Source organism: Pteropus medius, unplaced genomic scaffold (genome assembly GCF_902729225.1).
Source record: "Pteropus medius unplaced genomic scaffold, Ma_sr-lr_union100, whole genome shotgun sequence".
NCBI lineage: Eukaryota > Metazoa > Chordata > Mammalia > Chiroptera > Pteropodidae > Pteropus > Pteropus medius.
Window position 1 is genome coordinate 23352498 of NW_024349797.1, and position 140896 is coordinate 23493393.

Sequence of the window (140896 nt, forward strand, 5' to 3'; positions counted from 1 at the left end):
AGAGATGAGCCCAGAGTTTATGAGGTTAGAGCATGAAAGATGGCTGACTCAGCCCTCATAGTTCGAAAATACCTCATTTGGGGGAAGGTTGGCGTACGAGCATCTTACTAGCGAACGGTATTGAGTATGCTCTTTATTTCCTTTTCTTATCTTATTGCGTTAGCTAGACTTTCCAAAAATAAAAATGTTAAACCGTAGAGGTAATAGCTGGCATCTCTCCATGTCTGGCTAACAGAAAGGCCTTTACTTTGCACCATTGATACGATGTATACCCTTGCTCTGTATTCTTTGTCCTAAGAGGGAGTTTTAGTCTATTTATACCTTAGAGTTTTTACTGGGAACGTCTGCTGGGTTTTTTGGTCTCTGATAGATTCATAATGTTTTTCTCCTTTCGTTTTGTTAATTTCATGATTTCCCGTTGATGGATGTCCTATCGATGACTCACTGTTTCTCACCTCGTCTCCCGTCACTCTTCTCCTTGGTACCTTCTGGAACAAGGACCTTCCTACTGTTCCTGTAGCATGCCAGTCTGAGCTCCATCTCAGAACCTTCGCGTTTGCTGTTTCCTCTTCCTGGAATGCTGTTCCTTCAGGTATTGTCATCCGCATGACTCACTACCTCATTCCAGTCAGGTCTCTTGCTCAAATGTCACTTACTCAGTGTCTTCCCTTACCATCTACTAAGGTGGAATCGTACACCCCCCAAAATTCATACGTCGAAGCCCTAGCTCTTAGGACCTCAGAATGTGGCCTTATCTGGAACTAGGGTCATTGCAGATATAATCAATCGAGGTCCTACTGGGTAGGGTGGGTCCCCAATCCCATGTGACTAGCGTCCATATAAAAGGGGTACTTCAGACACACACGTGCACACAGAAAGAACACCCCATGAAGATGAAGGCAGAGATTAGGGAGGTGTTTCTACCAGCCAAGGGACACTAAAGGTTGTTGGCAAATCACGAGAAGCTGAGGGAGAGGCAGGGGACGGGTTCTCCTTCACAGCCTCAGAACCAGCGCTGCCAACACATCGATCTCGGACTTCTGGCCTCCAGCCTGCGAGACGATACATTTCTGTTTAAGCCACACAGTCTGTGGGACTTTGTTAACAGCAACCCCAGGAAACTAATACATCAACCTAAAAGAGGGCTAGGAACTTAACATGTGAATTTTGGGAGTACACAATTCCACAGACCTGTCACTGACTGGCCTGCTGTCTCAGTCAGTTAGAGCTGCTATAACATCACCACAGACCGGGGGCTTAAACAAAAAACATTTCTCTCTCACAGTTCTGGAGGCAGGAAGTCCAAGGTCAGGGTGCTGGCAGAGTCTGGTGAGGGCCCCCTTCCAGGTTCACAGATAGCTGTCCTCACATGATGGGAGCGGGGAGGGAGCTCTCATTTATCGGGGTGCTGATCCCATTCGTGAAGGCTCCACCATTACTTAGGGCCTCATCACCTCCCGAAAGCCCTACCTCCTGATACCCTTGCTTTGGGGGTTAGGTTTCAGTATATGAATGGGGGGGACACAAATTATATGAAATTATTGTTTCCCTCATTACAGTGTAACACCCATGAGGGCAGAGACAGCGTACGGCCCACGGCTAAGTCTACAGTGTCGAGACTGCCTCCTTCACAACTACTCTTCAGCCGTGATGCTTGGTTTGAAAATGTGGATCTTTTCTAACGCTACCGAACAAGTAGGGAACAGTTCGAACATAATGTGAGTTCTGCACGTGGTCTGACTCCGTGAGAAACGCTGGGTGAACACAGAACACTGCGCCAGCCGGACCGAGGTGCGTGGGATACACAAACACACGCGCGCGCCCACACCTCCCAGCCACCTCGGGACCGCTGCGCCACGATCTGCGTCCCCCACACCGGGCGTTACGACTTTCCGACCACCTCACAACACCTCACAAGCTGCAGCCCTCCTGATGTTTGCTTCCACAAGCAAACTTCAAGCCTTTTCAGAGAAAGTGCCATATTTTTTTGCAATATTTGTGCAGTTTTTTTTTTTAAATTAACATGTACAACTGTGCTCCCCTTTTTATTAAGTTCCTATCTATTTTCAATGTGTCACTGAAATATTTCGAGTGTCCCACCCCAACCTCACTTTCCTCATAAGTCCCATGGTTTTTACTGTGTATAGCACCCTGAATTTTAGGAATGCGTATGATACACCATAGCAAAACTGATCATATTTTTGGAGCGGTTGAATAAATGCTTGCCTTTTTAAATTAAACCCTAATTTACCCTGTTTTTTTTTTTTTTTTTTTAGTATACTACTAAGTTTGCTAATTGCTTGTTGAGGCTGTTTGCATCCAAAATGGGGGGGGGCAGTAAATGACACCCTCATTATTCTTGCCCAAGGCCCAAACACTTCACAAATATGACAAAGGGGACTCGAGAACATGTATACAAAATTATTACCTAATCACAGGTGATGCCTGCGTTGGAGCAGATGGCTTTAGCGGGCCAGACTAGTGACCTTCCTAACCCTAAGTCCCACGTTTGGACTCACCTGCCCAGGGGCAGGCAGCCCTTCCAGCGGGCAGGAAGGAACTGCAGGTAGCAAATTTGACGCCAGGTGGAGGCGGCCCCTTCCCGGGTCTCCTGGCCTGGTCTCACTGTCACGGCCTGTGGCGCCAGGAGCCTTTTACTGTCTCAGCCCTCGGCCCGAGGTCAGAGGGAATCTCTGAACTCCAGCCTCTGCTCAGTTGGGAGGAACCGGGGTCCCAGCACCTCTAGGCGCAGAGAAGGGACAGCATTCCTGGGCGAGCAGCAGCTGCCACTGGCATCTGCAGGCAACAACTGCAAACCCCCGGGCTAAGCGCTGCCAGCGCGGCGACAGGCGGCCCCCGCCGCTGGAAAGACAGTGAGGGCACATGCGGCCGCGGCCATCACAGAGCGGAAGCCATTATATTCCCTCTGCAGCCACCACGCAGGTTAGGTCGCTAAGACTGGAAATTCTGAACGATCACAAAATTCTTCACTACAGAGCTGCCAAAGTGGAAAAAAGGAAGCGCCTCAAATGAAGACGCTGCCGAAACCCAAAGTGGCAGCTGACACCCAGACATCGCCACCTGCAGACTTGCAGTCTGAGTGACCAAGGGGTCGGGGGTGATGGAGATGGAAGACCAGTCTGGGGGCCTTTGTAAAGTACCCTGTCGGAACCCAGACTCCCACACAAAGGCGCTGTCCTCAGAGTCAGCGAATTCGAAAAATTTCCCACCATCAGCAAAAGGAGACAGGAAAGAAATTGTCCTCTCCAGGTTCTAAGACAGAAAATAAAAGATCTTCCCTAAGATCTGTAACCAGGGCCCCCAGTCCTCGCGGGGTGTGGTGGCTACGGAAACACGCGGAGAAGTTAACTTTCATGGCCCTTAAACATCCCAGCGGCAAGGCCGGCTCCTCTGAGGGCACACCGTCAGGTGGCCGGCTCCTCTGAGGGCACACCGTCAGGTGGCTCTCCTGTCATCCTCTCCGGTAAAGCTCACAGCCCAAAGTCAGAGAGCACATCAGGGGACATGCCACCTCCAGCAAGAGTCAGCGCGAACAGTCTCAACCTCAGGCAGTAGGATTGCCAGATAAAAGACGAGATAAATGCCTATGTTTAAAAAAAAAATAAATGAGAAATAATATACTATTAAAAAGACCAGCTTTAACAAAATCCCCTCACCGCCAACAGAGCCAGATTTCAGTCTGACTTCACAGGGCACCAGCCAGCACCCCGCCCAGGGGCTGCAGGCTGCTCACAAACTTCCCAGGGTTCTTCTAAGACCTGGGTGATGCAGTGGCCAGCCCTGGAGGGAGCCGGGACAGGGTGAGGAGCTGGGCCCTGGACCTGTCCCTTCGGAATCACTGTCCCAAAGGCCAGCCTGCCCCGACAAAGTCTGGCGAGAAAGTTGTCATCTCGCCACTACACTCGTGTATGCGCTCAGGGCATCTCGACTGCATCAAAACGTCCAGTTTCTACTAAGTTTGCTTTGAGTGAAACGAGTAAAGGAGAAGACAGAAGTCACTTGGAGCAGTGGCCTTGGCCATGGTGTCGCCTGGGTCCCCATGGTGGGAGGATGGGAGAACCAGCAGGACGCCTGTCCCCAGGGGCTTTCTCCGCAGAGTCAGCCTGGGAGCCCAGACACCGGAAGCCGACGGCTGGGCTGCGTGTACCTGCCAGGCCTTGGAAAGTTCTGGCATGCCTCAGACTGAAGGCTGCAGGAGGAGACAGCGGAGCTTGGCGGGGGAGGGGGGCAGCCACCTTTCCAGTTGAAATCCAGGACTCGATGGCACAGCCTGAGGTGGCTGTTACTTCCTTTGTTCCATCGATCAGTTTATTCAACAAGAATTAAGCGCCTCCCTCGGTACAGGCTGCTCCAGAGCCAGAGCCAGAGGCCACCAAGCCCTCGTTCGGGGACGTCCAGGCGGAGGGAGGACGGGGTGTGGCCCGCCTGCCCCAGGGCGCCAGCGCGACGGACGGGAGGGAGGGAGGGAGGGGTCGCCCTGTCCCTGCCCCGCGCCCCACCCCTCCGCCCGCCCCCGGTCTGGGCGACCCTTTTGGCAGCTCCTTCCACCCGCCCGCGGCCCTCTCCTCCCTCCCCCGACACCTTCTCCCGCCGCGGCCCAAGGCCTGCAACGAAGTCCGGGCGTGGGGACACCCGGGCGAGCGACTCGGCTTTCTGAGCCCCTGGGACCCAGGCACGGGAGGGGCGCAGTCAGGGCGGGGTCGTCAACCAGGGACCCGCGGAGGAGCCTCGGACGCCCCAGGACCCCGGCCCCGGCCCGGGCCCTGCTCCCCGCCCCACCAGACGCCGCAGCGGCGCAGCCCGTTTCCTTCTCGCTACCGGAAGGGAGGTGCCTGCCACGTCCCCTCCTGTCCCCCCGCCCCACCTCCCCACGTGACTCCTGTCCTCGTCCTGGCTCCGACGGGAGGGCCCGAAGGATCTCCGGTGGTGCCGGGGAGTGTGGCTGGGCAGGATGCGTAGGCGCCACTTGGTGGCGATGTGTCCCGGCGTGGGTCCCAATTTCTAGAGGTGCCGCCCATGGCCTCAGGTGCTCTGTGCCCAAGGTGTCTCCACCAAAGCAAGTGCACCCTGAGGTGGGGAGGCCAGGGCAGAGAGCGCGGGGGCGGGGGCGGCCTGGAGGTCACAGCCCAGAGCTGGCCCTGGCGGCCTGGGTGTGTGTTCAGGTGGGCGGAGGTGGCGACAGCTGTGGAGCTCCTCAGACGGATCTGCGCTTTTCACTTTCTGGCTCAGGGCTGAAAACAATTATTCTCTTTAATTTTTTTAGAGCACGTTTGTTATCTTGTAGACACATTGCCTACAAAATGGACAGCTGTACTGACCACACAAAAGGTACCTGCACTTCCTGTGAGTCCTGGGAAGTCACAGCCGCCTCTGAGCCGTGAAGGTAGAGCAGGAGAGCCTTGGTGACTGGTTTCACATTCATGCTTCACGGTGGGCCTTAGAGAGCGTCTTAGATTGAGCAGTTCACAGGTCAGCCCAAGACCTACAGACAAAGGTCTTCACATCCCCCTGTCATCTGAGGTGGGCCACCTACCATCACCTTTCTGTGTCACCGAGAAGCTAGCTGTCCTGCCCACACCTCAGGGCCGCTGAGACCCACACCTGGGCCTTAGTGCTCACCTGCGGGATGAGCTGCACCTGAGGCCATGCTCGCAGCCCCCACCCCGAGCCTCCCTTGTGAGCGAGGTTGTTCAACCCACCTGGGGCCGCTGGGGACCCAGTGGGACTGCCCTGTGCTCCTGACGGCTAGGCTCATGGGCAGTGTCATTTGGAGCAGGCCTGTGACAGGTGCAACGACCTCACGAGACGAACCCACCCCCACTCACCTTCCCCAGGATGGCCTCTCAGCGGCCAGCCCTGGGCCCCTCCAGGCTGTGGCCTCAGTTAAGGGGGTGCTTGGGAGGGACTCGGCCGCCCTAAGGCTGGTTTGCCCCCGCCCACTGCCGCACCGGCCCCCTGCTCCCCAGTGCCCCCTGGCCCCCCTGGACAGAGCGGGCCTGTTTGGTGCCTCAGGGCTGAGCCTCCTGACACCAGGGACTACTCTCCAGCCAGGAACGTCCAGGTGGGGATTATCTGACACAGATGACACCTTATGGCCCCTCTACACGCCCCAGAGCTGACCGGGCCTGGGGTCAGCTCACCACACAAGTACCACAGCACTGGCATGGAGGGCCCTGCCTGGACACGCTGTTTGGCAGGGTGGGGCAGTGTCAGGAGCAGCAAGAGCTGCAGGTAGAGACCTGGACACCAGAGTGACCATGCCAAGATCAGGGATGCAAGACAGGTCCAGCAAGAGACGAGAACGGGATGACAAGCACCACCCCGGGAGAGAAGAGACAGTGCAAACTTCCCTAGAGAGAGACAGAGCAGAGGGTTTCCCGGAGGCAGCATCACGGCCACGCCCGAGGAGCCAAGAGAGACTGAGGTGCCGCGGTCCAGCCACGACAGGATCCAGGGGGCCCCGAAGGTGGGCAAGGCGTCGGCGCGGGAGACAGTCGACTACACGACTCAGAGGCGGTGTGACACTGTTCCGTTTTATTGTGATTTGAGTACAACTTTTATACTTTCTATTTTGGCATTTGATTATACTTTGTGGTTAAGGTAGCAGGGAGTTAAATTTCTGTGGTTAGGCGAAGCAGAAAATCTTATAGAGTATATTATTATTAACGTTCATGATTAACTAGTACATTTTTCTCTCAATCATTAGAACAGAACTACCTGATGGAACAATCTAAACTTTTAATTCTTATATCTATTACGTAAGATACAGTTTGATTTAAGTAAAGGTGATAGATAGATGTATTCATAACAGCAAGCATTGGCTTGTGGGCAGACATTGTTCTTCTTTCTGCCTGAGGAAATCTTTTAAATGCTATTTGATTTCTGCTATATCTAAAGTTCAAGCTGAACCTTTCTCATAGCTGTTCAAAAGTTTCCTTGGTGCAATAATGAGGAAAATATTTATAAAAATCAGCTTTACAAAGCTGCTTTCATAGGCTGTTTCTGTTCCTTTGTTTTTTAAGCACCAAGGAGGTCCTGACCTAGCCAGCCTTTCTATGAAACGTAAACTACTATAAGGCACATGAATTCCATCTTTATTCACTATACTATCTTTATTATAAGCTCCTGTATAAGGCAAAGGAAGATCAGGTAATCTTTTCATACTATTAGCCCCCCTAGGTGGATACCAGAGTTTTCTATTTATCCACTAGGCCACAAAAGGAGGCCCTTCCATAGTAGGCACAGGCTTACGAGTAAATTTCTTATCCTTTACTAATTTTTCTACTAACTGCGTGGGAACAGGAGTATAAACTGGTTCCAGTAATTCAGCTTGTTATAATTTATTCATAATATCTTTAAGAGGCGCATCAAAAGGAATTTCCCTTAATAATTGTTCAAATAAAGGGTTTACGCATTCTGGACACGTCAAGGTGACTGGAGCTGATTCCATACGCGGGGAATTTACTGTTTTCCTCAGAGCCAATTTTGAGGAAATCCATTTGTATAGCGTTTACACTTACTAGAATTTGTGTTACCCAAATTCCCCCTATTAATAGGATCGTTTCTAAGAAACCAGTTATCCCTAAACACATGCCACGTCCTCGTTCTTGACGATGCATTCCTCCAAGCCTCTGTCCCCATCTCCGGACCTTGTCACGCAGTAGGGTAGAAAGAGGACGCAGCACTGAGGGCGCACAGGGCATCAGGGGAGGGGGAGGGGGCGAGTCGCCGGCAGGCCTGGGGACAGATGGCGGCTGGTTTTCTCTGAGCCGGCCATGCTGGAGGCCACGTTGGTGGGCAGTTCGAGGGGAAGCAGGAGAGCCAGGCCCTGGACGTCAGTGGAGGGGCAGGGGCAGGGGGAGGACAGCGACCAGCGCCCAGTCCTGGACAGGGAGCGTCCTGCTCCAGACACAAGGCGCTAGGGCCTCAGGCCGAGGGCCCCAACCACAGTAGGTGCAGACCAACTGGAACCCAGCTCACACTCCCCAGCAGGAGAGGGACAAAGGGACACAGGTCAGGGCCTGAGTCACCCAGGCCCGGTGCTTCCTGGGTGCTACATGTATGGTCTCTGCGCTCCCAGGATGCAGACGGTCAGCAGGGAGGAGAGGCGAGGCGAGGCGGGGCGGGCCCTCTGGTCCGGGCGAAGCAGTTGCCCCCCGACCCCCCAGCCCTCTAGCTTCCCAAGGCCCCAGGAAAACAGAGCAGTACCGTGGTCGATGGTGGGGGACGGAGGTGCCAGCAACGCCCCCAGGATGAGACCGCGGGCAGGAAGCCACGTCTCTGGGCCTCGGTGTTCCCACCTTGGGTCAGCACAGGCCATGGGGCTCTCGGGTGAGACCTGCCTGGGCCCGTCCCAGCGCTGTCTCCGTTCTCCCAAGGGGAGGAGGGGCCCTGCCCAGGCGGCCAGTAGCCTCCCAGACCTGTGCCCACAGTCCACAGGGGACCCCCTCCTGTCATCTGCCCACGGTGGCTGAACCCCAGTCCCTGGGGTCACACCTGCCTACATGAGATGCCCACCAGGCCACAACAGGTCCGGCCCCAGCCTCTCCACACCCCACCCCAGAGGGGGCCTGGCTCTCTCCCTGGGAGGTTCAGTGTGAAGACCCTTGGCCTTGAGGCCAGTGGAAGGGCTCCCTCCACCACCACTGCAGGAGGTGCCAGACCAGGCCTGAAGGTCAAGTCCCTAAGCTTAGGGCTACCCCAGGGCCTGGGCAGGGCAGTGAGGCGGGAAACCACTCACCAGCCCAAGGCCACCCCTCCCTGCCCCTCACCACCAACTGGAGACTAAAAGCCCAACTCAGACTCACCTGGAGGACCCAGAGCTCTGGGCGGAGGGCCTGGGGGCCTCCAGGAGGGGGCAGGAGGGGCCAGGGCTTGGAGTGGCCATCAGAGGACAAGTGGGAGGCAGGGATGGGCCGGAGGGGAGCCTTACAGGGAAAGGGAGGGGAGGGGAGGAGGGGGGACATCTACAGGGCGCAGGGGTGGGGCGCCGGGCCACCCATGGGCAGGGACATGGGACATAACAGTGCTGCTTCCAGTGAAGTTCCAGCCAAACCCCAGGATGAGTCCTGGCTCCAGGAGGTCCTTGCAGTCTCTTCAGGCCTGAAGGTGGCGCCGCAAAGCCACCCCGACCCCGTGGATGGGAGGTCACGGGGCAGAGGGCTGTTCTGGGGGACTGGGCACAGGCAGGCCAGGGAGGGGAGACAGGTCCAGGCCTGACCCCACCACAGGGTCCTGGAGCTCCCTGGGAGGGACACACCAAGGATCTTCTACCCAGTCCACTCTGCGACTTCAGATGGGGAAACTGAGGCTCAGAGGGGCAGGTGGTTACTCAGAGTCACAGACATGGGGGGGCACGGAGGATACAGCGAGGAGGGGCAGGGGGACCTCACAGCTAGAGGGAGCCCCAGAGAACCCCGCTGCCATTGGAGCCTGGTGCCTGAGCCCAGCGCCCCCATGAGACAATGTGCTCCTGGACCAGCCCCAGGTAGCTCGGGGTGGAGGCCCAGGAATGGGGCTGGGGGGCTCAGAGCGGCCTCTCATCACTGGGCCAGTCTGAGCACGCCCACCGCCACCCCATCCCACCCCCTGTCACAGACATGCACTCCCATCAGGACTGGTGGGTTCCTTCCCAGCCAGGAGGGGACCCAGATGGGGTGGGGGTCAGTGGGCAGGTGCTCGGCTGGGGCTGGAGTCCAGCCAGGTGGCTGGGTGTGTGGCACACGCCTGACCTGCTTCAGGGTGCCTGAAGGGGGAGACCAATTCACAAGACTCATCTCTAGGGAATGGGCTCGGGGGACAGGGAACTGAGAGCCATCAGGGCTGAGCAGAGTCTCCAGAAGAAATCAGAGACGGGACTAGCGAGCATGCCCCCTGGAGCAGGGCCTGGGGGGGTGGGGGAGGGGGACGGAGGAGGGCAGCAAGGAGAGCCTGGCCCAGATGACAGGGCCAGGAACCCACATCCGAGACAGTCCCCGCAGCGTCAAACACAGCCTGTGCGCAGGAACACACTGACCGGGACGTCACAGCTGAACCCCGGCATACGGGAGTCGCCCAGGAAATGACGCAGTCAGAATGCCACCTGCTGCCTCTGGAAAGCAAGAGGAAAGAGCCCCTGCACCTGGAGGTGTGGCGGGGGGAGCTGTGAGGGACCTCGGGACAGGAGGGACAGGAGCGCAGGAAAGGGGGCGCCGGAGTGCCCCCTCCCGGCACGCACGAGTAAGGCCGTGTGCCCCCCTCCAGCCCTCCCGCACATCAGTCACCAGCCCCAAGAGCCTGAGCGGACACGCTCAGGTGGGAGCAAGCAGAGCAGGTGGTTGCAGAGCTGCCCAGGCGAATCTAATGTGCGGCCAGAATGGGGGACGGCTGGGGTCCCAGGGGTCAGAGCAGAGGGGCCCCCCCAGGCCTGGGTCTGGGGAGCCCACCCCAGCAAGGCGCTTGTGAGAAGCAGGAGGGGATTGGCTTCGGGAAGTCAGCTAGACCCACCTGTTCAGCAGGTGGCAGAACAGGGCGACACCAAAGACACAGCAAGTCTAGTTAGGCCTTAGCGCCCTCCCTACCCCCACAGCAAGTGAAGCATCTAAGAAGTCAGTTCGCCCCCCGCAGTGGGGAGCGGCGGGGGGGCCCTCCCAGCAAGGGGGACTTCCTGTCCTCAGGTGCCAGCCCACCTCCCCGATTCACCTGTGCTGTAGGGGGCCCAGCCCTCGGCCCGGCCACCTGGGGGCAGCTGCTCCCGGAGCTCGCTCAGCGCCCGCTCAGTGGCTCAGGGCCCAGGGGCGGGAGAAAGCAGGGTAGGTCAGAGGAAACCTGACTCCTTGGCCTCACAATGGCTTCTCTAAAGGGGGACAGAGACCAGTGGGTGGCCAGGAGAGAGTCAGAAAGGGGGTGGGGAGCAGGGCCGTCACAGGCTTGTCCTGGGCAGGTTGAGGCTCCACCCACACCCTCAGAAGCTGAGGCCTAGGACTTCTTCAAATTAAAGATGAGACCCCAGGCCAAGGCTCCCCACGCAGCACCCCACGCAGCACAGAACAGAGCTGGGCCCACCGAGGTGTGGGCAGGCAGCCCCCTCCTCCTGACAGAATTGGGCCCAGGAGGCAGTGGGAGGCCCAGGGGAGGTGGGCGTGGGAGGAGCTGGCAGGACCTCTGGCTCTTGGGTGGTCTGTGCCAGGCCTGGGGGGAGGGCAGTAGCAGGTGATCGACTGTTCCCTCTCACAGGTGCCAGCGTTGGTGAGGACTGGGGCAGGTGGAGACAATACTCTTGGGAGAGGCTGGCACCCAGGCCCCTCCCTCTAGCCTCCTACCAATCTCACTGGGACCACAGTGGCTTCATTCTAGGGGACCCTGTGCTGACCTGCTGTCTGGCTGAAGCTGCAGAACTTCCCCTCCCAACTCGCACTCAGAGACGGGGTTCCTCCAGCCGGCGTTTGCTCCCGCCTCTTCCTGAGTCTGTGAACCCAGGTCCTCCCAGGAGGCCTCTTTCCTTTCCTGCAAGGGCCGGGTGCTTCAAAGCAGGGCCCAGGTGGCCCAGGTGGCACCTGTCTGACAAGCTCCGGTGGTCTGGGGCCCATGGTCTTCGAATCACACGTGGGCGCTGAAGCTTTACCACCCAGCGGAGCCCTGTGACCCGGGCCACGGCCTGTGGAATCCTTGTCTGATCGTAGAACAGAACAGGTCTCAGGTGAACCAGAGTGTGGTTGAAAACGCCAGAATCCACCTTCCTCCCCAGAGAGCGGGCACTTCGCGTGAGGCCTCCATCTAGTCTGCATCTGCGTGCCTCCAAAAGCGCTTGCAAAGCAAGACGACATCCCAGGCGGACATTCTTGGTCATTTGGTGGCAGGTGGTTTCCCCTGTGGGAGTGGTCTCAAGCTCCAGGTGTCTTGGATGGAGACCCGGGTCCCCCTTTTTATTCGCTCTCCCGGTTATCTGATGCAGCCCCACGTTACCTGATGCACCCCCACGTTGGAGAAGCATCAGCTACAACATAGTTTTAAATCCTCTCTCACTACATTTGATAGTTCGATTTCTCGTCGTTTAAGGAATTCGACATCTAAGCGGTTTCCAATTAATCTTTTGCTTCTTTAGCGGTTTAAAGTAGCCACTTTGCTTCTTACCCCGAGCCCTTGAGCCCTCCCGCTGCTCCCTCCTTCCGTCGCCAAGGCCCTGATCGGAACCGCTGTGCTCCTCGTGGATTGTCAAGTCATCGTGTCCTTTGCAGCTGGTGACGTCGGCGACGATGGACCCCTCTTCGCTGAGACGAAGTCAGGCATTCTTTCTGTTTCTCTTAATTCGTCGTCAGTCCACGAGGAGGGGCCCATTAATGTGCTGGCGAGGTGGAGAGGAACACGAGTGGGGACTCGCTAGGGGACCAGGGAGGGAGGGGGCCTCTTTCCGGTAACTCAGTCAAGAAGCCTGCTGAGGGGCTGCTGGGGCTGCACCGGCTGCTCCCAGGGGTGGCAGGGTCGCCGGGAGCCTTGAGAAAGAGGAGATGCCAAGTGTGGGCGTGTCTTTGCCCTTGATTTCCCTGGCGTCGCCACAGCACTTAGCAATTCTTGTTGTCACGGTGTCCCTCGCCCTGACGGTGCCACAGGGACAGCACACCTGGGGTTCCAGGGAGGCCCTTCCTGGACTCGCCGACCCAGAAAACTCCTGGACACCTGGAGGGACCGGACAGGCGCCCTCGCCTTGTCTCGCCGTGGCAGCGCGCCCCCTGGCGGTGAGGAGGTGCCCCTCACCTGGGTGCAGTCAGCACAGGTGCGCCTGGGCACCTTCCACAGCAGATGATTCGCGCTCTGCCTTTTTTACATGTCCTGCGTTAACTGCCTGGGCCCTAGCCCATTCCACACTGGATTTCAGCATCTTCTGAGAACTCAGCCAAGCGGGGGACACAGGCGTGTGGAACACTGAGTGGGAACGTGAGCACCCAGGCCAGCCTTCCCGCCAAAAGCTTGGTGATCGTGGGTTAAGTGTGGCTTTTAATGAACTTTTTCAAAGATTGAATTAATAACCTAGATGAAACGAACCGATTTTTTTAAAGACATAATCTGTCAAAACTCACACAAGAAGAAGTAGACTATGTGAATAGGCCTACATCTATTAAAGAAATTGAGTAGCCCTCAAAAACAGAAAGCACCAGGCCCAAGTGGGCTCTCTGGTAAATTCTGTACAACCTCTTCCAGCAGACAGAAGCAGAGGGAACACTTCCGAACTCATTTTAGGAAGCCAGAGTTACCCCGACACCACAAGCAGACAGAGACATTATAAGGAAAGAAAACTTGCAGACCAATAGCTCTCATTGAACAAAGATGCAAAAACCCCCAACATAATACGAGCGAACCCAATCCCACAATGTATAAAAAAAATCATACACCACGACCGAGTGAAATTTTGCCCAAGTGTGAAAAGCTGGTTCAACATTTGAAAATCGATTAATGTAATCCATCCGCTCAACAGACCAAAGAAGAAAACTCACGTGATTATCTCGGTAGGTGTAGAAAAAGCGTCCAAAAAAAAAAAATCCAGCACCCATTCACGACACAAACTCAGTAAACTAGGAATAGAGGGGATTACTTCCGTTTTACTTTAATTTTACAAAATAAAAAATTTAAATACGATAAAGCTGCGGTAATCAGCACAGTGTGGTATCGGTGAAAGACAAACGGATCAATGGAACCAAACGGAAAACCCAGAGACAGACCCGCAAAAGTATAGTCAGCTGATTGTGACAAAGAGCAAATCCAATACAATGGAGCAAAGATAGTGGTTTCAACAAACGGTGTCAGGACAACTGGATGGTCATATGCCCCCCCCCAAAAAAAAATTAGACGCATACCTTATGCCCTTCACAAAAATTAACTCACAACGGATTGCATAAAGTGCAAAACTATAAGACTCCTAGGAGATAACATAGGAGGGCACCTGGATGACCTCGGGTTTGGGGATGACTTTTTGGGTCCAACTCCAAAATCATGCATGGTCCATGAAAGAAAAAATCGATGAGCTGGATTTCATTAAAAATTAGGAAAACTTCTACTCTGTGAAAGGCAATACCAAGAGAATGAGGAGACAAGCCACAGACTTGGAGACAGTATTTACAAAAGACACATCTGATAAAGAACGATTATCCGCAGTGAACAAAGAACTCGTAAAAGCCAACAGTAAGAAAATGAACGACTTGATTTAAAAATGGCCAAAAGACCTAAACAGACCTCTCACCAAAGAAGATTTACAGACGGCAAGTAAGCGTACGAAAAGGTGTTCGACATCCTATGTCACTGGAGATACACCAGTTAAAACAGTGAGATGCCACCACACACCTATCGGAGTGACTTATCCTGGATGCCGACCAAACCAAGTGCAGCCGGGACTCTCGCTTGCTGCCAGTGGGGACGCAACACGGTACAGCCACTTAGGGAGACAGTGCAGTGATTTCCTCATCCAAACCCACAGAATATGCAACAGAAGAGTGAACCCCACGGGCATGAGGACCTCGCGCGGTGACGAAGGCCAGCGCGGGGTCGTCGGGTGTAACAAATGTCGCCCTCTGGTGGGGGGTGCTGGTGGCTGGGAGCCAGGCGTTTGCGGGGCAGGGGTAGATGGGAGATCTGTGTACCTTCTGCTCAGTTTCTCCGTGAATCTCAAACTGCTCTAGAAAATAAAGTTTTTTAGTTTAAAAAAGTTAGAGATCCGGCACAGAAATGAGGAATCACCAGGCCAGCACTGAAGGGAGACGGGACGCGGAGGGTCGGCAGGGCGAGAGCGCCTGCAAGTCCTCTTTGGGGAAGGAATCTGCACTCTTGGCCTCAAATGCTGCTACCAGTTCCGCTCAAGGTCACCGAGGGGCACGCAGAGGTCACCGTGCCCCGTGGACAGAAGCCAGGACAGGGGACCCACAGGCAACAGAGCAGACGTGCCAGGCTTCAGACCGGGGGACATCGTCGGTTCCGTGTGTTTAAAGAAGCACAAGGGATGCTTATAAGTGTCTCCAGGGACACTTATAAGCATCCTCCACCCAGCAGTTCCACTGACGACATCGGTAATTCGTCTCCACTGGTTTTGAACTTGATACAAATAGAATTGTGCCCTGAGTCCTATCGTGCCTGCTGTTTGTTCAATATTTTGCTGGGGCCTCATCCCCGTCGTGGGGCGATCTGTCACTTCGCTCTCCCGGTGCGCACTGTTCCGTTGTGTGCATCTGCCCGAGTCCCTCCCTGGCTCTGGACTTCTGGGCTGTTCGCACGTTCTGCTCTTTATGGGCCAATGCTGTGAACACCCTGCTAGTCTCCTGGTTCTCATATTTAGAGAAGGTCACCTCTGGCCAGGCCGGCAGGGCTGACGTCTGTGTCCTCACACGGAGGACGGAGGAGTGGTTCTCCGGGGTACTCATCCCAGTCATGAGGACTCTGCATTCGACCCATGCAGACGGCCCTGGGAAAGCAGCTGTGATGCCCGCAGACCCTGAGGAGGGGCCACAGCCAAGGGCACGTGGGGCAGACGGAGGGGAGCCGTGGGCAAGAGGCTCGACTGAGGTTTCCGCCGGAAAGAAGGGGCAGGGCAGGGTCAACAGGTTGGGGATTGTCTAGTTGGAATCATTCAGGTGGGTTCTGGGGCACAGGGACAGTCCCTAGTGTCTGGAGCCTGGCCCTGGGTGATTAGGGCAGGGAACTAGCGGCCCAAAGTGAGAGGCGATACAGGCGGTGGTGGCGGTGCAGGCTCTGGACTGGTTTGCAGATGGTGACGTGCTCCCAGAGATCCTTCCGGATCTCTAGGAATTGGCTGACACTGGGAGAGGCGGTCTCTCCAAGGTCAGCAAGGTGATGTCCAAGCATCAAGTGCAGCACCTAGAAGACCCAGCGGTTACACCTGCCCAGGCCTCTGTGTGGGACTCTCAGCTCGCAGCTTCTGAGACAAAGTGGGCGGCTCAGGTGAGTACAGGGCAACACGCAGGTGTCTGAGGGGCGGGGGACCCCTGCTCTGTCCGGGGCTCAGGCCAAGGCAGACGTCCTCCGTGCCGCCGTGATAGACTCCCCGCCTAGCCACCGTTTCACCGAGAACCTAGTCCTTCGCGGTCGTGGGGTCTCAGTGCCGACGTCGCCTGGGTCAAAGCCTTTCCCTGTCTCCAGACGGCCACTGAAACGGAACGTCCTGGCTCCGAGGCCAGCAGATGTTCCCAGGGCCGCTGAAGCGTCCGTGTCAGCTTGTCACCCGGTCGTCTGCTCTGGTTTCATCGTGGCCAGTGGCGTTTTCCTTTTATTAGGGTCCCGGCTAAGGATTAAAGGTCTTTTGTTATATTTCGTCCCAAATGTGTAAGCGTTCTCTCCCCTTAGGAGATATCTTGGCTCTCAAATCACCCTCAGTTCTGGAGGGGAAGCTGGCATCTGCTCTACAATGGCTGCCTGCTCACTGTGTTCGGATGGGGGAGTCCTCGGCAGAGGGTTCTGTGTGGGGAGGGGTTAGGGTTAGGGTTGGGGGGGCTGCTCGGGGTGCAAACAGTATCATTTAGTGCTCAGACAAGTAGGACAAGGTGCAAGTGAGCTCTGCAGGCATAACCTTTGCAACAAGCATATTTACAGAAACAGAACAGAATGGCAGATTAGCTTTTACTGAAAATGCCTCAGATTTCCTCATCATCGGCCCAGCCACCAGGTGCAGAGGGCTGAGCCAAGGCTTCTCCCCATGTCCCTGGAAGTAAGGAAGGACCCAAATCAATTAGTTGTGAGTTTTCGTATTTAGTTTAGTCGGAGTGTCTAAGGCAGCGTCTGAACTTCAAGATCAGCGGCGCTGGGAGTGCTGCAGGATGCTGAGGGACAGGGACGGGTCCCAGGGCCTCTGCGGTCACTGCCTCTGGGTCTCACATCCCCCTCCTCTGGCCTAACGCCCCTGTTCTCTTGGGCTGTCAGGGGACCCCAGAGTCCCTGGGACCTGAGCTCTGAGTTCTCTGAAGCCTGGATGGGAGCCGATCTGGGGGAGGGGCCGGGGGAGGGGCTGCCTCTGGGACACTGGGTCACTGGTGATGGGGGTTGGGGGGGCCTGCATCCCAAAGCCTGGGCTTCGGCGCCCTCTGGTGGGATTTGGGGCACCCTGCAGGCCACTCTTAAAGCACAAGAGACAACTGAATGAATGAATGCTCATGGAGACGAAGGGGACCGTCCTGGGTTTGTCCCCAGGCCAACACTGAAGAGTAAGGGTGACTCTGAAGAAGTCGCTCTCCCCTCTGAGCCTCGATTTCCTCATCTGTAAAAACGACGGCAGTTAGATGTTGTCAGGACGAGGCAGAGCTGATGAGACGGTGCAAGTGACAGCAACCCCAGTCCCTGGGTGTCCCAGAGGGAGAGAAAGACGAAGCGGCCGAGTCCCACAGCCGAGGGTCACGCCGTCCTGCCCAGGCCCCTCCACCCTCTGCCGGCCACTGCCAGGGCAATGTCCCCACAACCAGTATCTTCTGAAACAGCAACGAGAAACATATGGGTGTCATGAGTTTTCGCAAATATCTTTGGCTTACAAAGTAAGTAGCCTGACGACATCCGATCTGTGTGATATGTTGTTTGGTCGAACGCTTATTTTTCACGTAAAAATCATTTTTAACGTTAACAAATTATGGGTTTATCATTCTTTTAAAATAAATTAATATTTCTAAATGCATATCATTTTTATAGATCATAATTTATTTTCAAATCTACTGATTCATATATGATCATTTACTTTATATTTAGTGAATACTAATTTTCAATTTTAATGAATTACTTTGATTTCGACGACTAAATATTGTAAATAAACGAACATCTCAGATTTAATTTCTAATACAGTACCCATCAATAGATAGAACATCTAAGCTACATACAGTTCTTTAGTTCAATAATTAAGAGTAAAAGGATCTTAGACCAAAACATTTGAGAATTGCTGGCCTAGATTACAAGTCCTGCCCCCAGGCCAGTGATACAGTGTCCCCTTAAGGCAACTGGACCCACGCTACATCCCCCAAAGAGCCTCCCCAGTGTCCCCGCCCAGGGTTGGACGCTGTCCTATTGCCTTCCCTGGAGGAGCACGCGGGACCTCGAGCGCTTGGTCACCGTGTCCAGAGCCGGGGGGATCAGCAGAAGCAGCATCAGAGCTTTCTCTTCACCTTAACCTCCACCTTCAACTCCTTGAAGCTGCGTGATCCGTCCCGTCTGCTTGGGAGCAGGAGGAGAGCTTCTGTGAGCCCCGGGTCTGTGCACAGGATGTCCAGGGCAGTGGCTTTCAGGGAAGCTGGGACACGAGGAGGTTCCCTAGTCTGCGTCCCTCTCCCCTCCCAGGGCCCCCAGGCAGCCTACCAGGGAGCCCCAGGAACTGTAGGAAGGGGTCAGGATAGCAGCATTCTAGGGGTCTGCCTCAGAGACTGGCAGCAAGAGGCAGAGAGACCAGACTCCTTGATGGCCCCTTGGCACCCCCCACCCCCTCACAGACGATGCTTTTGCACTGCCTACACTTGCCTCCTGGGCATCCTGGGCAAGTCTCTGCCCCTCTCGGAACTGTCTTCCTATCTGAGAATGGGCACGGAGCCATGTAACTCTTGCCCAGGGTCCCATCCCTGGCAGCCACTGACCCTTCACACCTGGGGATCTGTGGCCTCCGTGAAGCCCTGTCTCCATCCTGGGCCCTGGCAGTGCCCCGCCTCGCAGATCACCTCCCTCCCCCATCTCCCCCGGCCCCTCATGCCACCTCGTACCTCAGAAAACCAGGGAACCTGTCACTGAAGGAAGCCAGCCAGCTGTCCAACACTTGACTTCCCCCGTCCTTGCCAGGGAGGAAGGGCTCCATGATGGGCCCCCGCACTTCGGCCAAGCCAGGCCCCTGAGGGGAGAGCTTCTGGGTCAGCCTCCTCCAGGAGGACACACAGGCCCGGCCGGCATCGCCGGGGAGGGCGGCGGACCCCCACTGTTATCGCCCGAGCTCCCCGAGGCTGTCCTGGCCGGGCCGGCCTGTCCCCCAGCTGTTGACGTCCCTAGCCCCAACTCGGTGTTGCTGTGCACGCCGGTGGCCGCGCCCTGTGTGTTGATTCGAGGCCCACATTGCACCGGGTGAGGGGCCAGAGGGAGGCGGGAGCTGGAAGGGGGAACGGGGCACCCGGTACCCAGACCCACCCGAGGCGTCGGCGGCTCACCCCATGCTCCCTGAAGACGCTGTACAGACTCGAGGTGTCTGTGTCCACCTGATCCCGGAGGTTCCCCCACTTCCTGGGCTTCTGCTTCTGGAGATGGGAGACCAGGGCCTGGACGTACTCCCCAAAGACCGCCATGTACACACTTTCCACAAGGCTCTGCCCCAAAAGACAAGAAGATGGCAAGGCCTGTGTGCAAGGCCTCCCAGGACACGGTCTGACCGGGCTCAGCGGGGACGGGGTGGCAGGTGCTACACAAATCCCCTCGAGCCCGGGCTCGTCAGGACCTGTCCCCACCACCCCGCAGGTCTGACCCTAACCAAGGGGCTTCAGGCGTGGCCTGCCTCAGCTTCTCGGGGTGGCCTCCAGCAAGTGATGCCCAGAGACCACCGGGGACCGGCCAGGGTGACCATGAAGGCCGTTCACCTCGGTCAGTCTCTGGCCCTGGGCCTCCCTGTTGGCAGGACGGTTCCCACACCCTTTTGAGGCCCCGCCCACATTTGGGGAGCATCGGGTCCCAGCGGCCATGCAGAATGACCCCCAGGGACCAGCCAGCCTCCGCTTCCTTCTACCTCAGACATGGGAGCGCAGCTCCGGCGGCCACAGTCCTCCAGGCTCTGCTTCAGGGACCACAAAGCTTGGACCAGGTTCTTGTCCTTCTTTCCGAAGTGATCCCTCAGCAGACTCTGAGGACCGAAGGCTCCACGTCACCGCAGCCTGAGCCCCCCAGGCCGGCTGTGCCCCGCACACACTCCCTGCAAGATAAAGCTGGGCTGGATTAGCAATGTCTGCCACGGCTCCAGGTGAGGCGAGGGCAGTGTTCGGCTGTGCCCTTGCTGTCCTGGGAGGAGATAAGCTCCCCAGATCTTTCTATGCCACACTAAGCCAGGCGCTCGGATCTCCGCAGAAAACCCAGCGGCGGCGGCCTCAGAAGCCGGTCTCCACGGTGGAGACCGGATGGCAGGATGGAGCTGCCGGCAGGGAGGCCCCACCTGCACCAGCCCCTCCCATCTTCCTGCCCAGGAGGCCCCTGTGAGGACAGGGCCATGAATGGGTCCCAGGAGGCCCTGAACCCTGACTCGGACGGGAAACTTCTACCTGTAGGTCCACATCCTGGGAGGACAGCTTGCCCTGGGGTCAGGCCCTGGGCATCTGCCTTGCGAACAGTCACAGCTCAGAGGGAGGCAAAGCGGGGTGGGCACAGAGGCCCTGACACACAGTGGAGGGGGCTTTACCTGCCTGGGGTTACGCAAGGTCGGAGCCAGGATAGGGGAGGGGCGAGGCCCGGGGGAATCAGGGTCGGGCCTCAGCCGGCCTGGTGGGGGGTGGGGGGTTCACAGGCGGAGGGAAGAAGAAGCAGGTCTGGCCCAAGGTGACAGATGGATGCAGATGTGGACCCTGACCCTGTCCAGGGAGGCGCCCTCGGGAGGATGTGGCAGGCTGGAGCCGGGCCTTAGAAGCACAAGGAGGGCAGCAGGGACACCTCCGACGGCTCTGTCACTGGAACTTTGCTGTGCCCCATCCCAGGGAAGGCCCTGTCGGGCTGGACAGGAGCCTGGGACACACGGCAGGGGCCTCCCTCCCAGAAGCAGAAAAGACCCCAGCCAGGATGGTGGGGGCAGAGGCGTCACCTGGCACAATGCTCTCACTCTGGACAGAAGGTGGCACCAGCTGCGGCCCTCGATGACATCGATGGTGTCTTGCACAGCTGGATCCAAGCTGGCCGATGCGATGTACTCCTGGCTCAGCTCCTGCCATGTTTTCCTGTTGGGGACAGCAGAAGGGACCCTCGGGGCCCATGCACAGCCCTGCTGCATGCCCACCCACCCGGGTGCCCCCCCACCCCGTGCACCCCCAGGCAGTTGGGAAACAGACGCCCCGCCCGTTTCTGTTGCTGCTCCTGTCTGTTTTCCAGCTCGCTTTTTTCTGAGTGAAAACCTCTCTCCCTAGAGGCAGCCAGTGTCATTGGCACCTGGTGTTTCCCATGCAAAACTGTGCATGTGTACCTCTGGAAGGGGCCAGTGTCCTTCCCCCTTTTTCATAGATGGCAACGAGTCTCCCGTCCACATGGATCGGCCCCCAAGGTCTGAAGCCCACAGCACAGCCAGGGACACACGGGGGGCACCTGAGATGTAGCAGTTTCCCAGCACGTGCAGCTCGGGGAAAGTCTCAGCACCCACATTCTGGAGGAAGCGAGCGGCCTTGGCCTGGCACCTGCGTGCGAAGGTGGACATGTCCTCCCCATCACGCCCCCTCGCCCTCCAGATGGCTCCCCGTCACAGAATCACACATGTGGGGGACGTAACCGTGATGTCCACAATGCAGCTAGGATTCACTCGAGCTGGCTCCATGCCAGGCGTTGGGGCCGAATATTTCCTAAGGATTTTTTCATCGAATGCTCTCGACAACCCTCTGCGGTAGATGCTTCCAGAAGAGGACAGGTGCGAGTTTTCTGTGGTCCAGAGTCAGGGTTCTGGAGGCTGCATCCCAGAGGCCTGCTCTCCACAGGCTGGAGAATCAGGGTGGGGAGAAGGCCTCTGGCTTGGGCAGGGCAGAGCAGCGCTCCTGCGTCTGGGTAAGGCCTGGGGGTGCCCACACCCTACCTGGGCCATTGTAGCTGCCCCGGTAGCAGAGTAGGAAGAGCACCCACCACTCCCCAAAGGCCTTCGACAGTCTGAGCCCGAGAACACGGATCGGGGTCTCAGACTGGCCACCCAGGGGCATTTTCTTAAACAGAAGTGGCGTCTCCACCCCAATCCGGGCTGGGGCCTCGGCTGCAGGGCTTAAGGGAACACCCAAAAGTTCGATGACCAAACAAACGATATTTTTAAAACTCAAAATCAGTGCAAAAAAAATCTGTGGCGGGAGGGGGGATAGACGGGGAGGGGAAATGTAAATCATTTCTTCCATTAAAATAATTAATTGATTGATTGAAAATAGATAAATTAATTAATTAAAATCTATGATGAGCAGAACACCAAATTGTGAATAAGGGCAGGACGTGGCCCCCACTCTGAGAGTCCCCTGCCTGGCGTCACCCAGTCCCAGCCCCGCGGCAATCCGGAAGCCAAGAGCCCCACGCAGCAGTCAAATGTCGATTCATTAAAATGAAGTAAAATCTAGACTTCGGTCCTCCACGGAGCCAACATAGCAGCCCCGGGCTGGCACCTCACGTCGGACAGCGCTGACCTGCGGCTGCTTCCACCGCCAGGCTGGGAGGTAGAGTGGCCAGGACGGCGGGGACCCGAGGCCAAGCCACCCTGCCCCACATGGGGGACCAACCCAAGGCCCAGTGGCCAGCACGGCTGGGCTCGGTCAGCACTCGGCTTGGGGCCAGTGGTGCCGGCCATCCATGCTTCCCCATGTGTCCAGGGGCCACCTTTCCACTTACCTTGGCAGAAATTTTAAAAACCTTTCCAGAACCATGGCTTGAACCCAGCCGGCGACAGGCGGCCCAACATGTTGGACCGAATTTATGGTTTCTTCCAACAGCTGTCAATCAAAGCAAGTAGACTGTCAGGCCCCCACAGCCCGGTCCTTCCAGGCACCCCCACCCAGGCCAGGCAGGGGAAGGGGCCAGCGCCCTTGGGGTGGGCTCAGAGGTGCCGAGGCACTCACCTGGAAGAGGTCGAGGAGCGTGTGGTAGGGAGACGTGGCCAGATTTCTCCACTCGCAGATCAGGACTTTTTCTAGACACTCCGTCAACACTTCCTGCCGAGAACACAATAAAAGCAACTCGTGTGCCCACGGCGCTCTCTGGGGTGCAGCCAGGTCCAGTCCCTCTATAGCTAAGGCTGGTGCGCCCCCGACTGGGGACAAGTGAGGAGCGAGGGTTGGAGCCAGCCTGGGACCCCTGCCAACCAGCAGCCTGAAACCCCCCTGTCCACAAAAAAACCCCTCCTTTCACGGCCCCCGGCCCTCTGCCCATCCTGGGTGGCCGGGGACCACCTTCCAGGCAGGGCGACTGCTGCCGTCATCACCCGCTCACTCACTGGGGGGCAGTGAGCACCCTCCTCCCCTCGGGCACCAGAGGCTGTGAGGTGATCGTGAGCTGACAGGGGAGGCCAAATGCCCAGAGTGAGCACACAGGCCACAAACCACTGGGACTGACAAGGCCTTGGCCAAGCCTCAAGGGGTCTGCTTGGCCTGTGGGGCCTGGGCTGGGTTGGAGTGTCCAGAGCTCTGGAGACCTGCACCTGGCCGACCCCAAGTGTGAGCCTTCGGGCCCAACCATAGGCGATGACAAGGGCTTCCCGTGACAGGCTCACTGGGAAGCTGCCATCCGCACCCGAGCCTGGTGCGTGGTCCTACGCATGGTCTCGGGGAGTCGCAGGCAAGGCCCGGGCCCCTGCTCTGAGGTCTGCGTTCCTAGCCCACGCACCTCCGTCTGGAGCCTGCTTGCCAGGCCCTTGGCCAAGGACATCTGACTCGGCTGCGACTCAGCCATCAGGGCTTTTCCATCCGCAGCCCCCAAAGCCCCCTCCCCACGCCCATCCATATAACAGTGGGAACCCTCCCCGTGTGTGGGCACCCTGGGCAGTGAGGGTCCCGACTCCACGTTAGCCTCTTGCTGACACCCACCACCCAGGACAATCTGAAAGGCCACACTGCTACTGTCGTTCTGCCTGCTGTCTGAACTGACCACTAGGACACCTGGCCACTCGGCACAGTCCGTGACCATCCGTGAGCAGACGCCAGGCAGCGACAAACCCAGTCTCCAACTCAGCCCAGACTGCGGCCTCTCGGCTTCCAGGAGATCTGTGGGGGACGGAAGGTGCACACCCAGGTGCTCAGAGGTGACAGGGCCCTGAGTTTGGCTAGCACATCTGGTCAGCAGCCAAGGAGAAGGCTAGGGGCATTTATACGCCAGTTTTTGGAAAATTCCATTTAAATTTACACGTTTTCTTTCCCTCAGTGTTGTCGAAAAGCTTGGTTTCTGGGGCTGTGAGCTCAGAAGGGCGGAGGGCTTCCCTGCCCCTCGGACATCTCTCCTGCGGCAGCCATGACTGTTTATGTGTCTGTGCCCAAGGCCAGGCTTGTCACAGGAAGAGCAGTTGTTAAAAATGCTAGCAGCACAAAGCTGCGATGTCCCCGTGAGTCCTAACCGTTTGCCGTGGGCTCGCGGAACGCTCAGCTCTGGGACACCTGACTCCGTTCCCGCTCACCAAGGAGGGGGGTTCCTGGCCTGGTGTCCCCCTCGGCTGCTCTGTGATACACCTCGTGCCTCCACCTGAAGCACCCTGGTACTTCCCGCTGATCGTGGTCAAGGGCAGGGTCAGTGCCCAACCTCAGTCCCAGGAGCGGACCAGGCTCTGGTTCAAGCCCCGACCCCACTCCCGGGCACATTCTGGCTCCTCCCCCAGACGCAGGAACAGGGGCCTCGGTGGCACCCGCTCCTGGCTGTTTACCTGGATCAGCTCTACCAATGTCTTTTGCACTTGGGACATCCAGGTGACAAACACCAGCTGGTTCAGGAGGCAGTCTGCCTCAGGTTCTTGGGAGGGAACAGGTGCGCCCAGAAGCGTCTCGCTGCTGGATCTGAAGGAGCTGTGAGGGGCACAGAGCCATGCTGGTGGGGGCGGCTGGATGTGGAGCACAGCTTGAAGCTAAGGACAGCGACTCCAGGCCCCGGCCCACAGGGCCAGTGACTGCAGGGGACAGCTGGTGTAGACGATTCTGTGTGACACACAGACCTAGATACACAAACTCCCCTGACACACACAAACACACCCGAACATATACACATACTGCAGAACAAGCACATTGACACACGCCCACATACATCCACACTAACACATTGTCCCCAGGGCTGGCTGAGGCCACCCTTCCCTGACACCACTCCCTGCCTGGTGGTCTTTCCAATGGCCTCTGTGTTGACCTCAGCCCTGGGCCCGAGGGCCCTCACCGCAAGGCAGCGGCATCACCCAGCCCCCGGAAGACTCACCCCTGCTGCCCGAACAAGGCGGTCTGGCCCCAGGTGTACAGCATGTCATAGCTCTCCCAATGGTGACAAGAGGACAAGACCTCGGAGAGGCGGCTGAGGAGGACCTCCTGGAAGCACATCTTGTAGACACACCCGAGGTGGGGCCCCAACTGGCCCGCCCCCCGGGGCCCCAGCCCCTGTCCCACAGCCTTGTCCAGCTCCTTCAGGTATAGGTCCAGCTGGTTCCCGGGGGCCCAGGTGGGCACACGGGCCTCAGCGTCAGTCCTCAGCAGCCTCTCCAGCTGACAGCCCCAGGCGGCAACTCCACCATCCCAGAGGGCACCACCCTCCTCTGTGTTCTGCAATGCGTCCCGCGTCCACTCTATGGCGTCCACCACCAACTGGAGCTTCAGCTTCAGCTCTTTGCTGGGCCCGACGTCCCCCAGGGCCTGCTGAACCACCTGCCACATGCTCTGGGCCACAACCTGGTACTGGGAGCCGCAGTCCTGCCCGTCCCGTGCCGACGACGAGATGCTCAGGCAAGCTTCCCTGACCTGCCCCTCCTGGACCAGCTGTAGGAAGCCTGGAAGAGAGAAGGCCAGAGCAGGTGACTCGGAGGGACCAGAAAAACGGGGAGCAGGGGAGGTGGGCAGGGAGCCTGCGCGGGGCTCCCCCGGTGTAATCCTAACTCGCACGGGATGTGCATGGGCCCATCTCTGTAGAGCTCATCCTCTGGGGGAACCAGCAGGATGACAAGACAGCCGGTTAGAAGAGCCTTTGGGAACGGGAGCCCAGGGGGCCGGTGAGGCTCGGAAGCCACGGGTTGCTTGCTGCGGTTGCTGGAGACTGGTGAGCTCTGCGTGGCATCACCTTCGGAGCTGAAAACCCTAGACCTGGCTGAGCCTCTGAGCTCCCGGGGCCCTTCATCAGCCGTGGAGTTACCCCAGCACCCCGAGATCACAGAGGCACGTCCCCACCAGAGGCACAAGGACGGGGTCCAGAGAGTTGGTAGAGAATGTTCTAGCGCAGTTCTTCTCAGCAGGGCCACCTGAGGGCTTGTTCGAGCCCCGGCTGGAATCAGGTTTTCCGACAGGTTCCCAGGGGTGCTGTGGGTGCCCATTCTGGGGCCACACTTGGAAAACCACCACTCCACTACGGTAGCACAGGGCGGCCCACACCCCACCTCCCTCTATAACTAATAGGTAGATCAATAGGTAGTTGTTAGATACATAGAGATAAGGACAGATGATAGGTAAATTGATTGATAACATAGATGGTAGATAAATGACAGGTATAGCAATAGAAGATAGATGACAGATTTTTTATAGCAATAGAAGATAGATGACAGAACCATCCCAGGTGGCATCTGACCCACAGGCAGGGTAGAGGTATAGGCAAAGGTTCGCGGCCTGTCCGTCCTTCTCTCGGGGCACCTAGGGCTCCTTGGGTTCAGCCCCTTCCGCAGACAAAGGCGTCAGCCCAGGCGCGGGCGACAGCTAGAAGCATGTGGCTCTCGGGTCTTCCCTCCAAACGTCCAGAGAGAGACAAGTGCACATCGGTCAGTACGCCCGGCGCGCCGCGGTTGATGGACCAGTGAGCAGAGGGAAGTGTCCCTCTGCCTGGGCCAGTGCCCAGTCAGGCCCAGACAGGGTGGTGGCCTCCTCACGGTCCCCTCATCTCTATCCTCACCTCTTCCCTCTGTCTTGCTGCTGCCATGCCTGTAAGCAGTGACCCCGGCCACCTGCGGGGTTCTCTGACCAGTACCCTGCTGGGGGGGCCGCCACGCCCTCCCCACTCCATTCAAACGCAGCGCTCCTCAGGGGCCTTGACACCTTGTGATGCCGGCCACCCTGGCTGTTCAGGGAGGGCACTTCGCCCAAGCAAGGCCAGTCAAGCCTGGCACCAGGGCTCCCTGACTTGGCCCACAGGATGGCTCTCCAGGGACTGGGCTGTAATCCTCACACAGGTAGCTGGTGGCAGCACATTAGCCAGCACGAGGGGACGGCGTCCAGGCCAGGGGACGTCCCAGTGAGGAAGTCCCGCTCTACAGCTCCTGAGGCTGCTGCACCCCGTCCAGGCCCTGTGCTGGGCTGTCCTCCCCTACACGTCGTCAGTCCCCGTCCTTAAAGCACACATGGCAAAGGCACAGCCCTTGTAAATTCTTGAGCGTGGGTGTTATTCTCTATGCTTTTCTGAATGTCCTTACTTTCTCAGATATTAAAAAAGGAAGTCCATGTCATGAGTTGAACAGCGTCCCACCAAGATTCACGTCCTCCTGGAAACCCTCACAGTGCGCCCTTGCTCAGAAATGGGGTCGTTGCAGGTATGAGTAAAGGTGAGGTCCTTAGGGAGAGAGGGGCCCTTAGCCACTGTGACTGGGGTCCTTACGAGAAGAGGAACAGCGGCCACATGGAGACAGAGGCAGAGAATGGAGTGACGCACCTATAAGCCGAGGGACACCAAGGATCACCGGCCACACCAGGGGCAGGCAGAGGCAGGAAGGACCCTGCCCTGGAGCCTCAGAGGGACCTCAGACCCGCCGACACCCGGATTTCAGACTTCCGGCCTCCAGGACGGTGAGTGAATTCTTGTCTGCAGGTTCGAGCCCCAGCTGGTGGCCTTGTGCTCGCAGCCTGGGACTTGCGCGGGCAGACCGCGTTTCACTGTGCCGGCCACATCACGGCTCTTCACAGACAAGGCAGCTTTTACACATGGATGGTAGGACCAGCCACAGCGAAGGGAACCTGAGCCGCTAAAGACTCAGAGGGTGGTGCGCATTTTTTAGCAACAAAGAATTTTTTAACTAAGGCAGGTACATCGTGTTTTGAAAACACCGCATGGCACAGCACCAGACCACAGCGTAGGGTAACGGAACGGACGGGCCCTGGGAAACCAGGCGACTCGTGTGACTTGCAACACGTGCTTACTGGTGGTCTGAAGCCGACCGGGTGGTACGTCCGAGGTCCGTCCCCAGTGCCTTAAGTTGGGCCAAGTTCAGATTTGTCTTAACAAATGCCGTTCTGTTACTTCCTGTACCCCGTTCCCGGAGGGCCAAGCCCTGGCCTCTTGGAAAGCCCGCTGGCCGTGTCTGTCTCACCTGTTCACCAGGTGAGTCTCAGCTCTGAGCCTGGGCCTTCCTCTGCCCGAGGTCTGACCCTCGTTCTGCCACAGCACCATGCTTTCCAAGCTCACCGGGGCCCTCGCCTGGACACTGTCCCCTCCCGGCCCCACACCACCACCGCCTCTGGCTGTCCCTCTTCCTCCCCTGGAGTCCTGCCCCTGGACGCTCCGGCCCTCAGGCGCTGCTGCCCTCATCGTGGTCCCCGGCCCCAGACTGAGGGGGCAGTGGCCCGGCCGCGGACCTGGCGGGCTCAGCGCACAGCAAGGTACCTGCACACACACCCTGGGATCACCCTTAACACACACCCCTGAGAGGGGGAGACAGGGGGGCACCCCGCCACACCCGGGCCCTTGGAGGACCTACAAGTCAAGGTCAGAGGAGGAGGCCTGGGGACAGCCTGGGCTGACATGCACAGAAGCCCCCCAGGAGATGGGCTGCTACAGGGCCAGTGTCAGGCGTCACTGGGCCGACCGAGAGGGCGGCTGTGAGCGGGGCACGGGGTGGGCCTAACCCACAGGTCCAAGCGAGCTGGGCAGGATGGCCAGGCACACGCTGCCACCCTGTGCAGCTGTGAAGGGGAAGCGTCGCCAGCTACCCTGCCAGGGCCCATGGGTACTGCACCCTGGGCCGGGCCGGGGTCCCTGGATGGGGGAAAAGGGACTGCAGGACTGTGGGGGAGGGGAAAGGGGAGCCGCCACCCGAGGAACAGTGGCCTGATGCCAAGAGCTCCTTGAGCACCTGGGTCACTCTGGCACCTGGCAGGTTTCAAAGGCCTCAGCTTCTCAGAACCAAGGGTCGTAAGAGATGACGGTGGCCTTCCTGCTAGATCCACCCACCCCCAGTAAGCACAGAGGTGCCGGGAGCTGGGCTCGGAGAAAAGATGAAGTGAAGAGGTTTTAAATGTGCCGCATGAGAAAAGGATGACACCCCAAGCTCAGGGACTTGCACCCCATTTCCTAAACACTGCAGGTGTCAGGTAGAGCAGGTGCGATCTGAGGATGCCGTCACCCCAGTGGACTGTGTGAGAGCTGGGAAGGGAAGGGCTCCACTGAGCATCCCTACGGGGCAGCAAGGCAGCCCCGCTGAGCTGCAGAGCCTGGAAGGGGGACGCAGGAGTGGGGTCCAAGGCACCCGAACACTTGGACGTCGGTTCTTACAGACTTCGACTTCTCCCTGGAAATGTCAGTTGGGGAGGGGAGTTAGACTTCAGGCTGGGGCTCGGAGTGCCTTTCCATTGTCAAGGGCAAAGGCGTGTCTTCTCTATTCCTCCTTACCGGTGGCTGGAATGCACATGTGATGACAGGAGCTGGGCAGCCATCCTGGGCCATGAGACGGAAGACCGGTGTGGAGGATGGCGGAGGAGTACAATGCAAAGGCCTGGGTCCCCGGAGCGCCGAGGGGCCCTGGACCATCTGCCCAAATCTTCCACGACAGAAGCAAATTGTATCTTCTTTAAGCTACTCTTTTGTTGGGTCTCTCAGTGAAAACAGCTGAATTTATCTCATATAAAGAATTGGGGAGGGGACAGCATATGGGATGGAAATTATTTTGAAATGAAGCAGGGCAGCCTCCAATAGCATTTAACTATTTTGGGGGGATGGGTAAGAAGGTCCTGTATCCACTCCTCACAGGTAGCTCCTTGTTGGGAATGACTAATTAGATTAGACTCAACCTTAGGCACTGTAGCCCCTGGAGTCTCTGCCAGGCTCCGCCCCCGCCCGACCCCAGGTATCATGGCCCTTCGTCCTAGAGCTGTGCTGTCCACGATGGCAGCCACGAGCCACACGCAGCTACTGAGCACTCGAAATGTCCAAATCGAGCTGTGCCGTCAGTGCGAAACACACACTGGATTTCAAAGACTTAGTAGGGGGAGAAAAAGAATGCAAAATATTTTGGCGATATTAGTATCGATTGATAATTAAAACACTGAAATACTACATTAGCTATATTGGGCTAAATAAAATACGTTGCTAAAATTAATTTCACCTATTGCTGTTAGCATAGTTTACGGTGACTGCTAAAACCTTGAAGTGACCTGTGTGGTTCATGCTCTGTCCCCACTGGGCAGTGCTGTGCCAGAGTATGCTCGCCCCTCTCCCTCTGATGGGGGACTCCTGTTTACTCCACATCACCCCAGCTCTCCTCTGGTAGGAGTCGTGATCCCCCCACCCAGAAACAGAGAAGCCGCACTCACTAAGCCCCCGAGGGACCCGGGCTCCCTAGCTCCATAGAAACACGGCTGTGTTCAGAATACTTCTTATAGAGGGAGTGGGCTGGCCCGGCGGGCAAAGGTCAGACATGAGAGCCCACCACTGTAGCCACACATGCCCAAACGCTTGGGTGATGACAAACTGGCCCAGCTGGCGCCCACCACGCCCTGTGCAGGCCTGTCACACTGTGGACAGCTCAGCCATTCCAGGCCAACTGACCATCTTCCTGTGTCACGGGCCAGAAGCAGCTGTCATGGGAAAGGAAGTAAAATGACCCTGAACAAGTGACCGTGCTGGGAAGGATGGCCCAAAGCCACCAGGCACAGGGCTACGAGGGTTTGGGGACACCCCTCAAATATCCTGTCACCTGTGAATTACTGATAAATGCTGGTCCCTTCTCCTGGGACGATGCCAGGCTCTGTCCAGATGCCAGATATGCGAAGGCAGCTGGTGACGCCCCATCCTCCCCTGATGCTGGGTTCCCTAGAGTAGAAACACACCAGCTCCTCCCAGCAAACTCCCTCCTCTCCCCCCAAACCCACTTTGGACCAGAGCCTTAAGAAACGGAGCAGCCCCAGGCCCGCTGTCCCACTTAAAGCCAGTCAGCGAGCTTCCCCGGGCACAGGCTATGCTGGGCCACAGGGACACGAATGTGGATCAGACACAGACCCCCCCACACACACAGCCCCAATCCCTCCTCAGTCTCCTCTTCTCTCACCCTCGTGGCCTCAAAACCCGGGCCCAACCTGGCACCCAGCTCCGGTTGCCTAGATTTGAACCTTGACCTCCTCGCTTGCTGTGTGCCCCCGGACAAGTGAGTCAACCTCTCTGAGCCTTTGTTTCCTCAGCTTCGGAAGGAGCTTGGCGTGGTACCCCACGGCGAGTGCTCTCACAAGTGAGGTGACTATGGGCTGGTTCATTCTGGGCTGGTCCCAGAATTCATAACGTTTTAAACTCTATTCTCTGAGCCCCAATGGGCTCAGCCCCCCACCCAGCCCCAGCACAGCCTGTTGCATGGTGGATGGTGGTTGTTAACAAGCCAGCCCCCCTCAGCATGTAGGGTCCTCCAGGGCTAGGAAGGAAGCATCTTATGACTCTGCCTGGTCCCCTCCAGCCCTCAGAGTGACGCCACGATAAACAGTGAAGGAAGGAAGGAATAAACGAGCAGAGGGATGAATGAACGGAAGCACAAAGAAACAGGGCGAGGACTTGCTGCCCGCGGCGAAAGGTCGGGCTCGTACCTTTGGAGGCGTTTTGGGGATGAGTAGCCTTTTCGGGTTCTTCGCTCCCGTGGAATCTTCTGTAAACTCTTCTCCGGTGCTCTCTCAGTGTCAAAAGTCGGCCTTGGGGCTGTGTTCAGGCTGCTCTCGAGACTCACTGGACAAAATTTGCAGCTCATCGTCGGCCACATCTTCTTCCAGCCTGGACTTCTTCTTAGGCCAGCACTTTCCGAAGCCGAATCTGAACATCCTTCGCCTCTGCCCCATGCAGCCGCCCGGCCCCGCAGAAGGCTGACACTCAGCCAAACCCAGGCAACAATGCGAAGAAGCTGGACGGCTACCAGAGAAATATGCTCTCGCCGAAGATAAGGAAGTCGACGTTGCTTGGAATTCCCCAGATTTCACTGACCAGAACTTTCCCTCCAAGCAAAGATGGGAATGGCAGGTTGATTATTCAGTCTGTTCCCCTGACATCTCGGGCTGGCCCCATGACGGAGCAGAGGCCATGCAGTTAGTCAGGCCACGCGAAGCCTGCAGACGGTGGGCCACCACCGTCACCACCGCCGCCACCGCCGTTCAACGTGAGAATGAGCTCTTGGTCGGCGTGTTTAAACGTCTATCATTAAAGAAGAAATTACTCAAAGCTGTGATTTCTTTCTATTTTCCTTTAATTATAAAATATACACAACGCAGAATTGACCATCGTGGCCGTTTTTACGTGCACAGTTCAGTGGCAGTAGGGACACTCACTGTTGTCCAGCTGTCACCACCATCATCTCCAGAACTTTTTCCATCTTGCAAAACTAAAACTCTGTCCCCATCAAAGACGAGCTCCCCGCCCCTCCCCCGGCCCCAGGCGCCACCATTACACTGTCGGCCTCTCTGCCCCTGGCGACTGCAGGTACCGCGTACAGAGTGTGTCCTTCTGTGACCTTACACAGCGTGACGCCCTCGACATTCGTTTATGTTGCAGCCGGTGCCAGAGCGTCCTCCCTTTTTCAAGGCTGAGCAGTATTCCATTGTGTGGACGGACCGCACCTCCTTTACCCGTCATCCGCTGATGGACCCCTGGGTTGCTGCCACCCTTCATTTAGCTGCTGTGGCCAGTGCTGCCATGACCGTGTGGAGTGCGCACATCGGTTCGAGTCTCTGCTTTCGACTCTTAGCTCTGGTCTCGTCCTCACGGGCGATGGCGTTGTCACCACTGTGGTTCCGAAAGCTCCACGAGCCCGTCACTTGTCCGCGTGGGACCCCATTTCACAGCAGGAGAGGCTGAAGGGGGAGGCTTCCCAGAGGCGTCCGCCGGACGGTGGCCCCGGCAACACCGCCGAGCTCTGGAGTGGCGTCGGCTCCCGGATGCGCATCCGCGCTTTCCAGCTGTGGTTACTGACGCTGACACTTAGATCCGCCCTCGCCCAGCCTGCCACGCTCACGCACCGCCCAGGGCGCCCCGCGATGCACTCACGGTCGTCTACCTGGACGCCACGCGTGCCGTGAGCTTCCTGTCACTGCTGTAACTAAGGACCACAAACTTAGTGGCCTACACCACACGCGTTTATTATCCTGTGGCGTCAGAGGCCTGGCACGCTCGCCGGGCTGCGCTCCTGCTGGCTCTAGGGGACAGTCCCCTTCCTGCTTCCCTGCCATCAAGACACGTCTGTACTCCTTGGCTCGCGGCCCCCGCCTCTGGCCTTCGGACCCAGCAATAGGCCTGGCGCCCGTCCACTCCGACCTGTACTCAGCCTTCCTCTTCCACTAGTGAGGACCCTGCGGTGGCATCTGGAACGCTAGAAAAGCCAGGCTTAGTTAGCGCCCCTCGTTAAGATCGGCTGATCGCAACCTTAATTCCACCTGTGACCTTAGGGCTCCTCGGCCACGACGCTCATGTTGTCATCGGTCCGGGGTTGGACGCGGGCATCCTGGGGGCAGTCTGTCCAGCACATGCGCCATCAGCTAAAGCCTTTTCCCCTCCTGGGGCAGATTCTGGGGATACTCTCCAATCCCCACGCCATCTCACTCACCCGTCCTCGACCCCTCCCCCACCCGGGGTCCAGCTCTTTCCCTGCCCAGGACGCCACAGCACGACACCACGCACCTCGTCCATTCTTAGGGACACAATTCAGCATTCCAGAACGTTCTTCTATTTCTAGAACTGTGCCCAGGCTCCCTGGGACTGTCACTCTGTGTGTATGAGTCCTGCTCATGGAGGATGAAACACATGTGCATCTACGTTTCACAAAGAGACACAGAGCCCCCAGCCTCGGAGGTTCCGGCATCTCCCCTCACACACAGTGTGACCCGTCGTCCCCCACGTGTTGCGAAACGTGGTTCCCATCTCTTGCTGAGTGTTCTTCCCGGACAATCTCCCTACCCCTCGCGACAACCCTAGAACATAGACACTCATTTACGAATGGGGAAACTGAGGCTGGGCGAGACAACAGATGCCCCTAAGGGCCCACAGCTGGAAGGTGCTGGAACCAGGGCGCGACTCCCCACAAGTGGCTTCCAGGACCACTGCTCCTATGCAGAATGTGGGGAGATGCTCACGGACCCCGACTGTCCCTTTTCCTCATGCAAAGACTTTGGAGCTACGGAGACCAAAGCACGGTGTGTCCAAAATCCAGACCCAACGAGACGCTCCGACAGCCCGGAGGGACACCATAGGGACATGCTTCCCCAGCCAAGTGCCCAGTACGCGTGCTCACGGTGCCCCCAGGGGAGAGGGGCCGACCTTCAGCCTGGTGGGACGACCGGTGAGTGTCAGCATCCCACGAGAGACCGGCGAGTGTGACCAGGACTGGGAATAACGCCCGTCTCTGGTGCACTGCGGTGGCAGGGTCCTGGCATCGTCCCGGGTCTGGCAACCGGGGCGTGCAGGCGCCCCTCGATTCCAGGGTCCCCTGCCTGCAGCACAGGCAAGCAAGTGGCCTTAGACTCCCGTGTCCAGGAGACAAACAAGCATCGGCAGCCCTGACCAGGCCATTGGAGTGGGGCAGGGGCAGGGGGCGGGGGACGTCCGAACAGAGAACAAAAGCCCACCGGCCGGGCTGGGGGCCGACAGCAGAGGCCGCTGTCCTTGAAGGTCCCTACCACAGCACTGCATGCCCGGCTCCTGTGAACTGACCCACAGCAGGCTTAGGCCACTTTGGACAGTGCTGACGGGCCCCAAAGGCAAGCACGGCAGGCTGGACAGACGGCAGCTCAGGGCTGCCCCCCTGAAGGCTTCTGCTTCCTCCAGGAGGAAAGGGTTTTGCTTTCGGATTTCGCCTTCTTCCTGCCATTCTGCAGTTTCTCGGAAAACACATAAAAGTTCTGGCTCACTTCCCTCTGGCAGACGTCTGAGACGACACACGGCCACATCCTCGCCCGGCTTCCAGCCTCGAACACAACTGTCCCTCCGAGGGGACGAAAGCCACCTCTTCCGACTCGTGCCCGTTTGCGTCTGTACTGAGTTCTCACGGCCCAAAACGTTTCCCCTTCCTCTTCTCTAAAACTCTTTGACGACCTCCCCCCCAAAGTTCTCCCTGAACCTCACATTCTCCCAGGTGCCTCTGATCCGAGGCCTCTCACCTGGGCTGCCCCTCCCCAGGCACTCGCTGGGCTGTGCCCTCATGATTATGAAGGGACTTCAAAGTCTCGAATAGCCTTCTGGCCCCTCCCACCTCCCTGCCTCCCGGCTCCCCCTCTGTGCCGCCCACCCCGGCACCCCAGGCCTCAGCCCCGGCTGCATCTGCCCACCCTCCACCCTCACTCTCTCACTCTGGCCCCCAAGACGAGGACAAAGCAGCCTGCTGTGCACCCCATGACCCACCTCTTCCTCCTCTCCGTCCAGCGTCCCTTTCCGAAGGCGGCAGCTGGGCTAGTCTAACCCCAGGTTCCCCAGGTGACATTTTCAATAGACGAAAGGCGACGGTCAACTTAGAAGGTCTTACATCGAGGCGGCTGCGTTGATTTTCTTGTTAGCCTGTGAAGGGTCATATTTCCGTTGGAAAAGTCACTCCTCTGGCCCTGCTACCTGTGGTGGCCAGGTAATGGCAGGAGAGAGCAGCACAGGGCGGGGACAGGGGCGGCCAGGGCAGGAGGAAGTGGAGCACGGTCACCTGGAGGAAGAAGGGACAGGGCGGGGAGCCAGCGGCTGCCCACGGGAGGGTCCTCGGGTCCTGGGAACCTCCTCCCAGCTACTTGTCACTGTCCGCAGCCCTTGGGCTCCGATCTAACCCTGCTTACTTCTGACAAGTGCGGCCTCAGCTGCGCTCCCCAGTGGCTGATTGACCTGGAGCCACACCTGGCTGGCTCGGCTGGGCCTGTCCCAGACGCCTCGGGGCTTTTTCACCCCCTGAGAAGAGGACAGAGCCTGGGGTTGCTGGGAGGGATAAAGGAGGCCATCATAGGCAGGCGAGCCCACCCCCCAGGCCACCCGGTTAGCTCTAAGCATGCTTCCTCAGAGAGCACAGCTGCTGTCGCCACCTAGTGTCCACGGGGGGAACTGTCCGTGGGCATTTGGCCCGTTGTCCTCCACGTAACGCCCAGAGAGAGGAACCCGGGTCCTGCCCTCAGGAGAGAGCGAGACTCTCAGCAACAGGGGAAGTTTTCGGAGTAATATTTCAATAAACATTTGGAGGCTCAGACGTTCTTTCAAGAAAAATCCTCTCTCACACACACACAGAAAGGCAGAGAATGGAACGACGATGGTGACCAAGGCCCCCCAGGGTGACCCTGTCGCCCGACAGCACTGTTAGACACCGTGCGGGTCGCCGGCGTCGAACACCCACGGTCGCCGGGGACTGCGGCTTGCCCTTGTTCACTCAAATCGACAGTGAGAAAAGCATTTCCGGTGTGGCCCAGCTCGTGCCCACTGAAGGATGTGAAGTAACATTGACTCCTGCCGCGTGTGCCTTCCGATGCCTTCTACACTCCCTAAGCTCGCCAGATTCGGCAATGAACTGAATTTTATTTAAGCGGGACTCCCGGTTAGACTTGTGTTCCAGATAAATAACAAAGACCTTTGCTTAGTTCCGTCCATATGCGTGCCGTGTATGGGATAGATTTACACTTAAAAAATTATCTATTCTCTGTCTAACATTCAAACTGACCTGGTGTGCTTTATTTTACCTGGCGACCATAATTTCACTCCATCTTTTAAAAATGCTGGTCTCGATCTCCTGACCCGACGTTACTGCCTGCTAGAGAGTCACAAGCCCCAGTGTGACAGGACTGTGAGCATTTCCTTCCACAGGGGACACCAAAGTGAGGGGACACTCTGTGGAGAAAGTTGGATTCAAACTGGGCAGGCACCACCTGCCAAGAGCCACCCGCCTTTTAGCTTCAGACGGGAGCAGTGCCCTGTCTAGACGCCACCGATGATGCTCAGATCAACCCAAGAGAAATCTCGGTGAGTCTTCAGGTGGCCATGTATGTCCTAAATGAACGCGCTCACTTTCGTATGTCTAAGGACAAAGAGAAAATAGGTTCGCAAACAGTCTGTCAACAGGAAAGACGTCGCTCAGTACTTTGTAACAACTTGGACCGTTGCGTTTTCCTCCAAGGACATATGGCGATATTCTTTCACAATTTTTGACGTTTATGAACAAAATCTGATGCCGCGCCTAAGTGAATAAATGCTGAAGGCAGGTGTGTTCCAAGAGACTGGAAGGAAATACACGATGCGGAATGTTTAAAATCCATTAAATCGATCATTCTGGAATCTCTGTGTTTGTTTTTGTCCTCAGGATATTCCACATATAGCGGCCACAGTGATGCTTCTCCAGCAAAATGCTCATTGGGTCACCCCTCTCTTTAAAGACAAGTGTCTTTAGTGGCTTCTGTGGCTTCCCTCAGCACTCAAAATAAAAGCCGACGTCTGTTTCTCTCTTCTGTAAGTGACAAGGCCGTACACGATCTGGCCCTTTTTGACGTCTCTAAACACAGCTTCAGGGTGACTTTCGTCCAGCGGACTCCTCGCTGTACCTCCACATCGCGGGCACGTTTCTGCCGCAAGGGCTTGCTCCTGCCCCGCACGCGGGCTGGACGGCTCTCCGCATGGACACTCACGCGATAGCTCAGTGACTTGCTGCGGATGGTTATCAGTCGGGAAACACAAACTGCACGGAGTCCTTCAGCAGAGGAGCCCGGGCGTGGGAGCGGCGAGCACAGGAGGAGCCCAGGGTGACGTTACGTGGACACCAGATAGCAAAGGCGGGAGCGGCCAGCGCCTCTACCATGGCAAGAAGCAAGTGGAAGGGCTCGGGGTTATCAGGCCCTGGCAGCCCGGAGGAGTGGCCGGGGGCTGTGGCTCCAACACCCGATGACAGGGCACCGATCATCCGGTGCGGGGACCTCCGCGGCTCTGAGGAGGAGTCCCAGAAAGGTCGATCTCATACCCTCAGAGGAAGGGCCGTTGGCCAGCGGCGCTGATGACTCAGAGGACCCAGCGAGGGGCCTGGAGAGCTGGGACTCGGGACTCTGAGATGTGTGCTCCCGGCAGTCGGAACGAGACTCGTTCTGAGCACGCCGAGAGTGTAAACCAGTCAACTATGACCTCTGGGGTGAACGGGTCATTACTGAAGCGATGCCGACAAGCAGGACAGAAGAGGTTCCTCCCTTCCCCCTCCCGCATTCCGGGCTCCTCCCACCACACTCTGGTGGGAGAGATGGCAAGAAGCCAGCTGACCATGCAGAAGTTTGCAGAGTCCCAACCATTGCTATGCAGAATACTGAGTCAGAATGGCTTCGTTTCTGGGGCCTGTTCCCACAGAGAAAGTCTGCATCGGTAAATCTCAGGCAAGCACCGAAAGATCTAGGTATCCAGTTGCTCCGAAGGTTAACTAGATTTGGAATAAACCCTGATCTAGAAGAATCTAGTAGTGAGGAAACTGAGTAGTGCTGAAGTGTGTTATGGTCTCTCACTATTAACTCTATCGGTCATCCTGGCGGAGCCACGGGGGGCCCAGATATTTGGTCAAACATTATTCTGAGTGTTTCTGTAAGGACACTTTGGGACGAGTTTGATGTTGAAATTGGTAGACTGAGCAAACTGGATGGCCCTTGACCAATCCGTTGTTCTATTCAGGCCTAAACTGAATGGAACAAAAAAGCAAACCCCAGCCCACCCCCTGCCCCCACCAAATAAGAGGGAATTCCTTCTGGCTGAATGCCTTCGAGCTGGGGCGCTGGCTCCCTCTGGCCTACGGATGGAACGGAAGCGTGAGACTAAGTCCAGCCACGCCGTGCTGGCCTGGGCCTCCAGCCGGCGGGAGATGTTGGGGTTTGTCAGCCTTGGTAAACGCGTGAGCCCGTTCTTATCATATGTCTCTCTATATATGTTTTTATAAGTAATAAAGATAAATGAATAAATCAATCATTCTAATGTGTGTTTATAAGTCGAAACATGGAAATATTTTATAATTACGAACAGAGAAAACGGCCATGCTCTCTTCGACAGAATTATGAGTCACAGATTTCAAAAGCTTCTTCCAGATGTTGCACTTTGATAACGTCACTGCACGAAGAAGAACAAGTAGCGATGAACTAGAACCTCGTCAAGGTGTGCTGGAACCTGCCGTCAGCATCCACAAGGTGTGTTCCAGGTTCATGCACCACAGGTGACTGCAGCAGGCTGCCGTCGATGGACGCATCTCTCTGTTCCGACAGGGTTATGTAAGTTGTCTGTGAAATGACTGAAAGTAAAAAAAAAAAAGGTAAAGGGTCCATTGGACCCAGGTGGCCCACGGCGGTGCCGATGGGGAGAGGTTGATGCACAGTGAGGTGTGACAGCAGCTCAGGGGCTACGGAAGATGCCCTGCTGCTTCTCAGAGAGACGTCATGTCAGAGACGTCTGACCGGCTTCTACTCCAGGTGAAAGGGGGCCGGGTCGGGGATTCTGTGACACAAGCGAGGCAAAGTGAGGGTGGCCGATGACACCAAATGCTGCAACGTGAGGGTCCGCTGTCTGCTCTGCTCTGGTGAACAGAGCAGATGCTTCCACATAGATGCTTCTAGGTGGATGCTCCCATAATAGAAAGTTTTCTTTAAAAGAAAAAGAACAGGAAGAAGCTTCAGCGGCGGGGGGATCCCTCTCCATGATTCGGAGTCGGGCCTCAGCACAGACCGCTCGGCCCTCCCTGGGAAGACCCCAGGCGGCGGGGGGTCTGCCGGCCTCCCCAGCCCCACTCCGTATGCGCTCGAGTTCTGCTCGGCAGAGCGGCCTTGGCGAGATCCCTGACACGGGGGCCTCTGGGAGGGGCTTCTCGCCACGGGGTGGCAGCCATGGAGGGGACCCCCGGCGAAGGTGGCCAGACCCCCTTCCAGTCTCCACCAGTCCCACCATTCGGCACATTTCGCAGGTACCTCTTCTCCCCAGGCAAGGGCCTTGCGGGACCAAGGCCGAGGTGGGCACTGCCACGGGAGAGCCCAGGCCAGCTAGGGAGGCCGGCTCTGAGGTCCCGGAGGCGAGGCGTCCCCTGCCAGGGGGCTCGGCCAGCCACGTCCAGACCTGTCTCCTTCACAGATCCTCCCCGGAATGTCGCCGAGATGTGCGGCAGCTGCAAAGTCTGCCGGTGGGATGGGCCACAGGTGGCACCAGCTCCTGGCGTCAGCAGAGGGGCCAGTCTGTCATCCTGCCGCCTGCTCACCTGTCCGGTCCGGGCTGCTGTGAACAAATACCGCGACGGGGGTGCTTCCGAACCACAGGGCTGTGGAGGCTGCAAGTCCAAGGTCGAGGCGCCGGCAGGTTTGGCGTCGTGTGAAGGCCCACCTCCCGGTTCACAAGTGGCTGTCGTTTTGTGTGTCCTCACTTGGTGGGAGGCGAGGGAAGCCTCTGGGCTCTCTTTAACGAGGCCTCTCTCCTTGGCTCGTAGATGGCCATCTCTGTCCCGTGTCCTCACGTGGTCGTCCCTCTGTGCGTGTCTGTGTCTCGTAAACACGCCAGTCGTATTAGCTCTGGCTCACCCTGGCGACCTCTTCCTAACTTAGTTCCATCCGGCACGGACTCTACCTCCAGACGAGGTCACGTTCGGAGATAACGGGCCAGTTCCGATTTAGCCCACACGTGGGTGCTGGAGCTTAACCTGGACAAAGCAGACACAGTCCGGGCCCCACAGGCCCCAGACCCTGGCAGATGTGAACACGGCCCTGCCCACTGGGCCCTCGAGGCTGTGGCCTCCCCTCACCCAAAACCACTGTGGAGACACCCAGCCAGGCTCAAACCCCCTGGGCATGTGCAGACAGGGCGTGAGCAGGCCACAGGTGTCACCGGCGTCCCCGAGTCACCTGTGCCACCTGTCCCCACAACCCCCGCCCACACCGTGTGCAAGGACGCCTTCCCAGATGCCACACTGTCGCGCCTCCCCTGCGGGCATGGAGCTCCCAGCGCTCAAATCAACACCCAGAGAGTAAATATAACAGCACGGCATAGAGCAGATGTCAACATATGAGCTCACGGCCAAGGCCCTTCCCCTTTCAGGCCTCTCCTGCCCCGCAAGACGGCGCCCAATGCCCGGGCTGCCAGTTTTATTCAGCAAATGCTATTCTTATGAACAGCTGACCCAGATTCTCAGCTTGAAGTAGGACGTTTCCCAGGCAGTCAAAGATGCAGAAGGGTGAATTTAAATGATGCTTAAAAGCATGGAAGCAAACTTGGGCCGCTGTCTCTAGCGGGGGTGAGGGTGCGGACGCCAGCCAGAGGCCACGGGGCCCAGGCGGGACCCCATCACAGTCCGCCTGCCCCATGCCTCTTTCCCCAAGCTGGATGCTGACTCACGGAACCACTGCAGAAAGATCTGTGTTTTAAAGTTTAATTAACCTACATTCTTTCTTAGATCTCATGACCTGATTTTCCATCCTCTCTGCTGGGGCCCACGCGGCAGCGGCAGCGATAGAATCACTTTCCGTTTTAACCCCAACACTCCTCCAACAGGGCTTGACCCCCAAAGCAAAGGATGTAGGCGTGAGGAAGCGGGGAGGAACCAGTGACAGACACATTAGTTAGCATCTCCCTTCCCATTGACCTTTGCCTCTGGAATCCTGGAGGTGGGGTGAGGGGACAGGCCCAGGCCGGTCGTGCCCGGGAGAGTGTGGGAGGGTAGCTGGTCCAGGGTCCCAGCTGCTGAGCTCTGAGATTCGTGCTCCCAGCCAGGGACCTGGCCTGCCAAGGCGCGAAGGCAGGCCCGGTCCTGGGAGACGGGGCTTTCCCGATGGCCATTCCTGGCTCGAGGATCCGCTGATGGCCGTGCCAGACCTTCCTTAGGCTGCACCGCCCGCAGACGCTGCCCTCGCCCCTCCTCATTTCAGGGTCGGACCTGAGTGGCTGTCACCTCCTTCCTCACTTTCCCTCCCCCAGCCATGTCCCCCAATAAAACATTTGATCCGGTGCTTCTCGGGGACCCAGACGGACGTAGAGTCCACTGCCTCACCCTCTCCACCTCCACCGCCCAGCCCAGCCCTCACCTGACAAGTGCCAAGGCCTCTGGCCTGGCCTCTCCGCTCCCGCCTGTCCCCACGGCCTGTCCTCCAGGTTGACACTGCCACCCACACCGCGGCTCCCAGCCCACCCAAGTTGAAGCCGAAGTGCTCACGCTGCCTGGCCTTGCAGGCCTGGCCCGCTCCTCCCTGGCCAGCCGTCCTCTGTGCCCCTGTCATGCTCTCCGCTCAGACCAGACCAGCGTCCATCACTTTGCTCTACCGTCCCTCCACCCTGAGCTCCCCCAAGACTTGCAGGAGGGACTGACCCTGCCCCTTTCAGGCCTTCTTCGCTTCTTCCTAGTGAGGTCTGCCCCCCGCCCCCCACCCCCCCTTTGCTCCCCTCCCCCAGCTCTGTTCCATTTTCTTCCACAGCAATGATCGCCTCGTAACAGAGGAAATCATTTACTGATTTATTAGACTGCTCCATTCATTGTCTGCCTCCCGGACCGGGATGAGGGCGAGATGTTCCTTGCTTTTGCTCACTGGCAAAGTCCCAAGCTCCAGGAAGCGCCTGCAGGCAACAAGAGATGAGATGGAAAGGAACAAAACAAAAGCTAAGAGGCGTTCAACTTCTCTCTGCCAGGCATCTCAAAGGCGGGAAACAGAGGGAAGAGAGAGAAATAAGAAAATCAAACCTCTCCCGAAGGAGTCTACGGCCATACCTCCCTGAACGCGCCTGACCTCATCAGAATGAGGGTCCTCGCCCCGAGGGACTACACAAAATCCTGAGAGGGACAAACTAAATAAAACAAAAATAAAATAAGTTTTAGCCAGAACATATAAAGGAAAATGGATGAAGAGAAAACCCCATTACATCGGAGTAGGGGGTCCTGTAAGGGGCGCTCTCACGCCCCACCCCTCATGTCAATCATCCCAACCAGGAAGAGGCTGCCCGCCATCCCCAGCAGGAAGGGCTTTTCTGCTCTGCTACTCCAGCAGGAGGAAGCAGGAGCTTCTCCCCGGCAACCGCTCGGCCAATGAGAGGCGGTTACAGCTCAGCCAATGAGAAGCCACGACACTTCCAACTCCGGTTTCCACCAATGGGACCAGACGCTTCACCGAAGAAGGAAGACAAATGGCGTGCGAGCAAATGGAAAAATGCACAAAGTTGGCAGTCGTTAGGAAATGCACGTTAAAACCGCGAGATTCTAGTGTACACTTATTAGAGTGGCTGCGGTGAAAAAGACAGACTATAGCAAGTGTTAACAAGGGTGTGGAGGAACTGGAACTGATCGGAGGATTAAAATAGTAGAAATCGGTCTAATTATATCAATAATTGCAGTAAAAAAAGTGGGCTAAACCCATCAGTCAAAAGGACAGATACTGACACCAGATTTAAAAAAATATATAAAGATAAATGCTGTTTGCCAAAGACACACACACATAAAACCTAAGGACATACAAAGACTACAAGTGAAGATGGACGCAGGCAAATGCTGGCCAAAGGGAAGGCACTAATACCAGCCGAAATAGACTTTAAGACAAAATTTTTGTGACAATGTGGGTGGACCTAGACAGTATGATACTAAGTGAAGTAAGTCAGAGAAAGACAAATACCATATGATTTCACTTATATGTGGACTCTACAAAATAAATGAACAAACCAAACAAACTGATAGGTACAGAGAACAAAGTGATGATTGTCAAATGGCAGGGATTTGGGGGGCTGGGTGAAAAACGGGGAAGGGATTAAGAAGTACAAGCTGATAGTTACAAAACAGTCATGGGGATGTAAAGTACGGCATAGGTAATACAGTCAATAATATTTTAATAAACATGTATGGTGTCGGATGGGCACTAGAATTATCAGGGCATCGCTCCATAAATTATATAAGCATCTAACCACTGTGCTGTACACCTGAAACTAATATAAAATTAGTTTATGTGATTGAAAAAAATAAAAATAAGAATCAAACATTCCAGATTTTTTTAAAAAGGCAAAGTCTTATTAGGGACAGAGATGGTCATTAATAATGAAAATAGGTTTAATTCACCCAATGCGTAACGAGTTTTTAAACATATCTGTGCCTGATAGGGCAGCCCCAAATCTGTGAAGTAAAGGACGAGAGAGCCACGGAGACTGACAGGGCCTCATCTCAGTGGAAGGTTTCAACACATTCTTCTGTTGACGACAGAAGGTCCGAACCTATGGAAGAGTTTTATGAGAGTTTAAAGTAGAGCCAAACTTTTGAGGACACGTCCAGAAGCAAAATCTCAACGGACTGAGAGAACCCTCCAGAGAGCAGCTTATTTTTTACATTAGACTCAACAGAGGAATCGTCGGGAGGGTCACAGGACATCTGCTGGTGGTAGATTAAAGAGGTGGGAGAAAGCAAAGCGGGACATCTCTGGGATGGGATGAAAAGTAAAATGAAGGGATACACACTTCCTTTACATTGGTGGGTATAGGACAGATAATAATTAACATTTACGGCCCCGAGAGATGGTGGGCGGGGAACGAGATAGCAGTGAGGGGTCCGTGGTCTGTGCTCTGGCGCCAGCGGTTGTGCCATCGAGGAGTCTGGAGAAGAAAACTACCCCGACGCTTCAAAGGAACGTCATCCTAGATGCATAAGAACAATGGACGGGGCTCGTTTAAGGTAAAGACTGACCTTCACGCAGGAGGACGCAGGCCCGGGATGTGACCGCCCACCAGCAGGAAGCCGCCAGGCAGGCGTGGGGCTTCCCAGAGACAGTGTGCAAACAGGCACCAAAAACGAGGCTCCGTGAGGTGGAGGGGACGGGGGCTCGGGAATTTCCCACGAGGGGCATGGCGAGAGCAAGAGCCGGTCAGGGCAGAGAGAAAGCAGGCCCGCCACTGAAAGGACATGTGGCAGCGGGGCCAGCCCAGAAGATGGCAGGGATTCCGTATCCAGGGCATGGGCATCATCCAAGAACAGATGTCATGTGGTCACTTTGTGTTTCACGGGTTTGAAAGAGAAAGTGGCCAAGGGCAGGGCTGACTGCAAAAGGCGTTATGCCCGAGCTGGGAACACCCTGGGGAATTCCAGCTGGGCAAGAGGGAGAAAGAGTCAGGTGTTTCTTAGTGGAAGGCCCAGGGTCCTGTAGGAGTGTCCTCGGGTGTCCATCCCAAAGATTCATTGTGCCCACCCCTTCCCCTACCCCGGGTCAAATCTCTGTGCCACAAGACAGTCAGTACAATGAGCACAGTGACGCTGTGGACTCTGTTGCTTGAAGTACATTAAAGAATGGAATTCCAGCAAAACGAACTGTCCTCGTGGGCCACTGCAGCTTCCACCTGCAACCCGCCCCAGACGCCCACCTGGTTCAGGCGCCATCTCTGCCTTCCCCAAGCTTTTCCAGGCATGGCTGCCCCACAAATCTTCCTCGACAAAGCCTGTCGATAATAGCAGCTGAATTACCAGTCCTAGCTACACTTTAGGCACTGCGTCACCTGACGCCCATCCCGCCTGCCCAGGTGGGCCCTGTTATTACCCCATCTCGCTGCTGAGGAATGAGACAGAGGGGTTCCCTAGCGTGCTGGGACTATACGACTAGTAAGCCATAGAGCTGGAGTGAACCCGAACCCCCACTGGCCTTCCTGGCTCCCCCCAGGCCCGCCTGCCCTTCCTCCCCAGTTCCTGGCTCCACTCCACGGGCCCTTCCATCCCTCCCCCAGGGTTTCCCATACCCCACAAAGCCCTCATGGGTTCTCCCCAGCCTGACGTGCCTCTCGTGCCTTCAATTCCCAAGAGGGTCACTCAAGCATTTGTCACCACTACCCAGTTAGAGTGCTACATGACCACCGCTACACGCATGCGTGCACGTGACTGAAATGTAGTTCGCAGAACGGGACTGCGGCCCCTCTGACTGACTGGTGTATGCTGCCTCGCTCCATTGTCCTAGGTGCTCGCCTGCGTAGCATGCACACCACCAGGAGCGAGCCCCAGATAACTGTGGACTTTGGGTGAGAGTGATGTGTCCACTAGCTTCATCGATTGTAACAAAGGTACCACGCTGGTGGGGGCGTGTCCACGTTAGGGGGGTTGGGGATGCTCTTTTTTTGCTGTGAACCTAAAACCGCTCTAAAAGATAAAAAAATGAAAATTTAAACAAAAGCTCTTCTGGCTCCTCTGCGTTGACTTTACCCTCCGGCCGCTATTGTAGTGTGAATAATGAGTCCCAGGGAACTTGATCTTGATCATTTTTTTGGTCCACATTTTTTTTTAGTCCACGTTTTTTTCCACTCATTTTTTTTTTCATTGCACTCTATGTAAAAATTTAGGTAAAAAGTGCTCCAAACCAAAAAAGGTTCTGGTTTGCCTGAGACTCAGAAGGCTCCCAGGACGGGAAACTTTCAGAGCTAAACCCGGGAGGGTCCCCAGCAGACTGAGAGGAGTCCCTCACCTGAGCTCCCCTCGGAGCCAGTGTTGCTAGTGAGGTGGGCGCCAACATCCAGCACGCGAAGGTACAAGGTGTCTTCGCCCAGAGCCTGCTGTGCGTAGGTCCTGAGTAACTCTGGGCTACTGTTCCATTGTTGTTTCTCATGTCGGGCCCCTCAGGGCTTGTGTGTGGGCTGTTTTCCCTAAATGCTTACTGGATTGCACCGGACTGGAAAGGTTTTTGAATTCCATTCTTAAACTCGTTTCCCAGTGCTCTGGGCCAGTGGGCCACGTGGCACTCCCTCCGTGGAGGGAGGCGGAGCAGCTGAATGGGTCTATACTCTGTCCAACAGGCGGAGTCCACCGGCCACGCACATGGCTGTCACGGTAAAGTCTGTTGAAATTCTTGACCTCTGAGCACATCTGGAGAAGCTCACTTTGACAGTGCTGCACCGTGATTTCCCTTGAGTGAGACAGATCACAACCTCGCTGGCCAGGGAGGAGCTGTGAGCGTGGGGAAGAGGAAGCCGGCATTAGCAGGGGAGTGGGGGAGTGTGGAGGGCTCCCCAGATCACACAGTGCCCGAAAGGCGGTTCACTCCCCTCGTCCCCAAAACTCGGTGGCCAAGCACAGATATATACATCTGCAGGGGTCACAGTCTGCCAGTTCGTGCCCGTGGGTTAGAGTTCTAAAATGACCTAAATTCTCACAGCAGATGATAATAACCTGAGAACCAGAGAAAAATCGATTTTTCTCAAAACTTGTTAAATCTCAGAGAAAGCCGGAAGAATCAGAGATATGAACAAGTTCACATACAAATTCCTTTGGCGTTTTAATACAAAGAACCAAATAGAAATCATTGCAATTGTAAAAGGCTAGTAGGAAAAAAAATAAATATGAAATAAAACAAAAGGCTAGTAGGCACATAGTATGCCAATCAAAATTTCTGCTCAACATTGAGTTTTGATTTTGTTGGGAAGTGGCAGCTATTATTAAAATAGAAAAGTTCTAGGGGACAACTTGATCTGGGTGGTAAGATTAAATTCAACAAAGTTATCATAAATTTTTAACATAAATATCTATGTTAAAAAGGAGTCTATGGCCATGCCACCCTGAACAAGCCCGATCCCGTCTGATCTCGGAAGCTAAGCAGTGTCGGGCCTGGTGAGTACTTGGATGGGAGACCACCTAGGAAGACCAGGTGCTGTAGGCCTAAAAAATAAAAAATAAGGAATTGTAAGCTGACTAGGTCCTTGCAATCTGTGAGGTCAACCAAGGGTTGCCTCGCCTAAAAAAAAAAAAAAAAAAAAAGACATTGCTAGCCAGCAGTGAGGTAGCAGAGAGACTTGAAAAGGTTGACTCTGGTCTAGATTCTTGACCGACAGGTCCCCCTCTTCTGAGAACTAGGAGCTGAGACTTAAAGGCCTCCCATGTCCCTTCCAGATTTACGTCTGTCTCACTCCAGAGTAGAACTGGAAGCTTGGCCCTGGGCCAGATACAGCCCCTTCATGTTTTGTTTGGACTGTATGGGAGCCTGGGGCCTTTTTTTTTTTTTTTAATTGAATGAGAATGCTCCCAGTGGGGCCTCCTGGTTTGCCACAGTCCCTGACATTCCCTCACTCCAGCCTGCTTCACACCTTGCTCTCACCTGCCTGGCCCCGGAAGGACTTGGGTGTACACTCTTTGCTCTATGGGGCTAAGGAATTTCTGACATTGCATTTGATCTGACCACTTAAACGCTACAGGGAGTGGTCTCAACTTACCGTGGTCTCAATTTACTCTGGTCTCTGTGTTGCCAAGTAAATTTCATGCCTTTAAATCTTTTTTTGTTTCCCTTTGATAACCCTGGAGAGTTATATCTATTTTACAGGACAATAATAACTCAAAATGCTAAAAAGTCTTGGTCAAAGTCACAGAGTTAATAAGTCAGAGAGGTACAATTATATTTGCCAAGGAACTTTTAACTTGAAAAATATAGAAAAGCACAAAACAGAAAACAAGTTTCACATAAACGTGCAAATGATCGTTAGAAATTTTTATGATGTACGTCATATAACAGCAGGAGTGTGAATTTTTTTATATCCACTATCATTTTGGATCTATTTAGATATAGTCACTTAGGTGGTTGTAGGTTTTTTTTTCTTATTATGGTAAAATACACATAACATAAAATTTACCGTCTTAACCTTTTAAGTGCACAGTTCAGTGGCCTTAAGTAATATACATTGTCATGAAACCGTCCCCACCATCCGTCCACAGAACTCTGTCATCCTCCCAAAATGAAAGTCTGTCTCCATTAAACACGAACTCCCCCTCCCCCTCCCCCAGCCCCTGACATCCTCCGTTCTTGTGTTTGTCTCTGAGTCTACCTATTCTGGCAGCTTCATAGAAAGGGACTTACACAGCATTTGTCCTTTTGTGCCTGGCTTCTCTCACTTAGCGTAATGGATGAACCCTGAAGATATTACGTTAAGTAAAAGAAGCCAGTCCTGTCTTTAAATTCCGACTGTGGTTTTAAGGCAGCAAAGATGTGTATTAAAAATAGCCATACATTTTGTAAATATCTAGCGAGAAAATATGGCATTTGAGTGACCTACGCCAAAAGACTTCTTTCTGCATGAAAACCCCAAACATACAAGCGGCCTTTATGAGCTCAGCTAAAAAAGGATGTCTGCACACAGGCTCCTGGCCCATGACACTCAGAATAGCTGAGCTTAACGTACCGAGTACAACAGCACAAAATGTCACACTGGGAATATGAATGTGGGAGTCAGCCGGTGGGGGGGTGGGGGATCTCTCACCGAATTTGAGAAAACTCAAAATGAATCCTTTCTTTCATTCAGAGCTCTACCTTGCAAAAGTCCCATCCGGGACTAGCTATATTTACATAGACAGATCTGCACCACAGAATAGAGATGATTTAGAGCACATCGTTATGGTTTCTGATGGTTTCTTCCATCAACTAGAGAATGCCATAGAAATACAGGAAATCGACTCTAAAGATGACCTAAATCTAGCTTAAATAGAAGTTTAGAGATGTCACCCTGCAGGTCAAGAAAGTGATCAGACCTTTTAAACATCCTTCGCGAAGCCCCGCCCTCACCCTGGGAAGACAGAGCATCAAAGGCAGCCCAGTTAGCCTCACCTCTTGGGGGCGGTGGAAGGGGGAGGAGATGATAAATAAGACATGGTTTCACGAAGCATGATGGTGGCCGAGATAAAGGCCAGCTCCCCCTTCTCCCCATCGCAGGGAAGAACTCTAATGGGAAAGGGAGAGCCACCTCCTGAGCTTCGCCAGCTCCGAGCACTCACTGTTCTGCTCCCTCCGAGACTTTGGCCAGGCTGTGTCGCCTCTCTGTGCCTCAGTTTCTTCACTGGCCAAGTAGAGTAACAACAGAGTCTACCTGGGAGGGCACTTTGGGGGCGTTAAGTGGATTAATGCACATGAAGCACTGAGGCCTCAGAACTGCCTCACTGCACGTGCTCCACCGACGTGAATTGTCACTGGGGTGCTTGCTGACATTTTAGGAGTCTTGTCTACCCTAGTGGGTGATGAGCAAGGACTATGTTTTAAATTTGGGTTGTTCGAAGTTTTTTTGTTTTTTTTTTCCTAAATGTCTATTGTGAGTTGAACTGTGTCCCCGAGAAAGATACATTGATGTCCTCACCCCAAGCAAGGCACGCTGACGTCCTAACCCCGAGCGAGGCAAATGAAACCTCCTTTGGAAATAGTGTCTTTGCAGATGCAAGTTCAGATGAGGCTCTGTCGGGCGGGGGACGTCCGGTGTCCATAAGAGAAGAGAAGAGAGACAGAGACAGGCTCCCAGAGACACACATGAGAAGACCAGACACACAAAAGGTCATGTGACAGAGGCCGAGCTTGGAGTGATGCAGCTATAAGCCAAGGAACCATGGCCTGCTGGCCACCTTCCAAAGCCGGGAGAGCGGGCCCGGCTCTGCCTATACCTTGATTTTGGATTTCTGGCCTCCAGAACTATGAGAACAGATCTCTGTTGTTTTAAGCCAGGCCATTTGTGATACTTTGTTATGGCAGCCACAGGAAACTAATACAATGCCTTAAATGTTTACATTCCCTAGAGCTGGCACATAGAGGGCATTCTACATATTGGTTGAATGAATGAACAAATGAACAGATGAGCGAGGCCCAGCACAGCTGAGGCAGGCAGTGGGGGTGAGTCATGCAGCAGGTATGGGTATTCGTGACCGCCCGCCGGAGAGGGGTGCGGTGGCTCATGTCCCCCAGCATGCACACCCCACCTTCAGCTCTGGAAGAGCCACCACATGGGGAATATGTCCCAGCCATCCCAGAACTCCAAATTGCCAAGAACCAGAAAAATGGACTTCTTGTGAAAGCTCCCAAGTTCTTAAATGTTGACTCACAGAAAAAAATAAGTGGACGAGTGGATACGGCACCTCTGGTGGCATCCGCAGTGTCCGGCTCAGCCCGGGGCAGGACGCACAGTGACTGATGGAAACCAGTGGCAAAGGGGATGTGTCTTCCGCCCTGGGATCCGGCCTCCTCTCAGACGTATCTAAAAGAGCATCAGAGCCACTAAGATCCCACTAAAGGAAAAGCAGCCAACTTTCTGGAACCCGGACATGCCAAGAAGGTTGATTAGGCCCTATGCAGTGGGAAAAGCCCTAAAACTGACGGCAGGACGCTTGACCCCAACCCCAAAATAAACCCTCTTTCTGAGTTTCAGTTTTCCCATCTACGAGAGGAGGGGGACAGTATGCACAGGTGTCACTTCCCTGAGCTTAGGATGCCAATGAGAGAAGGCGGGTAACAGGCCTTTGGCCCAGTGCAATGTCGTCAGGACCACTATTGTAATTCTGACACACTGGGCCAGTATAATGCAGCGTCTCTGGTCATCGGGCCCATAACTTCACAGTTAGGATTGGGTCCCACCACCGGGGCGCAGTCACTGGGCCCTCTATTTTCTTCCTCTTTACTCATTTTCATTCACGGACAGACGGCCTGAATTAGGACACTTGGAATATCTCAAAAGCAAGCACCCGAAATGGTGGTGAGGGGAATGGGCAGCTGGGTTCCAAAGTCACGCAGTCCCCTGGCTTTAGGGCAACGTGTGGTTCCAGGAATCTATTAGAAACCTCACCTCAGGGCTCCACACAGACCTTGAATAACCTCTGCGGAGGCCCAGCGGTCGGTGTTCCAATAAGCCCTCCGGGGTTCTGCCAGGCACCCTCACCCGAGAACCGCCGGCTTGGGAAACCAGGCCACGCACAGAGAAGCAGGATAGGCGTCCCCAAAGAGATCCAGAGCCCAGAATGTAGCCATAGATACTTGTACTCGAAAGCTCTACCTTGACGGCAAGTCTGCCCCAAGTGGCAGCTGACTCAGCGGAGGACACAGCCGTGCTTCCCTGATGGTGCGGCTGTAGTGCTCCATTACAGGCCACGGTCCGTCGGGGTTCAGTGAGCTCGCATGCTGGTATGTGGACACCATCTGGGTGGATAAAATGTGCCAGACTCACAACTAAAAGAGGACAATGTGTGGCAGAGGTTGGGAACACGTTAAGACGCTCTCTCGCAAAGGTTTGCAAGTGGCTGTCAGGATTCGGAGCGGGAGTCCCAGCGTCTTGCCATCCCTCGGCCTCTGCCAGCCTTCCTTTGCACGCACCGCGTATGCCCAGGGCAGCGCACGGCATGAGTAAGGCCGTGTCGTGCCGGGCGGGAGCCAATTCAGTAGCCACACGCCCAGCTGCCCCGAAGGAAGGACTTGAGACCAGCCAGGAGCAGCACTGGGTCCCCGTCCTGCCCTAGGGTGTGGCTTCCATGTGACTAGATGCAACCCATCCAAGAGCCAGGCCTGCCCCCCTAGTCATCCACATTCCTCCATCATCTACTGACTCGAAACCATTTTGCCCTTTTTTTCTCTTTTCCCAGTAACGACACGAGATAGACTCTGGTGGGAGTTATACGCTCAGGAGGAGGAGACGCCACGTCAGTCTCCAGTGACATCTTGCCTGCATGCTTCATCTCTTCCTCAGGGACATCTCTGCTTCCTGCCTCTTTCCCCTCCAAAACTGAAGCACCCCCCGCCCATCCTCTGCCAAAGTTCAGATTCCTTTGTTCTTCTCAAGGACAGGTCCTCTGCCTGCCAGTTGTTTAGCCTAATGGGAAAGCGGTCAAGTAAACAGATAACGACAATAAAGTGCCAGGAACGCTAGCAGTGTGTGTGTGTGTGGGGGGGTCGTTACAAAGGCAGGGAAACATCCTGTCCAGAGGCTCAGAGATGCCACGGAGAGGGGCATGCCTTCATTAGGTGTCCCCCAAGCACATATTGGCCTCTGCTTGTTTACATGTGGACTCCCTAGGCAGGGCCTGTGCTGTAGTCGGGGCCCGTATCTTGCTGCCCAGCAGTTCAGAAATGCTTACTACTATGGGGCATTAGATCGTCCAGTTTAGGACACTAACCCTCAACAGCCGACACCCTTTGCCACCTCTATACACATGATAGCCTTCAGTTTCCTTCCAGCAGCTTTGAATTCTCCACGCACATCGGCTGTGACAGGCTCAAGCTAGAAGAAAAGCAATGCTCATTCCTGCAGCTCATCCCCAAGTAGGGGAGACAGGAACTTCAGTGCCTATAGTCACTTTAAAACGCACTGAGGTTAGAGAAAGCCGAGAGAGGGATGGCAAAGACGGAGGCCAGCTGGCCAACCGGAAGGCCCATCACAGAGGCACAAGGTTCTCCATCCGCACAGGCTTGCTCGTGCGGAGGGGGCTAATTCATGCTAAACACTCACAGACACCAATATCTAAACAACTGTAAGGCCTTTTCAGCAGCTGTTCGTGTCTACCGTCCAGGGCATGCACTGAAATGCAGAATTCAGGAGTCATTTGACAAGGATATCACAAGCACCAAGTGGCCATTATTTAGTAAACTGTGAGCACCTGATTGAGAGAAATAACAGCCAAATGAGACAGAGACCCAGAAATGGGAAGCAGAATTGTGCAATGAGCTTGGCTTCCAACAAGCTAGAGTTCAAACACTGCCCACTATTTATTAGACAGGTGACTCTGGGAAAATTACTTAAGCTTCCTGAGTCTCTTTCCTCATCTGTAAAATGAGTATAACAACACTCCCTCATGTGAGCGTTAAAGAATTATATGAGATTACATATGGAAATCGCCTAGTTTTATGTTTATATTTGTTTACCTGGAGACTGTGTGGCACATGATGGCAAGCGAACTGACTTTGAGATCATACAGCCCCGGGTCTAACCATTTACTAGGGACATGATCTTGGGCAAGTTGCTTAATTTTTTTTCCATTAAGCCTGTTTGCTCATGTGTTAAAAGAGGTTAAAAATTCCTCCTAGGGGCTAAGAAGTAAATATGATAATATATTCAAGGGACTTAGTAAATTCCTAGGTTATATGAAGCATTCAACAAATGATATAGTTAGGATTAATTTTAAAAAGTTGTCCGCGATTAGATACAAATGAGTGGTAATGTCAACGGAAGAATGTCCAAACCTGTACAGAATTTTTATGAAGTTTATTTGAGCCAAAACTGACATCAGTTTCTGAGAAGCAAGATCTCAAATGCTTCAGAAAATGGTTTCACAGTTTCTTTCATGCATTTGTAATTGAGGGAACATAAGGCAGATTACCCAAAGGTGGGAGAAAGCTAGCAGGGATTGGATCACAAGGATAGTTAACAGGATTCCCAGCTCTCTCGAGGGTAATTATGCTCATTTCAAAGGTGTGTGAACCTAGATGCACAAAAACAAGGGAAGGGCTTGCTTCAGGTAAGCCCTAAAGAAGTTACGTCCCTGGGGTGAGACTTCACCCACCATGACCTGCCCTGTTAGGGATTGATCAGATCACCTAGTGAGGTTACTTTCCCTAGAACCCCATTTTCATCCACAGTACACATACTAAAAGTTACTTAAAATCAGTACAAAGTTTTTAAATGAAATTAAATATGGGGCCATCAAACATACCAAGAGATCCATTGGTTTGTATTTATTTAAAAACTCTTCTGAGGAAGCAGGCCTCTTACCTCAGACTAGTTTCATGCCCATATTTTCCGACAAAGTTTCTAAAATAATGTCATTTGCACATAGTCATGCAAAAACTCAGTTTCAATACTGCTAAGTCATGCTCCACCGCTAACCAGAGCAGCGTTTCTGGGATTTTACTGTTTTAGTTCGCCTGATGGGAACCCTGGTACCCATAAAGCATTGTACGCTCGGCTTAACAATTATACATGGATGTACATACACTGTGTGATTTTAACAAAGCCAATGCACCAAAGGACACAAACTGCTTCTCTCTATTCCACCTGATTCATTCTCTCCACCAACAGTCAATTTTTAAAAGAGTTTATAAAGCTTATAAAACATAAAAGTAATCTTGAACTTTAATAAATCAATGAAGCTTTCAATTCTAACCTCCTTTGTAAACTCCACTTAGTCTACAGGGCAGTTTCTCATTCACCTCGTCCCGTCGTCAGCAATATGGCCATTTCACCCAGACCTGGGGAAAACACACTGCGCCTGAGACGCTCAGCCATCACAGGAGAGCAGGTTAGAACCAACGGCTCTGTCATTTGGCTCTTGTTCTTTTACAGTCAAGTATGTTTTCAAATTTCAGGGTGGACTGTGAGTTTTTAGTCACAAGTGAAACTTTTACAGAAAATGTTTCAGAAAGAGTGGTGGTTTCTGTGATCACCTGGACATAACTAAAATGAGAGCTCTTTCTAACAGCACTCATTCTCAAGTTAATACATTGGAACCTGAGTGGGAGTATTTGCTTGGGTTTACGCTTTGCTCAACAAGAAATCTCAATTTATAAGCGGGAGAGGTGATTTACGAACGGTCACCCCATGTGCTTATTTTGAGCACAGTGAGAGTAAAGCAGACATCCCCTCTCCAAGGTGCGCTCTCGGGTCCTGAAAACGGGGGACGGGAGCGACCAGCCAAGGTAGGTGTGTAGGGCGGGTATAGGGGCGGGAGCCGGGCGGGCGACGGGGCCTCACGACGACCCCATAATGGTGACTTGGCGAGTCACGGTGCCGAGGCCACGCAGACCCGAGCTTCGGAGGATAAAAGGCATGAAAGCCCCGGGCCCTCCCTCCAATCTTCAACCTGCGCCCAGGCCTAGGGAGTGTGGGGAAAAAAAACTTCCCCAAGACCCGACAATAGGCGTCCCCGGGGGACGGAAGGACACACGCGAGCCTGAAATCCCACGGCGGGGAGAACTCCAACGAGAACGCGGCCAGGCCGAAACGGGGGGGAGGGGAGCCAACCGCCATCTTGCCCCCGAGCGCCCAAACCGACAGCGCGCGGCCCCGCGGCCGAACCCCCGCCCCCCACCGCCGCGGCGCGGCCGCTCTCGCGATACCGCGAAGGCCTCTGGGAAAGGCGGGGGAGGGGAGGGCAGGTGAAGGGAGCCGGGAGCCGGGACCCGGAGCTGGGGCCGGGCTGAGGCAGCGAGCGGAGCCTCAGGAAGCAGGCGGGGCGGGCCGAGGCGCGATTGACGCAGCATGCCGGCCAATGACGAGCGAGCTCGGGCGGGCTTCTGGCCAATGGGCTGTGCCGCTTGGCGCTGGGGGCGGGCACTGAGGCCGAGGGTAGCTTGAGCGCGGCGGCGGCGTTGTTCAGTCAGAGCGAGAACATTCCAGAGGTGAGTCCGGTGGAGAGGTGGCGGCCCCGCGCCCCCTCCCCAGTCCTCCCCGCCCCCTCGACCCCCGCGGGCCGCTGGTTGGCGGGGTAGGCGCCCCGACGCCCGCGGCTCACGGCGCCGTCTCTCCGCGCCAGGTCGCCAGGCCCCGGGCGCTGAAGGGTGTGGACCCCGGACGTCGCTGGGACAGCCCCTCCCCGCTGCTCGGCGGCGCCTGCCCGGCCGCTGCTCGCTGCGCTCCTCCGCCGCCTCCGCCGCCCTTCCTCGGACTCGGGTTCACACGCGCCACACTTCATCCCAGTCCCGGGCGAGCAGCGTTGGGTTTATGTCTTTATTTGACGAAAACGGTGAGTCCGCGGGCGGGCGGCGCGGGCCGGCGGGGAGATGGCGGCCGCACAAGATGGCGGCGCGCCGCGTGACCCGGCGCGTGTGGCGCAGTTCGGGCGGGCGGGCGGCGGGGCCCGGCGGCGCCCCCTCCCCGCCCGCGCCCCCTCCCCGCCCCCGCCCCGCGCGCGCGTGCGCCGCGCGGCCCCGCCGCCGGCTGAGTCAGGCCCCGCTGCTGCATTTGTGAGTCATCGCGCGGGGCGGGGCGGGGGTGGCCCGGGCCGGCGCCCCTCGGCCCGTTCTGTTCCCCCCGCCGCGGAGCCGGGGCGGCCGCCGCCCGGCCCACCTGCCGCCCAGGAGGAGCCTCGCCATGTCGCGCCGCGCAGGTGGTGCCGCGGGCAGCGCCCCGCAGCCGCGCACGAAACGCCCGGTGGCCATGGGGACGGGAGCGAAGGTTAACCGAGTGTTTGCATAGAGCGGGCGAGGGAGTGGAGGTCGAGGTCGGCGCCTTCCCGCCCCTCGGTGCACGCTCGCTCCGCGAGACCGCGTTTCCCGTGGCCTACGAAAGTGTTTCTTCGAAGTAAGCGTTGGCTGCCGAGGGGCCGAGTCGGCTGTCAAGACCCGTTCCGTAGCTTTCCGTCTTAAAATGACGGCTCGTGCGGGGGAGGGGAGGAGTGTATCGGAACTTTTTTGCCAATACAAGCGCGGTTTGGGGGTAGGAGAGAGGTTTTGTGTTCGTTTATCGTCAATCGTTAAACTATGCCCGTTTTCAGAAGTACCGTTGAAATGCTTGGATGTGTTCGGTTTGGTTAGAAACCCAGAGCAGTTTGTTTTTAGTCTGGCCTTTCCTTACCAGAGTCACGTCTTAATCGAAATGGAGGCCCTATTATGTTGGACACCTATAGGTGTCCCGTATTAGGAAAATATTTGTTTTTTGTTTTTTTCACGTCAAGGGGGACGCTGTTTAACATAGGAGAATTCGGCGTAACTAATGGGAACGTGGTGGGGGGGTGTTCTTTTCTCTTTCAGAGCTGTTGCGCAGCCATTGGTACCTGTATTGGGGAAACATAGCATACAAGCAAGAAGCTTACAGCCTCAGTGGCGAAAATTTTTTCATGTCAGAGACCGAGAACTCTTGCAGTCGTTTATGTCATCCCTTCTTCTCCAGACAGAAGATACCAAAAAGTTGCAATCAAAGATCTCTTCATCTTATTGATAAAGCCACTAATAAGCCAAAATGTCTGTCAACGTCAACCGCAGCGTGTCAGACCAGTTCTATCGCTACAAGATGCCCCGTCTGATTGCCAAGGTACATCTTAGTAGCAAGTCCTAACCTTTTTCCGTAGATTGTTTTAAAGATTGCTTCTCCTGGGTAGACAGTGCAAATTAAATTTTTTATTTTCTTTAGGTTGAGGGCAAAGGAAATGGAATCAAGACAGTTATAGTCAACATGGTTGACGTTGCAAAGGCGCTTAATCGGCCTCCAACGTGTAAGTAATGTCTCTTGGAGAAGTCTGGAAAGGCCTCTATTAGTGATACAGTCGTGACCATTTTGGTTTGAAAATCTTGTCTGAATTGTATGCTTAGCTTAAATAAGGTTAAATGGGACCTTGGATTTAAAACTAACTTATTAGTCGCTGTTAGTGCAAGAATACCCAGGAAACATCTTTCTAACCCAATAACATAAAAACAGGCAGTGTTAAATGTGGTTGACTAGCCAAAGATTAGTTAACTGTAATGAACCAAATTTTTTTTGTTTTTCCCCTTCCAAATAGATCCCACCAAATATTTTGGTTGCGAGCTGGGCGCACAGACCCAGTTTGATGTTAAGAATGACCGTTACATTGTCAATGGATCTCATGAGGCGAATAAGCTGCAAGACATGTTGGATGGATTCATTAAAAAATTTGTTCTCTGTCCTGAGTGTGAGAATCCTGAAACAGAGCTGGTGAGTGCTTTTGAGGTTTTTGTCAATAGAAGAAACCATATATCTGCTTTTTTGATCAGTTCTTTGATAGGACCAAATCATGTTTTGAGAAGACAGACTTAATGAGAAATAAAATATAAAAACCTACAAATTTGGGGACTCTTCCTATACTAATTAAATTTAAGTAGATAATTGGGGGAACATTTTCTTTTGTATGTTAAGAAGCTTGGTGTTTAGATGTTGTGTGGTGGTTAGATATTTTCACACTTGTTCCTTACAGAATTTTCCTATATTATGGATGACATACTTGTTTTTACTTTTTTGGCAGCATGTCAATCCAAAGAAGCAAACAATAGGTAACTCTTGTAAAGCCTGTGGTTACCGAGGCATGCTCGACACACATCATAAACTCTGCACATTCATTCTCAAGAACCCACCTGGTAAGTCTTCATGGTGAGCTTCTGAGGTCTGAACTGTAAAGCAGCTGGGTTTGGGAAATGAAATGAAATTTTCTTTGTTGCCATAAAATTAGAATATAAGGAATTTGTAATTCTTGAATAGTGCTTTATTGAAAACAAGTATGAAATGAATTCTGATGGGATCCCACCAAAGGATCTACTTCTGGAATACTTTTTAAATGGGGGATGGGGGGCTTGGCTCATTATATCTAAGTGGCTTTATAGAGTATTGCAAGCAACACTCTGTGGCAGATGATCAAAACTGTCTGACACAATTTGAGCTTGCTATAGCAAGAAAGTCAAACCTATTCCGGTGTTCTCTTCTCCATGAGACAAACCGTTATATAGACTTAAACAGTGTTCCAGCTGTTGGCTCACGTGCAGTTGAACTATGCCCTTGTTCAAATTCGTGAAGGTTGGGTGAGGAGCATGAATGCCAGTCTCCACTAACTTGAGTCATCACTTCATCTCTCTTACCCAGCATTTAATGCCGCTAACGTTTTGGGACATTCCGTGCTTAGCCAGAGTTTCTTACCTATGAAACATGGTGAATGGATTCAGTCTGTGAATCCTCCTAGAATTTTAGGGAGAGTACTGCGTTAGGGTTGTTCCTGAGAGAAGAGTTCCGAAGCAAAGGGGCAGGGTTTTAAATGTTCATGACAGACGATGAGGGGTAGTAAAAGCCATGGTACTAAACTTTCCTTTTGTTTTCCTGTAGAGAATAGTGACAGTGGCACAGGGAAGAAAGAAAAGGAAAAGAAAAATAGAAAGGGCAAAGACAAGGAAAATGGCTCCGTGTCCAGTAGTGAGACGACGCCGCCGCCGCCGCCACCACCAAATGAAATCAGTCCTCCGCATGCTGTGGTAAGTGCAGAGTCAGTGGTGTGGCAGGTGCTAAAATTGTAAATAATTTGGTTACGGTTAAGAGAAGTACTGAGACTAGCTTCGGTGGAACACTACAACAGTATTTAGGGCTCTCGGTGCTGTTGGTTGATTGAATTAAGGTGGAACCCAGCTTATTTTAGTGGAACATGAATTCAATGTCATGAACTTGACTGGAACCGAAACATTTTAAAGCATCCTTGCTCTTATAAACAGGAAGAAGAGGAGGATGATGATTGGGGGGAGGATACAACTGAGGAAGCTCAAAGGCGCAGAATGGATGAAATCAGTGACCATGCCAAAGTTCTGACTCTCAGTGATGATTTGGAAAGGACTGTTGAAGAGCGGGTTAATATCCTGTTCGATTTCGTAAAGGTAAAGAAAATATTTATTCTTGGGCACTTGAACATCTTGATCAGTAAAATCAACTTCAACTCAGCCTTAGACTTTTGTTGTTATTCTAAACTGGGTACTTGGGAAATAACTTTGTCATGATATCTTTTGAATATTGAATTGCAAGGCTAATTTTTACTTTTTCTGTTAATTCAAATATGTTTTGACTGTGGTCCCAGGCATTCTTTGGTATCTATCTTCTGGCAATTCTAGAACTATCAAATTGGGGGGAAAGGTCATAAGAACAGGGACCAAGTAGTATCTCTAGAGCAAAAGGTGCCTTCATTTCACTGAGTTGTTTCTTTTTATTTGCAGAAAAAGAAAGAAGAGGGTATCATTGACTCCTCCGACAAAGAAATTGTTGCTGAAGCAGAAAGACTGGATGTAAAAGCCATGGGTCCTCTTGTTTTGACTGAAGTTCTTTTTAATGAGAAGATTAGAGAACAGATTAAGAAGTACAGGCGCCATTTCTTACGAGTAAGCAAATTATTTTAGATTCATAAATGAGATTACAGTTGTGTGACCTTGGGAATATCACTTTAACCTCACTCCCCCATTTCTCTATCACCCTGAAAATGGAGATAATTGACATGCTTTACAAGCATGGGAGTATCTGAAAACTACACATGGTTCCTTATAGATAAAGTAATACAGAAAAGTTTGTGCATTGACCTTTTTGAACCACTGTAATGGGGCCATTACTGAGGAACAATCCTAAGGCAATGAATATACTTGGATATTAGAATTGTCAACATAGACCATCTGTAAAAGCTTGTTAATACAAAGATAATCTGTTTGCAGTTTTGTCACAACAACAAAAAAGCTCAACGGTACCTTCTTCATGGTTTAGAGTGTGTGGTAGCAATGCATCAAGCTCAGCTTATCTCCAAGATCCCACATATCTTAAAGGAGATGTATGACGCAGACCTTTTGGAAGAAGAGGTCATCATCAGCTGGTCGGAAAAGGTGGGGAATGTATACAAACAGCTTCAAGATCAAAAATATTGAGACAGCTGTTGGGGCTTATCTGCAATAAGTAACTTCGAATACCTAGTCTCTTTCTGTATGAAAATGCAGTCCTTGTGCTTGATTTAACTCATAGGTGATTTCCACCATGGCAGCTTGTTTTGCTAGTAACAAAAGATATTCCTCAGACTTGGATATTCTTGTTGAATACATGTATTCTGTTGAGGATTTCAAGATTAGGGTGTGACCCAGTTCCCTCAGAGCTCAATATGGGCAGCTAAATGTATAAATAACAAGCTATTTTTTAAATTACCAAATTAAAAGAAAATTGTACCTAATGTTTTTTAGGCTTCTAAGAAATACGTCTCGAAAGAACTTGCCAAAGAGATTCGTGTCAAAGCAGAACCATTTATAAAGTGGTTGAAGGAAGCAGAGGAGGAATCTTCCGGTGGTGAAGAAGATGATGAAGATGAGAATATTGAGGTGTGAACCCTGGGGAAAGGGTTAAAATCAGTATTTGTGATGGGCGTTCAAGAACTGTAAAAGGGCAGACTTGGGTAATTGAGCTAGTCGATTATAGACTGTTAATTTGGAAAATAATCCTTAACCGAAACGGTAGTGGAGGTAGTGGACTCACATACTCCACCTCACCCTCAGACCCACCCCCCCCCATTCAAAAGTAAATACTAGAATTCCCAAAGTTAGGGTTCATTTAATGCAGGTCGAGTGTAGAGGTGTTAGTGGTCTGTAAAAACTAACAAGATACTGTTAGACTGTGGAGAGGTTTTTTTCTGCCTAAAAACTTTAATGAATAATAACTGCATCTAGGTAATTTTTCTGTTTACCATCGACTTAACATTACAGGCACATTGCGATAAAGGTTAACAGTCAATAAATAATGTTTCCTTTATTAGGTGGTATATTCGAAGACTGCCAGTGTACCGAAAGTTGAAGCTGTGAAGTCTGACAACAAGGACGATGACATTGATATTGATGCCATTTAAAGGGGTGGGTACAACCCGGCTTAACAGTGTAATGCTGAGACTCTTTCTGCATCATCAACCAGAAGTGCAACATGTATGTGCAAAAGCTAAAAAGAAATGGCTTAACATCATGCTACACTTTTTACTAAAAATGTATTGCTGTGAGTGGTCTGTAATTAAGCCCAGTGAGACATCTAGGGAGTCCATACACATATCAGTGAGCAGATGTAGTTTGCTTATTTATAGCATGTTTCTTTTTGAGAAATTAGTGGTGGACACATTTGGATCACATTTATACAGTTATAAAAATAAAGATTTGATTTTGGTCATTCTTCATATTTTTGGCTCTGAATGACTTAAGCTGAAATAATTGGCTCCTTTTAAAAATGTACCATCATTTAACCTGATAGGATTCTTGGGGCCTGTTAGAAATTGTTAGGTGCTAAGACTGTAAAATGGTCTTCAGCAGAATGTAAACAAACTTATTTGTAATTACCTTACTCAGCTGTTAAACACAGTACTTTAAGTCTTGTCTCTAGTTCCTCAAATTGGCATCTGGTAATGTATATTCTTACGTACCTTGCCAAGGTGGACTAATAATTAAATGGCAGTGCAACACCTTTATTGTACTAAGTAAAAATGACCTGAGTGTCCTATAAATAATTTTAAGAGCAGTTTTTGAAACTTGAATTTTTTTTTGTCAGTTTGTGTACACTTGCCCCAAATTGTAGTCTTTGAAGTCATTGTGCATTGCACGTTGGATGAGCCAGGGGAGTTATTACATTAACATAAGCATTTTCTGTGTATGTAGCTGTTGCTTTGTGCTGAGAGAAAACTCTTCAAGCTTTGGAGTATGATTAAATAGTAAGCTCAGTGATTTTATTTGGGGGATGACAAAAAAGGTGCACTTAATCTCTAGCAAAAAAATAATAATTTTTCAGCTTTTACGGTTTAAATTATAACTTCAAAATGTTTAGGTATATACTGTATATTTTGTTCAGTGTGGATTTTCCCCGATACTATGGCTTTTTCTTTAATGCCTTTTACATTTGAACACATAGCTATGCTTTTTAGGTTTTGGTTGCTATCTTGCCAAAATAAGTGTTACTATGTCTCAAACTTGTCCTCCCCCACAAGATGTTTTATTTGAAAAGCCAAAATTGTACTTTCAGGTCAGAGGCTGTATATTGGTTGAAAACTTGGTGTCTTTTATTTCACATGGAATATAGCCAGACACGCGAGAAGTCTGTGGTTGATGGCCACTGAATGCAGGTGACTAGGGCCTGGCCCAGCCCATCCTAGGCTTTAGATTTGGAAGTAACTTCCTTATAAATCCTTGCCCAATTAATTAGCTGATCTAAACTCCACTTGACATGTGTTCTGGCTACACCTGAGAAACCATTTTCAAGATAAAAGTGCCCCGTGGGAATCAAGAACCACAGGTTGGTTTCATTTGGAACACAAGCTTACAGCATTCAAATCTCTGCTTTGTGATTCATCTCACAGATTGTAACGAGACCTTAACAAATGTGTGTAAAATTTTTCACATTGAAATTATACAAACACTTGATATAATTAAAACCTTGTTAGCTTGATATTTTAAGAAATTAAAATTCAGCGATTTTACTGGAGAGAGGTGAGTTGGCCACCATCTGCCTTTTGATAGATTTTGATGAGAGCAAAGCAGAAGCCACATACCTGGAAGGATTGTGCTTTGTCACACCAAAGAGGTTTTTGCAAATTCATATCTCACCTAGGTTTCAAATTCTTTACCATGGGCCAGTTTGCTTTCATTATTTGAAATTCTGTAGGAGGTAGATAGTGGTGGTCTAAAGCCAACTTGCACTCAATATACCCAGTATCAAGCTTATAAGGTTGTTAACAGAGGTTCAGTTTTCGTTTTTGTTTTTTAATTGAAGAACATGTTCAGGGCTTCTAAACACTAAAGAGAAATTTTTGGCTTAAACTGGTGTTCAGTCTGGTGCCAAACGTCCAATGGAATTCAAATCCACGTAATTTTATTCACAGAGGCTATCCTGATAGAGTAATGTACCTCTTCACTTTGCTCTATTCAGCTGTCTTAAAATTTCCTGTTTCAAACAGCTACATTACTTGATTAAAACAATGTTAAAATTAATTTTGTCTCTGCTTTAATGTTTTAAAACTAGCCTAAATTTTCATAAGATTTCGGAGTGTTAAAATTTGCCGTTTTTGCAGCTGCTGCTTTGGTTTTGTTGGATGTTTTCTGCAGTTGCCGGCCGTACTCACAAAACATGTTGGTTATTATCTTGAGTAGATGGCTTTCCTTAGGACTTGAGTTTCTGTTCTGTAGTTTGAGTTGATTACAAACAAAATGTATACCTTATCTGATTTCCCGAAGTATTTATGAGTGCTCGTTAGGGAATTCAGATGCCAAGTTTTACAGGCATACCTCAGATACTGCAGATGTGGTTTCAGACCACCATAATAGTCATCATTTTTCTGCTGAAGGGTCTTATTTATAACTTCTAAAAAATAATGTTTGTGAAGCAGAATAAAAATGTGCTTGTGGTTATAGCATATATATATTGGGGAGGGTATTGCACATGTATTTCTAGTTGAGGAAAGAGGGAAAGAGAGACAATAGCTTTCTAAGTTTTTTTTTTTTAAGTAGATGAACTTATACAAAATACTAGTTTGAGTCCTAAAGGTTTGAGGGGAGAGAGGTATTCTCTAATCCAGTGCTCAGTGCTTCCCACCTTGGGCTATGTGGAAGTCAGCCCCGCCCTCATCAAGTGCCCCAAGCATCGACTAAAAGACTGACCAAAAGACTGATCGGGGGAGATAACTTCCAAATGAAGGCTCGAACCCCCCAAGAGCAGGGAGAGCCTAGAGGGTACTGGTCAAACAAGTCTTCTGCGTTTTCTGTCTGTTAACCTGATCTCATGGTCCTGTGGTTACTCACCTGGTCTGGCTCCTGTGCCCAACCACTGTCCGCACTGCTGAGGTAAGGTCTGTTTGAAACCAACACACGTTTTAAATTTCTATAATAGTTCTGAAAACAGTTCTCATCTAGGTTGTAAACTCTTCCTAATTGCTGTAGCTCTACCAATATTTTAACCCAAAATGTAAAGTTAATTCAGTCTCTACATTGACATTTTGATGATTGTTTAAACTCTGGCCGATTTGGCAACACCAAAGCTTCAGTGTGTTCTCAGTACCGGGAACAGTACTGCACTCTGTCTGCCGTCTCCAATTGTCTCGTATGTTTTTCCTGAGGAGACAAGTCATTTTTTTGTCCCCAGTATTCCCTGTACACCTTGATGCCCAAGACTGGCACTCTAGAGTGTGTGGAGTGAGGAACGGGCGAGGGAGCCTTTGTTCCCAGGAGGTTGGGGTCTTGGGCTTTACGTCGCCCTGCAGTAGGGCTCTGCTGGCACCAAAGCTCTGGTTCTTTGCAGCCGGAAAATGGAACCGTTTCTGTGTGCTGGGATGTGGGAATGACAGCTACAGAGAGCTGCTTTCCCCGGGAACCTAGACCAGGAGTTGGTGCTGGGATCTCAAAGCGCAGGCATCAGTCCGAGCCGCCCCAGTGCCTGCCCTTCGGTTACCCATCCAGTGGGCTCTCTTGCAGGGGGAGTATTCACTAGGCTTTGGAATCACCTGGCCTAGGCCTCCCTGTGAAACTGGAAGACACTTTCTGTGTCTTTAGTGGGGATGGTAACCCTTTATGCAACATTTGAAGTCCCAGTAGAATCCAAATGCTGCCATCCAAGGTGACGCCTGGCCGGACCAGCAAGAGAAAATCACTGGAAGGAGGGATGGAAGAGCGGGGGTCACCAGAGTGAGGAGAGCAGCAGGGAGCAGTTCCAGGGTGGTGCAGTCGGTTCCCACCCAACAGGCCCTGGGTGGTTGGTGTGGCAGCACTCATTCTGCAGTGATGCTTAGGTCAGTGGCCGAGGACAGACCACGGCCCCTCCTGGGCTTCCCTAACAGTTGCAAGTAGCACCTGCCACTAGCTAGGTCTGCTTGTTGCCTATCCAGCAGGTTGAGTTAGCTGAGAAATTAGTCACTATCCCCATGGGACAGCCCTGAACTGGTACTGGAGACATTTCATCCCTAGCCCGGGTGAGGACTGAGGGTTGCAAGACCAGTGGGTAAGGCTGGGCTGTGTCTGCCCCCCATAGTCATAACAGGAAAAGGATGCTTCCACAGGGGTTGGTGGCACAGGTACTAGGTAACACGAAATGGGGAAACAAGGCCAGAGAATGAGGGCACTGGACTCTAGCCCAAGGTTCTGTAATATAGCCACATGGAGGCCTGGACCCTCTGGCTCCCGCCTAAGCTAACACTTTGTTCCCCTGTTCTACCACAAAGAACTAATACTTAGGGTGTTTAGATGGTAGACAGAAATCGTGGGATGGCATCTCAAGTCCCCCCTAACTTGGCCTTGGGTGAAGCTGTAGCTGAGAGGGTTGGAGCCATCTAAACCATCTCCAGATAGACCCAGTGAGCAAGGGATCATCTGCTCATGTCCCACACCAGGTCCTTTGAGCCCCTGGTCTGCACCGGTCTTTAGGTAAGCTTACTCTTGCTCTGACTTTGTCCCCTGCAGGAACTCCCAGACCAAAGCAGACACAGGACAGAAGGGCGGCACTCTAGAGGAGGGAGGAAATTATTGGAGACTTGGAGGGCAGCTTCTTAAAGGTTAAATAGGAATTTGTGGGGGTGAGGTGGGGTGAAGTGAGCACGTGGAAACAACAGCTACTCTAGATTGCAGTGGGTGGTGGCGGTGAGGTTGGAGGATGCAGTAGGGCCTCATCTGCAAGGCTGAGGTCCATGGACCCGATGAGCCTTACGAGCTGCAAGAATAGAATCATTTGAATCTTGCGTGGGAGGCTAAGACACTGGGAACCAAAAAGGGAAGAAGACGGTTTAGCTTAGGACCTGATGAGTTGGAGGTGCCTTTGACGTATCTAGGTGTGAGGGGATCCAGGAGGCAGCTGGATATGAGTGTAGAGCTGGAAGTCCTATTGGGGAGCCACTTCTGTGTAGGCAACAGCAGTCTGTGCTCATAGAGAGCTTCCATTTCTCCCCCAGACATCTGCAAGGGCAGGGACAAATCTGATTTATCTGCATTCCAAGTTCCCAGAACTGAGCTTGCACCCAAGAGGTTCTCAGGAAATCACCAAGTGCCTGAATGGATAATGGGTGTGTAGGTCCGCGCATGGGTGGTGGATGTTCGGGTGAATGAATAGAATGGTGGCTGGAAGGACGGAGAATTCAGTGGATGGGTGCGTGAGTGGGTGGGGCGTTGGGAGATGAACGAGTAATTTTTAGAGCATGCTTTCTGCTAGCCAGTTCATAGATAATTCCATATGAAGACCAAGAGAACATGGTTTTCTCCAATTTTTTTTTTTTTCTTTCACGAAGTCATAACTTGTCCCTTTACAAGCCAGACTGCCTTTATGTGCTTGGCTTTTTCCCCTGCTGACCCTTCATCCCACCCGCTGTGCTCCCACTGGGCCCTTCACTCTCTCCACTTGTCAGTCTCTCATCTCCATGACTGTGTTTCTTTATCTTGGCAAGTACATCGAGGACGGCATCCTAGCCAGCCCCGGTTCAGTGTGGAACCTGGACACCCACCCAAACCGGAGAGCCTCCAAACTCGGCCCCCAGTTCAGTTCTGCCCAGTTAATAGGGTTAAATTATGACCAAAGGGAATAGGAAGTTGGTAGTGGAGTTAAAAGCTAGTGCTTATGACACACGAGGAAAGAGGAAATAGAAATGTCGCCAGACTTAGAAAAGGAAAAAGGAAAAGGAAACCTCAAAAATGAACAACAATGGAGGACTAAAACCAAGTGTAAGCAGGACAAACCCTTATTTAAAAAAGAAATGATCGGTGAGATATTAAAACACAGCAACAAAAACTCAGACGACAGTATGGTGGTTCGCAGAGGAAAAGGGGGTGGGGGCAGAAAAGGGTGTAAAGGGTCAAATGTGTGGTGACATTTGAATTTGGATGGTAACGCAGTATTCACATGTATTGAATTGTACACTCGAAACCTATATAATGAAATGGGTTAATTTCATTAACCAATGTCACCGCAGTAAGTTTAATATATTTTAAAGATTAAGGAAACAGATTGGGTTAAACCAAATACTGCAGACTCTGTTTCAGGCACGTGTTGGACTTCTTGCTTTGAAGGCCCCAACCACCAAAAACGCCAATTTGTTTCCGCAAAAATTTACTCAAGTACAATTTTAATGTGTTGCTCTACTTACCGAAAACAGGGAAATGTCAAAGGTGAGTAGAGAAACAGGAACTTTAACTGGAATAGAGAACCTGCACAGTGCAAGCAAACAGGAAAGGCGGGGTGCCCGAGGCTGAACGCCTGAGTCAGCACCCAGGTGTGAAGACTAAGCCTCGAACCTTCCGTGAGGTGGCAGCGGGGGAGCCAAGGGCTCCCACAGCAAGCTGGGGACCTGGGAGTCTGAAGCAGGCCGAAGTTGGTGACAGCCCTGGCTCTCAGCAGAGGCAAGCCTCCCTCTCTCCATGTCCCCTGCTCAGTCCAACAGATAAAATTCAACAAAATAGGAATTTACAATAGAAAGCTACCAAACATGAGGACAAACCATTAGAAAGGAAAAGAAAAACAGCTTTAGATTCCCCCTAGCTTCTCAGATACTCATCAGATACATTAATATTAAATACCTCTGTTTTAAGTATAGAAATGGATTTCTTAAAAGCAATGAAAAAGAATCAGGAATGTCTAGGTGTATATTAAAATACATAGAAATTTGGTGTAAAACAATCGTGATTTCTAGCAAAGGTGGGTTAAACGGAAACAGACCCCAGTCCCTCCCAAAATTACATGAAAACATCAGTAAAGGGGTAAAGCTAAACAGGATTTGGGGAAGATGGCAAGAATAAGAAGCACCAGGAATCTACACAGGCAGAATCTGTCCAACTTGGCTTTTGAAACTGGAGTCTGCAGAAGGCTTTTCCCCTCCCAGGAAAAGGCTTAGACAGTAGATGGCAGTTTGGGTTATCCTCAGATTCTAGCACCTTGGTAGCTACCCATCCTCCAGCCCCAGGCGTGTGGCGAGTCTTCGTGCACATGTTCCTGGAGCAACATGCTTAACAGCTTTCAGGAGCTAGAGTGGGCCAAAAAGACCCGTCCTCCAAATATCAAGGACCTATGCTTTCAGGTGACGTCACTACTTCTGGTAACTGGGTAAGGAAGAGGGAAGCCATGGGCGCACCTCTTCCTCCCATAGTTGCAAGCCCCAACTTCTCAGGCCGAAGTGACTAGGTATGAAAAGATGGTGCCCTTCCCCTGCCCCTCCTTTCTCATTTCCACCTTTTGGGAGCCAGACATTAAAGACGACATTCAAAGAAGCTGCATATACCAGGAAAATGAGAAACTGACCGCACGTGCCCAAGAAAGGCTTGGAGAAGACCTTACGTTACACCTCAAGCTGACCCTTGGCACAGAGACAGCCCATAAAATTAATAAACATAAAGCCCTGGGGTGCTGTGTCTGGCAAGTGGTAAATCCTGCCACGTCCAGAGCGGCCCTGGAAAATAAACCTGAGTGGGAACGGTAGGAGATGAAGAAGAGAAAGAGTGGGACTCAGGAGGTCCACTGCCCACTGATGGTGGACAACAGCGCAGTTTTAGTTTTGCAAGCTGTTTTTATATAAGAACGTCATAATTGGCATAAGCAGTTTTCCTTAGACATAACACTGTTTCTTCTGCTTTTCCCAAGTCACATCTTCTCATGGCCTTCAGCTGCTTTGCCCGCCTGCAGCTATGTTTATCCTTTCTCGTTCTCAGGAGTTTGCTGAGGCGAGGTCACCCTTGGTCACCCTTGCAGGTTGCAAGGACCTTGTCAGATTACAACCCGCTCTCCACACTGGGGAAGAGGGAGAGTCTAATTTCCAGAGTTAACACATTATTAGATTCAATTGTCCAGTGTACAACAACTTTTAAATCACAAGGCAAACAAAATGACAGGAAAGTGTGGCCCATTCAAGAGAAAAAAAAATAGAAACTTCCTGAAAAAGATCTGATAGCAGATCTCGTAGACAAAGACTTTGAAACAACCATCTTAAAGATGCTCAAAGAACTAACGGAAGATGGAGAGAAAGGGAAAAGATGTCTGAACAAAATGGAAATATGAATAAAGACAAAACCCAAAATGAAAAATTCTGGAGCTAAAAAGTGCAATGACAAATGAAAATTTCACTAGAGGTATTCAAAGGCAGAAGAATCTGTGAACTTAAAGATAGGGAATGAAAATTAGTGAGTCTGAAGAATGGAAAAAACAAAACTAGGAAGAAAAATGAACAGAGCCTAAGTGACCTGTAGGACACCATAAAAAGGGCCACCATACACATGGCGGGAGTCTCAAAACGAGAAGGCGGAGGGCAGAGAGAATATTTGAAAGAAAACATTGGCCGAAAACCCAAAATGAAAGACATGAGGCTCAACAAACTTCAAGATCAACTCAGAGACTCATACCAAGACACATTGTAATCAAAATTTTGAAAGACAGGATCTTGAAAGCAAGAGAGAATTGACTCATTACATGCAGAGATTTTGTGTGCGTGTCCAATAATGTCAGCAGATTTCTCATCAGAAACCTTGGAGGCCAGAAGGCCGTGGATTGACACGTTCAAAGTGCTGAAATTAAAAAACAACCAAGAATGCTGTATTGTCAAAACTGTCCTTCAAAAGAGGGAGGGATTAAGACATTCCCAGATAAACAAAAGCTGAGCTTTGTTACCACTAGACCTGCCCTGCGAGAAATGCTCAAGGGAGCCCTGGAGAGGGAAAGGACGCCAAGACAGTCACTCGAAGCCATCAGAAGAAGTAGAGATCTCAATCAAGGTAGATACATGGGAAATTGTAAAAGCTAGTAGCATTTTAATAATGGTTTGTAACTCTTTGTTTCTTACACAAGTTTACTCTTAAAATTGTGCATTTAAAACTTTTAGTTTATGTTTTGGAGCACTACACTGTGTACAGATGTAACATCAACCACTGATGCGGCGAGGACAGAGCTGTAAAGGAACAGTTTTTGTATATTAGTGAAGTTAAACTGATACAAATTCAAAGTAGAGTGTTTATAACTTTAGGATGTTAAATGTAATTCCAATGGTAACCACAAAAAATAGCTATAGGATGCATGAAAAAGGAAATGAGAAAAGAATTTAAACATTTAAATGTTTAATATTTAAATTTTAAACAAATCAACTAAACACAACAGACAACAGTAATGCAGGGTTCAAAGGACAGAAAAGCTATAGGGCATATAAAAAAACCACGATAACACAATTAAGTCCCTCCTTACCAATGATTACTTTAAATGTAAATGGATTAAACTCTCCAATCAAAAGACCGATCAAATGGATCAAAACACATGATAAACCACATTCTCTCTGCAGGAGACTTCCTTTGAGATCCAAACACAAAAAGATTAAAAGTGAAAGAATGGAAAAATATTCCAGGCAAAAAGTAACCAGCAGAGATCATACATGGGTGACTATACTAGTATCAGACAAAATAGATTTTAAATCAAAAAAGATTACAAGAGACAAGAACATTATATGTTAAAAAGTTCAGTGCAGCAAGAAGATAATAATACAATTGTAAACATTTACACACATATTAACAGACCAGCAAAATACATGAAGGAAAAACTGATGGAATTGGAAGGAGACATAGATAGTTCCACAATAGTAGTTGGAGACTTAATACCTCACTCTCAGTAATGGATAGAGCAAACAGACGGAAGCTAAATGAGGAAAGAGAAGACTTAAACAGTACAATACATCCACTAGCTCTAACAGACATATACAAAACTCTACCCAATAAGAGCATGCACATTCTCACATGCACATGGGACATTATCTAGGCACAAATTAAAGCTCAATGTATTTTTTTAAAATGTCATGCAAAGTATCTTCTCTGACCACAATGGGATGAAGTTAGAAATCAACAGAAATAAAACTAGAAAAAAATTGTGGAAATTAAACAAAATCCTCTTACTGGAGCAAAGAAGAAATCCAAGGGAAATAGAAAACACTTAACGATGAATGAAAATAAAACACGACACACCAGAATTATGGGACACAACAAAAGCAGTGCTAAGAAGGAAATTTATAGCTATACATGCTTACGTTAATTTTTTTCTTTTTGAGTCAAGAAGTGAACTTTACAATTTAAGGAACTAGAACAAGAACAAACTAAACCCAAAGTTAGCAAAAATAAATAATAAGGACTAGAGCAGAGATAAGTGAAATAGAGAATAGAAAAATATAGAGAAAAATCGATGAAACCAAAAGTTGTTTCTTTGAAAAGATGAGTAAAACTAGCAACTCTTTAGCTGGATGGGCTAAGAAAAAAGAGAAGACTCTAATTACTAAAATCAGAAATAAAAATGAGATCATACTGATTCTACAGAAAAAAAAGAATTATGAGCACTACGCACAATTGTACACCAACAAACTGGATAACCTAGATGAAACAAATTCCTAGAAACACAAAACCTATGAAGATTAAAAATCACCAAGAAATGCAAAATCTGAACAGGGCCTATAACTAGTAAGGCAGTTGAATAAGAAATCAAAAACCACCAGACAGTAAAAGCCCTGGATCCGACGGCTTCACTGGTGAATTCTCCCAAACATTTAAAGAACTAATAAAATCCTTGTCAAGTTTTTTCCAAAAATTGAAGAGGAGGAAACAGTTCCTAACTCAGTCCGTGAGGCCAGCGTAACCCATAATCCAGACACCAAAGCCAGAAAAAGAAACTGCAAGGACACAGCAGACCGATATCCTTCATGAACAGTGATGCTGAAGTCCCCAGTGAAAGGCAAGCGGACCTGTTCGGAAGCGTATTAAAAGGATTACACATCACGACAAGGTGAGATTTACTCCTGGAATAAAATGATGGCTCCACATAAAAAATTTGGTCAACATAATACACCAGATTAAAAGAATGAAGGAAAAAACTCCCATGATACATCTTGATTAATGAAGAAAAAGCATTTGACACACCTCAACACTTTTTCATAATGAAAACATGCAACAACATAACAATAGAAGGCAACCTCCTTGACATAATACCATATATGTGAAAAATCTACAGGGACCATCATACTCGGTGGTGAAAGACCAAAAGTTTTTTCTCTAAGGTCATGAACCAGGCAAGGATGTCTGCTTTCATCACTTTCATTCATCATAGTACTGATAGTTTTAGCCAGAGCAATTAGACAAGTGAAAGAAATAAAAACATCTAAAAATTAGGAAGAAGTAAAACTGTTTACATATGACCTGCTTTTATATGTAGAAAGACCCTAAAGATTCCACTAAAACAAAACAAAACAAAACCAAACCTCTTAGAGGTAATAAATGAATTCAGCAAAGAAGCAAGGTAAAAAGTCAACACACAAAAATCAGTTGCATTTCTATACATGTTTTGTGCTGGTCTCAGCCTATCAATAACGCGTGCTGTGACCGGACTGGCCCTTGGGGTTCTTATTGTGATTGCAAGATGCCCTCCAGCAATAACCGTCAGGAAACTTTGAAAAGAGATTTATTGCTTACAAATCCTGGAAATTACACAGCACACGGGAGCCAACAGCGAGGTTGCAGGTAGAGAGAGTGGGTACACAGGCCTGGGGTTCTGCTTTTATTAGGGTTGAGGGTGGGGCCTAGGGTTTCTCAGGCTCACTCACTACCGGTGAATTTAAAACATAAGACCCAGAATTTAAAGCAGGGGAAGAGGAGAAATAAAACAGGTAGCCCAAATGGTCAGCTATTGAAACCAACTAAGATCTCTAAAACAAAAGAGCCTCAGTGGGGGCAGGCGGCCTAGCTAGAGCGTGGCTGGCAAGGTGTTTATTTAAGGTAGCCATCTTTGAAATGGATGCCTTAGCAATCGCAGCTTAAGTCAGGCACTTGCATTAGAAAAAAGAAAATCAAATTTCAGGGCTTACATCACAATGCACTAATAATAATTTGAAAAGGAGAAAAGGAACACAATTCTATTTACAATAGCATCAAAAAGAATAAAATAATTAGGAATTAACCACGGAGATGAAAGACTTGTACAATGAAAGCTACAAAATATTACTGGAAGAAATTAAAGAAGACATAAAGGAAAACATATCACGTTCATGGATTGAAAGACAATATTGTTAAGATGTCAATGTACTACCCAAAACAGTTAAGGTTACTTAGGATCACATCCTAAAGTTATAACACTTCAATTTGAATTTATACCATCTTCACTTCAAGAGTACACTCTGCTCCTGTCCAGCTTTGTTACCAGCCCTTTCAGTTATCGCTGTCAGAAATGACATTTTTATGCATCGTGTGTCCAGAAACATAGGCTCATAATAACTTTTTATTCATTAGACTTTTAAGTCATATAGAAAATAAAAAGTAGAGTAACAAAGCAAAATTCCAACAATACTAGCTTTTATAATCGCCTGTATATTTACCTTTACAGGAGATCTTTATTTTTTTTCGTACAGCTTCAAGTTACTGTCTCGTTTCCTTTCATTTCAGCCTGAAAGCATCCCTTTTTGCATTTCTTGTAGGGCTGGTTTAGGGGTCATGAACACTTAGGTTTTGTTTATCTAAGAATGTCTTAATTTCTCATTTCTGAAGAACATTCTCCCCAGATATAGAATTATTGACAGGGTTTTTTCTTCTTCTTCTTCTTTCTTTCAGAACTTTGAATGGATCAACTCACTACCTTCTTCTGGCCTTCAAGGTTTCTGATGAGAATTTGCTGATAATCTTACTGGAGACCAAAAAAAGAAAAAAAAAAATGTTCCTGTATGCGATAAGTCACTTTCCTCTCACTGCTTTCAAGATTTTCTTTGTTTTTGTGTTTTGAAATTTCGATTAAAATGTGTCTTAAGAGTCTTCCTGAGTTTTTCCATTCACGTCTTTGTCACCGAAGGTGGGAAGTTTTCAGCCTTTATTCCTTCGATCTCTTTGCCCCTTTTTCTCTCTTTTCCTTCTGGGACACCCACAATGCATGTGTTGGTCTCTTAAGCTCTGTTCACATCTCTTCGATCTTTTTCTTTCTGTTCCTGACTTAGTAATTTCCATTGTCCTATCTTAAAGTTTGCTGGTTCTTTCTTCTGCCTGCTCAAATTTACTTTTGAATCTCTCAAGGGAATTCTTCATTTCAGTTATTGTATTTTTCAGATCCTGAATTTCCTTTTAGTTCCTTTTTATGCTGTCTATTTCTTTGTTGGTATTTCCATTTTATTCAAATATCATGTCTTGACTCTGTCCATGTCTTCTTTCAGCTTTTTGAATATGTTTAAGACAGTTGTTTTAAAGTCTTTTCTAGTACACTATGTGCTTGCTCTTCGATAAAGTTTCTATCAACTTACATCTTCCTTTGAATGAGCCAGACTTTCTTGTATCTTTCTAAATGCCTTGTGATTTATTTTGTTGTTGAAAACTGGATATTTGAGTTTTATATGTCGTAAGTCTGGAAATCAGATTCTCTCAAAACCCCCAGGGTTTTCTTTTTTTAAAAAATTTTGTTGTGCTGGGAATCATCATGAGGTGTAAACTTAAGGTCTTTTCTGAGACTGTCTTTTCATGGGTATGCGCAGTGGCTTTCTAACCTCCCAGTATATGTGGTTGCTTTTGAATGTCTTCTTCCTTAACTGTCTGGCTCCCAAAAGGGGAAAAGTGAAAAATGAAGGGTCAAAATAAAACAAAAAAACAGGCTCTGTCTTTTTAGTGTCCCTGGAAGCCGCTTCAGCTGGTGGGGGTGTGCACTGATGATGGCCCGCCTTTATGTCCTCGAGTCTGTGACCAGAAGCAGCAATCAGCGATCAGTACACAGACACCTGATAGTTGCAGAACAAAATCCTTATTGTCCACCCAACTCCCACGAACCACTGCAGGGACTGCTTCCTGCCACAGGGCTGAGGGACCTGGGGAGCGGGGTACATGCTACCACGCTAGGAGATGGAATCAACTGGAATTAACTGGGGCTTACCATCCAAGCCTCCCCTGGAAACGCAAAGCCTCCAACATGGTTCCGACGTAGTTACATTAAACACATTTTGCCCTTGCAACTGCTGTCTGGGTGGGAGAAGAGAGTCCTGGATCCTCCTACCTCATCGTCTTCCCTGATGTCACTGCTCTACAAAGAGCTCGTACAACGCAGTAATAACAAGACAGATCACCCCATTAAAAATTGGGCGAAGGATCTGTATAGACATTTTTTTCCAAAGAAAACATACAAGTGGCTGACGAGCACATGAAAAGATGCTCGAGATGACCATTAGCCATCCGGAAAATTCACATCAAAACCGCAATGAGAGACAACTTCATACCCACTAGGATGCTGCGATAGGCCGATGATGGCACCCCACAAGATAACGCCATCTAATCTCTGGAACCTGTGAGTGTTACCTTATATGGCCAAAAAAAAAAAAAGCGATTAAGTTACAGAGGAGAGGATGAGCTTATCCTGCATGATCTTGAGTGGAGCCTAAATGCAATCATGTGTACTCTTTTAAGAAAGAGGCAAGGGATTTTTGAGAGAGACACAGAGGAAGGACATGTGAAGACAGAAGCAGAAATGAGAATAATGCAGTCACAAGCCGACAGCCACCAGAGGCTGGAAGAGACCAGGAACAGACTCGCCACAAGAACCTTCAAGAGGAAGCACAGCCCTGCTGACACCTTGATTTCAGACCTCTGGCCTTCAGAACTGTGAGAAAATGAATTTCCGTTGTTTAAAACCATCCAATTTGTGGGAGTTTGTTATGGCAGCCCCAGGACACGAAAACAGATGACTGTAAAATACGCGGATGATGACATACGTCGGTGAGGACACGGAGGTATCGGAACCCTCGTGCATGTCCACTGATGGTGGGCATGTGACTTTGGAAAACAGGCTTGCGATTCCTCAGAGGACTAGTGTAGTGTAGAGTTACCATACGCTCGAGCGATTTCACTCCCTAGGAATGTACTTGAGAGAAATGGAAACATATGTCCATACTGCAGCAACATTGTTCATAATAGTCGAAAAGTGGCTGTCTGTCAACTGGTGAATGGATCAATAAAACAGTGTATACATACAATGGATTATTATTTCGTGCTGTCCCGTGCTATTTCTTGGTGTCTTACAGGAATTCCTTATATATTCAAGATACAAATCTTTTGTTATTATGTACTTGAAAGTATCTTCTCCAAGTTTGTAACATGTCTTTTCTCTGTATCTTTAATGTAGTTAATGGGGATTTAATTTGTATTTTCCTGGTGCCTGACAAAGCTAAGCATCTTTACGTTATGTTTACTGGCTATTTGCCAGCCTATTTGTGAAGTACTTTTTCAAGTATCTTGCCTATTTTTCTACCGAGCTATTTGGCTTTTTCTTAAAGATTTATAGACGTTCTTTCTATATTCTGTACATGTGCCTTTGTCAATTACATGCATTACAAATATCCAGGATATTTGCTTGTTTTTGTTTGTTTACTCTTTGAATGATATCTTTTGGTGAAAGAAGTTCTTAATTTTACTGTAATCGAATTTACCAATCTTTTCCTTTAGGGTTATTCTTATACCAATTTAATAAATTTTCCCTACCCTAAATATGTTCTTTATGTTCTACAAGCTTTATATTTTGTCTTTCATATTAATTTTTGTGTATGGTATGAAGTAGGGATCAAGTCTCTTTCTGTTTTCCTCTGGGATTATCCAATCATTCAGAATCATTTATTTAAGAGACTTTTCCCCCCACTGCTCTGCAGTGTTCCCTTTGTTGTAAACCAGGTATCCATGCACGTGTGGGTCTGCTTCTGAGTTTTCTTTGCTATGGTTTGTTGCATTCATTTCTCCTCTTTATCATTTCCTTTCTTCTACCTACCTTCTTTGGGTATAGTTTACTCTTCCTTTTCAAGCTTCTCGAAGTGCTTGCTTAGGTAGGGGATTTTCAGCCTTTCTTCTTGTCGGAAAGAGTTTGTATAAAATTGAAATGTATTCTTTGACAATCTGGTAGAACCCACTTGTAAAACGTTTCAATTCCTTTAAGAGTTACAGAGCTATTCATTTTCTATTTCTTCTTGTGTAGTTATGTTATAGTTTCCTAGAATTTAATTGGTTTTGTATAAGCTTTCAAAATTATTGCCACAAATTTGTTGATAGTATTCCCTTATCTTTTACGTCTCTGAAACATCTGTAGTCATATCTTCCTTTATATTTTCTAAGCTTTACTCGTGTTTTCTCGCCTGCATTCTTAGCTAGCTGGGCTAGAGTTTTGCCTTTTTTAACTAGTTTTTTACAATAACTACTTGGCTTTGTTGATCTCATTTTATCTTTGTTCTATTTCATTCATTTCTGCTTTCATTTTGTCCTTTTTCTTTGGGTATACTATGTTCTAACTACGTGATATTAACACATAGCTCATTAATTTTTAGCCCTTCTTTTTTCTTATTCAAATGTGTAAGACTATAACTCTGTCTCTAAATACTGCTTTCATTGAATCTTACAAGTTTTGATGTGTAAAATGTTCATTATCATTCAATTCTACATTTTTCTTCTTGATTTCTTTGGCGTATAAATTCTCCATGTATGTGTAGTTGTGTGTAGGTGTCTGTTCTTAGGGAGTTTCAGGAAGTGGGGGATTATGTTGTTCACATGCGCATTTGCCTGATTTAGGTCTAGAACTGGTTTTAACAGAAACTCTCTGGGCTTCCCTGGCTGCAGCAACCAGCCCCTGCTTATTTCACTCGAGTGCATTAATTATTCAGCCGAGCTTAGACACATTACACACTGCGAGTCATCCACGCTCCTGCCCTCTTTGTGAAAGGAGGCTTTGAGACCGGCAGCCCCACGGGGAGGGCGTGTAGGTGGGACTCAGAGCTGACTCAGAAGGCCAGCCCTAGACAGCTCATGTCTGAGGTTGCAACTGTTGGAGCAGAATCTCGTTCTGACAGCTGGTGGACACGGCTGGTCGCCTCGCCGTGTCCAGCTCCATGTGAGCTCAGGGATGTATCAGGATGAAAGGCTAGTCCTTGTCTTTGACCTGGAATTATGCTGGCAGCAAATCTTTCCAAATGCAATAGTGATAACTGCTTTCCCAGCTGACGTGCTCTGGGGAATATGATGAACCATCTGAATCATTGTGATCGGCACACGTGGAAACGGAAACGCTGGGAGAGCAGAAGGGTCTTAGGCAAGGCCACTTGGCCAGCCAGGGACAGGGTGGAGTGTCGGCATCCCACGTGGATCCATAGCGAGGGACAGAAAAGTGGTGGGTCAGCCATTAATTATGCCAAAGTGCACTGACTTTAGGTAAAATTAATCCATTACCAGCAAGTGAGGAATTATCCTCCTTTCTTCCGAAACCCCCAAAATGGCCGATATAAATTGCCCACATGTATTAGCCACACTTTCTTGGTCATCTCATCACTTCAAGTTGGTGACTTCGGACAAGATGGTTAGTCCCACCCACCAAGCCCAAGTGTCGGAGGCTGAGTAATGGCCCCTAAGATACCAGGTCCCGGTCCCTGGGACCCGTGAGTGTTACCTTCCATGGCGAAGGTCTTGCAGATGTCGTCATGTTAAGGATCGTAGAATAGGGAGGTCATCCTAGATGACCTGAGTGGGCCCCAAATGCCATCACTAGTGTCCTCATAGGGGAAAGGTGGAGGGAGGTTAGACACCCAGACGGAAGAGGGGATGGCGACGTGACTAGAGATTGACATGGTGCGTCCACGAAGCAGGGAACTCTGGCAGCCCCAGAGTCTGGAAGAGGCCAGGGGCAGACCCTCCCCCGGAGCCCCCCAAGGGAGTGCGGCCTGGCCCCCACCTCGATTTTGGTCTTCTGGCCGCCAGACTGACACACAGTCCATGGTCATTCATCACAGGGGCCATAGGAAACTGCTATGGGGAGACCGGCGAGAATGCAGATGTGTGGTCCCGTGGGGATGCTGTGCACGGTCCTGGCGGGAAACCGCGGAATCCTCAGCCCTCCGCCACCTGCACGCCCCTTCTGTTGATGCGGGCTGCTGGACCCCGCCGGTGCCCCTTCCCCCAACCAGAACGAGCCTTCTAAGCAGCGTCAAGAGGTGCAGGCGCCTCTCCAGCACCTTTGTCCCCGCCCGCAGGTCCCCAGGCTTCAGCTTCCTCCCCGCAGGCTGAGGGGTTAACCACATGAACGAACTCAGAGGCTCCTTCCAGCCCTGAAGATAAATCAGTCACGTCGAGGGGCCCCTTGTTTTAGACTGTGAGAAAGGCCGCGGTTTGTGGCCGGGTGGATCTGTAGGGAGGGAGAGGGTGCCCAGGACGAAGCGGGCAGAGTGATTTGTCCAACGTCATCCAGCATTCAGAGTCCTAGTCAGGATTCACATCCAGGGTTCAGATTCCTGAGCCCTTCCCTCTGGATCATGTCCGTCATCTCCGTGAACTTTGGATACAGTTCAAAACCGTGGGCTTTCTCAGCCCAGAGCAGAGTGGCGGGGTGAGGGCCTGCTACGGAGAGCTACGCGGTCAGGATCTAGCGGTGACACTCATCAGGAGGCAGTACACACATCCATCGAGATCTAGACCTGTAATCTCCAGCAGATCAGAGAACAGGACATTTCAATAGCCTGGGGCCATTAGTGCAGGGGCAAATGGCCCCATTCTATCTCCTTACCCCCGAGGCCATCCCAATGCTGCAGTTCAACCTGACGAAAGGCTAACTGAATCCTCGAGAAAAGCTGACTTTTTCAGAATAGTGTGTTTAGGAAGGCTGGGAAGTCGGTGATCCATCTCAGAAGCGGTCCACGCACAACTATCCTGAAAGGATGCGATACTGTGGCAGGCAGGAGGGGCAAACTCGCTGACAGATCTGTGCTGAGTTTCTAACCGGGCCGTCCGCCCAGCTAAGATCAAGAGGCCAGAACGAAAGGGACCGGTCGCCTGTAGACATTTGGAGGGCAGAGCACAGCTTTGGAGCCCGGTCCTGGCTCTCCTCTCGCTCCTGGCGATGTCGGGATAATGACAGGCCCCGCCCAGCCGCAGCTGCCGGCCCTCGCGGGGCTGTTGGACAGCGAGTGGCCTTAGCACAGGTGCCTGGGGAAAGTCAGTGCCAGGGCCACAGCTGGAGCTCAGTAAATGTACTATGACGTCAGGCGGTGAAAAGCAAGGATGCTGGGAGTGGGGGAGAGCACAGTTATCACACTCCTCTTCCTGGTCTCTGTGGCTTCGTTGATTTTTCGTGTGCAGCTCTCTGCTATTACATAGTGCTTGCGCGCGTGCGCCTGTGCACACACACATGCACACACACACACACTGAGGAATGGCTCCTGGGTCCCAGGAGTTCCCACACGCTCTGGCGGGGCAGTTGTGCTTGTGAGTGTCATGGTATGGTGGCCAGGCCAATGCCTTCCACCCACGTCCGCACTAGACGTGGTGCAAAGAACACAGGCACAGGGGTCCAAGGATCTGACGCTCTATTTCATGGCCTCGGTTAGGGATGCATCCGGCTGCAAGTAACAGACAACTCTAACTAGAGTGGCTTAAACAAATGGCGCTTATTACCCTTACATGAGAAGAAGTCTGGAGTAGGACAGTCTCAGGATGCGTGCAGGTGTGCAAGAGTCTTTCATTCTGGTGCTAGGGCGGGGCGGGTGCCAAACACACCTCCCCACCGAGTGCCGGCCCTAGCTGTGGAGCAAGGCACGGGGCTGGGGCTGGGGGCTCAGGGCCCCATTCTGCCTCTGCTGCTAACTAGCTGTGCCACTTCGGACAAGCACTTCACTTCTTTAAGGCTCAGTTTCTCTTCCGTCCTACAGCAGCAAGGGTAGAACGAGATTATCTTCAGCTTCCGATGTCTCGTGATGGTCTTCCTTCCTGACGTGAAAGTTCGAGCGCTACCTCTGCACATACACAGCTTGGTATTTTTATGTCTGTCTTTTCAGTTTCAGGGGTCTGAGCTAGAACCAATTAGAACATGAAAATAAGAAACAAGGGATATGAAAAAGGGCAGAAAGCAGCATTCCAGGAACGACTTCTAGATCTTGCTGTTCCATCCCTTCCAGATCACAGACACGTAGTTGGACCCAATTCATAGCCACAGAGGGTCCTTCAAACAGAACAATGCTTTACTTTTTCTTTTTCCTCCTCCTTCTCCTTTTCCTCCTCCTCTTTTTCTGCGTGTAACAGGCACACCTTTCCTTCCAATTCTAGCTCTTTATAGTACCATGATGTCATTTAACGTAAGGGCAATGAAAAGTTCAAAGGATTTCTTGAATTCTAATCTTTTGAAAACCAGAAGCATCTTGAGCGAAGTAGTGTCAGTTTAATTTCCTATCTTTGGGCACTCACTGACTCGTTATTTAATGTGTGGCTTGGGTTAGAAAGCATCCAGGTGGAAACCTCATTCCCTAGTACTCCTGCCCAAGGCTAAAACCCTTTGATGGGTCCTTTGGGGTATTCCCAGCTGACCTAGTTTACATTCCTGTCATCAGGATGCAGAAACAAGTGCCACGCTGTCCAAACCTGACCTGGATCCTGCCTACCCCTCCAGGCTCACCTCTCACGTCTTGTTCTCTTGACATTTACCCAAGCCCACCATGCTGTTTCTCATCTCTCTGCCCCTGTCCAGGCCTTCTCATCTCTCTGCCTGCCTTTCCATCCCTCCTCACCTGGCTAACTCTGCTCACACCCTTAGACCCAGCAGCATAAACGCCCCTCCTCAGGGAGCGTCTCTGACCCAACCCAAGTTGGCCTAAAGGTCCCTGCTGGGGCTTTCACAATCTTGTGCTCACCCACATTCCAGTTCAATTGTATGACGCACACGTTTAACTAATGAGAAGTCAAGCATTTTTGCTTGGCCAAAGAGGAAGAAAGGGAATAACATCTTAAACAGGGCTGCCCCGGCCTGGTGAACACTTGCCAGAGAGGGTGATCTGCAAGCTCTGCTTGCATCATAGTGCTCGCGTGTTTTTATGTTGGGAGCATGTCCTCTTTGGGGATGATTCTGCTGTTTAAAGGCATGTATGCCTCACAGAGCAGGAAATGGCCCACACATAGCAAGATGGTTCGCATGCCGGAGGACAAAAGAGAAAAATATAAAAACAGGAAAATAAAAGCAAGACATAGTCACTAAAAGGGCTTATCTGTTACGGGAACTTTTAGGATATGGATTCAAATGCCAGCTCCACAGTTAATCAACTCGGGTACTTTGTTCAGGTCACTGTAACCTGTTTAGGCTTCAGATGGCTTAGACCCTGAGGCTTAGATGAGGTAACAAATGTACGTCTACACAAGGTAGACTCTCAATAACAGTTCCTGTTACTCCAACCCATACAGATCTCTTTCCTCAGAACCTGCGCCAGTGGATTCCATCCCATCCACCGCTGGCCAGACTCTGGGCAGGACCACGGGACACACGCAGAGGAGAGCGGACAAGGAAGGCTTCCAGAGGAGGTAGCATTTCCAGTGTCCCAGCTTGCAAGCGTCCACTGAGTTCAGCCCCAGGCTGGGGCCCAGGGATGCTTCCAACCCTCCAGCAGCTACACACTTGTGTGGTATAACCCCCCCGGAGGCATTTAGGGAACTGGTCCCTGGGGGCTACTAGGGCTTTGCTCCCTCCCCGTCCGCCCCCACCTCCCGCCGCCAACCCCCTTATAGCACTCGTCCTTCGAGATGATATTTAGTTGGGTCCCGGTCCATCTCCATCCTGACCGCGAACTCCTCGAGGGCAGGACGCGCCTGCTGCCATGCGGATGCCGAGCCCAATCCGGCTGCCCAGAGCCGGAGGCAGGAAGGATGATTCAGTACTCGACTGCTTGATCACCGTTAATGATGCTGGAGCCCGACACCTCCCCGCATCCCCGGCACTGTAATTGCTACCGTGACTCGATTCGCTCGCTGCAGCGCGATCCGGGGGACGCGATCTCAGCTCTGGCACAGAGCAGGCAGGCGCTCGATCAACACCATAAATGCCAACCCCACAGTGGAGCTCAGGCCGCCGCCCAGGCCGGTTTGCCGGCTCTCTCGCGGGTGCCTGCGAGCCCCGGACGCCGGGAACCCGCCGCACCCGCGGCCCGCCGGGACCTTGCAGCGGTTCCCGGCCTTGGGCACCGCCCCCCCGCGGCCTCGGACAGGACCGAGTCGCTCCTAGCAACAGCAGCCGGGCCGGCTGCCTCGGCCGCGCTGATTGGCCGAACCCCGGGAGGCGCGGTGCCGTCACTTCCGGCATCCGGAGGCAGCAGAGGAAGCCGACGGGCGGCCATCTTGGGTCCGTGAGGTTCGGGGGTGCCGGGAGCGGCGTCGGCGGCCGGCAGGCAGAGGCTGAGGCGGAAAGCGAGCCGCAGGGAGAAGAGCAGTCGGGCGCAGGCGCCGCCTCCGCAGCCCCCTCCATGGTCGGCGCCCGCAGCCTGCCGCGGCCTGTCTTGCGCTCCACCTCCCGCACATCCTCCTCCGCCTTCTCGTCAGGGGCCGCCGGCGGCGCTGTGTGGAGGCCCGGGCGCTGAGATCCGCGGCGCGACGGGCGGGGGCGGAGGAGGAGGCGAGGGGGCCCCGGCCCGCGGGGCGCCCTGAGGCGCGGGGACGCCGGCGGGCCGACCCGCAGCCCGCCGCCGGCCCGGCCCCGCCACCGCCGCCCGCGGGGCGCCTCGGCGCGGCCGCCGGGGCCGGGGGAGCATGAGCCCCGGGGCCCGCCGGGGGACGGCCCGGGCCCGGCCCGGGATCTAGACGGCCGTGGGGGAGGGGAGCCGCCCTCCCGCGGCGCCGCTCCAGAACCGCCGGGCGCTCGAGGACGCGGCCGCCGGCCCCAGGGCCGCGCCGTTTCGTTTCGCCCTTGCGTCGTGCAGAGTGAAGTGAAGTAAAATGTCCACGAGGACCCCTTTGCCAACGGTGAATGAACGAGACACTGAGAACGTAAGTACCCCCGGCAGCACGACGGCGGCCTTGCGGTCGGGGTCCCCGGGCCCGGAGCGCCGGGAGGTGGCGGGGGGCGGCCGGGCGGGAAGTGCGTTCGCGGTCGCGCCGGGGTCTTGCTTCCTAACGGGCCTGTAGTCGCCGCCTTTCGGGTCGGGGTCTCGCGGGGCCGGGCCGTCGCGCGGTGGGGCTGTCCGGGTGCGTGCGGATCTCCGCAGGGTTCGGCGCGGGTTCTTACCGGACTCCTGTAGAACTGGCCAGGCGGCTCTTGCGAGGCTGTCAGGTTAAAAACACGTTCGTGGTGGTGCTTAAAAGCCCTTGATGGGGTCGAGTGGACTGTCCTCTACCCCTCGCTCTTTAAAATTGTCTGGAACTAAGTTTAGTGACAGTCACTAAAACTAAATGGCCGCTGAAGTCTTCCTGTGGCCCCCTTAGAAGGAACTCGAGAGCTCGGCCCACGAGAAGTCCACGGAGGAGCCGCTGCGTCTCCCTCCGCGTCTGCACAGGCCGCGTGGGTCAAGCAGTCTGGAAAAGAAGGTGTAGACGATGGTCGCCCTGCCACTGCAGGCCCAGCCGAGGGAATCCCGCTCCGGGCCTAGCCTTCTTCCTTCCTAAGGAGAGGTTGGCGTAGACAAACTCTCAGGCCCCTTCCAGCACTCACATCCTCTGCTTCTATAAAAGGATCCTTTGAATTTGTTCACGGAAACCCTTTTGAAAGGCCAGGAGCAGCATTTTTAGGGAATGACCACTTGCAGTGGAGGTTCCATTGGAAAAGTGTTGACTCTGCCCAAGTGCTTTCTGAATTCTTTAGCACTGGGTTCAGAACTGTTCTAACCTAGCTGCGTTATCTTCTGCAAAACATCTAGAAAATAACTTGTAAAGAAACTTCACTGGCTTTTCATTGTAAGTGTTATGAGGTAATTCCTGGCAAGAAAACGCCATCACTTAGGAAAAGCTTCCTTGCTCTGCCTGTTTCCATGATTTCAAGAACGTCCTGAGACATTGTGAGCCAGTGGTATCAAATGCCTTCATTTTAATCTTCAAAATTCCACTTGTTTGCTGAGTAGCTATCGGTTGATTTAATCTCTTTATATAAACCTTGGTTGGTCTAAAGCATCCCTGTGGTGTATTAATGTACAGTATTTAATACTATTTAACCTGATAAGTAAGGAGTACAGTGGCAGACATTTCTTTACCTGAGATGGATGAGAAAATTACATAAAGAGTGACTAATAGAAAATTGTAGACTGGGTGAGTCAGTGAATTCATTTTCTTATGGACCTTTTGAACCTGTTTCTGACTTGATCAACCTGTTCTTTGAGTACCCTGAGTGGAACAAGCAAAAAAATGAGTTGATTATCTTCGATCATTGACTTTCACTAAGAGAAGCAAAATGAACCAGAGCAGGAGCGCCATACTTTGTAAATAAACTGGTCAAAAATCAGCATAGCAGATTTGTGATAATGAAGGATTTACACCCAGTGGGTCTTTACCTTGTTTTCTGCTGAATTTAATTACGTTGTAATCTTTGTGTATTGTTAGAAGTTACCAACTTTATTCTTTTTTTTTTTGCCAGTTACAGCTGACATTCAGTATTATATTAGTTTCAGGTATACAGTGCAGTGGCCAGACATTCATATAATTTACGAAGTGATCACCCTGACAAGTCCAGCACCCACCCGGCATCACACATAGCCACTACAATATTGACCACATTACCCATGCTGCACTCCACATCCTCTTGAATAATTTAAAGATAATGTAGGGTGTGGAATGTACCTTTATTCTCATGGAATGTATTTAAAATTGAATTTTTGACAGTGTTACAGTCGGAGGTTTGTAGCACATCATGCATTAATTTATCATTCCCTGTTCCATTTTTAACTCAGGTATTGGCACATTCTGGAAGTAGTTGGGTGTCTTTTACAGTACAGTGCCCTTGTGTCAATGTTACATGTCTGGCATATACCATGTTATTTATCTTCCATTACCTAACTGCTAAGTATTAGACTTCCTGCTATTTGAGTGGTGAGGGTACAAGAATGAATGGGAGCTCTCAGTCTGTTGAGCAGCTCCTCTGCTAGAGTCAAATTTATTAAGAGGCCATATAGTCTTTTTATGTGTACAGTTTGATGAATTTTGACAAACGTGTTGTCATGTAACCACCATCACAGTAAAGATATAGAACCTTTCCATTGCCTGTAAAGGTCCTTTGTGACACTTTGCAGTCCTCTTCATTTCCCCAGGCTCTGGCAATCACTGATCTGTTATTTGTCCTTATAGTTTTACCTTTTCATATAATGGAGTCAAAGAATGTATAACTGTGTCTGGCATCTTTCAGTTAGCATAATGCTTTTGAGGTTGATTCATGTTTGTGTGTGTGTCAGTAGTTCATTCCTTTTTATTGCCGAGTAGTTCATTGTTTGGATGTACCACAGTTTTCAAAAATCCATTCACTAGTTGATGGACATTTTGGCCATTATGACTGGAACAGCGTTCTTCTGTTTTGTAAAAAAGACTTTCCATTTTGCTCACCCTAGGAATCTTATTTAAAATTTTTAAATTAAATTTATTGGGGTAACGTTGGCTAATAACATAAATTCCAGGTGTACAACTTTATAAGACAACCTTCCGTCACCATATATCCGACCCCTTTACCCTCTTTGTCCAACAACCACCATTCTGTTGTCTTTATGAGTTTTCGTTTATTCATTTGTTGCCTTTTGTTTTATATCCTACATATGAGTGAAATCATACAGTTCTTGTCCTCCATTGAACTTATTTACTTAGCATAGTACTCTCAAGACCCACTCGTGTTGTCACAAATTTAAATTTTAAATAATCACATATAATTGTGATAAGAATTTTGCTTATAGATCAAGAATAATAAAAGGCAGATAATTCGCTACAAGAATGTTTTCTTCTTAACATACTACTATATTTTCGTTTATTTTCAAATGTGAATATTGACCTTTAGCTGATGGGTATATAAAAGATTTTATAACTCAAAAGTACTAGTCAAACAGTTTGACCCAATGAGCATACTGAGGTTCAGACAGTTGACGGGAGTTGCTTGTGACCACTGACTGCCGAGTAGCAGAACCTCTGCTGGACACCGGTTCTTTCAGCTCAGTTTGCTTTTTTGTGTATCAGGCTGTTTCCCAAAAGCTTACGTTTTAATTATTCAACAGGGAAGTGTAGTTATACCAATAGAGAGTATAATTAAAATAAGATTTAAAAAATTTAAAATGAATAAGTAGAGAGAATTTAGTAAGTTTTTGTCAGTGGTCCTTAACCAGGGATGATTTTGCCCTCCAGTGGACATTTGATGATGTCTAGAGACGTTTTTGATTGTCACCACTGAAGAGAAGTTGCTACTGACCAGGAATGCTGCTAAACATTTTATAGTATACAGGTTAGCATCCCTTTTCCCCCAATAAACAACTCTCTAGACCAGAATGTCAGCAGTGCTGGGGTAGAGAAGCCCTGGTATGTAGTTAGCCAACCCCGCCCCCGTGTACTCAACAGCTCGATGGCTAGTCTTAATTGCGTTGTTCTCTCCCCAAGAAACAAACAAATTCAGTGTATCTTATCATTTTATCTCTAAAGCTTTAGAAGAGATAAAGCTTTTTTTAAAAAAGTAATCATAATCCCTTTATCATTATTTCTTAATATCAAATATCTGTGTTCAAATTTCCTCAGTTGTCTACTTTTTAAACAGTTTATTCACATTAGAATCCATCTTGGGTCCATCTAATACAGCTGGCCAATATGTGAGATAAGAGGGGTTTTTAAGGTCAAGAAAAAGTTTGCATTTTAGTTTGTTCTACAGTTGACTTGTACAGAGCCACAGACAAATCTTGTTTGTATACCGGTACAATTAGAAATGTATTTTTCACTTAAGTTTAAAAGTGTATGACACTTTGTAAGCCTGGGTTATTTGCCAAAGTATAGGAAGCCCCAAGGCTTTGCAATGAACAGCTCTTGGTGTGTGGGCATCATGTACCTGTTTATTACAAGTTAATGCAAACTAGTCCTCAGAATTTATCTCTGCAAAATAGATAAACTGATGTGTTATTGTCCAGCCAGCTATTGGTTATTAGCTTGTTTAAATTTGATTACTTACTGTGTATATGGCACTGTGCCATAGAGAGCGGTCCCCAATCTTAGTGGCACCAGTGCTCCTATGAGAATCTAATGCCTGAGCATCTGAGGTGGAGCTGAGGCAGTGTTGCCAGTGCTGGGGAGCTGCTGCAGATACAGATGAAACTTTGCTCACTCACCCACCACTCATCTCCTGCTGTGTGACCCAGTTTCTAAGAGGTCATGCATTGGTACCGGTCCTCGGCGCTGATTGCTGGACGCTCCCCCGCCACCTTGATTCTACCGTTTGGGCCCCGGAGTTCTCATTTCTGACAAGTTCAGGCGGGTGTAGATGCTGCAGGTCCAAGGACCACACTTTAAGAATCCCTGCCTCAAATTTCAGTGAAGGCGTGCCAAAGAAACTATATTCCTTTAGATCGTATTGTGACTGTGGAAGAGAGATATCCATAGTTAGTAAAATTTTCATGTTCCATGAGTTTTTAAAATTGGTTCTTTGAAGGAAAATGTGGTTATAGAGAATAAAAATAGATAGCACTTATTGATCACTTATTATGCATCAGGCAATAGTACTAAGTACTTTACTATTTCATTTAAAATATGTAATATTTCATTTAATCTGTTAAAACTATATTGAATCCAAGCTATTTGGGCCTTAAAAAAAAAGTTGATCTCTGAAGAATTAATTTTTTATTGAGTCAAAGTATTTGGGAAAATATCTTATAGATTTCAGTTTGAGAGTCATTTTCATTTCTTCTGTATATAAATTAGGTGAAGGTAGAAATTTGCCCTGAGTAGAATATTAGTCATTTGATATTTTATGTAGCGCATGATTATTTACATTGAAATTACTTATAAAAGACGTATACAGTTTAATATAAATTAATGGTACCTGTTATCTTTAATTTTAAAGAGGGTTTTGGATTCTAGATATAGTCACATTTTATCCCTGGAATTTGTTCCCAAGCTGAAGTAAGAGTCACAGAATACAGCCCCTTCTGATCAGCACTGGGAGGAGGAGGACTAAAACAGAAATTCACTTGTCTCAGATCTGTTTTAAAATTTTGTATTAAACCTGAAGAAGAAAACATCTCATCCCTGGGAATCTCCCAGCTTTAATGTCGTCTTACACAAGAATTTAAAGAATGTGCTTGGAGTTGATCTGTCTGCCAACAGTAATAAGGGGTTTGTGCTGACCCACATGCACCTACCTATGTAGTAATTGGAGGGCATTGGAAGAAAAAGACTTTCTGGGGGTGAGTCCACCTTTGTCTCCAAGCTAGAGTTCTTTAGCACTACACCGTAGGCAGCTGAGCCGTGCAGCCGTGCTTGGTCTTATATAATCTTCTGTAGACTACATAAGGCATTATTTCTGTGGGTCATGTGGAATCTTGGCATTCGTAGTTGAAGTTTGAACAAAAGAGCTATTTTGTTCGTATTTCTTGCTAATGGTTAGGCAGTTACTTTTGCGTGGAGGTTAAATATTGTGGGGTTTGTATTATGGACATCTTACTTGAAAATCTGTATTGGTAGAATTTAATATGAAATTTGAATAAGCTGAACCCAGAGGTTTTTATCCTAGAATTTTGTATAGCCCCATTCTTTAGGGAGTCAATATCTTTATGATTTCATTGACTACAATAGTGGATTCTAGAATGAGAATCTTCAAGCAAAGTAGACCTAGAATCATTTCCTAATTCAGCCCTCTACTGTTCTTCATCCAGAAGAATAATTGAAACTGGGCAAGCGGTTTTTGTTGTTGAGGCATTTGAGGTGTTTTGACGACTTTCTGTTCATATACTGTCTCCACCTTCCTTTGTCCCCCTTCGCTTGCCTGGCCTCTGCCCAGCCTAGGCCTGCCTTGGTGTGCCCACATGCTTGTATTAGCTTTACTAGTGAAGCGGACTAAAGGAGTTGAAGTTTTCTTCTCATAAAAGGACGTCGTCATCTAGATTTAAAGATATTCAATGATAAACAACCTTCCACATGCCATGGTAATGTATTCTGATTTTTTTCCCATTTCATTAGTTCAAGTTCTTCACAGGTTATTTCCTGCTTATTCTATAGTTCTACTTAACTGTCGCTATGGAACAAACCACTCTATAACTTAGTAATGTAAAACTACAACTGTTCTATTGTGCTCCCACATTCAGACACGGATGGCTTATCTCTGTTCCACTATGGGACTTCAGTTTGGGCTCTTGAAAGGCTCAGGGGTTGTTGAATAGCTGGGCTGGAAGATCCACGTCCTAGACTGTTTCTTCATTCACATCTGACACCTTGGCAGGTGTAGTTAGAAGGCTGGGTGCAGCTGGGACTCCTGGCCAGAGCTCCTGCGTGGGCCTCTCTAGCACGGAGGCCGCTCTCTGTGTGATTGGATGTCTTCTGGGTGGCTCAGTGTTTCAGCAGACAAGGTGGAAGCTGCCTGCCTCAGAAATCACATAATAACATTTCCGCCATTTTCTCTTGGTTAAAGCAGTCACAGGCACCCAGATTCCAGCAGAAGGGACTTGGGCTTTACCTCATAATAGGAGGTGTGTCAAAGGCTTTGGGGTCATGTTTTCAAACCACTTTATAATCTGACCTAGCATTTTATTTGTGACCTTGGACAAATTATTTACCTTCTTCGTGTCCCAGGTAAAATGGGATTGGTAGTAGCGATGACCTCGTAGGACTGTGTAAGGATAAGGCCTCCATGCTCTGGCCTCCCTTGCCGCTTTGTCCTCACCTCCTACCTCTCCTCACTCACTGCGCTCATAGAGCCAGGCGTCGGCTTTCATGTTTTGAACACACCGGGGACATTCCATTCTCAGGGCCTTGGCATCGGGTCATTTCTCTGAACACTTTTCTTCCTGATATCCACAGGTATCTCACCTTCTCTTTTCAAACATCATCACCTCAGTGAGGCTTACTCTGACCACCCACGGCCCTCCCAGTCACACTTATAAAATACCTGGAACATACTAGCCATTTATTACAGGTGACCAGTAAATAAACATTAGTTGAATTAGTAATTAGATAAGATAATATGGGTAACACATTTAGAACAGTGCTCGACACATAATAAAACGTAAATGGTAGCTTATCACTTACTGTTATTGTCAATGGTCTGTTTACTGGTCTCATCTCTGTTCCTGTGTTCTCAGCCTCTCCCCTCTGTAGTTCATTCCAATGAGATCACCCTTTCTTAAAGGGAGGCTTGATGCAGTCTGGGCTTGGAAGTGACAGATAAAGATGGGAGCCTAAGACTGTGGTGGAAGGAGAGATTTTTTTTTTCTTTTTCTTTCTTTTTTTTTTTTTAATTATTTATGCCTACTGCACCTGGTCTTCTTAGGTGGTCTCCCATCCAAGTACTAACCAAGCCCGACCCTGCTTAGCTTCCAAGATCAGACATCGGGCTTGTTCAGGGTGGCATGGCCATAGACCGTGGACTGTGGCTCTTCTGGGGCGTGAACCCAGGACCTTCTGTGTTTAAAGAAGACATGCTAACCGCTGCACTATGGAACCACGTCCAAGGGAGAGATTCTGAAGACACTTCTGAGCTAGAATGGACAAGAAGTAAAGGAAAAAAAGGGACCAGCAACCAGTGTGAAAGGAGAGATTGAGGTCTGGAGTTACAGGCTTGCATTTGAAACCAGTCATCAGATAGAAGTAACAACCAAGGGCAAGTCAATTCACTCATCCTGTGCTTCATGTTTCTAAAATTTTAATTTTTTTTAAAAATTGAGATGTATTTGATGTGTAACATTTTATTACAGTTGACCCTTGAACAACACGGGTTTGAACTGTGCGGTTCCACTTATATGTGGGGTTTTTTCAGTAAATATTGTAAATGCATTTTCTCTTATGATTTTCTTAACATTTTTTTAGCTTATTTACTGTAAGACTATAGTGTATAATACATATAACATATAAATATGTGTTACTCTACTGTTTACGTTATTGGGAAGGCTTCCAGTCAATAGTAGGTAATTAGTAAAGTCTTTTGGAAGTTAAGAGTTACACCGATTTCTCACTGCGGAGGTGGGGGCAGAGGTGGGGCCAGGCACTCTTAACACCCTGTTGTTCAGGGATCAACTATAGCTTCAGGTGCGCAACGTCATGATTTGATGTTTGTATGTATTGTGAAATGCTCACAGTAAGTGTAGATAATAGGTAACATCCATCGCCACGCATAGTTAGAATTTATTTTCTTGTAGGAGAATTTTAAGATCTTCTCTCATAGCCACTTTCAAATTACAATACAGTATCATTAACTATAGTCCCATTTATCAAAAGAGATTGATACCATCTACTCAGGGTTGTTGTGATTAAAGGAAATAACACCTATAAAGCGCCCAGTCCACTTCACACGATGGGGATTCTGTTAATTTCCTCTTAATACAGTGTTTGTAGTAATATTCTAAAAAACTGGGTACCCTGTAAAGGCTGTAGTATTCTAAGTTCTTGACCCACTTTCTTAGCTCCGTTATTTCTAACCCACTTGCATGAACTGGTCCAGCCAGGCAGTTCTGCTGGGCTATTTGTTCACCCAGCAGTTTCACAGCCGCCGGTTGCCTGGTCCCGTGTACTGAGAACACAGAGATGAGTTGGTTGTTGCCCACAAAGGAGCTTATAGTCAAGTGCTTTAGTGTAGGAATTAACTGAGCTAAGGCTTGGGGACGGAAGGGGATCAAGGCAGAGGGGCAGCCTAGTCAAGAATGTTAAGAAGTTGTCGGCACTCGCGATGTTAAGGAACGAAAGCCGTTTCCCCCCAGTGTTAGTGGCACATGAGATGAGAGAGTTGTGCGAGATGAAACTGTCTAGATCTGCAGATGAAGGGCGGTCTTCCCCCGTCCCCCGAGCTTCCTCAGCTTCTCTTGTGCTAGTATCTTGCTTGAAGTGACCGCCATCTCCCATTAGAACTCTACTACTTATCCTTCAAAGACGCTGTCCTTTCATCTCCAGGACGCCTTTTTTTCTTCATCTCACCCAAATGTGGTCATACTCTCCGAGTGCTTAGAGCTGTGTTATTATTCAGCACAGTAGCCACCAGCCACATATGGCCAGTGAGTACTTGAAATGTGTTAGTCTGAATGAAGATTTTCTGTAAGTATAAAATTTATACCAGATTTCAAAGACAATATGAAAAAAGAATGTAAAATCTTAATCTTTTTATAATATATGTTGGGAATATATTCAGGTAAATAAAATATTATTAAAATTTATTGTTTCTTTTTAGTTTTTAGTTTTTTTATTGTTGCTACTAGAAAATTGAAAATTACACGTGTACTTCACAGTATATCTGTCGGACAGCACCGAGGGCGTTTACTCAAGATTTTCTCATGGGGGCGGGATTGCCCTTTGTTTCAGTTACTCTTCCCCATATTTCCTCCTCAGCTAGGTTATGAGCGACTTACAGGTCTGGCACCATACTTTTCTGTTTTTAATCTCCTTGTAGTACCTGGCACTTAATAGGTGCTTAGAATATAGTTAACCAGTCTAAAGCTACTGAGTCAGTTTTCTGTGGCCACAATTTATTTATTCATTGTGGTTCTGAGGATTAGAGAAGTAAATTATTTTTCAGTATATTTCATTGTTATGATTGTTCACTTACTCTACTAATAAAACATTTTATTAAAAGTGAAACCAATTTGACTAAATTTATGAATATGAATAGTAATAGTAATAGTTTCCCTTTCCTGTGGTTCATATTCTCAGAAACTTTTTTATAAAATCAGCTGCAAAAAGTCATGTTATCTTTGGTCAATATGAGGCCATTCTCTTGTTTTATTTATTCTTGTTAATTCCCATATGTCATTTCCCTTATTCCTCTAAGAGGTTACTGTTCTAACATGTTTAATATGTTGTCATGTATTTATCTGTATGTCTATATGTTTGGTACTTTATGTCAATATAGCGTCTTTCTCGTCTACTCTGTTGCATCTGACTGCTGCATATATCACTGTGGTGGGCATCCATCACACTTAATCTCTGCTCGTCAGGAGTGGACGGACATTCAGGTTGCCCCCCAACTCCCTGCTGCCACAGAAATGCTACAGTGAATATCCTCACGCATGTCCCTTATGGAGGATTTTGGGGGGATGCGGAGCTAGGAGTGGAATTGCTGGGTCACAAGAAGTACCAGATAGTGCCAGGTTGCTCTTGGATGGCTCCCTCAGCCCACACTCCCACCAGCAGTGCCCATGTTTTTGTACCCATGGTTCCTGCCAACATTTAGCATTATCCAGCTTTTTTTTCTTTCTTTTCTTTTCTTTTTTTTTTATGCCTACAGTACCTGGTCTTCCTAGGTGGTCTCCCATCCAGGTACTAATCAGACCCGACCCTGCTTAGCTTCTGAGATCAGATGGGATCGGGCATGTTCAGGGTGGCATGGCTGTAGACTATGCAGCTTTCTAAATTTGCCAGCCTAATAGGTGTAAGTGTGATAACCTCCTTGTTAACTTGACCTAGCTACATAATACACGTCAGCAGCAACGTAACATTTTTATTTTTATTTTTTTGAATATTTTCGATCTGTGATCGGTTGAACCCACAAATAGAAGACTGACTGAGCCAGCTGTCTACTGTAATAAAAGTTATGTGAATGTGGTCTCTCTCTCTCTCTCTCTCTCTCTCTCTCTCTCTCTCTCTCTCACTCAATATCTTATGGTTACTGTACATGCAGACCTCAGAATACTGCAGCTTCCATCCAGACCTCCATAATAAAGCACATACAGCAATAGAGCAAGTCACACACATTTTTTGGTTTCCCAGTGCATATAAAAGTTATGTTTACATGGCACTGTAGTCTATTAAGTGTGCCTTAATTAAAAAATGCTTTATTGCTAAAAATTGTTAACCATCATCTTAACCTTCAGTAAGTTGTAATCTTTTTGCTAGTAGAGGGTCTTGTCTCAGTGTCGACGGCTGCTGACTGATCAGAGTGGTAATTGCTGAAGGTCGAGGTGGTTGTGGCAATTTCTTAAAATTAAGATGAAGTTTGACACATTGACTGACTCTTCCTTCACAAATGATTTCTCTGCAGCATGCAGCGCTGTTTAATAGCATTTTACCCACAGTAGAATTTCTTTCAGAATTGGAGTCAGCTCTCTCAAACCCTGCCACTGCTTTATCAACTAAATTTATTTATTCTAAATCTTTTGTTGTCATTTCAACAGTCTTCACAGCATCTCCACCAGGAGTAGATTCCATCTCACGAGACCACTTTCTTTGCTTATCCATAAGAAGCTCCGTACGCGTTGGTGTTTTACCATGAGATTACAGCAGTTCGGTCACATCGTCATGCTCTAATTCTGGTTCTCTTGCTGTTTCCACCACATCTGTAGTTCCTCCACTGAAGTCTTGAACATGAGGGTTGGAATCAACTTCTTTTAGACTCCTGGTAATGTTGATATTTTGACCTCTTCCCGTGAGTCATGAATGTTCTTAATGGCATCTAGCATGGTGGAGCCTTTCCAGCAGCTTTGCAATTTGCTTTGCCCAGATCCATCACAGGAATCACTATCTATGGCAGCTTTAGCCTTCCAGGATGTTTTTTTAAAATAATAACACTTCAGAGTACAAATTACTATTTGATCCATGGACTGCAGATTGGATGTTGTGTTTGCAGGCATGAAAACAACGTTAATCTCACATCCATCTCCATCAGAGCTCTTGGGTGACCAGGTGGGTTGTCAGTGAGCAGTAATATTTTGAAAGGGTTCTTTTTTCTGAGCAGGAGGTCTCAAAGGGCTTAAAATATTCAGTAAACTATGTTGTAAACAGACGTGCTGTTATCCGTCTTTGTTCTTTCATTTCTAGAGCACAGGCAGAGCACAGGCCCTAGTATTTTTGGAATAGTAAGTGAACATTGTCTTCGACGTAAAGTCACCAGCTGCGTGAGCTCCTAACAGAGTCATCCTGTCCTTTGAAGCTTTGAAGTCAGGCATTGACTTCTCTCTAGCTATGAAAGTTCAAGATGGCATCCTCTTCCAATAGAAGGCTGCTTCATCTACATTGAAAATCTGTTGTTTAGAGTAGCTCCTTTTTAAATGATCTTGGTGATAACTTGCTACAGCTTCTACATCAGCCCTTGCTGCTTCACTTTGCACTTTTACGTTACAGAGATGGCTTCGTTCCTTAGACGTCATGAACCAGCCTTTGCCAACTTCCGACTTTTCTTCTGCAGCCTCCTCACCTTTCAGCCTTCATCGAATTGAAGAGAGTTAGGAACTTGCTCTGGATTGGGTTTGGCATAAAGGGATGTTGTGGCTGGTTCAATCTTTTATCCAGACCAGTGAAACTTCTTCTGTCAGCAGTAAGGCCGTTTCACTTCCGTTCGTGTGTTCACAGGGATCAGAGTTGCGTGAACACAAGCACCATGATCTGCAACGGTTGGTCTGATAACGGAGACAGCTACTTACAAGGCTGGTAGCATAGACAGGGTGGATGCGCTGGACAAAGATGATTCACAACTCGGGCAGAATGACGCGGGGGTGGCGCAGGATTTCATCATGCTACTCAGACTGGTGCACAGTTTAAGACTTATGAATTATTTCTGGAATTTTTCATATAGTATTTTTGGACCACGGGTAACTGAAACTGCAGAAAGTGAAACTGTGGATAAGGGGACTGTGTTAAGAATGGTTATTTTAAATTAAATTTTGTGGTAGGTTACTGCTGGTGTAGAGGAATGTCATAGGTTGATCTTACACCTTGCCAAACACTCTCTTGAGTTCCAGCAGTATTTCTGATTCTGTTGGTTTGTAGGTAGATCATATCATCTACAAATAACGACATTTTTATCTCTTCCGTTTTGATTGTTACATCTTAAAACTTTCTCTTTGCTTAAAGGCACCAGTATTATGTTAAATAATGATAGTGAAAATAGGCAGCTTCATCTTGTTTCTGATCTTAAATGATTCCAGTTTCTCCACTTAATATATTTACTGAAGATTTTCGGTCTGTGATTTTAATCAAATTAAGGAAGTTCATTTCCTAGTTTGCTAAAAGTTTTAAAATCACAGTTGTTCAGTCTTAATCAAATATTTTTTCTCGGTGAATGAAATAATTGCCCAGCTGCTTTCAAAAGCGAAAACTGATTTATTAATATCTCTAAATTACAAAATACTTGAAGAATAGCCTTTTATTGTCACAATTCAGCTGTGTAGATTTTTTTTTACATTTGAACAAACCTGCCCATTATGTAAGGGGGTGGCTGGTTATTTGAAGGATTAGAAAGGATGTATGGGTACACGTCTTGGGTTTTACAAAAGGGACCAAGCTCTGTTCAGGCAGAGTTGAAACAGTGTCAAGTTGTAAACTTTTAAACTTGATTTCTTAAGTAAGTTTTTTAAATTTCAAGTTGGTGCTTTACCAGGTAGATATAAGGGCAAACCTGGAACCATAGTATGTAAATTGTGTGTGTGTGTGTGTGTGTGTGTGTGTGTGTGTGTGTGTGTGTCTGTCTGTCTGTCTGTCTGTCTAAGGTATATTCTCGTTTGTGCCTTCTGGTTATATGATAATTTATCTTCTGTGGCTCTTTATATATGAACAAAATTTTAAAAACTAATACATATAACATAAAATGGAGTGTATTCCTCATCCATTTTCTCATTACTTCTTAACATTAGTATTGCTGTAGCCGTGGCCCCTGTAACAGTGCTTTGGCTGACAGTGACAAAACCTAACAGATGGCTTAACCAAATAGGGGTTTGTTTTTCTCACAAAAGAAATCTAGGCAGCTTCTAGCTTTGGTTCAGTAGTTCAGTAATATTGGACCCGGTGGTTTTTAAAAATATTTTTGTCTTTTCTCTCATTTTCAAGGCATTATAGCTATAGGATAGCTTATACTGCTTCAGCTATTATGGTTGCATTCAAGGCAGGAGAGAGGCGGAAGAGGATGTTACTAGTGTATCTGTCTCTATGAGAAACAAAAAGTTTTCCCAGAACCCTCCTGTAGACTTTGACTAAGGAGAACTGGCCAGAACTAAGCCATATGCTACCTCTAGCTGCAGGGAAGTTCGAGAAAACAAGAATTTAGCTGACCATGTTGCCTCCCCAAACACATCCAGCTTCTCTTGGAATAAAGACGGAAGGAACGAACATTGAGTAGGTAAATACAGTGTTTGTTTAATGCCCTAATATTACCAGGCAGCCTGAATGTTTTGCATTAAAGAGAGGTTTTAGTTTGAAATTGAATGCTTTATGAATTTGTTAATCTCCTGTTTTTGGCTCGATTCTGCCTTGTTTTCAGTAGCAGTGCACGTATTCCAGTTTTTGGGCTGAATGACATGGTATCAGCTCAGTTCCATGGGAGGGAGAAGGATCAGCACTCATTTAATCTATAAGACGTAAATTCAACAACTCTTGAGTACCTGCTGTGTGCTTAGTGCTGCCACAAAATGCTGTGAAGAATTACTACGGAAGAATTATGTAACTATTTTTTGGTCCTCTCTTGTTTACTGGCTCCTTAGGAAAAAAATTCCATGCATGAAGTAATTGACTAATAAGTAATTATTTGTTAAAATGTTTAGTATTCGCATTGCTATGATAAATTAATAGGAGACTTTCTTTAGGGCCACCAGTGGGTACATGGGGAAAAAATGAAGGCCAACTAGAAGCAAAAGGCAATTTAATTTGATTCTGTTTTGAGAGACGTTTTAAAGTTAAACACGTTAGATTTTTAAATTTAAGGACTTTGTGTAAGAAATATCAAACTAAATATACTAAATTTAATCCTGTTGGAATTTAACATATTTCAATCTGTTGTGTGAATTTATAATTTAATGAGGAAAGACAGGTTTCTTCTTTGTATTATGATTGCTTATTTTCGTGAGTATGTGTTGTGTTAGGTGAGGGTATGCTGTGGTAATATATGTGACCAAAATCTTAGTGCTTTAACATGGTTTAAAAAAAACAAACCCTTGTTCACGCAAAGTCTGCCTGAGGACATATTTATTGGCTCCATGAAGACCAATCTTGTCTGGGCTGATTTGGTCCTGTGGCCCTCTGACTTTGAACAGTGGTCAGGATTCAGGAGAGCAGAAGACAGGGCTGGAGGTCAGCACTGGCAGTTAAGTGCTTCAGTATGGAAATGACATGTTACTTTCTCTTGTATCTATCTCATTGGCCAAAGTTAGTCACATTGCTATGCCTACCCGCCAGTGAGGGGAGTGAGTTCCTACAAGGCAGTATGATCTTCCAGGAACTCAGAAGCCCAGGAGCCAATCTGAATGGCCAATAGTATTGTCAACAAGGTAGCTTAATAGAGATAGATACACACAGAGTACCTTGGGAGCCCAAAGGCAAAGATAGTAATTCTGCTGGGATGCAGGAAGTCATGGAAGGCTTCATAAAGATGGTGACAGATGATCCAAACATAAGGAAATGAATAGGGTTTTCTTAGGTTTGAAGAGAAGAAAGAGCTCTCAAACCGAGGGAAACAGAATCATGCTGGAGAATAGTGTACGATATAGCAAGAGAAGAGGAATGGATTAGATCAGAAAGGGCCTCGAATCCATTTAACATGCATCCAGCAACAATGTATTGCACGGCTGCTACCTGCCAGGCACTCTTCCAAGTTCTGAGACTATCTGGTAATGAACAAAACAGACAGAAATCCTCATCCTGCTGAAGGTTACATAGTTGTGATGTAATGCTAAGGAGTTTTTTATAAGTAGATTGGGAGTAAGCAATGGTATGAACTCTGGATGTCCATGAATCTGGAGATTCTTCGAATATTTCCATTTTACATGAAACAAGACAGTTGATTTACACAAAAGTTAATATTTTGTCTATTTAACTGTGCCTCACCCTTGAAAACATAATACATGAAAAGCTGAATTTATAAAACATGTAAATTAGAAAATATATGTTTATATTACAAAAGCTATTTTTAACTAGAATTTTGGATAGTAGTATAATTTTGATGACCATATTTTTATTGCATAAGCATAAAACCACTGGACACATACCTCATGGGAATAGGGACTTTGTTTTATGCACTGCTGCCTTTCCAACACCCAAAACAGTGCCTGGCACATATTTATATAAAATTTATCACGTATTATCACTTGGTAAATATTTGAATGAATGAATAGAAGGAATTCGAAAGTTAGAAAAATTTCTCATAATTTAACCACTTGAACACTACAGTGATTCGTATTTTGATATCACTTAGTCATTCTAATATTTATTAAATATCAGTTATGTGCCAACTACTGTTCTAAGATCTAAGGAACAATAAATTACTGTCCTGTTTTCATTAAACTTAAATCTAGTTTAAAAATAGACATGGTCATTTAAGTTCTTTTAAAACCATACTCCAGCTGATCTACAAAATTTGCATTACAGCAGCACATGTCTTGGGTACAATAGAGTGTATCTGTTTTGTGTAAAGCCTTAGGGTCATAACTTAGTTGTCATTTTAATCTTTTCTTTGATCAACAAGAGAATAATGAAGAGGGCTGAAAGTGTGAGAGAGTAAGTGTGAGGAGCCTTCCCCGAGCGGGAGTTAGCTGCCTTGAAAGGTAGGCAGTGGCGTGTGGCATCCTTGGGGCTCGTGTAGGGAAAGAGGAAGCACTAGGCAACTGGGTACCTGGACATACAGACTTTTACAGGTGTTTGTAACTCTAGTACTTTTATATTTAATATGGTTAGAAGCACATATGATTTATTTTATCTTTATGGAGCATATTGAATATTTTATTCGTCTATTCAACACAGATTTGTCAAGGGCCACACAGTCTGGTTGTTATTTTGAACACATTGTTTTGAATTGTTAGCAGCATAGTGTAGAAGAAATTGGGAATCCAGATTCTGGATTTCTCACTAGTGATGTGGCCGAGCATAAATCACAGAAGCATATTCATCTGGTGATGGTGATGTTTGTTGTGCGTGTTTCACGGGGTGCGGTGTAAGGATCACGTGTGCAGTGCATTTCATAGCATACGAAAGGTTAAGTTCTTCACGACTGTAAGGCAGTCCTGTTGTGCCTATTTTATGTTACAGTTACATATAGAAAATCTCTTTCCGATCAGCAGTTGAACTTCAACACTTGACTTTTTTCTTCTCAGCATTATTTTCCTCATTATACTATGCGGGCAAATTCCTTCAAAGTGTGAGATGCATTAGGATTAAAATTAAAGCATCAATGTTTTGTTTCTTCAACTAGAGGCTCTTAAAACTTGATAGGTACCGCGTGTCCTCTCATTTTCTTACGTTTGTTGTACGTTGCATTGTAGCACACGTCACATGGAGATGGGCGGCAAGAAGTGACCTCTCGTTCTGGGCGCTCTGGGGCTCGGTGTAGAAACTCCATTGCTTCCTGTGCGGACGAACAGCCTCACATCGGAAACTACAGACTGTTGAAAACAATCGGCAAAGGGAATTTCGCAAAAGTGAAATTGGCAAGACACATCCTTACAGGCAGAGAGGTAAATAGAAATTATGCTTAATTTCTATTAATGACACTTGCTCTGTTTAGTTCCACGTGAGAGAGAGAGGAAGAGAATGTATACATTTAGACTTCTTTCTAAACTAATTAAACATTTTTTTAAGAAAAGAAATTTAATAATCGTCTAGGAGTTGTTTGGCTTTTCCATTTCTTTAAATGTTGTAAATATATTGTGAATAATCTTTGCCTTTAAAAATGGTAGTGTTTTGTTCTTTTTTAGTAGCAAATATCTGTCATCATAATAAAAATTGTTTTAAAATTCATGTATGAGCTTATGGTACTTGCAAATCAATAGCGCTGTCTTTTTACCCTCGAGAAATTTTTCATCTTCCCAAATACTTTACTTGTAGCTTATGTTTAATAGGTTATTATGGAGGAAGGCACATGTTTTCCTGGTTTTTGTGTTACTGGCTTTCTGCTCAACCGCAGTGCGTATTTATCAAAAACACTTCCATCAAACCTATCAAATTAATTCCCCCCTCACGTCTGCCTGTGCAGTACAGAACCCGTTTTGCTGCTTCCACGTAGCTTCTTGCATTTAGGTCTTTGTACCTGTTCCTCTGCCTGAAATACTTTTTCACCCTTTTGCGTTGGGATCATTTCCTCTGGGAAGAGGTCGTTGACAGCCTCCCTTTCTCTAGGCATGGGACTCGTGTTAAAATTCCTGATATTTCCCTAGGTAGCTCGTTTGACATTCGTTGGAATGCTTGTTTACCTGCCCGCCTCCTCTACTCTGCACCTTAGGTACTAAGTGTTGTTGAATGAATGTCATGATACTTTTGAAGGAAGCTTTTTAAAGGAGTGCTTTCTCTGTGCTGGAGCCACCTGACACGTGCGCCGAGACGGCGTTTCAGGTGTGCATGGTGCCGATGCCTGCAGCCCACCATGCCTGGGGCCGCTGGAGCGAGACCTGGGCCAGGTATCGCTGCCAGCGGGCTGCCTTTGTGTACTGCAGTGTGCCCACAGCTAGTCTCATTTTCTGTGTGTGCTGGAACCTGAAGGTTGGGAAGCGCTGGTCTACGCTAGGTTGGAATCTTAAGTACAGGCCATAACTATAAATTTGCCTCTTCAAAGTTCATCTCAGCTTTAGTGACAAATCTCTGTTAGGACTTCTTGTTGAGATGCCTAGACCGCTTTTGGAATCAATAAACAGCACGAGCGGGTAGAGCTTTTCTTTTCGTCATTAATCAAAGCTTTTCGAAATAAAGAGCAAAACCTCTGAGTTTGGTTTCCACCAGTCCTGGCGATTGCTGCGCCAGTCTCCTTGTGTGGGCAGAGATGGTGAGTGAGAGTCGGGGGGACGGGCAGACCCTCTCCCCTTTCACTTAACTTACATGTCTGGAGTCTGGCCCACTGTGTAGACAAGTCTAATAGGTTCTTTCTCCAGAAATGCTTGAATCTGACAAGATAATGGCTAAATTTATTTTTTTTCAGGGTTTTTTTTTTAATTGAGCAAAACCATTTTATTCCCTTTTTCCCTATTGTAGATATTACCCAGAATAATGTAAAATGTAAACATAGAAATTTATTATGTAGAAAGTAAAAGTTCCTTGAAATGTCTCTCCTCAAAAAAATCTCCTTCAGCAGTTTGATTCCCAGTTTTTTATAGACATTAACTTCTTGTTTATTTTAACAAAAAGAGATTCACGGGACATAATGGCAATTTTTCTTAGTAATGTACTTGACCATGTCTGGATCTTAGAGCTCATAGATCCGACACATTCTGTTTAATGAACGTTGTCTTTCATTGTGTACTGGTGCCATAGTTTATCCCCTGTTAGGCATTGGGTGGTTTCTGGTTTTTTGTTATTACAAACATCTGCAGTGAACATTCTTTAACATAACTCTCTCTGTGTTCTTGTTAAGAGTGTTTTTGTAGAATAGATCCCTAGCAGTGGGAATCCTGGGTCAAAGGGGATGGATATTTTATTTAACATTGCAATAGGTACTTTTAAATTGGTTTTGAGAAGATGTCATATTACTTTTATTAACCTACCACAACGAATAAGGGTGTCCATTTTTCTACACTGTTGCTAGCACTGTGTGGATTATGTTCGTCTGTCTGATGGACAAAAAATTGTATTTTAAAAAAGCTCTCTTTTTCCTGATAACTACTGAGATTGATGATATTTTCATATATTTTTGTCATTCTTTTAAAAATAATTTCCTGTTTATATAATATCCTTTACCCATTTGCCTTTTTTTTTTCTTTTACAGCTTAGTGACTTAAGCCCTTGATGTGATTCAGACATCATTGCGATCTGTCTGGGTTTCATGTCTTGTTAAGAAAGGTTTATTTTGTCCCAAGATTTTAAAAGCCTTTCTGTATTTCCTTCAGATACTGCTATGGCTCACATTTGGATGTTTGATTCATTTGGTGTATATTTGGGGGATTAATATGAGGTGTAGGGATCTAACGTTTTTCACATGGATAACTGCTTGTCCCAGGATCAGCGGTTCTTTCCTCCTGATTGAAGATAACTGTTTTATCACATTAAATTCCCAGGTCTCCTTTTGTTTCTCTGATTTATTCATTTAGTCTTGTACATATACTGTGGTGTTTTTATCACTGCAGCTTTCGATTGTATATTTTGGTTATTTGAAGTCGGGGGACTCCTTTGCTGATTATTCTTATTTTTCAAAAGTTTCATAGCTCGTTTTGCTGTTTACGCTGCCAGATGAATTTTAGGATCAAGTTTCCATGTTATAAAAACAGTCTTACTGGAATTTTGATTAGAATTAATTGAATTTATAAACTTATTTTGGAGAAGATTTCTATTTTAATGATACTGAATCTTTCTGTCTGGGATTATGAAATGTGTCTCAGTTTTGTTTTCAGGGTTTGTAATTTTCTTCACCTGGGTTTTGCATAATTCTTAAGCTCATTCCAAGGTATTTTATAACTTTTATTGCAATGCGAATGAGATGTTTTTCCTTAGCTGTTGTGAACATGTGGGAAGTATATAACATTTGTGTAGCATCTTGTATCTGAGCACCTTTTGACCTCACTCTCTTGTTGGACACCATTTTAGATTAAGCAAATTTGTATTATTATTTTTTTTAAGTATACATTTTTTTCTTTTGATTTACAGGTCTGTGAATTTTAATACATCTATAGTATAGATTCACATTACTACCACCATAATCAGGATAGAGAAGTCTCACTCCTTCAGAAACTCCCCGTGGTCCCTTTATGGTGGGCTGTTCTCCAGCACGACTTCCCCCAACTACCTGTCTGTCCTTCCCCACAGTTTCATTTCTCGCCTATATAGCTAGTTTGTTCCTTTTTATTGCTGAGTAGTATTTCATTGTAATGGCGGACCATAGTTTGTATCACCTCTCCCGCTGAAGGACATTTGCGTTGTTTCCAGTGTTTGGCAATTATGAATAGAACTGGTAAGCATTCCTGTCCAGGTTTTTTTATGTGAACATAAATTTAATTTCTCTGGGATAGTTAACCCAGGAGTGGAATCGCTGTGTCACATGGTAAAACTAAGTGAATTTTGGTTAGAAAATTGGTTTTATTATAGGTTTATTACAGTATTATAGTTTCAGAAGATAGAAACTTAAAATTTCTAGTCTATTCATTGTATTTTTACCAGTTGGTACTGTTCTCAGCTCAGTAAAAGCTAAGGTCTTTGTTTCTGTCAGCATTCTCTTGACTTTTGATGGGAGTGTGTCTTGCCCAGAGTTACAGGAAGTGGTATTGGTGATTTAGAGACAATTCATGCTGAGTCTGTATAAAATAAAGAGTTACATATTATGTTAAGAGACAGTTTCAAGGGCTATGCTTGGGAGTAAGAACAGAGATGTAGTAGAATGACATCGTGGAAAAAACTCCCTGGAAGAAGAGTGGGAATAATCTCTGTCACGCACTTATGTGATAAGGATGTTGTGAACATAAAAGATCTTCAAGAAAATGAATGCATTTGTTGGAAGAATGGCATTTTTACTGAACAGACAGGTTAATGAGCTATAATAACCAAGGTTATATACTGTGTACATCTAGAGAACAGTTTCTAATCAAGTCTTTAAATACGATGATTGTGATATAAATCCACTTTAGGGGAGACCTCTTTTTCTAGGATGATTCTTAATTTTTAGATCATGAACCAGTCAGAAGTAGACACCAAAATCCTTATTTTATATATTTCAGAACCAAGCACCAGTCATAAAAATTCATCTATCTAATTTAGCTCTTTCGGTGAAAATGCTACCCGTTAGCTTTATTGTCATGGTAGCATCTGTTTCATATTTACAATGGATTTGGGGTGTGTGTGTTTGATCTGCTATCTTGTTTTTGGTCAACTTTTCACAGCTGAAGGTTATTTGGGTTTCTGCTATATATATATAGTCTGTTTCTATATTTCAAGCCAAAGGTTTTCTTTCAAGTTCATTTTTCCTCCCCATGTATTTTCATAGCTTCTCAGGGATCTCTCCTCTCACATGAACTACAGGGGAACTCACTTGTAGCTATCATTTGTTACTTAATTGAGGCTATTTTTTGTTATCTTAAATTATTTTTTCAAAGTAATAGCATATAGCTTAAAAAGTCAAATAGTACCAAAAAGCCTCTAACTACAGTCAGAACTCTTTTCCCAGGACTGTTACTTAGAGGTTCCCACTTTCAGTTCTTTAAGCGCTTCTGATCCTCTTGGTTATATCCAGATTTATAAGTTTAGACATCACCGACTTCCTCCTGATAGAAGATGAGGATATAGCTTTGTCATGTAACTTACTTCCACATCTACTTTCCTTTACTCAGCCTTTCTATTGCAATAATATATTTGGTTCCAGAACTTAATTAAACTCTAAATATTGTTCATCGTTAGACTGCAATCATTTATTTTCTTGTATATATATATTTTTTTTGTCTAGAATTAACAGTTGCCTCTTTTATTTTTATTATTATTTTTTAATTTTTATTTCCTCATGATCCTTTGTATTTACTGCTAATTGTCCCAGGTGGCCCAGTGTAGCTGTCAAACATCTTTCAGTACCATGTTCAGGTCAAGAGAGAATGGCTGGGTGGAGATGAGAGACAGCAAGACAGCTTTTTCAAGGCACAGATAACTAGATTGGTAGCTACAGGGAGATGTCAGGCCAAGAAGATTTTAAAGATGGGCAAAATACCAGCAGATCTGTCTGCTAATGGGAATGACCTAACGGGAAAAGCGGGGTCATGGGAGAGGTGGGAGTGGGTGGTGGAGGCATGCCCTTGGAGAAGGGAGAAAGGTAGAGGTTACTGGCATAGGTGCAGGAGGCGGGGCTCTGTATGGTGGTGGGAGCTTGTAGAAGTTTCGTTCTCACTGCAGTTGTTTTTTTCAATCAAATGGAAAGCAGGGTCATCAGCTATGAGTGTGATGATCGAGGGTGCTGGTCAAGTGCCCCACTTAACTTCATGGTGGCTGGGAGGAAAGGTGGCCTTTATACTGGGACCTTCCATGTGTGCAGCACAGTTATTTTCTCTGGTCAGTGACGTTTTTCCTGGATTGTACCCTTCTTTGAGCACTGCTACAAGTATCTCTGATTTTTATCTCCCAGAAATTGTTTAAAGTCACTTGTCCACTGACGGCACCTCTCTCATTCTCTTTGCCCTTCTTCATTATTCTGTCTTTATTCTTTTAATTGGGCTATCAGGTGGGAGAAGAGAGAAATGCACGTGATCAATACGCCATCTTTAACTTAATGTCCTCATTATGGTTATGAAAAAACTTTTACATAGTTATTTTTTTCGTTATATTGTACGGTTTTAAGAGTCAAGGCTTGTTTAAGACAATAGCGTCCCTTAAACTCCGCCCACTTTCTAATTTCTCAAGATGGCCCCTTTTAGTCTTTTAAACTGATTCTTTAGGTTTTATTTTTATATCTTTAATAACATACTTTTATTCTTATTTTTCAGTTTTAGGCATCAGTTTTATCATTATGGTTTTTTAAAGTCATCGACTTTTTTAAAAATTAACTTCATTGAAATATAACATATTCAGAAAAAATGCCCAGATCATAAATGTACAGCTTGATGAATTATCACAAAGTAACTGTATTTGCATAACCGTGACCCAGGGCAAAAATATACTATGACTCTGAACTCCAGAAGCCTCCCTTCTGTGAGCTTCTGATCACTTCACTGTTCTTCCTCCCTGAGGTAACCACTCTCCTGAGTTCTAACACCAGAGATTTTTTTTCTTAATGTAATTCTAATGGAATCATACAGTATAATATATATTGTTTTGTTTCTGTTTCTTTTACTCTATGCTTGTCATGTTTTTCCACATTGTGTATTTTTTCCATGTTGTGTATCGTTAAAAGTTTCAATTTGAAGTTTTATTTTGTAGCCACCTGTTCCACTTGTTTGGCTTGGTCTTTATTGCTGTGGACTGAATTGTGTCCCCAAAATGTCACATGTCAAAGCCTTAGCCCCTAGTGTGACTGTTTTTGGAGAATAAGACCTTCGTGGAGTAATTAAGTTAAATTAAGTCATAATGGTAGGGCCCTGATCCAGTAGGGTTCATGTTCTTATAGGAAGAGACACCAGAGAGCTTACTTTCTCTCTGTGCCATGTAAGGATGTAGCGAGAAGCAGGCCATCTGCAAGCCAGGAGAGGGGGCCTCACCAGGAACTCACCGGGCTGGCTCCCTGATCTTGGACTTCCAGCCTCCCAAACTGAGAAATTAGATTTCCGCTGTTTAAGCTACCTGATCTATGGTATTTTTTGTTATGGCAGCCCAAGCTGAGTAATATGCCATTTTTATGGGCCACTCTGTCCTAAAGGACTGGAAATCTCTGCTCTTTTAGTGGTGGAGGGTTTAACACCTGTCAGGAGCAGGGTGCTAGGCTCTTTTGACCAGTAGTGAATAGACAGGAGGTGGAGGATAAGGATTTTGCTCCCATGGGTGTCTGCTGCGGGTTTGTCGGGACTTTCTCGAGTATGAGCTGTCTTTATCCCTGTTTTGTAATTTTCCACTTTGCTTCTGGCAGCAGGGTAAAGAAATGGAATTTCCCAGAACTTTACACAAGTGCTCCGGAAACTCCTCTTTCCTCACCTAGTGAACTCCCTTTTGCTGTGCACGCCTCCCCCCCAAAAACAAACAAACAAACAGACTCCACAGCTTTCGGAATGAACGAGTAGTCTTCTCGCTAGCCTCCATCTTTCCAAGGCAGTGATACCCCACAGTTGCCTCCTGTTTTGGTGACCTCAAGCTCTGAGCTGTCCTCCAGGCTCCAGCTCTGGGCCAAGGTTATTTTGAGTGTTGAGTCACCCCAGCAGGGAGCTGGAAGGAAGAGGGGATTAGGAGCTTCCTCTTCAGGCTTCAGTGCCACACACATATACACACGTCATGTTAGAAGACAGTGTTTTACTCTGAGGACACTTGCTTTTGATGAAATGACTCTGGTTTGATTTAGCCAAATGCAACATATTTGAGCTCCAGTTTTTGCTGTAGATACTATTTGAATAGCACTCCTTGAAAATAAAAATGTTTAAGATCAGAATCAGGATAAAATCTTTAGAAGGTGGATATTGAACAGAACCAGAAGAAAAAAAAACCAGTGATCAAGAGTCCAGTCATGTGCATAGAAACCAGGACTCAAGATCAGAGGGAAGAGGAACTGGAAAGGCAGCATATTTGATGGACTTGGCCATGAGGAGGAGGAAGAAAAGAGAATGGTGGCTAGAGAGGAACAGCATATCTAAGAGGTTACTTTGGAAATTGGGAGGTCCAAGTATATCACATAAAATTCTTTTTGAAAGTAAAGTTTGAAGAAAATTCATTCGGCTTTGAAATAATGTAACTTTTAAACCACATTGATATCTGTTGAACACCAGAAGCTATTTCTTCACTATTTTATCTCCATCTCTATTGTATATGCAGTTATGGATATGAGTGGCCAAGTCCTCAGACGCTCAGCTAGCAGTCACTGGATGCTGCTGCATGCGGTAGGGTGCCAGGTCTGTAACAGGGCGTCTGAAGACATCTCCCCAGGCAAGATATGCACAGGGTGGTGTTTTTTGCATATTATAGCAGCCATTATTTACTTTTGCTTTATTTACTGTACTTTTCATCAAGATAATTGTATTTTCCATATACAGAATTAGAATTCTGACTTTGCTTTTTTCAGGCACACACGCTGATTAACTCTCTACTTCTCCACTTCTGGTTTTTCCCTCCCCCAGGCAGGGGCCAGGGATGGTAACCCCCTCCCCCCAGACTAGATGCCTTCATGCAGCGTTTCTCTTCCCCTCATAGCCCTGGAGGCTGTAGGGTCATACGGGGTTTTTTGGAGGTTTTCTCAGGCCATTAGTTGGGGGGGAATCTGCAAAGTCAAAACTATTTTTGTAATACTATTAAGACCTTATTTGCTTTTTCCATTATCTCTCACGAGTATAAAGTAGAATTTGCAGAAGCTACATGATGAATGATATCATAACAGATTGAATACAAAAGGACGTAAGAGAATTTCATTAAAATATTATTTATGTTAACATGTAGTGGGCTTATTTGTTTTTTTATTTTTTGTTGTGGTAAAATACACATAACAAAATTTACCATCTTAACCCTTTTTTCAGTGTATATTTCAGTGGTATTAAATACATTCATAATATCGTACAGTCGTCACCACCTCCATCATCTCTAGAACTCTTCCCACTGTGTAAAACTGACACTCTGACCCCATCAAACTAACTCCCCATCTGCCCTCTCCCCAGCCCCAGGCAACCACCACTCCACTTTCTGCCTCTATGATTTTGAATACTCTAGGCGTCTCATATGAGTGGAACTATATAGTATTTGTCTTTTTGTGACAGGCTTATTTCACTTAGTATAATGTCCTCAAGGTCCATCCATGTTGTAGCATTTACCAGAATTTTCTTCTCTTTTAAGTCTGAATAATACTCTGTTGTATGAGTAATTGCACATCACACATCCATTTATCCCTTGATGGACACTTGGGTGGCTTCCATGTCTTAGCTGCTGTGAATAATGGTGCTGTGGACATGGGTGTGTGAATATCTATTTAAGTCCCTGCTTTCAATTCTTCTGCGTACCTACCCAGAAGTGGAATTGCTGGATCATCTGGTAATTCTCGTTTTAATTTTTTGAGGAACTCTGTACTGTTTTCTACGGTGGCGGTGCCATTTTGCATTCCTACCAACAGTGCCCAAGGGTTCCATTTTCTCCACATCTTCACTGGGGCTTCTTCTTTCTATCTTCCTACCTGCGTATCTATGATAGTTGCCATCCTGATGTGTGTGAAGTAGTATTTCGTAGTTTTGATTTGTGTCTCCCTAACGATGAGTGATGTTGAGCATCTTTTTAGTGTGCTTACTGACCGTCTGTATATCTCCTTTGGAGAAATGTCTCTTCAAGTCCTTTGTCTATTTTTGAATCAGTTTTTTTTTTGTTGAGCTTTAGTTCTCCATATACTCTGGATATTAATCCCTTATTAGATATATGATTTGGAAATATTTTCTTCCCTTCTGAGGTTTGCCCTTTTACTCAGTTGATACTGTCTTTTGATGTACCAAATTTAAAAATTTTCGAGAAGTCCAATCTGTCTATTTTTTCTTCTGTTGCCTCTGCCTTTGGTGTCATACCCAAGTGATCATTGCCGGATCTATTGTCATGAAGCTTTTGCCTTGTTTTCTTCTAAGAGTTTGATAATTTTAGGTGTTAAGTTTAGGTCATAGATCCACTTCGAGCTAATTTTTGTGTTTGATTTTAGGTAAAAGTCCAACTTTATTCTTCTGCATGTGGTCATCCAGTTTTCCCAGCACCATTTGGTGACTGATTTTGAATGAATTGTTCACTTATTTCACACTTACTCAGTTTTCATTTATAGCATGGTAAATATCGATAGATTTACCCCACTTTCGGGTTCTTCAGTAATCTTTAAGAGTGGAAAGGGGAAGAAAAAGTTTGAGAACTATTGACAAAAAGAATCTCCGAGTAAGAGGGGTCAAATATGTGGTGACAGAAAGAACTCTAACTATGGGCGGTGAACACGCAGTGCAGTACATGTATGCCTGACTGTTGAATGGTGCCCTCGAAACCTATTGGACTTCGTTAACCAGTGTCACCATAATAAAAAAATTAAAATGTGTAAAAATTGAAAAAGAGGGTAATTTATGGAAAGGGCTCAGCCCAGTGCCTGGTATATAGTAAGGAGTCAATAATAAAATTATTACCAGAAAAAGAAAAAGAATCTCCAAGTACTTTCCCCAGACTTTGGCTACTGTCCCTTTCTTCAGCGGTGCTGCTCATCGGATCTGTTCTGAAGGATGCACAGGAAACACGGCCTCACCGCTGTGGGGCAAGATCGCTTGTTGTTTGGACCTTGGATGCAAAGCTGCGTCGGTTATGTTCCCCAGTTCATGGCAAAGCCTTTCTCTTCCCTTCCCCTCCCTTCCCTCCTCTGTTGTCATCCCCATCCCCCCAGTCTGCATATTCATAGTTCCTAGAAATCACTTTATGCAAGAAATGACAAACTGACCAGGTGAGGATGCTGGCGTAGGTCCACTTAGTAAATAGAAGTAAAACTGATTTATTTTCTTTTGTTAAATGCATATAACTGGAAACTGTAGTTCCTTCTGTATCTTTTTTTTTCTCTTTCTATGGAACGCTTCATGAATTTGCGTGTCATCCTTGTGCAGGGCCCGTGCTACTCTGTATTGTTCCAATTTTAGTGTATGTGCTCTCGAAGCGGGCACTCTTTCTGTATCTTAAGGGCTTGTTTTTTAGATTGACAGAGGTGTACACACCCCTTTGGTCCCATTTGTTGCCTCTGTATGTATTTCACTTGGTTAGCCTACAGTTTGGTCTGGAACTAGTTTGTTTTCCTTCTTTAACTTACTAAAGGGATTTTTTAAAAATTAAAGTACAGTTGGCATATAATATTAGCTTCAGGTGTACAACATAATGATTCTACATTTTGCGTACCTTACGATGTGACCACCACACTGTCTAGTAACCGTCACTGTGCAAAGTTATCACACTTATTGACAATATTCTCCTTAACCTTTTATATCCATCCCTCCACTCCCCACCCCCAGCAGCCATCAGTTTGTTCATTGTTTCTCAGTTGGGTTTTTTTGGTTCGTTTGTTTTGATTTTTAAAAAAATTCCACATATAAATGAAGTCATAAGATATTTGTCTGTCTCTGCCTAACTTATTTAGCATAATGCCCTCTAGGTTGGTCCATTAATTTCACAAATGGCAGGATTTCATTCTTTTTTATTGCTGAGTAATATTCTATTGTGTGCATTGTACACACACACACACACACACACACACACACCTTCTTTGTCCATTCATCTATACATGTTCAGACACATAGGTTGCTTCCATATCTTCGCTATTGTAAATAATGCTGCAGTGAACATAGGGGTGCATAGATCTTTTCTGTCTTTTTTATAATAATAAGTTTTTAAAGTTTTCAGATTCAGCAGCACTCTGTTCATGAAATTGCTCAAGTTCTCCTTTCTGTGCAAGACCCTGTAAACCTGCGACAGTGTAGTTCCTGCGCTTGTTTCCCAGAGTCAGATAAAATTAAAGCAACTAGATTTGCTTTATTGCCATACTTTCTGGATGTGTTTTAATTATATAATCTTTTTATTTTTTATATTTTGGTTTGTGTGAGATTTTTTCCCCTGTGTTTAGAGGGGAAAGATGTTATAATAATACCTTTATTTGTATGAAGCCCCTCTTTTCAATTATAAAATAATTACCAAATTCTTAAAATCCAGAAATACTTATTAATTTATCTTTTTCTAGGTTGCAATAAAAATAATTGACAAAACTCAGTTGAATCCAACAAGTCTTCAAAAGGTAAGATTGGTCCAGTATCCAGTATTTTTAAAATGATTTTCAGTGCTAATTGTCATCCAGTTTGCCCCTTAAATACCTCTACTACTATTTTTATTATGTTTAGTACAATAAAGCTTTATATTCCTCAAAAGAATGAAACTTAAATGTATTATTGTATAAATGGTAGTATTATAGTATTGTCAGAAGGTAATGCTTTTTAAATGTTCTTAACAGCAAACTGAAGGCTGTGCTTTTCAATTGAATATTCTACATATTGACTAGAATAGTTTTTTTCAAAATAAGACAGAACAACATTTTCATTTAATTAGTCATATGCAGTTATGCACCATGTAGTTAATACTGAAACCTTTAAAGTCAGCACTTCGGCTTTATTAAACTGTCACACTAGGTCTAATTAAGGAGTGATGATTAATTCATATAAAAGGAAAACATAAAAGTAAAAATGCTGATGAGAAACATTTTGTAAAGCACTGTTGACATTTGTATCATCTAAAGCCAGGGATCCCCAATCCCCGGGCCACTGACTGGTACCAGTTCTGGTCTGTGGCCTGTTAGTAACTGGGCCGCACGGCAGGAGGTGAGCGGAGGGTGAGTGAGTGAAACTTTGTCTGTTCTTGCAGCCGCTCCCCAGCGCTGGCATCACCGCCTCAGCTCCACTTCAGATGGTCAGGCATTAGATTCTCGTAGGAGCAACGGTCCCTGGTGCTACAGAGGTTGGGGACTGCTGATACAGCAGGTCAGAAGTTCTCAGCCCTGGTGCATGTTAGAATCACCTGGGCCTCTTTTCAGAGTTCTGCTGACTGGCCCACAGGAGAGTTAATTGCTCAGGTAGGGCCTGGGCATAGATATTTATTTCACTGGTGCATCTGCGAAAGATTCATGATCGTAATAAGGTCCTTCTAGATTTTTTTTAGTTTTGAAAAGCCTTTTTATGTACTTTGTTTGATTTCTAGATTTGCTAGTCTTGGCTCTGCCACTTAGCCAGATGTCTAATATGACTTTGAGCAAGTCACTTAACTTTCTAGACCTCAGATTTCTCATCTTTAAAATGAAGATAATTTCATCTTCTCAGGATGGATGTATTAGTGAAATAATGCATGTAAAAGCTTTGTAAACTGTAAAGCATGCATATGTAAGATATATAAGTGTAATGCCCTATATACATTCCTAATGTATTCTTCATTAATGCCACCATAATTTTGAGACCTGTTTGCAGGTGTAACGTGGGGAGATACGCTATCTTGTACTAGAAATATTATTTAAACAAGTGCTTCTGAAGGGCATTGTGGGCTTTAAGGGTTTTCAAGGTGGCTCTGGAACAGATCCAAAAATTCCGGTCCTTTGTTTGAAGATGAAATTATATCCATTTTCTTAAACTTCGATTTTTTTCATGTATCTAAGGACTTGGTACTAATAAGTAACTTAGGGTCACTAAAATTTGGTGCTCAGAACTGAAATTAGCCTGTAAAGAAGTTTACTGAGGGTTCTAGTTCTGTATTCTAATGATGTTACAATCTTCTACTATGCAAGTATACTTGCAGATAACTGAAATTCTAGCAGTTTTTTAGGAAGAATTTTATCATAATATTGTCTTGAGCTGGTTGTAGGTTTTCCTTTCTTGCTTACTCTTTTTCACCATTTTTGGTCCTAGTTTTTAATTGCTGCTATTTTTTTTATTATTATCAATTTAGTACATGGGAGGTAGTCTAGTTAGCCTGATAGTGTGATTACGCATATTTGCATCAGCATTAATTTTGGCATATAAGCTAATAGGTAAGACCCTGAGGTTGTTCGTGGTATAGTTCAAGTATGAACCATCCACAAAAAACTTATACTAAAGACAGATCTGTCCAAGTTAAATAACTTGATAAGTGTAATGTTTTCAGTTTATAGGGCATTGTTTTAAATCGTGTATAAGCTTGCATGGTTTTCTTATAAGTTAGAAGCATTCTATATGTATTTCAAATTCTCTTTCACCGAGTTCATTTTCTGTGGATCAGTAGCAGCAGGGCGGAGCAGACCTGGCATCTTTGGCCTTTGTGACAGCAGCCCTTGCCGCCTTTTCCCTTACCACTGATCCCGGTTGTATCACACCTGCATCAGGAATAGCCGTCTTTAAATCGTGATTTTAAGCCCTGGAGTTTGGAGCGTGCCTTAGAAGCTAACGTTCACTTTAAGGAACATTCCGCCCTCGACATGTGATTTTCTCTGTACTGCCACTATCACAAAATGTGGACTGGCTCATTCAGTCAAATGTTTGAACATAGGTTTTAAAACAGTGTCAGTTTCAAAGTGTTCACAATATTCAGGCTTGCACATTGAATCATGTACATTTAATAATTGCATATAAGGAAACCTGATTTGGCTGCATATTTCCAAACTGATGTTACTTTCACAGACAGATTCTTCATTTTTCCAGCCATTGTGTTAATAAATGTTAGTCTAGTAAAAGATATATTTTTCTCCATTGGGAATCTTCTGTTCATAAATGTCTTTTAGTTCAGCCTCTAAAGGACTCTGTAATGTTATATACCTGTAATGGTTCTGAGAACAGCAGGAATAATAAAAATGTTAGTCTTCTTCCTGGTTTAGCGAGTCATTCAGCTTTGCTGTAGTTTTATGCAGGTTAGTCTTGCTGGGTCTCGTTCTATTAAACCTGAGTCTGTCATTTAGTGAGCCGTGGCTCGTTTTCCACAAATGTGTTTACCTATAAAAAAATACTCAATTTTATTAAGACATGCCAGCACACCAAGCATGACCCATCTTAAATTGTCAAGATCCTTCATTAGCTTTGGAGCACAGTAGTGATTAGAAACACAGTGAAGTCAGGCTGCGTGGATTCAAATCCACACTTCAGCCCAGCTTAGCTGTGTGACATCACTTAACCTCCCTGGATCTTAGTTTTTCCATTTGTAAAATGGGAATGATGACAGTCCCTCATAGGACTGTAGTAAGAATTAAATAAGTTAACATTCAAAACCCCTTGAGGTGTGCCCTGCTGAAAATGTTTTTGTTTGCTTGGTTTTGGGGGATGGGAGATGTTTTTTTGTTTACAGTTTTTCCCTTAAAGGAAATAAGTAAAGCTTAAGAACTGAATGGGAGGTTCTGGAGAGGTCTCTTTCTGAAAGACTTAATTGCTGTAGGCTGCTTCGGATAACAGCTAACATTTGAGTGTTTAGCCTACACTGAGCACTGTCCTAAGTGTGTTACCATATAAACTCCTTGTATTCGTTCGCTCAGCTGCTATAACAAAATGCCATAGGCTGACTAGCTTAAACAACAGACGTTTATTTCACAGTGTTGTAGAGTCTAGGAAGCCCAAGGTCAGGGCGCCAGCGTGGTCGGGTCTGGTGAGAGCTCTCCTTCGGTTGCTGCCGTCTCACTGTGCCTGGAATGGGGGAGTGCAGACTTGTAAGGCACCAAGCCCACCAGGAGGACCTACCCTCATGACCTCATCTAAACCCACGCAGTTCCCGAGTGCCTGTCTCCACGTACTACACGGCGTGGCTGTTAGGGCTTCATCGTAGCAATTTCGAGGGAACACAGTTCATTCTTAGCATTCATTTAATCTTTACAACTTCATGCGGTTATACAGTTCTTTTATTCAGGAAGGAGAGGCCAGGGAGATAAAATAACCTGCCGAAAGTCCCCTTGCTAATAGGTGATGGCTGCTCAGGCAGTTAGTCTGTGATAGTCATAGTTAGCATTGAGTCAGACGTTAATGAACTCTAAATGGAACACGTTCACCACAGTCCAGATGGTAGAGCACTTGCGCTAAGCATAGCCCTGGGGTCACTGTCGTGTGTGTTGCTTACACAGGACCTCATTAGCAGTAGATACTAGAGCCCGTGCCCCCATGTTCTCACACGTGTAGGTGTTAAACTTTCACATTAGCCAGTCTGATGGGCACCTTTTCTTCTTTCTCTGGTGGGTGAGCATTATCACCATGTTGGTTTTCCAGTGAGGAGACAGACAGAGAAGGTGATGTGGTCAGGCTCTTCAGCTAGTAATTGATGGAGCAAAGATAGAAATGTTGGTCTGACTCTGTAGTCTGGGCTCTCTCCATCCCATTGTGCCACCTTACTGTAAGTAGTTAAATTTCCCTAATTCAGGTTTTATAAGCACTTGGATGGGGGAGGTAAGCTGAGGCTCTCCTTTGTAGTAGCTATAAAGAAGTTGGTTAATTGTTTCGTTTGGAAGAATATTTTAAGTACTTAAATACTTGAAAGTACTTGTACCCCACTTCTCCTTCCATAAGCATGTTTTTATGCAGGTTTATTTATTTTTGCACTTATTCATTTAACAAACACTTGTTATTAAACACCTGCTGTATGCCAGGCCCTGTTCTAAGCACTGCGGATACAACATCGAACCTAGTGAAGTTCTTGCTTTCACAGAGTTGACATCTGAATGGGGTTCCCAGACCCTGTTCCAGTGGTGGAGGGAGGCTTCTCCACACCAACAAGCAATGCTCTGCCCCTAGCAGGGTGTTGAGAATTCAGCTCAATTCTGGCACTGTCTACCCGGAGATAGAATCAAATTGCACAGGTAAATGAAAGGTTCAGTCCTACAGGACTGCCCTCCACTTCAGATGCCCAGTTGTTACCTGTGCTTTTGATCAGGCAGCTACAAATTGTACGTTCGAACAACCCCCTTCTCAGGTTTGATTAATTTCCTAGAACAAGTCACAGAACTGATGAAAAGCGTTTACTCATTTGATTACTGTTTTATTGCAAAGGATATTAAAAGATACGAATCAGTAGCCAGATGGAGAAATACGTAGGGCAGGGTCCTGAATGAAGGGGCTTCTGCCCTCATGGAGCTTGGGGCCTGCCTGGTGACACGTGGAAGTGATCTGGTTCTCCAGCTTGGAAGCCGTCCCAAAGAGGATCAAGGCACTGTCCTCCTGGATTTTTATGGAGGCTTCATTATGCAGTCATGATTGCCCAAGTCATTGGCCATTGACAGTTGAACTCAGCGTCTAGCCACTCTTTCCTCCCTGGAGTTGAGGCAGGGCTGAAAATTACAAACTTTTAATCTTGTGTTTGGTTCACCTGGCAACCAGCCCCCATCCTTGAGTGGGGTCCCAGAGTCATCTCATTAACACAGTAGAAGACACCTTTATCACTCTCAACACTTAGGAAATTCCAAGAATTTGGGGAGTTCTGTGCCAGAAACAGGGCTAAGATCAAATATGTATTTCTTATTGTAAATCACAGGATCACAACATCCCAGTGGGGGAGCAGCAATAGTAAACAAACATATAATGTCATGTCATGTCAGTGCTATGGAGGGAAATAAAGCAAGATGTATTAACCAGTTTTCTCAATTTTTGTGTTCTTGTGATCTGGCATCTGAGGCTTTGCCTGAACTAAGAGAGACCGCCCCTCCCAGAGCCAGCTAATACCTCAAAATAACAAACCACTCGCCCTTGTTCGCAGGGTTCATATGAAAGCCAACCAATCCAGAGCTTAGACTCTGAACAGACTCCGAACCGCCCCCTGGATCTGGCTCCTGAGTTCCAGGAGCCAGTGTTCCTCTGTCCTAATCACCCCGGGGCCAGGTACCCCAGAGCCTGCAGAACCGTTCAGACAGCCAGTCCTCGGCCTGCTTGTCATTCCGGGCCTGGCTCTTCCTATGGACAAAGGCTCCCCTGCTCTCTCTCCCTTGCTCCTTCTGCCTCCTGACCCCTTGGTGCTTCCTTCCTCTGTGGCCCTGCAGGGTGCCGTCTGCCCCCTCTCTTGGAAACTGTGAGTAACAGACTGCCCTGTTTGTAGCAGTTCTCCTGATCTCTTGGCTCACCACACCTGAATAACAGTAAAACCTACATTTTAAAACACAGGGTGAGGAGGTAGTGTTGGAAGGAACGTTTAGATTTCAAATGAAAAATAAGCGTGTCCTCTTAGTAATTCATTTAAGAAATATCCTTGTCCTCCTGAACCCAGCTCCGTGATGTCTCTGAATAGTCAAATAAGTGCAACAGACTCTTAGTGAACCCATATGGTTTGCAGTAACTTTTACCTCAGCCTTGAAGGATCTGAATTTTTTTCACCAAGTACCAAAGAACGGAAAGACAGTTGCAGTCCTCACGGCGGCGTTGGCGTGCGGGTGCTCGGTGGTGGGAGGGCTGCACACGTAGCCCGGAGGGTAGTGCAGAGCCCTGAGCTGGAGGGATTGGAGCCAGAAGTTGCGTTGGCCCGGACGGGAGCCTGGAATGGCCCCACTCTCTTAAGGAACAGTCATCTGGAGTGATAGGCTTTCAGGGGTGCCCTGACTTTCCCCTGGGTTCTTCGGATAACTTAAGATTTTGTTATTTTGCAAATATTGAGTATCTTGCAAATATTACTACTGGGTTAGCAGGATCAACTAAAGAACGATATTAGGTATGGAATAAACTAGGCCTATGGTTTTGGACAATTCCTGAGGCTGGCCCAAGAGGCCGAGTACTCCGGAGAAGGGACCAAGACGACCCAAAACAGCTGGCTGTGTTTGTAGTAGATTTAACTTCTATAGCTCCATACGGCAAAATAAAGAACAAAATAGAGAACAGTGAAGTCAGGTGCTAGTGCGAACTAAAAGAATAAAACCTGTCTAATAGCCAGAGCATCTGACACTGGAACAAGCTGGCACAGGAGCGCACATGCCTCCATCTCTGGATCTTCTCGGGGTCAGTCTTCTCCGTGGCCGAAACTTAATTGTCACCATCCTCTGACACAGTCAATTTAAATAGTAATCTCTTTTTCTTAAATTGGAACCACTTAATTAAAAAACAAGAAATTTGTGGCATGTAATAAAATAATCGACATTTTTAAAATGTGTATTTGTGGGAGCAGGTTAGTTAGCCAACTGCACGCACACCTGGGAGTGGAGGCATGCATGCTCCTGTGCTATCTTGTTCCAGTGTCAGATGCTCTAGTTATTAGACAGGTTTAATTCTTTTAGTTTGCATTAGCATCTGACTTCTAGAAACTTCTACAACACTGTTCTCTATTTTGTTCTTTATTTTGTCATATGGAGCTAGATATAGGGGTTAAATCTACGACAAACATAGCCAGCCAGCTGTTTTGGGTCGTCTTGGTCCCTTCTCTGGAGTAAATACTCAGCCTCTTGGGCCAGCCCAGGAATTGTCCAAAACATAGGCTTAGTTTATTCCATATTATACCTATGATATTAGGTATGGAATAAACTAGGCCTGTGTTTTTTGGGTTTTTTTTTTTAACCTGAATTTGATTCCTGCTAAAAGTCTGTTGGTTTTCTGCCATAATTCCAATTTATCAGGGTAGTTTTGAATAATGAATCTTGGTATTAGCTGCTACTTATAGTTCGATGGTATATAAAGGGTGAATTCATCCAATTAAAATATTCGACAAGGGCTTTTAATGGAGACTCCATCCTTTAGTTGATCTGCTAACTCAGTAGTAAAGTATTTTTTGAGCACGATTCAAGCACCACTCTTAAATCCAGAGTTTTAGTAAGAGAGAAAGGGAAAGCCCTGTGTTTTAAACAATTAAGCAAAATTACTGAATGGAAAAAAAGAATGACCATTAAATTCAAGTATATGCTAAATATGTAGTCGGTTGCCAAATGATTATTGAAGCATTATTGACTATAAATTCCTTTTATCAAGGTATTTGTGGGGAAATCCTCCTTACACTCACTGTCTTTTTAAAGCTGGTGTTTGTTGAGAGGCACTGTTAATGCTTGGAGCTCTGTAATAGTCGTGGCCTTTTTTAGCGTCTCAGGGAATCTTAGTTGTGGGACAAATCAAGAAACTATAATTTGAAGGCAGAGAGAACCAGTTCATGCTTTTCATGTGGTCTTTGATGTAATTACTTTTATTGCTATCGCCTCTGGGTTTCAGCTTCCTGAAACCAATCATTTTCAACCCTTGCTGTGCATTACATTAGAATCATCTGTGGAGATTAAAAAAAAAAGTTTCCTTCAAAATTCTCCCTGCCCCTACTCCCCACCCCAGAGGTCCTGGCTGTATGGCTCCAGGTTGAGGCTGAGGGATCCCCAGTGCGCAGCCCAGGTGAGAATGGCTCCCAGACTTTCTTTGGTTCCCCTCAGAGTTCTTAATTTTTCTTTCTTCCCAAAAGGTACCTGTTTTACTGACGCTCCTTCCCCCAGCGTTTGAGTCTTAGCGACTGCTGCCCCTGCCCAGCGCTTCCTCCCCCTCGGCCTCCTCCGGGAATGCCTCTGACCCAACGTCTTGACTTCTGTCCTTCCTTTTCCCCATCAGCTGACGCACAAGTCATTTGGGGAGTCTTTTCCATTGGACGACTCTGTGCATCTTTTCTTAATATTTTCCTATTTTTGTATTGACTTGAAGCCAACTAACAATTCAGGCCATTAACAAAAGTAGTTATTAGAGCCCTGACTGTTACTTACAACCCATCATCTGCATTCAGATCAGTGTAATGGAAACAGGGTGTGGTAAAGGAAATCTAGTACAAATCCTTCATTATTGTACATGTTTAAAGCATTGAGACTAAAAATGTATGTCTGTTTCTTTATTGTTAGATTTCAAAAGCAGTAATAGAAATGGAAGAAAATCCAGCTTCAGCGTCGCTGCTGCGTTATGAGGAACTTTTTAATTTATTGCCAGACATATTTTCACTTTGGCAGAAAATAAGAAGCTTGATATTTAGAGTATATTGTGAATTGAGAATATTAGAATTTGTTTTTAATTGTACCAGTGATTCATTATGCTATTTTAGAAAAGTCTTTAAAGAACAAATATTTAAATGAGTTAAAATTTAGAACATGGCGTGTAATGCTGGTTAAATCCGTTGCGGTGCATCCGTCACACGCGTCTCCTCGCAGCTGTAGGCAGCGCTTCCGGGTGGGGGTGGGGAGGTCCCCCCCCTCCCCGCACTGTTTTTGGCTAGTGTCCAACAGATGGCCTTCAGTAATGCTGTTAATTACCTGTTTCCCTGTCATTTGTTAAAGTCTCTGTTCTCATCTTTATTCTAATGTTAAGGTAGTTCTGAGAGTGATTAGAGTCTCTTTTTCTTAAAATTCAAATTAATTAGGGGAGGGGAGATAGGTAATACGATTATGTAATTCAAAGTTCAAAGGACAGGAAAAAAATAATGAAGGAAAAGTCTTCATCTAACCCTGGACTTCCTCCACATAGGTCCCTATCACTGTGACAAAGTGACATCAGTCTCTCTTGGTAATTCCGAGATATTTCGTGTGTAGAGAAGCAAAGACATATATTTTTCCTTTTTACACCAGTGCATTTTCTTGATAATTCCTTCTCCACAAACTCTGGGCATTTCCAGCCTCTTTCCCTTGGTTTTGTTTGAGAAAGTCTTTGATTTGTTCCTCATTCAGCAGGACGCTGGGATGAGTGAGACAGAGGGACAGTGTCCCATGCAGTGATGCTGATTAGCTGGCATCTCACCCTTCCCTCTTTCCTTCATGAAGAACCAGAGATCCTCCAGGATCTGGGAACAGATTTCTGGCCTCATGTGTAGGTCTGTGGTGGGCATTAGACTCCAGTGTCTCGGTTCCCTTCTCTCTCTGCCTGTTCCGAGTCTCCAGTGTGGACTCTTCTCTTGGGAATGTTTGTTCCTTCGTGGTTCTGCCTTTTCCTTCTGCACTGTTAGGCAGTGTCATTTTCTTCCAAGGATGCCATCTCTATGCCAGTAATCTCTAGCCCAGAATTTATATATCTCTAGCCCAGATTTCTGTCCTGAGCTTCAGATCCAAATACAAGCTGTGCTTTCACTGTCCTCACTTAATTGTCCCTCATGGGATGTCCAAAACCAAACTCAGCCTGCCCTGCCTTTCAGCTCGTCAAGTCTTCTCTGTCTCAGAGTGACGCCCGTATTCACAAACATGGTTGTCAGCTTCAACTCGGTCTCTTTCCCCTTTCCCCTGCATATTTCTGTCGCCTTCTCTGCATCCAAGATTGCTAATATTTATTCATTAATCTTGGATTTACAGTACAGCTATTTCCTGTTAAAGAAGAGGGTACATTATATTCCCTTCCATGATTTCTAACACATAAGTTGCCATTCATTCATTCTGTCACTCAGCTACCATGAAAAGCAAAGGTCTCAACGTCCTGGCCTGTTCCTTTTGACTCATACCTATATATTTGGAGAAGGAGGTCTGAAGACTCTCGTCACGGCGATTTAGATCATACTTTTACGTCTGTAACTCCCTGCACCCCTACGCTTTCTCTTATGTGTTCATTTTATTTTTATATTACTTAGTAGAATTGTCTTCCCAAAGATAAGTACCGTACATGCCAAGTCCTGGCTATTAGGACATTTCTGTACTCCCTGGTACATGAAGTTGGGTGTTCTTGGTGTTCCGATCACCAGGATTCCGAATCTTTCCTCCAAAGGTGTTTGTGCTCCTCCTGCGTACCAGTCCCTAGAGGACAGGAAGGTGGGAAAGTGAGTCTCCCTTCAGTCTCTCAGTGAGGAGAGAGTTCTTTCACTTTGTACATTTCTGTGTTACTTCATTTTTTACAGCTAGTAACTGCGTAAGATTGATAGGGAATATAGAAAAATAAATTGAATTAAGGTAATAGAAATAGGCAAATTTCTCTTATTTAAATGTCTCTTTATAATAACAAAATGTTAAAAACCATGTTGTAAATCCTAACAGGGACTTTTCTTAAAGTCCATGTTTCCTTTTCAATAGATTGTTTCTATCCAAAATTTTAACTGTCTTAAGCCATCAGGTTCATAGTTGATGTGAGTATATGAAATCACTGGCATTTTTATCACTTAAGTGCAAATTGTCAGCTCTTTAAAAAGCCAGCCCACCCGTTGCTATGGAGTTTTCTGGGTCAGCAGCTTGTAATCTATCAGTTATTTTACTCATAGATTTCAAAAGTGGCTGTGTGGAATCCTGGGATGTGTGTGGACTTCGGAGTGAGACAACTCAGACTAGGGTCCCGGCTTTGGCATCTCCTAGCTGGGGGTCCTTGGACAAGCTGCTTAACTTTCTCAGTCCTCCTTCCCTATGCGTTGGAGTTGATCAGAGTCACCTGACAGAACTGGGAAGATATGAATGAAGCATCTAGCTTTGTGCTTCAGATACAGTAGACACTTGAAAACTATTAGCTTCTTGCTTCCTCCCTACCCCCTTCAGTTGGTATACAGTTTATAAACTCGTTTTTCCCTGATGCACAATTCTGATAGAGGTAAATACGTAGAGTTCTTTTGGTACTATCCGGACACTGTCCTCCTCGGACTCTGGCTGCTCTTCCTGCCTGCAGAAGTAAGCTCGTCCTGCTCATCCTTCCACCTTTCCTGTGTTTCCACAGCGCATCCCTGGTGTGACCTCTGCTGTGACCCAGGAGTTCTCAAAGTTTCGGGTGATATCTGACGTGTATCAGTTATCTACTGCTCTCTAACAAATTACTCCCAAACTGAGCAGCTTAAACAAAACCTCGCGTCATCTCACAGTTCCTGAGTCACGTGTTTGGGAGCGACTTGGCTGGTTGTTTCCGCTCAGGTTCTCTCTAGAGGTTTGGGATGAGAGCCACAGCTGCAGGCATCTGGGGTTTTGGATGGGGCTTCCAGAAGGGCCTTTCAGCTGGCTGCTGTCAAGAGATTGCAGCTCCTCCCCAGCTGTGGGCACGAGGCCGAAGTACCTGCCGATACCCTCACCACATGCAAGCAAGAGACCCATGAGAGCAATGGGGAGCCACAGTGCCTGTCACTGAGCCAGCCAGTCTCCCGGGCCCCCACCAGTGCTTCTGCCTTACTCCGTTCCTGAGAAGCAAGTCACCAAGTGCCCCCTGCGTTTAAAGGGACGGAGAGTAAGGTGTACCTTTTGAGGGGAGCATTGTCTGGGACTTTGTGGACATTTAAAGACCATCACACCTGACGTGCTTGTTGAAAAGTGGGGTTCTCCAGGTCTCCCTCACACCTTGTCGCAGGGCGGCCCAGCACCGTGGTGATTCCAGTGCAGAAGGCCTGGAGTCCATGCTTGGCAACGGACCGGGTCTCCGGTCTTCCTTAAATAGTTCCACTTGGTCACACCTCCGTCTTCGCTCACATGTACAGAGCACACGCATCCCGTTTTCACCTGTAGACATCCTTTTTTAGGGCCTGCATGAGTCCAGTTACCTGCATGGCACCCAGACAGATGTGCTCCCCCTCTCCCTGATCGTCTTTGTCCTGCTCCTTGGTTCTAATTACTTCGTTTCAGCGCTGCACGGCTAGTAGGGACTTTTTAAATGATTGCTTTCACATGACCTGCTCTCCTGCCAGCAGAACTCTGACAGCTCTGTTGTGACCATTCTGCTACTCGGGATTGAAAAGCAGTGTGGACGTGCGGATGCTGGGGCGCCGGCTCCTGCCTCCCGTGGTAGGCCGCAGCTCCTGCAGGCGCTCCTCAGACGGGGGCGTCCCTGTTGTGTGCCGTGCTTGGGTTCAAGTGTGCAGTTGTGAGGGGGGCCAGACGTGTTCCCCGTGGATGAGGAGGTGACAGTGAACAGGTCCACAGAAGTGTCTCATCTCATCGCAGCTTGAAAGACGCTCCGGGGAAGACGTGCACAGCAGCGCTGCGGCGTCCATCGAGGGTGGCGGCGTCCATCGAGGGTGGCGGCGTCGCCGAGGCGCTCAGGGCAGAGCAGCCGCCTGAGCCGGCGGGGGCGTGCGTTCTGACGCCGGGAGTGGACGAGGCGCTGGCGCTGAGGTCGGAGGGTGGGCAGAGGCTGCCTTGGCGCGGGGTGGGGATTCCAGGGCAGGGCCCCAGCTGCGCTGGTGTGGTGGCCGGCTTGGGGCTCTTCTGACCTTGGCGTCACAGAGACCGTGGGAGACTCATGACGGACGCCGGGGCAGGTTGGGAAGCAGGGTTTCCGCGTTCGCTTGACACAGAGGCTGCGAAAGGGCTCAGGCCTGAATGCTTGTCCGGGCGGCTGTCTCGTCATGTCGGCATGCAACGTGGTGGTGGGCACGGCGCAGCAGGAGGCACGAATGAGGTGACGAAAGTGCCCCTGCCTCAGCGTGGTCCAGTCCCCTGGACGGAGGGCTGTTGGTCCGAGGCCGCGTTTAAGCTCTGCGCTCAGATCGGTGTCACGTCCGTCCGCCCGTGTCCGTCTCGGTGCTCCCGGTTCCGACTGCCGCTTCCGTTCCCGACTAGACACGGTGCGCACGGACAGGGACAGGGACAGCGACAGCGAGATCCCGTGGCTCCTCACCACTTCCTTCCGCGGAGCCAGCTGCTCCTCGTGCTCGAGCTCTTCCCAGCGCCCGCCTCCCGCGGGTGGCGCAGCCCCGGTGCTGGGGGGCCGGGTGCTGGCCACACTCCCCCCGGGAAAGGCAGCAGGACTTCGGAAGGTCTCATCCTCTCTTTCTGGTTTCCATTTCTTTGCAAGAGGGTTGGATAAAATTCCGTCATTTTCTGAGGTCTTCTCACAGTAGCCCAGGCCGTAATGCCGAGACCTCCTCTGAGTTCATGGCATTCGTCTGTGACGGCAGAGTAGCGTCTCTCCTTGGCCTGCGTGGTGGCTGGGCAGCTTTGCTGGGCTTGCCTGGGCAGTTTTTCCTGTGGTTTCCCCTGGCTGGGTTCGCCTCTGGGGCCGCATTCAGGTGGTGAGTTGGCGGGGGCTGCACTCAGGTCAGCGGGTCTCTCTCTACATAGTCTTTCTTCCTCAGAGAGGCTGGACTGGCTACTTCATATCATGGCGACATTATTCCAAAAGAACACACCCTGAAGCACAAGCATTTTGTCCAGCCTCCGCTCACTTCAAATTTGATAGTGTCCCTTTGGCCAAAGCAGGTCACACAGCCAGTACAAGACGTGAGGCAGGCCTAGTTGGGGCCGATAAGATGACCGTCTCTCACAGCCTCCATGCTGCATGACCCACCTCCATCGAGGATTTCCTGCAGTGGTTTTGTTCAGCGTCTTCTCACAGAATTCCTTGGAGTTATCAATCTCATACACTCGGGATGTAGTTCATTGGGACTATATAAGTTTTGATTTGCAGAATTAGAACCCCTGAGTAGATACTCAGACTAAGTTTAATCACATACTATTCTTGCCTAAATCTAATTTTATGTGATAGCAAAATATAATTGAGATTGTGGTAACATTCTTCTCTGAGACCTCTGCCTTTTCACAAGGTAAAACTAAAACACTTGATATCGGGGTATAAAGCTACTTCCCCTGGACTTTCATGTTGGTCTTAGATGTGGACTACTGAACGTTACCGATGTATCAGTCATCTAAGAGAAAGTTTAAACTTATATTGCCACAGTGGAATATCATATGTAATAACCAGTTTCGGGGGGCATTGTGTTTGTTTTTTAGCTCTTCAGAGAAGTAAGAATAATGAAGATTTTAAATCATCCAAACATAGGTACTTTCTGCTTTCTTAAATACTTTTGGGTCTAAATGCATTCTTGAAAGTATGTCACAAAGCTAAACATATACCAGGAGTGACAGGAGAATCCTTCCCTCCTCCCAGCCCAGGTACACTTTTAATAAATATATATGTACAAGTTGTTGATTGTTCACAGTCACTATTTGAAATTACTAAAGGCAGGTTTAAAGCTTAAGTGTTTAAACATTTGAATTTAAAGCTTGAATGCAGGTTATAATTAGATTATAATCTGATTTTTTTAACAGGAAATATAGTTGTATTTAATTCATAAATAGAAGAATTATATTAGGTCAGAGTTAAGATTTTCAGATATATAACACCTTTTGCTGTAGCTGTGTTTCTAAGAAAATGTTTGTACATTGAATCATATTTTAAAAGATATAGGATACTTGTTATCTACTGGAATTTTTAATATGAACTGCTTTATACAGTACAGATTTGTTTGTGTTCTCTGAGCACAGCTCTGTGCTAGGTGTGATGAGAGGGGCTTAAAGCCGAGGAAGGGCCGTGGCTCTGCCCTCATAATTGGGAGACCAGGATGAAAGTATGCAAATTACCTAATCCCGACCCTATTACTTAGATACCTCCATGAAAACTTTTGATCCCGCATATCATAATAGAGGTTTTTAAAATAATATATTTGCTTTATTTAAACAGCGAGGGTTCCTGCAATCGAAAAATATTATTTCAAGAGTGAAATAACTCTTAAGACAGCCAGTTGTATCAGTTTACTATCAGAATCATTTCAGGAAGTGGAGGGGGGTGACATTTGATGTTAAGGATATCCTTTCAAGAATTCTTCAGGCACAAGAAGAGTAGAATAAAATGGAACCGCAGGAGAGAGAAAGCTTATACCCTATTTCATCAAATCTAAACCACCATTATGTAAAAGGCGTTATTGTTTACAAACTACTAAGAAAAACAATGCTACCAAGCCATCATCTCATTACCAGTGATATTGGTAAAATGTAAGAAAATGTTCACCTTAGAATCCATAAAATATGGTATGTTTGAGGGAAAAAAACAATGGAATATAATAGTGGGAATAAAACTTTCTTTTCATTTCAACTTTTTTGGTTTAGCTAGCCAACTTTGGATTTCAAATTCCAAAATTTCACCCCAAAACTGCCTAGAACTACCTAACGTAAACATTTATTTTATTTTTTAATTACTTAAGTTGCACCCTAATTAGAGTTCTCTCTACTTAAGTGACATATCTTTGATAATATATTTAAATGTGTAAAACTTTAAATTTCTATTAGATTAAAATAGTTTCCCCAGGAAAGCCATTATTTGCATTGGAATTTTATTTATATTTTGATGATTTACCAACATATACGTTTTAAATTTCTTTCAATGATTTTTCTTGATAGCCTGAACATATCATCTTAAAAATATGATAGTTTTACTCATCAGTTCAACAAACATATTAAATGTTATGTTAAGCACTTTATTTGGTCTAATACTCTACATTAAAGCATCAGAAAGTGGCCCGAAATATAAGGGACTAGCATTCCCCACCCACCCCACCCCCTTTTTGGTAAATTAAAAATATGTATTACCAAAATAAAGTAGATATGCAAAATAGTGATTTTATAGCTTTAGAAATTTACTTCAATTTCATTTAAAAATGTATATATTTCTGATAGAAATATTCGATCTGTAACAGGGACTGATAGAGCAAAGTCGCACTGACCCACTGACAATAATTATTTAAAAAGTTCTTTTCAATTAATTGTAATATAATCCCTTCTACTTCTTGTCATCTCTAGCTTCAGAATAGTAACAAAGGAACCTTGTTTTCAGAGAATTGTGATAAGCTTCCCAAGCAACAAAATCTAGAGTGGAATTAACATATATCCTTAAAGCCAGAATGACAAGTGAATGGACTTACACTTGTAGGAGTAGAGGAGATCCGAGTACTTCCTGCAGATTAAGAAATAAAAACGCTTTTCCCGAGGTGCAGAGGAAGGCTGCTAGCCACTGTTGACTTAATATATAGGCCAGTGACAGAGGAAATGAGCATAGATGCACTTCACTGACTGCTGAGTGTGTAGTGGAGTAACATCGTTTGAACACCCAAAATTGTCTTTATTATTTTAGAATTCCATGCTCTTATAAATCTTTTCTGTGGTTGTTGTAATGTATGATAAATTTCCTGAAAGCAATGTTTAGAGGTCCAGCTATTAAAATCTTTACTAGGAAAAAAAGTTCTTTTGTAGTTACAGTTTATATGTATATGCATAAAAACATTTGTTTCTTTTTCTCCTATGTCCTATCTCCTCCCCCAGTGAAATTATTTGAAGTCATTGAAACTGACAAAACACTCTACCTAATCATGGAGTATGCAAGTGGAGGTAAGAAATTCATCTTTGTTGCTCTCCCCTCTCCTTCCCTTTTGGAAGAGGACACAGCCACGCTGCCCAGATGGGTAATGCTTAAGGTGTCGTTAACATCCAGACTCGTAACACACTCGGATGGAAATCAGAAAAGCCAACTGGTACCAGCTCTGGAGTTGCTGTTAAGTGTTTCACTGTTAGCATTTTTTATTGATAATATCCAAGTATTTGGATTTTTTTATTGCCGTACAATACCCATAACATAAAATTTACCATTTTAACCATTTCAGGTGCATAGTTCTGTAGCATTAAAAATACATTCACATTGTTGTGTAACCATTACTGCCATCCATCTCCAGAACGTTTTCATTTTCCCGAACTGAAACTCTGTCCCCATTAAACAATAACTTTTTCCCCCTCTTTCCAGCCCCTGACACTCACCATTCACCATTCTGCTTTTTCTCTCTGAATTTGACTACTCTAGTACCTTTAATGAGTGGAATCATTCAGTATTTGCCATTTTGAGACTGCCTGTTTCACTTAGCATAATGTCCTCAAGGGTCATCCATATTGTAGCATGTGACAGGATATCTTTCCTTTTTAAGGTTAAATAATATTCCATTGTGTATGCGTGTGTATATATACATATATATTACATATGTATACACCACATTTTGTTTCTTCCAAATACTTGGATTTTTAAACGTATCAGTGCATTAGCCTGTTTGAAGTAAATGTGTACTATGTGTTGGATTGTTTTTCCTTACCAGATTTACTGTCGCTGGTGGCCATCTTCCCCAAGGCCAGAAATGGTGGTCACTGTGCACGTGGTTAGATTTTCCCTAAAGATTAAGGACTGGTGGTTATTTGCCTGCCAGCTTTTTTAAATGTAGGCATTTTTCTGAAATGGATGTATGTAGCAGTTGTCTTTAACAAAGATTTTTATTTTAGGCGTAGGCTTGGGGTAGGCTTGTAGTGTTTGGAACACGCGTGAGTTTCACCGTCTGCAGAGGTCAGAAGCTTTCCCGCTCATCTTTTCCTCTTCTCTGCCTCTAGCACAGTGCCTGGAACATAGCAGATTCTCAACAAATAGGAATTGAGCTGAATGTATGAAATTAGAAACTACTCGAGACATTCCGTTTAACTCTACAGTATAGCTAAAATTGTTTTTGTTATAGTAGCATTTTCTTTATCATTAGCACTTTAATCCAGGTTGCAGAACCTGAAGACAAAAAGTTGAATCACAGCCTCATCCTAATGAGGTAACCGCTAAGTAAAAGGTCGTAAGCCTGTTGTCAGCAAAATAAGTTGTAGTAGGCACACCTCTGACACTACTTTTCCATACTCCTAATTCATTATTGGTTGTGCGATTTCTGTTTTAAAAATCGTGGTTTGAGAATTTGGTTGGGATTTCCACAATTGGAGAGTAGTAGGAAGAGCCGAAGGTTAATTGCAGAACCAAAAATCTGTATGGAATTCTAATGGTTTCTGTTCCTCTCACGGAGAGTGACGTTCATAATTTTTTCATTGTGTAGCCTCTGCAGTGCACTGTGCTTTCTCTTAGCTGACCTCCTTTGATCTTCACAATGACCACATCATGTGACCGGGCAGTGAGTGATGGGCTTTTCCCACCGGGAAAATAGAGGCCAGGAAGTCTCCGTGGTCACTCTGCCCGACCTGGGGCCCCAGCCTTCTAACACCGTGTAGCCACTCCTGATTTTGTTAGTCAGTCATGACTTTCTGTTCCCATGTATTTTAGGTACCAGGGTCATGGAGATTGCTCTTACATAGGGGCAAGACAAAAACAGCTGAGACACATCCAGTTTTAGTAGAAAGAGGATGAGCTTTGGGAAAGAGAGAGGTGGGGGCATTCCAGCCCATGCCCCTCGTTGGCATTGAGACCCGATAAATCTCACGTCTCAGTTCTCAGAGGACATGCCAACACGGCCCTCCTTCCAGGGGCATGGTAGCCGCGTTACTCGGTTGATGGCGGTTTAGGAAAGCACTGTCGGTCTCCAAGGCATCACTTTTATTGTTGATATGTTTGCCATTTTGAACAACAAACATTTCACTGGATTGACTACCTATTCCTCCCCAGCCTGATGCTTTTCAGTTTGGTGGAATCGTAGAATTTTAGAATTGGAATCTTAGAAATCAGCCGGGACAACTACCTAATTTTTACAGATGAAGCTAAAGCCCTGAGGAGTGTCCTTTGCCAACAGTTGCATCTCTGGTGGCAGAACCTAAACTAGAACCAAGGGCCTTTTGAACTGTCCTGTCCAGTGTCCTTCCATCAATGACACGGTCCTTGACCTGGATGTACAGAGCCACCGTTTGCTCTTTTATTCTCTTTTTAATAAATAGCCTTTAGTGTTTCAGTTCAGCTACTTAATCTGAGTGCTAATGCATTTTTAATAAGGAAAAAAAATCTGGATAAATTCCTGATTTATAACTTAGTAGTTGTGAGTGTGACTTGATGGTTCCAAAATCTCTTAAGAGGTTTATATTATTTTGAATTCATAAAAATATTGTAAAATTATATTGACAGACTTGGACTTTATCTGTGTTGCTCTACAACTAGTGGGTTTTATCCATTATTATTTTTTTTAAAGTCAAAACTATTTTCTACGTGATATGCGTACATCTTTAGTTTCCACTTTTCAACCACTTGTTTTGACGTTGTATACTATTCTGCAAATAGAAGGATCAGAAGGGTCGTTCGCTTAGAAATGGCTGACATTTTACTGAGCTGACATCTTTCATAATTCATCATCGCTAAACGAATTGTGTAGTGCAAATTACCAACACGCAATGCCTTTTAAAAGTGCATTATGCAGTCGAGTGATAACTTGAAATATATTTATGCCCATTCATTATATAAAAATTTATTCAGAGTTAGGGCTGAAAGTCTAAAAGTCAGAGAAATTAATATACAGTTCAGATTGACTTTTTCCTCAAAAATATTTAACATATGTTCTGAAACAGGTTTTTGAAAGTATCAAAATATTTTAGTTGAATATCGTCACTAAGCTGGTGGTAGTATCCTTTATTTTTACGAAGTAGACGTGATTCTTTCCCGAACACGTTATACCGAATTGACTAAATTAGTACTGTTTCTGTTGATTTTAGAGGCCTCATTTCTTTATTCCAAATCGATAAGCCATTGGCAATACCGATGCATTCCCTGAAGCGTCACCCTTTTTTCCTGAGAAATTAACACCTTGTGAACTACCACGTAGATGTCCACCAGCACGTTCCATTGGCTTTACCTTCACACTGTGTCCCGGATCCCCGTACCTCACCACCGCTGTCATTTCCCACCCGAGGTCCGGCACCCTCACTGTTGCCTTGGTTATTGTACCACTCCCACCTGGCCTCCCAGTCCCTTCCCCAACCCTCATCTCTCTCTAACAGCCAGAGTGACTCCTGTAGAGTCAGGCACTTCGGACCATCTGCCTCTCCTCCCACGCAGAGCCGTGCCTGGTCCTTACCCGCCCGCAGACCTCTTCATGACCTCACCCCCGCCACGGCTGTCCTGGCTCGGTCTCCCTTCCTCTTTGCTCATGGGAGTCAGCAAAGTGCTCGCACACACAAACGCACTTCCCGTGTCTTTCCCCCGCCTTTCGCCGCAGTACTTCTTGTCATATGACATGCTGTACATTTGTTTGTTCGTTATCTGTCTCCCCCTGCTAGACAGTAAGCTCCATGCAGAAAGGGACCTGCCTTTGTTCACTGCTGTTTCCCGAGAGCCTGGGACAGGGCCTGGCAGTCAGCAGGCACTCAGTAAATATTTGTTGAATGAATGAATTTGTTCAGGAGATGCGTTTTTTTTTTTGTCATACTACAGTGAGGACGTCCTCTTGTAACACAAGTAGCTTATCCATTTTAACTTTCAGTTTTAATTACCAGGTTTTTATTAAAGCATATTAAAGACATAATCTTTAAAACTTGTATAATTTAAACATGAGAATTTAATTTCAAAGCTTTTCTCTAGCTAAGAGATTTTTGTCGATGAACTTTGCCCATAGTTAAACTTAAGACTGGCTTAATTTAAATTTCACATATTTTTGTTTATCTTCATACTTATATTTAAAAGGAAAAATTAGAGCATTGCTAAAGGGGAAACATTGTCAATTTGTGGAAACTTAATGCTCAGAAGTAGGACTTCTGCTTACTTTTATTTCTCTCAATTGTAGGTGAAGTATTTGACTATTTGGTTGCACATGGAAGAATGAAGGAAAAAGAAGCAAGAGCTAAATTTAGACAGGTATGAGTTAACAAACCTTTAGTTTATTAACTTAATAAAGTTATCTTGCTTAAACCCTGAAGCAAACAAGTATTTGCCTCTGTAAACGGTTGTAAGGCCCCTTGGTTGAGGCAGCGATTGGCCATTCAGTTCAACAAAAATTTATTGAGTCCCTTTCATGCCTAAGGCACTGTGCTAGAGGCAGCTATGGGTTCTGTTTCTAACTATGTAATTGGGTTTTAGTCTCACTCTGACCCTTAGTTCTTGACAGTGAGCCTTAAACTAGAGATTTTTCTTAACACCTGTCATTGCACTAATTAAAACCATTTCTGAGTTTTTAGCAAGAGAGTCACAATCCCAAAATTCATGACTGGTTTTGTCTTAACATAAACCAAAACCAAACAGAACTTAATAATAATTACTATTTATTGATTGATCATTATCTGCCAGACATTGGGATAAGTACTTTGCCTACATTAATGTAAATCTTGCAACAGCCTTGTGAGTTAAGGAGCGTTATGCCCATTTGCTAAAAATAAGGAAACCGGAACACTGGCAGGTTAAATAATTTGCCCAAAATGTGATGCCCGGTAAGTAGCAGACCTGCCATCGATTCAATCCCAGGTCCTATGACTCCAAAACTCATTATGTTTGCTATTAGTTAGACTAGGAATCAGCAAACCATTTCTGTAAAGTGCCAGATAGTAAATATTTTAGGGTTTGTGGGCTGTGTAATTCATGTTGCAACTGTCGAGCTCTGCTGTTGTAGCATAGAAGCAACTGTGGACGGTATGGAAATGAATGTGCTCACACTATTGTGTTCCAGTAAAACTTTACAAAAGCAAGCGGTGGGCCGGCTTTTACCTGCGAGCCACCGTTCGCCCACCCCTGATTTTGATGACAGGAAGGAGCGGGTACTTGATTACTTTCAGATTAACTCTGTTCTCCCATACTTACAAGCTCTTCATTTGTCTCAAAACTTTAAAATTTTTCTTTTATTCACTTGTAAGGCTGTCAAGGTAGAGTTATGGACGGGAATCTTTAAAGGTTGCACGGTATTGGAAAGGCAGTTCTAGCTGATTTTCAAGATTTCTCTTAACATTTGCCTTTCTTGATTTGTTTAGTGTTAATAATTAAGGACTCATTTACAAGTTTCCTAACTTTTGCTACTTTTAAATTTAATTTAAAACTTTAAAAATACTAATAGCACTTTGAATTAAAACCTGTTAAATATCAAATTTGAAACTAACTTCTGGCTCTCATTTAACTTCTGATCCTCAGTTTTTCTAGCTATGAAAAGAAGTGCTACTCAGTGAATTCTGAGGTTCATTTCAGTTCCGTTATCGTTTTATTCTGTGATAATGGCAGGAAACTCAAATTTTCTTTATTACAAAACAAGTCTCTTTGACCCCTTTGATAACTGTACTCTTAATTTTTATAAATCGGCCACCTAAAAAATAAGATTTTTTTTGCCTCATAAAACTTAAATTCCTTCCAGCTCAGGTAAACCTGTCCGACTGGCAGAAATTACTGTGAATGTGTTTTAGCGGCTGGGGAGAAGCCCGGTGCCAGCCAGCAGGCGTGAGCCCAGGCCCTGCCCCAGGAGGCATCAGCGCTTACAGCCGCAAGGCCTCTCTCTGTCCACCTCCACCCACGCTGCTGGGGTCCCGCTTGTCGGAGAAACTTGGGCTTTACTAACCTAGATCTCGAGGCAATCACTCAGATTTTTGTTTTAAATTTCCTGCAGGAATTCTGAAGCTTTCATTTGAGTAACCTTAACTGGTCCAGGAGAGGTCGTTTGTGCTTCTGCATTTAACAACCTGATTTACAGCGCTCACAGTTGACGTAACCCTTTCTCCTGGCCGCAGTGTGTCCTTAGGACAGTTCATTTAGACCCGGAAGGGCCAAGCGTGGTATCGGTGTCTCTGCTTTTCTCTGTTCCTAATTGCTATGCTTTCCAAAAGTATAAGTTGTCCTTACTTGGCCTAAATAAAGTTTTCCTATTTACGACAAAGCGGAAGGCGTGCCACGTACAGAGTACACTGTGCACAGTCTGCTTTCTGTCAGAAATTGGCCCTTCTCTGCATATTCATCAGCAGATGGCTTCTCCTCCCGCCTCCTTCACCATTCCTGTCCTGGTTACTGCTCACGCTATTTCCATCATTTGGCCGAGCTCTCGTTCTTTTCGAAGAAAGAACAGAGTCCTGCCTCCGTCTCCTTCCCTCACCTCCGTGCCGGTGCGTGGCCATGTCGCTGCCTCCGTCCTTCCGTGTGACTGGGGATGGGCTGACTTGCATTCAGATTCGAACCTGGGAACGTCAGCTTCCCGGCCTTCGTTAGGAGGAACTGCTTCTGTCTTAAAAGCAGAACGCGAAAAAAGCAATAATTTAAAGTTAAGTGTTTTCAGATTTCGGTGCCATTACATCAGCTTTGAGCTGTTTGGAGGTAGAAGAGGAATTCTTTGATCTCTTTGAGAAGGCATAGGAAACTGTCAACTCTGATTCAAAAGCAGAATTTGAAAATACCTCTGAGAAAATTCTCCATTTTGGGGAGGGGGGCAGAGGAGCAATTGGATCAGGCAGAAGATAAAAGTTATCAGTGTCTTAGGCAATAAACCTCTTTGTTTTGGGAAAACAAAGCTATTTAATGTTTCCAGTTTTCATGCAGACAGAATAGGAACAGCATTTCCAAAGTGGCAGATGCTCTCAAGCCCATCTTTTGACATTGGGATTTTTCTTCCTTTGGGTTATTATGAATAGGTCCGATCTGCTGAATATTCACTTTATTTAAAATGGCTTAGTGAAGCCCTGATGTTGGCATCATCCCACCCGAACCCCAGCCATGCTTCTCTTTGCTGCTTATTCTGAACCAAAAAAATGTATAAAACAGCCCCAGAGTTTTGTTTGTTTGTTTGTTTGTTAGAACCAAAAAGAAGGTTTATTAGGAAAGGGGTAACACTCCACAGACAGAGTGGTCTCCTTTCAGGGGGAGAGAGTGAGAGACCCTAAGAGAGACAAGGACAGTGAGAGAGACAGAGTCAAGGTTAGTACAGAAAGACAGCGAGAAGGGACACAGCCCCAGAGTTTTTATGTCTAGTGTAGGTCAGTGCGTGTGGCCTACAATTAAAAGTGGATGATTTGGAGAAATAGGCAGTATTTTCGTTATAACCTTAGTTTTGTGTATATATAATCATGTATGTAAATACACGTGCATAATACCAAAGAAAGGACTAGAAGCAAATAGGCCAAAATAGCAGATGTTACCTGCATAAACTTTTCTACATTTCCTAAAATTTAAGGAGACTTGAAAAAATTACTAATAAGTGTGAAGATTCAGCAAAACAGTGGTTTAGCAGTGCTGGTCACAGGGCCAGCGAGAAGGTGAGTGAAAGCATACCACTTGCTGAGAGTGGCCGCGACCCTACCGATGGAGCACAGGAGTTTCCCTAGTTTGCCGTTCACGCACATCACAGCATTCACAGCACAACATTCACGCTTCCATTTTCAGGAAGAGGAAGCTGATCCTCAGGGAGGTGAAGTAACTGTTGCTGTCCTTGAACTCACAGCAGCTAAAAGGAAGCGAGCATTGTAGGGAGCAGACCGCCTGGGAAGGAAAGGGATTGGCAGGAGAAGCAACCTGGAGTAGCACCTGGCCACGGGCAGTCTGTAACTGCCAGTCTGGGTCTGAGTTGGTCACGTGGGCGTGGAGAGCTTGCAGCAGAGCCATCCGATCCTGGTCCCAGGGGCAGCCAGGGGCCTCCAGATCTGGTGGTTTGTTAGGCCCTGGCACCACGCTCACAAATACTGGGGTGTCGAGGGTAGGGCCCCAGAAGAGACTTCCCAGTTAAACTGCAGAGAACAGGAAGAACACCCCCACCCATCTCTTTTTGCCCTCACCCCTGAGCCTCTCCAAATCGAGAAGTTCAAAGCAAAAGAAAAGATTTAAAGATCCACAGACACTGGAGTGAGTGCTCACTGAGCATTTAGCACGTGTGAACAGTAATGGATTTTCATCTTAGTTCTGTGTCCGCCCCAGGGATGGCTGTTAACTTTGCTTCTCTCCTTCCCAGATTGTGTCTGCGGTCCAGTACTGCCACCAGAAGCGGATCGTTCACAGAGACCTCAAGGTGAGTCCCCGCGCCCTCAACTGGCGCATGCTCGGTGTGCGCTCAGTTCTCCAGCATCGGCACAAGTGAGGCGTAGATTAGACTGTGTTACTAAATAAGCTGAGATAACTCCTATGACAGTTGAAGCTTTTTAATCGAGTTCTAGTCAAGAGCATTAAAGATGAAGGAAAATGAGGTTTATTAAAAGTATTTTACATTTCAGTTAAAGCAGTTCATAGTTGGTCTCTGGAGAAAACTCTTCACGCCAGCAAACAGACGGGAGCCTCAGAAATGCACGTTCTCACCTGGTCAGCGGTCTCTCCTGTTCCCCTGCACCTCTGCCCTTTCTCTAGGCACAGGAGGTTTCCTGTTTGACAGAGAAGATAGAAATGCCAGGGCAGAGCCGGCACGGCTGCACCTGCGCCCACCTTCACCCCTCAGAGCTTTCCTCCCGTTACAGGACGGCTGGGCGCCCCCGGCCCCGCCTCTGCTCTGGGTCCTGTCCCCTTCCGGGGGCTGCCATGCTGACTGGCGCCTCCCGTCGCCCATCTCTCCACTCACTTTCCGCTGGGTCTCACCAGCAGCGTTTACAAAAGCGTGCTCAAGTCCGAGCCATCTTTTACCAGAGACCCCCACCCCGCTCCCCTTCCACATTCGCCCTTTTCCTCTCTTCACCTCCACAGCCATGTTTCTCTAAACACGATCTCGATTTCTGGATCCTGTCTAACTTGGCGCTCACTTCCTCTCTCTCCTCAACGTAATGGTCATCGACCTGCTGGTTCCTCTGCGCAGCCACTCCAGAGCCGTCCCTGCAGCCAGAGCCGTCTTCTCGGTCCCGCATCCCGCTGGCAAAAGGACACCTTCCCCTAAGCACCCCTTGGGCACCCTGGGGTCAGCAGAGTTCCTTCCTGAACTTGAACATTCATTTCTCATCCTGGCGACTGAAGTCCCTCAGGCACCTCGCTCTCCTCTGCTCTGTCATCCACTCGGTCCCCGGTCCTTTGGTACTTACCTGTGGACCGTGCTCTTTCCTGCCCGCGTCACGCACTGTCCTAGCTCAGACCGCCAGTGCCTCGTACACCAGCTTCTCGCCTGTCTCCTCCCAGGTTGCCTCTCCCTCCCATGTTTTCCACACCGCAAGCAGAATGGCCTTTTCCGAACACAAGCAAGACGGTCATTCCCCTGCTTGAACAACCCTTCAGCGGCTTCCCATTGCCTCTCGGTTGGACACCTCAGCTTTCTGACTCCAAGTCACTCTGCTGACCCTTTGTGGTTCCGCTGTGGCTGCATCCCCAGCCATCTTTCTCTCTGTGTCTTTCTCGCACAGTCTTTCAGCATCTTGAGCAAAAGGTCTTCTGTCACCTTCTGGGTTTTCAGACTGTTCTGCCTGAAGTCTCTCCCATCAGCATACCCCCTGCTAGCGACTGAACCTTGAGCCCGCAGCTTTTGATTTCACCCCCTCTTGGAAACCGTCCATCAGCTCCCACCCCTCCTGTCACAGCACTTAGGTCACAGAGTATAGCTGCCTATTTTTCAGCCTC

At 47.7% G+C, this 140896-nt stretch overlaps 3 protein-coding genes, 4 long non-coding RNA genes, 4 other non-coding genes and 1 pseudogene across 32 annotated transcripts in view; 5 read left to right on the top strand and 7 right to left on the bottom strand.

Moving 5' to 3' along the window:
- Positions 1-17708: 17708 nt before the first annotated feature.
- LOC120619734 (uncharacterized) lies at positions 17709-38662 on the bottom strand. Of its 9 annotated transcripts, none has more exons than XM_039884318.1 (12): positions 36725-38662; positions 35443-35595; positions 25102-25663; positions 24566-24704; positions 22776-22868; positions 22549-22649; positions 21164-21371; positions 20789-20921; positions 19730-19912; positions 19161-19316; positions 18726-18850; positions 17709-18186 (listed from the first exon to the last, which is right to left on the bottom strand). In XM_039884318.1, exons 2-9 carry the CDS (start codon positions 35519-35521, stop codon positions 19731-19733), a joined length of 1497 nt encoding a protein of 498 aa, XP_039740252.1. In that variant the 5' UTR covers positions 35522-35595; positions 36725-38662; the 3' UTR covers positions 17709-18186; positions 18726-18850; positions 19161-19316; position 19730. The 9 variants fall into 9 exon arrangements, with proteins under 9 accessions (XP_039740252.1, XP_039740251.1, XP_039740253.1 ...); XM_039884317.1 differs by having other exon boundaries at positions 35732-38662; XM_039884319.1 differs by having other exon boundaries at positions 17709-18189; positions 35443-38662.
- On the bottom strand, positions 28024-31639 carry LOC120619740 (uncharacterized). The gene is made up of 2 exons (XR_005657655.1): positions 30779-31639; positions 28024-30060 (listed from the first exon to the last, which is right to left on the bottom strand). It is a non-coding gene; the product is annotated as an uncharacterized LOC120619740 (long non-coding RNA).
- Positions 38663-42478: 3816 nt separating the features above from the next.
- Positions 42479-43044, bottom strand: LOC120619737 (uncharacterized). Of its 2 annotated transcripts, XR_005657652.1 has the most exons (3): positions 42904-43044; positions 42725-42828; positions 42479-42600 (listed from the first exon to the last, which is right to left on the bottom strand). It is a non-coding gene; the product is annotated as an uncharacterized LOC120619737 (long non-coding RNA). The 2 variants fall into 2 exon arrangements; XR_005657651.1 differs by having other exon boundaries at positions 42725-43036.
- Positions 43045-44032: 988 nt separating this feature from the next.
- On the bottom strand, positions 44033-52551 carry LOC120619739 (uncharacterized). Its single transcript, XR_005657654.1, has 3 exons — positions 51778-52551; positions 50834-50985; positions 44033-44235 (listed from the first exon to the last, which is right to left on the bottom strand). It is a non-coding gene; the product is annotated as an uncharacterized LOC120619739 (long non-coding RNA).
- On the top strand, positions 47527-47645 carry LOC120619872 (5S ribosomal RNA). Its single transcript, XR_005657673.1, has one exon. It is a non-coding gene; the product is annotated as a 5S ribosomal RNA (ribosomal RNA).
- Positions 52552-55949: 3398 nt separating the features above from the next.
- On the top strand, positions 55950-64175 carry EIF5 (eukaryotic translation initiation factor 5). Of its 3 annotated transcripts, XM_039884328.1 has the most exons (12): positions 55951-56108; positions 56243-56452; positions 57459-57738; positions 57838-57919; positions 58205-58377; positions 58685-58796; positions 59533-59678; positions 59913-60071; positions 60405-60566; positions 60891-61055; positions 61404-61538; positions 61970-64175. In XM_039884328.1, the coding sequence occupies exons 3-12, from the start codon at positions 57667-57669 to the stop codon at positions 62057-62059; spliced, it is 1296 nt and encodes a 431-aa protein (XP_039740262.1). In that variant the 5' UTR covers positions 55951-56108; positions 56243-56452; positions 57459-57666; the 3' UTR covers positions 62060-64175. The 3 variants fall into 3 exon arrangements, with proteins under 3 accessions (XP_039740264.1, XP_039740262.1, XP_039740263.1); XM_039884330.1 differs by lacking the exon at positions 60891-61055 and having other exon boundaries at positions 55950-56108; XM_039884329.1 differs by lacking the exon at positions 56243-56452 and having other exon boundaries at positions 55976-56108.
- Positions 59048-59173, top strand: LOC120620016 (small nucleolar RNA SNORA28). Its single transcript, XR_005657730.1, has one exon. It is a non-coding gene; the product is annotated as a small nucleolar RNA SNORA28 (small nucleolar RNA).
- A 3313-nt stretch (positions 64176-67488) lies between the features above and the next one.
- Positions 67489-77527, top strand: LOC120619738 (uncharacterized). Its single transcript, XR_005657653.1, has 2 exons — positions 67489-74873; positions 75802-77527. It is a non-coding gene; the product is annotated as an uncharacterized LOC120619738 (long non-coding RNA).
- Positions 77528-84306: 6779 nt separating this feature from the next.
- Positions 84307-140896, top strand: part of MARK3 (microtubule affinity regulating kinase 3) — an 81802-nt gene continuing 25212 nt past the window's right edge. For 4 of the 11 annotated variants that reach the window (XM_039884301.1, XM_039884302.1, XM_039884306.1 and 1 more), the window contains exons 1-7: positions 84307-84944; positions 102272-102463; positions 114253-114306; positions 128593-128641; positions 130957-131022; positions 135201-135271; positions 139320-139376. In XM_039884301.1, coding sequence (XP_039740235.1) covers positions 84894-84944; positions 102272-102463; positions 114253-114306; positions 128593-128641; positions 130957-131022; positions 135201-135271; positions 139320-139376 — 540 coding nt within the window. In that variant the 5' untranslated portion in view covers positions 84307-84893. The remainder of the gene's footprint in view (positions 84945-102271; positions 102464-114252; positions 114307-128592; positions 128642-130956; positions 131023-135200; positions 135272-139319; positions 139377-140896) is intronic. The other 7 variants (XM_039884303.1, XM_039884309.1, XM_039884304.1 and 4 more) reach the window with 3 other exon arrangements.
- LOC120619909 (uncharacterized) lies at positions 92355-92470 on the bottom strand (annotated as a pseudogene).
- LOC120619958 (5S ribosomal RNA) lies at positions 95311-95429 on the bottom strand. Its single transcript, XR_005657683.1, has one exon. It is a non-coding gene; the product is annotated as a 5S ribosomal RNA (ribosomal RNA).
- LOC120619973 (U6 spliceosomal RNA) lies at positions 113087-113188 on the bottom strand. The gene has a single exon (XR_005657694.1). It is a non-coding gene; the product is annotated as a U6 spliceosomal RNA (small nuclear RNA).

Excerpts from the sequence above, each read along its gene's own strand:
- EIF5 (XM_039884328.1), top strand. The coding sequence starts at position 57,667 with ATGTCTGTCAACGTCAACCGCAGCGTGTCAGACCAGTTCTATCGCTAC. Across the intron at positions 57,920-58,204 it reads GCTTAATCGGCCTCCAACGT|ATCCCACCAAATATTTTGGT; the intron begins GTAAGTAATGTC and ends CCTTCCAAATAG. Across the intron at positions 60,567-60,890 it reads ACAGGCGCCATTTCTTACGA|TTTTGTCACAACAACAAAAA; the intron begins GTAAGCAAATTA and ends ATCTGTTTGCAG.
- LOC120619734 (XM_039884318.1), bottom strand. The coding sequence starts at position 35,521 with ATGTCACCTGGGGAACCTGGGGTTAGACTAGCCCAGCTGCCGCCTTCG. Across the intron at positions 24,705-25,101 it reads GCCTTGTTCGGGCAGCAGGG|CTCCTTCAGATCCAGCAGCG; the intron begins GTGAGTCTTCCG and ends TGCCCCTCACAG. Across the intron at positions 19,913-20,788 it reads GAGTGAGAGCATTGTGCCAG|GGAGTGTGTGCGGGGCACAG; the intron begins GTGACGCCTCTG and ends TTTATCTTGCAG.